At 47.9% G+C, this 118,281-nt stretch overlaps 1 protein-coding gene and 1 long non-coding RNA gene across 3 annotated transcripts; both read left to right on the forward strand.

Moving 5' to 3' along the window:
* The first annotated feature begins 2,819 nt into the window (after positions 1-2,819).
* LOC106731467 (uncharacterized) lies at positions 2,820-61,374 on the forward strand. 2 transcript variants are annotated; one of them, XR_012896205.1, is made up of 10 exons: positions 2,820-3,148; positions 12,059-12,099; positions 12,928-13,138; positions 46,779-46,881; positions 48,539-48,641; positions 49,295-49,402; positions 54,638-54,866; positions 57,748-57,823; positions 58,729-58,867; positions 61,254-61,374. It is a non-coding gene; the product is annotated as an uncharacterized LOC106731467 (long non-coding RNA). The 2 variants fall into 2 exon arrangements; XR_012896206.1 differs by lacking the exon at positions 12,928-13,138.
* A 19,289-nt stretch (positions 61,375-80,663) lies between these two features.
* Positions 80,664-118,004, forward strand: LOC102463364 (uncharacterized). Its single transcript, XM_075899805.1, has 20 exons — positions 80,664-80,789; positions 81,827-81,930; positions 88,289-88,418; positions 89,153-89,246; positions 90,483-90,633; positions 90,736-90,898; positions 91,681-91,806; positions 92,387-92,449; positions 94,110-94,232; positions 96,063-96,218; positions 99,406-99,459; positions 101,705-101,922; positions 103,160-103,236; positions 106,700-106,810; positions 107,880-107,966; positions 111,345-111,452; positions 111,670-111,791; positions 114,059-114,181; positions 116,010-116,049; positions 116,916-118,004. Exons 2-20 carry the CDS (start codon positions 81,837-81,839, stop codon positions 116,991-116,993), a joined length of 2,118 nt encoding a protein of 705 aa, XP_075755920.1. The 5' UTR covers positions 80,664-80,789; positions 81,827-81,836; the 3' UTR covers positions 116,994-118,004.
* The last annotated feature ends 277 nt before the right edge of the window (positions 118,005-118,281 follow it).

Raw genomic sequence — 118,281 nt, forward strand, 5'->3', positions numbered from 1 at the left:
TTTCAGCTTCTCATGCTACTGGACGGGAGCTTCCCTCCCCCCGGGCAAAGTTCACCTGAGTAAACCGCGCCGGTAAACGAGGTTTACCGGAGCAGTCGACAAAGGCATCCTTTGTCGACCGCGCCGCATCTAGACTGCCGCGCTGTGCCGGCTCAGCTGATTGTCGGCACAGCGTGGCGGCCATTTTTATTTTAATGAAGCGGGGATTATTTAAATCCCTGCTTCATTGACTATGTCGAGTCAATTGACTACGTCTACGGAGCCATGTCGTCTAGACACACCCTTGCAGCCTGAGCTCAGGCACTAGCCACCCTAATCCCGGCTAGCAGCCTCCTGGTGCACCCAGGGCCTAGTTTTCCCTTCTCCTCTTCAAAAGCACCCCAAGGGAGTCAGTTGGGAGCACTGCCCTCCCCATCTCCTCACCTAATCATCCCCCCAGTAACCCAAGGGAGAAGTCGAGGGGAGCAGCTGGCAGGCTGCCTCAGTGGCTCTGGAAGAAGAGGGTGCAGCCAGGGACATCCTGATGTGGCATGAGGGAAGGAGATAAGTGTGACGCAGGTTTCTCTCTTTCCTAGAAGTTGGCAGCCACCATGAAGTCAGTTTCCAGGACAACCCCGGCCTTTGGGAGGCTGGCACGCCTACAGGTATTAACCCCTGGATGTCGCCTGTGAATTTTCATTCTCTCATGAGGCCAACGAATTTCTCTACCGGCATAGCCCTGGGGATAAAGCCACTAGAGTTTTCCTTAAATCAGAGCTACTCAACATGCGGCCCATGGCCTGTTAGTGTGCGGCCCGTGGGTGTGGTTTGGGTTTACGTGGCGCTCAACACATGGCCTGCAGGTGGGAGCCAAAACAAAAAAGGAGTCACTATAACGGTCTTCTGTTGATATGTGTTGTAGTAGTCAAATTCCTGGGCTGTCATTGCTCATTCAAAGTGCTGTCATAGGGGTGGAAATCAGGTAAATGTTCAATGTTATTAATATCAGCAGAACTGACTTAAACGGGGCCTGCGTGTTGTGTAGTCCTGCCTTAATCCTTGTATTCATGCCTGTCAGTGAGAAAGAAGCTATTTGCATATATTTGCATAGATATGTGCATGTCTATGCAACCACATTTAAGCGACCCCGATCCTTGGCCTTATCAGCCCTTCTCGGAGAATGCTTAGCAACCAGAGTAGCTTAGTATCTAAATCAAGGGTGGGCAAAAATGCCCACCAAGTGGGTGGATCTAGCCCACGGAGGCCCTGCTGCTCCCCTGCCCCAAGGAAAATTAGGGTCTGGGGGCAGGGGGAGCGCGCGAAGCCTCCTCCCGCCCTGCCAGGAGCACTTGGTGCTTTGAAGCACCGTGCGCTGCTCACAGGGCCGGGGGGGGGGGGAGTGGAGGAGGCTTCCTATGCTCCCCCGCCCCAGGCCCTAACTGGCCTAGGGGCAGGGGAGCGAGGGAAGTCTCCTCCCACACCAGGGGCATGGGCACCTTGGGGGAATGTGGGGTGGGGGCAAAGGCACTCCCTCACCTCCAGACCAATCATTGTCTGAGGGTGGGGAACCTGGAAATATCTTGGCACCACCTCTTCTGCTCGATGCCCCGCCCCTTCCTGTGCAGCCTGGGGCCACTTCAAAAATTTCTGAAGTGGGCCCCAGAAAAAAATGATTGCCCACCCCCATCTAGATGAATGAGGCATGAGAATGCATCGATGCTTAGTAGGAAGCAAGAGGAGGCTTGGGGGTAGCCCTGGGAGCAGTGTTCCCTCTCATTTTTTCCATCCACGTGTGGAATACATTTTCTTATTTGCACCATGGCAAGTGCAGATGGGCACCACCAGCAGAAACACCGGATTTTGGGTGATGTGGGCTCTCAGCTAATCTGCTGGGTGGCATTTGAATCTCTCCTGGGTGGCTGCACAAGCGCCCAGCTTACAGGAGCGCTGGGAGCCCCTGATGCTGTTAGTCACAGTATTGCTGATGTGCTGAGGAACCCGTCTCTGACTAGTGCCCCATTGTGCTAGGGGCTGTACAGACACAGAACAAAGAGACGGTCCCTGCCTCAGAGAGCTTCCAATCTAAGTGTAAAAGCCTCCTCCGTTCTCCCCCTCCCCCTCCCCCACTCCGCTAGCAGATGGGGACAGACACACACAGGGGAGTGTTAGGGAACAATGAGTTCTCAGTGAGCCGCTGGGTGGGCACTGGTTTTCCCACACCTACCACCTAATCAGTTCTGCTCCCAGCTTGCATGCTCTCGAGATCTTGTTTCTGTTGGGTTCTGCCCCGGATGCTATTGTGCACTGGAACCATGGAGGATATCACATCGAGAGATGGGCTTGAACGGTGTTGTCCTCTGTTCGTTGGGATCCAAACGGTTCTGGAGTGTGTGTGTCCTAGACCCTCTACTGCCACGTGCTCCCTTAAAAGAAGTGGACGCGGTCTGTGCTTTCGGAGTGAAATGATCTTAGCTCCACTTCTGCTGTGGATTCTGAGCAGCCGTGGCATGCAGCAATGTAAGGACCTTAAACTCCAGCGGCGACCGATTCCTCCCCACAGATGTCACCCACGAAAGAGCGTGATCCCAAACAGACTGGTTTGGATCCAGCTCAGAAGTCAAGCATGACTGGGCCAGGTATTTTGGGTTTGAGCCCATGCCTGCCCTGGGGCAAAGACTCAGACCTAAAGAGAGACCGAATGTTTTACCAGGGACAGGACACAGGAAGTGGCAAGATTTGCTACAAGTTGCGGTTCTCTCTCCAACGCAGTAACGAATGCAGGGACAGCCCCAGGGGTCAGTGTGTGGGGGGGGGGGCATGAACAGGGACACGTTAGGGGCTTCTGTGTGGGGCAAGTGGAGTGGCTTGACGGCCGATACGTGTGCATTTCTAAGGAGGTCCCAGCTCCTGGATTTATCGCTAGCAGGGAAATGGAGAGCTGCCCCCAGACAGCTGGGGATTAACCGCGGGGATCTGTGACATGAGAAATGGCGTATGGCTTCCTTTGGTCAAGCTCACAGGCACGCATTTGAACGGCGGCCAGTCGAACTCGCAGGCCAATCCTGCGCAGACGGATTCCACCTCGGAAAACAAGCAACGCGCTGAGGGCTTGGCAGGGCCGCTCGGCACTGGCAGCTCCCCTCCCGAGCAGAGTCAACGCTGAGCGAACGTGAGTCGGGAAGAACCTCTAATCCCGAGGGACGGGGGGAAGGAGCAGCCGGGCAGAGCTGATGTCATCGGGGCTGTCTGCTCTGCCTCGGGCCTGCGGGGAGGCGATTCCCGTTTGCCAAGGGCCAGATGGCACCTCAGACCAGATGAGCAAAAAAACGAGGGGGGGCGGGATCAACTCGGGGCTCCAGCCAGCCCTTGGGGGCACCGCGTTCGGGGCCTCTGGCGCCGACGGGCAGTGTCTCCCTTAAGGAGCCTCGATTGTTACAGCAGGGCACCTGTGAGCCCTCCTGCCCCTGACTCCTCTAGCAAATCTACAGGCTGCTCTCCGAGCTGCAGCTCTCACCCGCTGCGATTGGTACTGACGTGACCAGCCTCGTGTTTTCTCTATAGGATCTTTCTCTTCAGGGGCAGAGTTATTATTGAATCACGTCTGTTACAGTAAGGGCAGGGGGTGGGGAATAATTTTGCGGGGGGGGGACTGCTCCATGAATGTTGGTTTGTGGTCACTGGCCGGCCCCACCCTGGGGAGGGGAGGGGCCTCCGGCAGAAGGGGCGGGGCCTCCGGCAGAAAGGGGAAGTTCTCTCTAAGCCCCTTGCAGGGGGGAGGAGACTTGGCGCACTCCCCCAGCCTTCGGCCAATCAGGACCTGGTGGCAGGGGAGTGCTTGAAGTCATTCGCTGTTCAGAACGGCTGATGGCTCCCTCCAGGCACCACCCGCCCCTGGCAGGGGGCGGGAACCACCAGCCGCTTGGAATAGTCGGTGACTTTGCGCACTCCCTTGCCTCAAGTCTCCATTGGCCTTGGGAGGCGGGAGAGTCGCAGGGCAGGGCACAGGCTGGCGCAAATGGCTTGGCGGGCCAGATTTTGCCCATCCCGGTGTAGGGGCCAACCCAGTGGATCCTCACTGTGCTAGGCGCTGTACTAACACAGAGTAGTAGACAGTCCCTGCCCCAAAGAGCTTACAATATAAATAATACAGGGGTCGACTCTCAGCTGCCAAGATTCTCGGCAGTGTGGCAGTAGCCACAAGGGAGTTAGCAGTGGGTCTGTGATTCCTGGCCAATTCGATCCCTGCTTGGATTTGTACTGCAGCTGGCGATAGCCTCCGAGGGGCAGCCAACGTCTGGGGATGGCTGGAGCACAGGGTGCGTGGCATAGAAGTGCACTGTGCTGCTGGGAGTGTTGCCATGGAGACACGGAGTGCACCATGGGACCAAGGAGCCAGATCACCATGGTGCTGTGACCTCGTTTTTTCTGAAAAGCTGACTGGCCTAGGTCAGAGGTGGGCAATAATTTTTGACCGGGGGCCACTTCAGAAATGTTTGAAGCAGCCCCAAGTTACCCTAGAAGAGGCGGGGCCTCAGGCAGAAGGGGCGGAGCCCAGACACTTCCCCGCCCACAAACCCTGATTGGTCTGTAAGTGGGGAAGTCTTTGCCCCGCCCCCGAGAAAACTGCGAGCTGTTCTGAACGGCTGGCAGTTCCCTCTAGGCACCCGCGACCCTGGCGGTGGGAGAAGACTTCAGGCACCTCCCCCTCTACCTCCAGGTGAATCAGAGCCTGGGGGCTGGGGGAGCACGCAAAGCCTGCACTCGGCCTGCAAGGGAGTGCTACATTTAGAGTCACCCACCAGCTGAGCAACAGCTGGCCGTTGACTCTAGGGGTACGTCTCGACTACATGGCTCCGTCGGCGGAGCCATGTGAACCAGTTTTCCCAGCATAGGCAAAGAAGAGGGGATTTAAATAATCCCCGTGTCGTTAAAATTAAAATGGCCACTATGCTGTGCCGACGATCAGCTGATCCGGCACAGCGCGGCAGTCTCGACGCAGATCTGTCGGCTGGGGAAACCTTTGCCAACCGATCCTGTAAATCTCGTGCCCCCCAGTTTGGGAACCTATGAGAGTCAACCAGCAGGGTTGACTCTAAGCACTGTGTGCTCCCCCATCCTTAGGTCCTGGTTGGCCTGGGGGCAGAGTAGTGGCAGGATCTCTGTGGCCTGGATCAACCTGCTTGGAAGACCAAATCCAGCCTACAGAGACTCTTTTGACTAATCTGGCCTAGGTTGTGCTTTAAGTCTCACCTGCCCCAGGTCTGGCCCACTGACCTCCATGATTTCCAATGTCAGGGCATGACAAATCTGGGATTTCTGCACACCCTGCAAAAAAGTTAGCATGTCCGACCTCCAGCCGGGGTGGTGATTAAGAAGAATACTCAGCAAGTTAACGCAGACAATACCCAGCTTTTTATCCACACACATCATGCATTGCAGCAACACCATTTTACAGCTGGGGAAACCGAGGCACAGGGAAGTGACGCGACTTTCCCATGGTCATCCACTCATTCAGGGGCAGAGCTAGGGAGAGAATCTAGATCTCTTGAGTTTCTGGAGGAGGGAGGAACAAATATTTTTTAGGAAGATTTTTCTGGATTTCAAGATTATTCCCATCCTATCCCCTATGTGTTGGGAGATTTTCAAATCCAATATTTGGAGGGGAGAAAAATAAGCGAGAGGTGCAACACATTTTCCCAATGGTTTTCCTATTTTTCGACTGGCTTTCGTTTTCATTCCACCCTCGCTCCAGCAAAGCAGCCTGTGCCGGATTTTGCCTTCGCAAATGTGAGGATTTCATTGTTTCAAAGGAACACTGCCAGGTAGTGAAGGCTGAAAAATTGGCTGTCGTAAAAATGTGAATGGGTTTCTGGTTTGGCTTGATACAGCTGACATCATCCTCACCTGCCATATTTGGCCATTTCCTAGTCTAGACTCAGCTAGAACGCAGAAGTTTAGATGCTGTTGCAGAAATGAAAAAAGTTGGAGGGGAATGTTAACCAAACATTTCAAAGGTCGGTTCTACAGGGTGGACCTCTTCAGTCTGGCACTCTCCGGTCCATAACATCCATGGTCCAGCGTGATTTCGGTTAGCCAGATGTCCACTTATCATGGGTGTGGCCAAGTCTCCTGCAGGCCCATAAAGTTTGTTTACAGCCACTAGTCCTGGCTCTCAGTGTTCTGTGCTGTTCTTTTGCTCTAATTTACCCCTAAATGTTTTCTAACAGCTTCGGGGGTAGCCGAGTTAGCCTGTTACAGAAAAAAACAACAAATGGTCTGGTGGTTGTTTGTTTTCTAACAGCCCAGCAAGCAGTGGAAGTGTTGGTCATGCTGCTAGACGATATTGACCTGCTTTGGTTTGGCAAATTCTCTGTTTCAGCACTGGTAGGGTCTGGAGAATGCCAGACTAGAGAGGTTCAACCTATAAAAACATGCTGTGATTACGGTGAGTTCTTTTAGGGTACGTCTAGACTACAGGCTTCTGTCGACAGAAGTTTTGTCGACAGATACTGTCGACAAAACTTCTGTCGACAAAGAGCGTCTAGACTACATTGAGTTCTGTCGACAAAGCAAGGTGCTTTGTCAACATGGTAGTGTAGACGCAAAGGACAGTTTACATGCAATAACACCTTCTGTCGACAGAAGGCGTTATGCCTCGTAAAATGAGGTTTACCAGCGTCAACAAAACTGCTGAGTTCTGTTGACGTTATGTCGACAGAACTCATTGGTAGTGTGGACGCAGGTATAGTTTTGTCGACAAAAGTCCACTTTTGTCGACAAAACTCTGTAGTCTGGACACACCCTTAGTTTCCAAACATTAAGGGGAAAACTATTCCCTGAATAAAGGATTCAAATATTGTGAATCAATATATTCGCCGAATGAATTTTTGCGTGATTCATGCAACATCCAGCTACCCACGTATGGCAAAAATAAATAAATAAATGAATGTGACTGAACAATTTACCCATCAGATAGTGGCAAAATTCAATGACTCACACGCTCTGTGTTAGCTCAGCTCTGAATATTAATAGTATCTCTGGAGCGAGTTTTGCCTTTTTAGCTTTTTGTTCTTCCGGCACCGTTTTTCTAACTATGAGCCATTCTGGTGCATTGCTGTGAAATCCTCGTAGCACTTTTAAAAATGCCTTTGTTATATGAACAGGAAGCTAGAGTGAGTCAGAGCGAACAATTCTGCCGTTGTGGAATTGATTGGACAAGGAGAGTTATGCGTGAAAATTTTCTGTATTGTCCGTAGCCTCTCTCAGCGCAGCAAGTGCTAGGCCACACGGTGAAGTACCTACTCTGTTTTTTCCCTGAGCTCCATTGATAGCTTCTCACACATGCACATGCATAGCCTTCTGCCTGCATTACACACACTAGTAAGTAGGCTGAATGAAATAAGACACCGTAATGATGGCCACCAAGCTGAGAGGTACTTGATGCAGACCCTGGGCCCACTATGACGCAGCATACCCAGCAGCATGTGTTTCTCCTGGTGGTGCACATCTGAAAAAGACTTGGCGCATGTAGCAAAATTTATTCCACACCTGGATGGAAAAAAAATTAGAGGGAACATTGCCTAGGACCCTGCTTATACTCGTATGCTAAATATCCAAGATAAGCTTCCTGCGAGTGAAATCTGCTAGACTAGGCAGATTGGAGGCATTTAAAAAGAGGACTGGAGCAAAGGATTATACTGGAAAACTCTGGCCTGGTAGAGGGATGGCTTAGATGAGCCTGTGGGGGAGTTTGGTCACAGAAGACCCATTGGGATTTTTCCTGTGTGCTGATGATGTCACTGACACCCGCCTTCTGGCTGTCTGGGGATCCCGACCACCCTGTCCCACTGGGCCAGATTCTCCGGTCTCCCCCAGACAAGGCAAAATGTTGGAGTCACCACCACCCTGAAGAGCAATGCAGACACTGAACCACTTCATCTCTGAGAGGATGCAGCTCTAGAGTAGTTGATTTGGATTTCCATTGATTATTCAATGATTTGATAAGGGCACCTCGCCTTTGAACTGTAGCCAGAGTCATGCCGGTTCCAAAACGGAAGCCCTGCAGGGAGTGCGGGGCCAGCGGGGGACTGATCCCATACTCCCTGTGACGCCTAAGCCTTTGAAATGTACAAGAGCCCCAATGGGAGGGGAGGTAACTAGTCTCATCACTAGTTATGCTTATTGGATAGTCAACTAGTTGCTTACTTCCCTACTCTAGAGCACAGAACCCAGGAAACCAACCCTCAAAAGGGATCAGACCCCCAACTAAATCCATCATCCTCTGTTACACAAAGAAAGCTCATGAGGATGTTTGGCCTCTTTATCACTGAAGGGGAGATATGAACACTGGTTGTTCCCAGGTCACAATTATTTACGGTGGGTCTGATGGTAAATAAAAGTGTTCTTATTAAATACAAACAGTAGGATTGAAGAGGTTGCAAGGGAAAACAAACAGATCAAAGTAAGTTACCAATGTTAAATGAAAATAAAACGCACAATTCACTTGCCCTAGCTGCATGAGAACAGGGGGCTTAGTCTTCGAGAGATGCCCGGGGCTCAATCCAGCCCTCCGAGAAGTAGGTGCGGCCACTGGTTTGAATAGGGTTTGCAGTCATGCTGCCTGGTGGCAAGGTGGTGGGCTGCCAGAGGATGGATTACCTGACCGGGTCACCAGAGCCATGAGGTCAGCACACACACACACTCACTTTTGCTCGTGTGTTCATCCACCTGGCTCTCTTCACCCCTCCCCCCTGAGAATGTGGCACTCTGCGTCTCTTCCTGGTGTGTGCTCAAACATGTGTGCATTCCCACAGGCCAGCCCAGTCCCTCCCCCTCCGGTTGCACAAGCACTCCCGTGTGCACTCACTCCCTCTCCTGTTGCACGTTCCCATGCACGCTCACTCCCTCTCCTGTTGCACATGTGATCCCATGCACGCTTGCTCCCTCTCCTGTTGCACGTTCCCGTACATGCTCACTTCCTCGCCTGTTGCACGTGATGCTGTGTGCTCGCTCCCTCTCCTGTTGCACATGCGTTCCCATGCGTGCTCACTCCCTCTCTTGTTGCACATACATTCCCATGTACGCTCACTTCCTCTCCTGTTGCACATTCCCATGCGCACTCACTCCCTCTCCTGTTGCACATTCCTGTGCATGCTCACTCTCTCTCCTGTTGCTTCCTCTCCCATCGCACGCGCATTCCCATGCATGCTTGCTCCCTTGCTAAAAGCAAGGGTGGTTTGAAAAAAACCCAATCCAACAATCTCCCAGCTCACTTCCCTCCCTCCCCCCGCCAGTGGCCTGCCATAGTTTGATCATTAACAAATGGACTTGGCCCGAGGCCTGAGGGGCCATTTGCATGATAAACCTGTTGCTGGCGCTCTGAGCCAGGTTCCAGGGTAGCAGCGAGCAGAAGCACGCGGGCAGTGCCAGGATCGCTGCTTCTGGCTGGCAACAGGGACGTGCCGAAGCTCTGTGGGCGGGTGCCAGTTCTGCTAGAAAGGGATGCGCAGGCTGCGCACAAAGGGAGGTTTATGAGGCTGAGCGGGCACCTGACGCTGGTGGGGAACGTGTGTAGCCCTGTTAATCTGCAGGAGAAGTTTAATAATTTGGGGGGGGGGAGTAAATAAAAAGGCCAGCAGCAGCTGGGGTGGAGGCTTTCCAGGAGATGAACTCATGGCCAACTGTTCAAAATAACTTTATTCGGTCGGCTATTAGATCAACCCACTGGGGACCAACCAATTATCTTTGATTACTGGAGGCAGATAAGGCCAGGGCTGAGCTGGAAACCAAAGGTCGAAAAGGATAGGGGGAGGGGGGCAGGGGGAAAGGCTGGCTGGGATGGACCGTGCGGTTCGTGTCGGCTGCACTGCTTGCTGAGGTTGGGGGTTGTGGAAACACAGACTCCCAGCAATGGGGACTGGTGCACTGGGTGGATAGTGCCTTGGCTGGGGGCTGACTCCAGCAACGCTCTGAATGGGCCCCCAGGGAGGGCAAATGTCATGGGCCAGCAGCGAGAGAGCTGGGGGGAGGTTGGGGTCAGTGGCTCTGGACCCCCTGGCAGCATGAACTTGTGCGTGCAAAGGGTGGTGTTTTGGTGCGTACGCACCAGTAAGAATGGGTGCACGAGTGTGGGGGGGGCACGAGCGTGTGTGCCCTCACGTTCGTGTCAGTTGGTGCACGGTTTGCGCCCGCACGAGCGGGTACGTTTCTGGGAGGGGCAGGTGGTAACGTGTTTAATCAGGCGTGTGAAAGGGCTGTGCCCACACCAGGCTGGTGCTGCCTTGGCCCTGCCTCACTGACTGGCCCCCTCTCGCTCGGATGCGACGTGCCGGCAGAGCAGCGCCTGGCGCCCTGGATGAACAGGAGCACGTGGGCACCGCCACGCCGGGCAGCCCAACCCCAGCGGGATTATCCAGGCCTAATTCGACTCAGCCGGCTCACGCCTTGGGTTCTCCTCCACACTCGGCTCCTGCTCCAGCAGCTCCTGCTTGAGCCAGGCCAAAGGGACAGGGGCCGGGCAAACGAACAACACGGGACTCTGTGTAACCGCAGACAGAGCTTAACCATGCGGGAGGAGACAGCCTCTTGGGCTCCCTCATGTCTCCCCGGCCAAGTGCCACCTGTCCCTTCCCTCAGAGGCAGAAAATAGCTGATGCGAAGCTCTGTGTTCTGTTGTCCCGTCTGTTCCACCGAGCCAGGGAAGGACGACCACAGAGCTGGGTGAACTAATTGTATTTTTTTTAATCCCAAATCCACGTTGCAACTAGAGACATGTGCAGAGGTGAAAGCCAGAGGTGCCAGCAGGGAGCTATTTAAAGAGCTTGCGGGAACCCGGGTTGCAATAGGACAGTCCTGGAAGAAATGTGAAGTTCCTTTCACTGCTTACGGATGCTGGAGGTGGTGGGGAAGCCCACGGCCAGCACTTAGCTCTCAATGCGGAGCCAAACTTCCCCAAAATGTGCGATTTGGGGAGCGGGTTCCAATTCCGCTGCCCGCAGCCGAGCTGGGATTTTGTGCCGTCTTGTTTCTTTGCTAAGCATTGGACTTTATGTTTCAGTGTGTCTATTTCTCCTCTTTCCCAACATGCTCTGTTCTCTCCCCTTGGATGGTCAGCGCCGAGGGGCAGCACGAACACTCTCGCTAGCTGTCCGTGCCGCTAGCGTGGGCCGAGACAGCTCTGCTTTCCTGTGTGCTGTGAGCAACCTGAGAGTCAGTCCAAACACCAAAAACTAGGCTGCCGGGAGCAGCCCCGTCGTGGCCAGGAGATGGACGGCATGACCAGTCGGTCTTTCCCCTCTCTCACTCCTATGAGTCAGTATTAAAAATAGACTGGCCGAAACGCCAGGCAAGACGGATTAGGGAGCAACCCTGCTTTGGCTGGGAGAGGGGCTGATCTAATGGGACTTTTCCATCTCTCCGTTCCATGCCTAATCATGCGAAAACAATGTACAAAGGAAATGAGCGACTGGTCCAGGGTTTGCCTTAGGCTGTTAGAATGCTAACATCATGTCTTGACCTGAGGAGAGCAAATCGGTCTCCTAAAGAGACTCTCTGGCTACGTCTACACTGGCATGATTTTCCGAAAATGCTTTTAACGGAAAACTTTTCCGTTAAAAGCATTTTCGGAAAAGCACGTCTAGATTGGCAGGATGCTTTTCCGCAAAAGCACTTTTTACGGAAAAGCGTCCATGCCAATCTAGACGCGCTTTTCCGCAAAAAAGCCCCGATCGCCATTTTCGCGATCGGGGTTTTTTTTGCGGAAAACAAATCTCTGCTGTCTACACTGGCCCTTTTGCGCAAAAGTCTTTCGGAAAAAGACTTTTGCCCGAACGGGAGCAGCATAGTATTTCCGGAAAAGCACTTGACGATCTTACATGAGCTCGTCGGGGCTTTTCCGGAAATTCAAGCGGCCAGTGTAGACAGCTGGCAAGTTTTTCCGGAAAAGCGGCTGATTTTCCGGAAAAACTTGCCAGTCTAGACACAGCCTCTCTGTGTTGGAGAAGATAGAGTTGGATGATTCAGCAGGTGGTTCTGGAGAATGAAGAGTTAACCTCAGCTCTGCTTCCTCTTTCTCTTTCAGATGACATCCTGGGGACTTTGTGGCTCAGAGCTGCACATGAGGTGAGAAAATACCTGTGCGGTGACACTTTGCATCTCCCCCCCACCCCTAGAGGGGTAAGGCACTTCCTAAGGCTGTGGTGCTCAACCGGTGGTCCATGGTGACTTTTTCGGTGGTCCACAGGAACATTGTCCAAAGTCACACGGTGTGAGCAGGCGCCGCCGTTAGGCTGTTTTACACCGTGTTCACACGCACGCGGCGCGTCAAACAGTGTCACCTAGGATGCAACCGCATTGTGTTGCCAGTAACTTCTGTCTGAGGCTCTGAGCATCTGTGTAGCTGCCGCTGTCGTGCTGAGCGGCTGCTGTGTCGTTCGTTCTGCGCTGGAGGTGGTCCCCGAAAATTTTTTGATTGGCCTGGTGGTCCGTGGACTGAGACGAGTTGAGAACCACTATCCTAAGGGGAGCTTTCTGGTTCCTTCCCTCCCCTTTCTAGCCTATTATAAACACTGTCTTCTTAGGGAAACGATTGCCAAGGGCATTTGTATTTTTTTTCTGCTCTGACCTGTCATCAGCACAATGAGGCCTTAATTTTGGCTTGTGAGAAAGTTTGTTCTTGGTCTTAGGTCATGAGAGAGAGGCCCCGAGGGTAGCTGGGTTGTAGGGTGCATCCCACCTGGGATGCATTCTGGGGAGAGGGGAAACCCCAAGTCACCACTAGCTGCCCATGCTAATAGAGGCCAGGCCTAATGCATGAGCAAGGGTCCTCAGGAATAAGTTTGAGTATAACGTCTGCCTTTCCTGTGCATGCTGTTGAGCTGAAGACCAGCAACTCCAGCAGGGAAATCCCCATTCCAGGTACGCGAAGGAAACGCTCTCCTTTTCCAAAAGGGCATCCGTTAACGTCGTGCCTCGGTCTGGAATTGATTTGACTCCAGCCCACAGAGCGGTAGCTACTGGGATTTCACAAGCGCCGGAGTCTGAAAGGCCTTTCATCTTTTCCTCGACAAATCAGTCTGATGTAAACCCCAAATCCTGACCACCTCCGTGTTGGCAAGGCCTGCGGTGTGCGCCCGAGGGGCCTGGCCACATTCCAGCACGGGTAGGTACGTTCCTTCGTTGGACGTTCTTCTGCTAGTTCAGACACATCCATCAGCGTTCTTTGCTCCCATGGAATGTTGCTGGGCGCTGTTAAACGGCCGCCGTGCCACGCCCCAGAGGAGGTTGCATTTCAGGGGCCTGGGGAAGGGATTTTTGTGTAATGGGTGGGATTGTTCCCCGGCTTCCGGCAAGCCAGCCTCTCTTTGCCTAAGCAACAGCAATTCTCCCGTTTCTAAAACAGGCTGAACCTTTCTGGTCCAGAACCCTCCGGACCTGACTGGTCCCGAACCAGGGAATTTGCTGGACTGGGGGAGGTCAATGCTAGCCCCTCCGCTCCTGGTTACTGACCCCTCATCTCCCTTCCCCAAGGGTGCTGAGGTTTGCTCCCCAGGGTGCCAGGGCTCTGCTCCCAGAAGCCAGCCCCCCGCTGAGGGCCCTCAGGATGCTGGGACTCCTCCATCAGTCCCAGGGACACCGGGTCTCCTCTCCCCCATCCCTCCGGGCCCTGCTGTTCCCTGGTCCCCAGATGGCCGAGTCTTTCCAGTGAACACCCCAGCCCCAGAGCCACTGGTCACCGAGGAGGCCGGACTAGGGAAGTCCAGATTAGGGAGATCCCACCTGTCCTGTTGCTCCTGTCGTGTTATTTTGGCTCTGGAGGCAAAATGAACACGTAAAGTGTCAACATGAATCCAAACGGCAAGTCGCTGGGATTTGTTCTGCCCTCCTGACAGACTGATTCTCCTGTCCTGGGAACCCTGGGGGCCAGATTCAGATTTCAGTGAGGCTAGTATAAATCTGGAGGAATTCCAGGTTAACACCAGTGTAACTAAAGTCAACATACAGGCTGGTCCCTCTAGCCGTCATTGAGAAACAGAGTGGGGTAAGGGGACCCGGACCCCCGCTACCTGGAGTCAGAACGGTGGAGGCTGCAAAATGCACATATTGTGTTAAGAACCCGCCCCCGCCCCCTCTCTGGGATAAGAACTTAAGAACGGCCAGACTGGGTCAGATCTATGGTCTATCTAGCCCAGTATCCTGTCTGCTGACAGTGGCCAATATCAGATGCCCCAGAGGGTGGGAACACAACAAGTAATCCTCACACGATCCCTCCCCTGTCACCCACCTCCAGACAAACAGGCTAGGGACACCGTTCCTACCCATCCTGGCTAATAGCCATTGATGGACCTAACCTCCATGAATCTATCTAGCTCTTCTTTGAATCCTGTTAAAGTTCTAGCCTTCACCACATCCTCTGGCAAGGAGTTCCACAGGTTGACTGTGTGCTGAGTGAAGAAAAACTGCTTTTTGTTTGTTTTAAACCTGCTGCCTATTCATTGCATTTGGGCTGTGTCTAGACTACAGGGATTTTTTCGAAAAAAGTGGCCTTTTTTAAAAAAAAACTTCCCCTGCATCTAGACTGCTGCTGCGTTCTTTCGAAAGTAAATCAAAAGGATGCGGCGTTTTTTTTTCGACCACGGAACACCTCATTTTACAAGGAAGAATGCCTTTTTTTGCAAGTGCTCTTTCGAAGAAAGGTGCTATGGAATGCAAACTGTGCTTTTTCGAAAGAGAGCCTCCAGACTGCCGGGGTGCTCTCTTTCGAAAAAGTGGCTTGCTTTTTCGAAAGTACTGGTTGTCGGCTAGATGCTTTTTTTCGAAAGTATCTTTCAAAAAAGCCTCTTTCGAAAGAGGCTTGCAGTCTAGACGTAGCCTTGGTGATCCCTAATTCTTATATTGTGGGAATAAATAAATAACTTTTCCTTATTCACTTTTTCCACACCAGTCACGATTTGATACACCTCTGTCATATCCCCCCTTAGCCTCTTCTTTTCTAAGCTGAAAAGTCCCAGTCTTTTTAGAAAAGAGGAGACTAAGGGGGATATGATAGAGGTCTATAAAATCATGACCGGTGTGGAAAAGCTAAAGTGACCATGTAAAAATAGGTCCCTTCTGGTTCTGCATACCAGCTCCTTGCATGTCTCTGAGTTGGATCTTCTGACTTTTTACCGGTGCAAACATTTGCCGGGGCCTGCTAAAACCACAGAGCTAAGGGAGGGTTAGTGGGATTCTGTTTGGCACCGAAAAAGATCCGCAAAGACCAGAGTTGAGGCCTGAAGGAACAATTATGATTCTAGTCCAACGGCCTTTCAGAGCCCCTCCCGTATCGAGCCCATAGCATGTGTGTGTGGGTGTGAGAGAGAGAGAATTTGATGAGCTGGAAACCTTGAGAGTGAAAATGATTGTTTTGATTTGCCAATGGCCATCGCTTTCAAGGAACTGTCGTTCTGATCCCGTTTCACACGCATTCAGAGCATCAGCCCAGGGGAAAGCAGCTGGGAGGACACAACGGCTGGACACACGAGAGCCTTCACAGGGTTACTGATTTTGTGTCCGAGTTGTGTGGGACACCGGGCGTGAAAGTGAAATGAAACCATCAGGATCAAAGTGACCCCCTCGGAGGCGTCCTCACCTTGAGCATTGGGGCTCTTGCCGGTTTCACATCCGCCCCTGAAAAGCAAAGGGAGCAATCACTGAGCCAAAGAGGAGGGGGGGAAAAAAGTCATTTAACACCCCCCCCTCCCGCAAAACGCCTGTGCATGAAACCCTTAACAATCTACAGGCAACAGCGCCCCCTAGTGTCAGCCCTCTGGCTGGGCTTCAGACAGGCCCATGCCAATGGTGGAGCCCAAGCCTGGAATTCCACAGCTTACGCCCATTTCTGTTTTCCAGCACAGCCTCTCTTATCTCCTCCCTGCGCGCATGAAGCCATCCCCTGATTTCCTGCCGGCTGTGTCCGTGTCAGCTCCATTTAGCAGCATGAAATCAGGATTGTAACAGGCAGGGACATGTGCACATCAGAGCCCAGAGCCCAAATGCCGGGTCTGGCAGCCACAGCATCTGCTGTCTGGCATTTTTCCTCTTCTGCTGTCAGAGACGTCAAGTGTCCTCTCCCACTCCCGGCCACAGCACAGGTCAAACGCTGCCAACCCAGACTGTGTTCCTGGCTGCTGGGCCGGAGTGCTAGGCACTGCTAGCCAGGGAGTTTTACTCGCTCGTGTCAGCCGAGAACAGAGTCCAGTGTCTGGTTTTGGAACCTCTCCAGGCAGATTAGCTCTGGTTTGGTAAGGGGGCTTTGCTGGTTCCCCACCCCATCCCAGCCCTCTCACGTCCATGCACGAGCGTGTGTGACCCATCTGTGTGGTAGAAAAATTCTTATTTCTTCTTTTAGGGTAGAAATAGTTTGCGAGGTTTCTTATTATTGTAGAAATGGTTTAGAATGATGTGATTTGGAATTCTTGTAGAAATAGAATCATAGAACACTAGGACTGGAAGGGACCTCAAGAAATCATCAAGTCCAGTCCCCTGCCCTCATGGCAGGACCCAGCACTGTCTAGACCATCCCTGATAGGCATTTATCTAACCTGCTCATAAATATCTCCAGAGATGGGGATTCCACAACCTCCCTGGGCAACTTATTCCAGTGTTTAACCACCCTGACAGGTAGGAACTTTTTCCTAATGTCCAACCTAAACCTCCCTTGCTGAAGTTTAAGCCCCTTGCTTCTTGTCCTATCCTCAGAGGCCAGAAAGAATAATTTTTCTCCCTCCTCCTTGTGACCCCCTTTTAGATACCTGAAAGGTGTCAATGTTTATGGTGATTGTTTTGTTTTGATTTTTAAAGTTGATTTTATATGACAGGGCTACTCAACATGTGGCCCGTTTGTGGCCTGCGGTGCGGTTTGGGTTTACGGGGAGCTCAGCACGTGGCCTGCGGGTAGGATCGCTGGAACATGGCCTCCCCTGGGAACACGCTCCACAACAGCAAAGCGTCTCCCAGGCGGGGTGAGGATGGGAAGCCGCAAGCAGACGGGCTGGCTGGGTCAGACAGGTATAGGGTGTCGGTATTTCTAGCCCCTGGGAAGAGTTGCTGAGAGCACCAGGGCATTGTGGAAAGTGCTGGTTGCTTAGCCTTATGGGCAGTGCCTAAGCGGTGCTGTCTGGTTCACACTGGCCATGTTTGGGTCCGGCTTAATCTTTGTATTCATGCCCGTCCGTGTGAAAGAAGCAATTTGCATATATTTGCATCTATATGTATATACAACCACACTTAAGTTGCAGCTCTCGGCATGTGCTGTGAGTATCATTGTGGCCCCCTTGTTCTTGTTCTGTGGGAGAATAAGGAATGTGTGAGAGATGAGCAAAGGCCACCCCTGAACCAGGGATATTGAACAACCATGGACTCCAAAGCAGAACAGAAGAGGGCAGATTGGTGGCCCAGGACAGAGAGGGGAAAAGCGAGACCTTGGGGCAAGATCTTCCTGCTCGGAACCAGCTTAGCATGGCCAAACAAAGACGATAAGGAGAAAGAACAACCAGCGGGGTTGTTTTCATCTGTCCGAAAATGAAAAACCCGCTGATCGTGAAGGAGAAGCAGCATTATCAAGGAGGACAGCTTTCCCACAAGAGCTGGGTTTGTCCTGCCACTATCAGCCCAGAGACAAAGCGAACCTGGTTCCTCCCTCACACTTAGCCTACTTGGCCAACAGGCTAACGTGTGACAGACTGGTAACAATACCATCAGTGGTAGGAGGGACTGTGGGGTGGGGGGCATGTGTACACTGCAGGGCTTACGTTGAAATAAGCTATGCACACTGAGCTACGTCCATTGCGTAGCTTATTTCAAAATAGGGAGCGTCTATGCGGCACTTATTTCGAAATAGAGCGCTTTTCCTCCGACTTCCCTTACTCCTCGCACAATGAGGGTTAGGGGAGTCGGAGTAAGAAGTCCTCCAGCTTGACAGTATTTTGACACTATTTTGAAAGAAATGCTTGTTGTGTAGACACAGACTAAGTTACTTTGGAATCGCGCTAGTTATTTCAAAACAGTGTTGCAGTGTAGACGTACCCGGAGGGGAGAAGCGCTGTCTGTCTGGGCATGTCTAAACTACATCCCTCTTTCGAAAGAGGGATGCAAATTAGGCAGTTCGAAATCGCAAATGAAGCGGGGATTTAAATATCCCGTGCTTCATTTGCATAATCGCCTCACAGTGTTTTCGAAATAGGGTATTTTGAAAGTGAAACCGTCGTCTAGATGCAGTTCTTTTGGGGAAAAAAAACCCTTTTTCAAAAGATTGTGTACTCCTCAAAAAATGAGGATCTTTTGAAAAACGGTTTTTTTCCCCTGAAAGAATCATGTCTAGACAGTGGTTTCACTTTCAAAATACCCTTTTTCGAAAGAACGGAGTACAGGATCTTTCGAAAAAGGCTTTTTTTTTTCAAAAGAACCGTGTCTAGACAATGGTTTCACATTCGAAATACCCTTTTTCGAAAGAATGCTGTGACATGATTATGCAAATGATGTGCGGGATATTTAAATCCCCACTTCATTTGCAATTTTGATCTGCCTAATTTACAACTCTTTCGAAAGAGGGATGTAGTTTGGACATAGCCTCTGTCTACGTAAGCATGAGCTAACGGCTTTGCTCTTGCATTTTCAATGAATGCGGCGAATTGCCTTTTCCCCCTACAAAGATCCCGTGTGCTTCTTAAACATAACGCCGGAATAATGGCAGGAAATGAGTTTCAGAGTTGGGCAGTGTTGAGTATTTGCACGGCCCAGATTCTGAACTCCACGCCCATAACGAACAGCACTAGAAGGGTGGGTTCATTCACCCGTCGGGAAAAGGGAGTACACAGCGGGGCTTCTCTCATCAGTTGCATGGGGCCACAACACAGAGCACTTTTCGTAGCCAACCCATAGGGTAGACCCCAAAATAAGGTCAGTTGCTTCCAAATGACCAGGCAAAACTGTGACCCGCTCACAAGCAGAAAAAGGCGACTGGGTGATTCCCGATGAAGGCTTCTCTCTGTTCTCCTCTGCTTCATCCCCGAGAGAGAGGAGACCTTGTGCTTCCTCCCCCACCCCAATGTGCATGCAGCAGGCTGGGGAAATGAATGTGACATTTATTTACAAGCTTGAGAACCATGCCAGGAACCTGCGGAGAACACGCTGTCTCTGCTGGAAGATCTGGGTTTTCTCCGCAGTTGAAAGCAGCACGTTCTGTCACCAATGCCCAGAGTACCAATGAATCTGGTAGATGTGTGGCTGGCAGGAAGTTTATACCCCTGCTGCACAGAACTCAGGGAATCTTTCAGCCTCCTGCAAAATTCTCTTTCCTCGCCTTGATGCCTTCCATTCAGCAGAGAGCGATTTAATTAGAGACCTTTCATGTATTCGTTGCGAGAAGTCTTTCTTGTCGATTATTCAGTGGCTGTGTGGCACAGCTTGAGAGCTTACCTGGAAGACAGGAGAGTTTCAGGTTGTATTGCTTAAACTAGTGTTTCTCAACCAGTGGTACGAATACCCTCAGGGGTACTCGAGAGAAGCCTGGGGGGATGTGACGGGGCACCGTTGCCCCGCACTGACAGCTGCGCGGCGACTCTCTGGGGAGCCCGCCGGCCGTCACGCTGGCTCTGCTGCGCATGCTCAGAGGCGGCTAGAGAGAACCTGAGGATAGCTGGGGGGGTGGAGGGGGAGAACCAGGGCCAGAGGGAAAGTATACCCGAGGCCTGGAACAGGGGTCGGCCGAGGAGGGGAAGCCCAGTCCGAGAGGGAGGGTGTGTGACAGGGCGCACGCCCTGCACTGGCCCTTTAAAGGCAAAACCCAGGCTAGGAGCAGGGGCTGAAAGAAAAGACCCAGCTGAAGCCATTAGGTCTAATGAGGGCCCAGCTGGGGGCTATATAAAGAAGGACAGTTCCCTACTGAGGGGAGAGAGCAGTAGGGAGCTGGTACCTGAGGAAACAGGAGGCTCCCGGCGAGAACAGGACTGGGGCAGCAAGTCCCGGGGCTTGGAGGGCAGCAGCAAGGCAGCCCTGGTAAGTGGGGTAGCAAATCTACACCCCATGCCGGTGATGAGCGGCCCGTACAGACTGCAGCTTGCCCGGAGATGGGCTAGCTGAAGACTGGCAGTGGGTCACTGAGGCATGGTGAGGAGTACGCACCCCTACAGGGGGGTACATGAACACAACTGAAATTTGGAGAAAACGGAATTTTTGTTTTAAGTTTTACAGCATTTTATTATTTTTGTACTTTTTACACCCAAAAATGTCACCGCTACAGTTAAGTTGTTTAAACAAATGTGTTGCGAGGGTAGAAGAAAAGTTGTGTCTCTGAAAACTAGGTACTGGGAGTACTTATAATTTTTTTTTTAAAGGGGTACTTTATTAAAAAAAAAAAAAACCTTGAGAAACACTGACAAACTTTCCTGGCGTCACTCTATTGCACCCTCTGCTGGCAGGCAGCCCTTGGCGCAATGCGACAGTTCAGGTTTTCTCTGCCATGTCCGAGGTGGATTTGCTGGCCCTGGGCCTGCTCTGTTGTTTGGCTATTAAGGAAGACTTTATTAAACTCACATTTTCCGCCATCGTGGGTAAATCCCAGGCTGAATTTCTGGTGCGTCTGCCTTCCCCTGCGATGGGGATTTTGCTCTGGCCTGGACTCTGACTAGACCCTGGTGTTAACCTTTGCACTGAACATGTGTGGATTAAAAACCTTGGCTGCGGTAATAAATTACTAGCAGCAGCTCCCTGAGCCTTTGATCCAAAGGAAAAGGCATTCGGGCGAAGCCTCATTATCAGGGAATGAGATGGGGACCGGGGGAGAGGTGGCCTCAGTGTCTCGGGAAGGAGGAGAAACTGCAGGTGGACTAGAGAAGTGAGCGGGTGTGTGCGGTGGGGGACATCAGGGAGGTATACACTTGGGACCCGATATCCCGCCAGACAGCTCATAACAGGGATGGGCCCTACCAGCAGAATGGGAATCAGAATTCAAACGTCCCCCAAGTCTGGGGGCTTTGGTTCAGGCCCCACTTCGGTTGCAAATTGCAGGCCCCACTCGCAGACACGGCTATTTATAGGTGTCTGGCGGGGAATGGGCCGTCTCCAGAGACAGCCGCGGTGAATGGGCTCGTGTGTAACGCAGCCGGGGGGGTGCGCGAAGGTGTGTTTTCCAGACGCAGACAGGAAAGCGTGAGGTGTTTTGTTTTTCCAAAGCCGGTTTTTTTTTAAACTGTCTGTCTTGGGCTGTGTCTGAACTCACCTCATTTCTGTGAGAAGCTTGGGGGTCCCGGGGAGGAAAGCTGGGTCGGGGCGGGGGAAAAGAAGGGGGGGCTAATGGAAACAGCAGCGGATGTTGCTGAGGGCGACTTCTAGGCTTGTTTCTATTCTTGGTCGGCTCCCAGCCTTCCCCCTTGCCTTGCTGTGGCCTGGGATAAACTGGGCACTGAGATGCACTCCTGATCCAGAGTCTCCGTTAGTTTATACTGCGTTTTCTTTTGCAGAAGAGGATATGCAAATAGCTTGCTCATTTGCATATCGTCTTCCAATTCTTTTGGTGGAAGAGGTTTTACCGATAAAAAGCCCCGTGTAGACGGGGCTATTTGTCGGAAAAAACCTCCTTTTTCGCAAGATCCCTTATTCCTCAAAAATCGAGGTTTACAGGATCTTGCGAAAAAGGGGTTTTTGTTTTGCAAATGGGGCTTTTTCTCAGCAAAACCTCTTCCGCCAAAAGAATAGGAAGATATGCAAATGAGCTCTCCATTTGCATATCCTCTTCTGCAAAAAAAAAAAAAAAAACCCGCAGTGTAGACATAGCCTTATAGATAGTGCTGCATATTTTGGCTTCCACTTCCTACTGCCTTTCCTCGAGTGTCCCTGGATAGGTGACTCAGGCTATGTCTGTACTGCACAGTTATTTCAGAATAAGCTATTCCAGAATAGTGATTCCGAAATAGCTTATTTCGAAATCGCACATCTGTACTGCAGGACTCAAAATGAGTCCGAGGCAGGCTCCCCTAATGTAGACGTGCTATCATGATGGAGAGCTCCAGGAGGAATAATATAGAATAGCCCCTCACCGGGGTCAATTTCGAAATAGCAGCAGTGGAGTGTTTACACGCGCCGTATTTTGAAATAGCTATTTCGGAATAGGTGTGATTCCTCGTAGAATGAGGTGTACAGAAGTTGGAATAAGCCGTCCATTATTTTGAAATTATTTCTACATTGCTGCGTACATGCTCGCATAGTTATTTCGGAATAATGGACGTTATTCCGAAATAACTTTGCTGTGTAGACACACCCTCAGAGCGGAGTCTTGGATACCCCTACCATCAAATCAGCCCCTCTCTGTGCCTTGGTTTTCCCATCTGTAGTGATACTGACCCGCCAACTGGATATTGATCCATCTGTCTCCCCACAGGCTTCCAGCATGCTCTGGAAATCTCTAGGGCGTGAGAAATATGCAAATGAGGCTAAGCATGGAATATCGCCACGCCTCATTTGCATACCTAATGAGCCGCCATTTTTGCAGGAGAGTCTCTTGCACCAGAAGGAGCTGTCTACTCTGCCCCTTCTTGCGCAAGAAAACCCCTCTTGCGCAATGCCGTTATTCCTGAAAATAATTGGCATAGCGGCCTTGCGCAAGAGGGGTTTTTCTTGCGCAAGAAGGGGCAGTGTAGACAGCTCCCTCTGGTGCAAAAGCCTCTTCTGAAAATACGACAGCTCATTAGGTATGCAAATGAGGCTCGGCGATATTCCACGCTTAGCCTCATTTACATATTTCTCACGCAAGAAGCCGTGAGTGTAGACATAGCCTTAGAGATTTCCAACTCCAACTCAATCATCCCAGCCAGGGCTTTGTCAAGCCGGGACTTAAAAACCTCTAGGGATGAAGATTCCACCCCCTCCCTAGGGAACCCAGCCCAGCGCTTCCCCACCTGCCTAGGGAAATCATTTTTCCTAATATCCAACCTAGACCTCCCCCACTGCAACTTGAGACCATTGCTCCTCGTTCTGTCACCTGCCACCGCTGAGAACAGCCTCTCTACATCCTGCCATCATTCCCCCTCACTCTTCTCTTCTGCAGACTAAATAAGCCCAAATCCCTCAGCCTTTCCCCATAGGTCAAGTGCTCCAGCCCCTTCATCATTTTGGTCGCCCTCCGCTGGACCCTCTCCAATGCGACCACATCCTTTCTATAGTGGGGGCCCCAGAACGGGATGCAGTACTCCAGATGTGGCCTCCCCAGAGCCAAATAAAGAGGAATAATCACTTCTCTGGATCTGGCCAATGATGAAAAGAGCTCAACAAACGGCAAACTAAAGCCTTAGACTTGGGGTCTAAAACTGGGGGCTTCTGAAGCAAAATGCAGGACAATGTAGCACTTTAAAGACTAAAAAGATGGTTTATTAGATGATGAGCTTTCGTGGGCCAGACCCACTTCCTCAGATCAAATAGTGGAAGAAAGTAGTCACAACTATATATACCAAAGGATACAATTAAAAAAATGAACAAATATGAAAAGGACAAATCACATTGCTTCTGTGAGCCTCTGAGGCAAGCAAAATCTGCCAGGAAGCGCAGGACCCCCCGAGTTTTCATCGGAGCTTTGTCACACTATATATCGTTTGAGCATCTGGGCTTTAGTCCCTCTCTGCCTCGGTTTCTCATCTGTACAATGGGGAGAGGAGCACGTGCATCCCTCACAGGCGAGTTCTGAGGCGTTAATGATCCTGAGCGCTGAGCTACTCACAGGGCCCGGCTAAGTGCCTAAGGCCTATACTTCGCGGTGGGTGGTGAGGCTGAATTCACAAATCGGTGCCGTTCACAGAGGGCCAAGCACAAGTTAAACTCTGTTCTGAGAGCGTCAATGGGTCTTCACTGGTGCATTGGGTTGAGTTTCACCTCAACATACGAAGGTGCCATGCAAACCATGATCGTATTCATCGTTAAAACGACCCCTACCCAGCAAACAATAAAGCATTGCTGGCTCTTGCATAAAAGAAGAATAACGTTGGCTGAAACAAGGAGGAATCCGGTGGCCCTTTAAGGACTAACGAATGTATTCGGGCATAAGCTTTCATCAGATACAACTCACGTCTTCAGATGCGTGAAGAGAAAAGAAAAAAAGGAAGGGATATGCCCTAATAAATGTTAGTCCTTAAAGTGCCACTGGACCCCTTGTTGCTTTTGCGGAAACAGAGTACCACGGCTACCTCTCTGAATATTGGTTGACACGTTCAAGGTATGTCATCTTAGGCCAGGTCTACTGTAGACCTGGCAGCTCGGCTTAAAGTACGCAATTCCACCTACGTAAAATATGTAGCTGGAGTTGGTTTACTGTAAGCCAGGCTTGGTGGCATCCCCACAGTGGGAGATCAACAGGAGCAAACGCTCCCGTTGGCTTCCCTTATCCCTTGCAAAAGGAGGAGTACTAGCCTCAGGCAGGGGCGCTCTCTGAACTTGATTTAGCAAGTCTTAATTAGACTTGCTCAGTCAAACTCCAGAAGATGGATCGTGGATAGTGAAGACAAGCCCTAGGCCCCTCTAAAAGCATTTAGTGAATTAACTCCATCTCTCTGAGTAACACCGAGAGGCTTATCTCCTCTTTACAAGGCTCTGCCCTGCCACTTTACCAGGCTACATGGTGATTCAGTGGCAGAGACATCTGATGTTCTAATGTTCTGCCATGATCCCTCAGCACTTGGGGGCAGGGCCATCTTTTTGTTCTGTACAGCCCCTAGCGCACCAGGGTCCATGTCTATGGTTTCCAGGCACGATGGGAATACAAATAATAGAGAATAGCAATAATGCCATTTTTGGCGGTAAGACTCAGAATGTGGCGCTCTCTCCTAAGATGTCAGAAGATTGGTGATCTGATTTTCTGAGACGCGTAACAACAAAAATAATATTTTGCATAATAATAAACGTGGACTGTGATTGAGCGAAAGTAGCACGGACTGGAAAGCAGTGTCAGTTTTCAGACTCAACTGCTATTAAAACGTTCTGTCAGAGGAGTCGTTAAAACCGTCTCACTGTGGAATCTCGCATGCCCGGCACGGTAATTCTTTGTTCTACTGAGCAAGCCTCTGCTTTCTAACTCCCGTAGACCTAACGGGGAGAAAAGTCTTTAAATGAAAGCTGGACTCAGATGTTTAATAAAAATCTGGTTGTTTTAGGTATAGCAAGCCTTCACGGTGTTGGTCACACGTGTGTGTGTGTGTGTGTGTGTGTGTGTGTGTGTGTGTGTGTGTGTGCGCGCGCGTGCGCGTATGCGGTTCTATTGGAGAAGTGTGCTTTTTGTGGACTTTTGACTAAGCAAGAATTTATGACGGGATCAAAATTATGCTTTGCTGCTTAAGATCTCAATTAGCGGTGTTTCTTCAACCATTTTAGTAACTCTGCTTGGCAGGCACTTAAAAATTTCCCCAGTGAAACAAAAAATGTCTAGGTTTGGATTCTTTTCCATTACCCAGTTGCGTTACTCACTGTGGATCAATGCTTTTATTACTGAATGGCCTTCCCCACCTCTACCCCTTGGGGATTCAAAACAAAGGAAAACTAGCTAACAATTTATGTCCAGTGAAAAATAACATGCACATGATGTAAGGTGTTGCTTGGCTGCTCATTGTACTAGTCACCTTCCCTGGATTTTAGGAAGTCGGGGCTGTCAAAGCCACATTTACCTGATGATGAATGAAGAAACAGAACAGAAAATAAATAAATATCAGCAACACCTATTTTTTTTTTTGTCTGATCACGATCATCCAAGCTCGCGCCGCTACAGGTTGAACCTCTGTAGGGTGGAGGGCTGGATCGAACTATTCTGGTGCCCCAGGCAGACAGTTTAATTGCACCCCAGGGTGGGGGAGGGCGCATGCGCGGCCCCGCCCCCGCCCAGCATGTGGGGAGGGCACGTGGAGCTGGCGGCAGCCCGGCCCAGCCCAGCCTGGCTACCGCTGCTGGCGTGCAGCCTGGGACCACCCAGAGCGGGCAGAACCTGGCTGTGCAGGGCCCTGCGGCCACGGGGGGAAGGGTGCTGCTGGCCGGTGCTAACGCGGCCCGGCGGCTGCTACAGGGTAACTGCTAAGAGCTGCTGCAGCCCGTGAGCCAGGCGCCCCCCATAGTTTGGTGCCCCGGACGGCTGCCTGGCTAGCCCATGGCTTAATCCGGCCCTGGTAGTGGGGCACCCTCAGGACCTGACCAGTGCTGAACCAGAGAATTTGCCAAACCACGGGAGGTGAGTATTGTCTTGCAGCATGACCAACACTTCTACTGCTTTACTGGGCTCTTAGACAACATTTAGGGTAAACTGGAGCTAAATAACACAGAACCCTGAGAGCTAGGTCTGATGGATGTGAACAAACTTTATGGGACCACGGGAAACTTGGTTACGCCCATGATAAGTGGCCATCCGGCGAACTCAAGTCATACCAGACTATGGATGTTGCCGGACCAGAGTGCCAGATGAGAGAGGTTCAACCTGTACCAGAGTTTACATTTTTAAATCATCATAGCAGAAAGAGGAACATCTTTATCAAGAAGAGATTTGAGGTTTATATGGCTAGCGAGAATATCCAGAGTTGTCACCCATTGGGGAAATGTTCAAAAACTCCTGTGGGCTTTCTCCCCATCTGCCTTTCGTGCCTGGAAAGAGCTCCCCATCGTGGCCAGCCTGACCATATAGGTGAACTAGGCAGCCACCTAGGGCTCCGTATTTTAAGGAATGCCAAATTAGATGGATGTGTATTTTTTTCTCGATTTAAAAATATAGTAATATGTTATCTCCTGTAAATGAAAGTATCAAATATTGTACTTCTAAAACAGTGCATCATTGCCATATCGGAAGTGGTTACATTCTTTATTTCACATTGTGGAGCATGTAAATACAGGTTGAACCTCCCAAATCTGGGACTCTGTCGTCCGGCAAGACCACGATGTTGCTTGACCAAAGAGCCCTAGAGGCCGGGAGCCTGAGCCAACTAGGAGTCCCATTTAAATAATCGCGGCTTCATTTAAATTTAAATGGCTGCCCCGCTCTGCCGATCAGCTGTTTGTCGGCAGATTGGGGCAGTCTGGACGCTCCCCTGCCGACATGAAAGCCCTTTATCGACCTCCCTGGTAAACCTCATCCTCCGAGGCATAACGGGGAGGTCGATAAAGGGCTTTCAGGTCGGTGCGGGAGCGTCCAGACTAGCGCGCTGAGCCAACAAACAGCTGATCAGCTGTTTGTCGGCTGAGCGCGACAGCCATTTAAATTTAAATGAAGCTGCGATTATTTGAATTGCGGCTTCATTTCCCTTTACCGATCTGCCTAATCTACATGGCTCCATCGATGGAGCCATGTAGTTTAGACACACCCTCAGAGCCCCGCAACATGTTATGAGCCATGATCCCGAAGATGCTGTGCCCACCAAGAATTTGTGTTGTGTGAGACTTGAAAAATTTGGTAAGAGGTTTTAACGAGATTGTAAAAGGAGAATCACACGTGCGTGTAGTATTAAGATTGTGTGTTTATTGTAGACTAGTACTGTTAAAGTAATAGCAAAGTCCTGATTTTCGGAACGCCTGACTGCTAATGTTACCAAATACCACCTGACACAGACATTCCTTTCCGTTCCAAACGCAATAGTGTTTGATGATAGAAATTCCATCCTTCTGTTTAATTTTTTTAATAGTTTTAAGTGAGCATCGAAATGATAAAATATATTAAAAGACACTAGACTGATGATACTATGATGTCGTCAGATGTGCAATAATTTCTCCTTTTCCCCTCTATTGAATGTGGGTGCTGAAGTCAGAGTTTGCCTAGGGTGCTAAAAAACTTGGGCTGGTCCTGTTCCCCATAAATATGCAAATCCTTCCTTAAAACTCTCATAAGAATGGCCAAAGGTCCATCTAGCCTAGTGGCCAATGCCAGATGCCCCAGCAGGAATGAACAAAACAGGTAATCAGAGAGTGATACCTCTCCTGTCACCCATTTCTAGCCACTGACAAACAGAGGCTGCAGACACCATTCCTACCCACCCTGGCTAATAAGTATCAATGGAGCTAACCTCTTTGAATTTATCTAGTTCTTTTTTGAATGCTGCTGAAGTCCTGTCTTTACAACATCCTCTGGCAAGGAGTTCCACGGGTTAACTGTGCACTGTATGAAGAAAAACTTCCTTTTGTTTGTTTTAAACCTATCTATTAATTTCATTTGGTGACCCCCTAGTTCTTATGTTATGGGATGTGCTGGGATATGTACAAAACACTTGACAACAGTCAGACAGCGAGTGACTAAGGTTGTCATAATGACCAGTGTTGTCTCATTGTTTCCTTGTGCTCTCCCATCTGTCTGTCTGTCTCCATCCTTTATCTCTTGTCTCATACTTTGAATATAAACTCTTTGGTGCATGGACCATATTTTTGTTCTCTGTATAGTGCCTAGTGAAACAGGGTTTTGGTTCTTGACCTAGGAACCCCAATATGAATAATGTAATTATAATTGTTTGTTTTATTTTTAAATCCCATGGATTTTTGGAAGGAATGTCATAAATAGAATTGGTTGCCAAAAAAGATGGAAAGTAGATTTTTAACAAAACTAGCAAAAAAAACCCATTTTCACCCCTTTTTCACATGTTTATTGAAGAACCAAAATGTTTTCAGTTGCTGAAAACTGGGGGGGGGGGGGGATAGTTTTCATGGTTTGGTTTTGTTTTTTAACAAAGCCTGAAAAATTTTAACAAATGTTTTGTTTTCATCCAAATTTCTCCTTGGGGAGGGGATACAATAATAACCCTCATGCTTCAAGTCTCTGAAGCAAACCTCTAACTATGGGGGTCAGGAGGAAACTTTTTCTGGGGCAGATTATCCCTTAACGGCCTAATTGGGGATTTCTGATCTTTCCTCCAGAGCATCAGGTACTGGATAGTGTTGGTGATAAGATACTGACCCACCAGTAAAATAGAACGTGGCAATTTCTATGTTCATACAATTCCTTGTAGCTTCCTATGTCCCGTGGCAAGTCTATAGGTTGTTTTTAAAAAATAATGGGAGTTTTATTGTGGCAACACATTTCTCCCTGGCACACCCTGCCTCCTCCAAATGTCCATTCCCAACGCAGATCAAATCTGCACATTATCTCCGAGCAAATTTTACAATAGACTCCAGAAGTGATCCCTCTTGCCAAGATTCAGAATGCAGCAAGTGTCCCTGACTTAACTTTCAAGCTGTGGCTAATTATTTAAAGCCTTTTAAATGAGGCAGGAAGTTCCCTCTGTTAGAAGCCACAAGCTTTATTTGTACTCCAGGCCAGCCATTCTGCGGTTTTGGGGATGGCCTTATAAAGAATTTTTTTCCCCCCTGAGGAGGATGCAGAAAGGGGTTGTGTAAGGTGACAAAAATAACACCTGCTACGAAGAGCAACAAAAAGGGGGGAATTGTGTTCGATTAAGCAGGTTACTCGGGCTATGTCTACACTGCAGAATTTTTGCGCAAAAACTCGTGGTGTGTCCACACCTCAAGCGCGTTTTTGCGCAAGAAAACTTTCAGTGAATTGAAGGAACAGAGGGGTTTTGGCGGTATAGGTATTCCTCTTTCTATGAGGAATAAGCCTTTTTGTGTAAGCGCTCTTGCACAAAAAAGTGTGCGTGAACAGAAATAGGTTGTTTTTGCGCAAAAAAACCCAACGAAAGAAGCACAGGTGTCCTCGTGGCCATTCTGTGAATGGCAATCAGCGCTTGCTTTCGAGAGAGTGTCCATGCACTGTGGACACACGCTTGCGCACAAGCGCATGGCTTTTCCGATGCGCTTTTGCAGTGTGTGTGCTCTTGCACAAGACGTTTTTGCGGATGATCTCTTCCGCAAAAAGCTTCTCGCGCAAGAAGCCTGCCGTGTAGACATAGCCTTAGTGGAGATGGGACACAACTAACCAGATGGCATCTCTTTCTGAAAAAGCGATAGACAGATGCTGTCATCAGGGCTGTCCCACAACATTTTGGCCCCTGATGCGGGGAGCTCAAATGACGCCCCCAGACCTCCTCGCTTGGGCCAAAACTTTGAAAGGTCTCAATTCTGCCTCCTTCCTGTTCTACTCCTCTCATGGGACTGCTTTGCTCCCTACATATGCACCAGCAGCAGACACAATTTTCTACACTCTGGGTCCCGGTGGGACCCCTCGCTCCCCTCCTCCACCCCCCCACACACACAGTCTGGCACCTGAGGCGGCTGCCTCAATTGGCCTCATGGTAGGGCCAGTCCCGGCTGTCATTTTTATCAGTGGGGGTGAATGAAATACCCCACCCCCGTGAACTGGAAACAGGGCTTGAGGAGTGGGAAGTGTTTGGCTCGTCTAGAATGCCAGTTACCCATAGGCCACTGCAGTGCAGAGAAGTGACCTGCACAAAGATGTCCTATGAAGTCATATTGTGGTGTACTTTCTCCGAAATGGTGCTGTAAGCTGATCCTTCCAGTGACGTTGCTGCCAATCACTATTGAACCACATCCTAAACCAAACCCCCCTTTGATTATAACATGTGCCCGACCATCACATGCCCTCTTTACAAGTGCCCTTAAACTTGTAAAGCCAACAGACCCAGGTCGTCCTGCCCCATGACACCAGTCTACATCCATGCCATACCATTTGTTGGCCCTAGGCAAAGATGATTGTGGTCTCAGCTCTGTCCAGTGGCATAGGGACCAAGGGTCAGAGTAGGCGTGGAAGGAGACCTGGGCTTTGTTCTGGGGTGCTTGCGTGATTCTGGACCATAGAGGTTCTCGCCATTTGAGGGTCTGGAAGGAGCTGTGAGGTCCTCGGATGGACAGCGCGAGACGGGCGCAAAGCCGGCCACGCTCATACCAGCGTGGAGTGGCTGAGGCGTTCTCAGGTGGCTTGTACCACTCATGGCCTGGCACTCAGGGTGTTATGTCAGCTCCAGGTGGTTCGATTTTTCCATTGCAGGATAACCTGGGACCTTCCCCTGGTGCAGCTGCAGCATCCGTGGACTTCCTGTCCCAAAAGCATCTTCTCACGTTGAGCAGCAAAACCAGTTGGGGCCGGAGAGCGGGGGGAGATTATTTGATCAGAGGTGAAGCGCTGCCAGTTTTGTTCTTTAAATCAAAGGGTATGTCTGCTCAGCAGCGTTATTTCGGAATAACATCGTGTGTGTCTACACTACAAGCCTTTATTTTGAAGTAATGTCGAGATGAAGGACTTCTTATGCTGATTCCTGCTAACCCTCATTTCTCGAGAAGTAAGGGAAGTCGACAGAAGAGTGCTCTTCCTTCGACTTCCTGCTGTGTAGACAGCACCAAAAGCCGAATGAAGCTAGCTGAAGTTGTCACTTAATTTGACTTTAGCCCTGCTGTGTAGATGTACCCAAAGAGAGAGAGAGAGGAAGGAAAAGAGACAAAGACAAAAAGCCCTTTCCAACGGCTCTTAGAACCTCCTTTCTAGTGTGCTGTCCTGTTGCTAGGTCTACAAGATTCCAGGGAAGAACGTCCCTTCACACGTTAGAACATAAGAACAGCCATACTGGTCCATCTAGCCAAAGGTCCATCTAGCCTAGTATCCTGTCTTCCAACAGTGGCCAATGCCAGGTGCCCCAGAGGGAGTAAACAGAACAGGGAATCATCAAGCGATCTCTCTCCTGCCATCCATCTCTACCCTCTGACAAACAGAGGCTTGAGACACCATTCCTACACATCCTGGCTAATAGCCATTGATGGGTCTATCCTCCATGAATGTATCTAGTTCTTTTTTTAACCTTATTAAAGTCCTGGTCTTCACAACATCCTCTGGCAAGGAGTTCCACAGGTTGACTGTGTGCAGCACGAAGAAAAACTTCCTTTTGTCTGTTTTAAACCTGCTACCTGTTGATTTCATTTGGTGATCCCTAGTTCTTATGTGATGGGAACAAGTACATAACTTGTCCTTATTTGCTTTCTCCATACCAATCAGGATTTTATAGACCTCGACCATATCCCCCGTCCACTGATGGAGATTAAGTAATAGCTGACGTTGGTAGAACTGGGAATTTTTTTACAGACTTCTGCTCATTAGAATCATAGAATCTTAGGGCTGGAAGAGACCTCAGAAGGTCGTTGAGTCCAGCCCCCTGCCCAAAGCAGGACTGACCCCAACTCAACCATCCCAGCCAGGGCTTTAAGACGAGACTTAAACACCTCTAGGGATGGAGATTCCACCCCTTCCCTAGGGAACCCAGCCCAGCGCTTCCCACCTGCCTAAGGAAATGGATTTTCCTAATTTCCAACCTAGATCTCCCCCCACTGCAACTTGAGCCCATTGCTCCTTGTTCTGCCATCTGCCCCTACGGAGAACAGCCTCTCTCCAGCCTCTTTGGAACCTCCCTTCAGGAAGTTGAAGGCTGCTCTCAAATCCCCCCTCACTCTTCTCTTCTGCAGACTAAAGAAGCCCAAATCCCTCAGCCTCTCCTCGTAGGTCACATGCTCCAGCCCCCGAATCATTTTGGTCGCCCTCCGCTGGACCCTCTCCAATGCATTGACACCCTTCCTATAGTGCGGGAAGTGGGGGCAGAACTGGACACAATACTCCAGCTGTGGCCTCACCAGAGCTGAATAAAGGGGACCGATCACTTCTGTAGATCGGCTGGCAATGCTCCTCCTAATGCCCCCTAATATGCCATTCGCCTTCTTGGCTACAAGGGCCCCTTGCTGACTCCTATCCAGCTTCTCATCCACTGGAACCCCCAGGTCCTTTTCTGCAGAATTACTACTTAGCCATTCAGTCCCCAGCCTGTAACAATGCTTGGGATTCTTCCGTCCCAAGTGCAGGACTCTACACTTGTCCTTGTTGAACCTCATCAGATTTCTTTTGGCCCAATCCTCTAATCTGTCTAGGTCACTCTAGACCCTATCCCTGCCCTCCAGCGTATCTACCTCTCTCCAAAGCTATGGCATTTAAATATGATGAAGCTGTGAAATAGAACACGGGCTCTGCTGTTGGGCCTATGTTAAGCTTTTTGATCTGCTTTTTCTTGAATGTCTAAAGGGATGTGAGTTTAGGGAAGCAGCGAAATCCGGGAAAGCATGAATGTAAAGCACTGGTTCCGATCACTCTCACCAGCGTAAACGAGGAGACAGTCCATGGCGCTACATCGATACGTGAGCCGAATCGGGCCTGTGAACGCCACGTGTTCATTCCTCCACTTGCCAAGGATGGCGGAAGTAACTGACGTCTGAAATGATGAGAGGGAGAAGCAGCCGCTTCTGAAAACTCAGGGCAAACCCTTTCTCCCCTCGTACACGGCCTGGGCAGAAATGAGGGGGATTTTTCCTGGATTAAGAAGGGAGGGAGGCCCGCAAGGTCGGTGTCCCTGCTGATCCTGCCACGCTTTATTTATGAGGTTTTTATTAGGGACTGAATCACAGAACCGAAAGGGCAATTCAGCGGCCAAGGCTTGACTGATGTTAATATCGGGGCTGATTTCAAGGGAGGGTGTCAAAGTACTTTTCGTGGAATGGTCTCAAAGGGGCATAATATAAAGAAACAATGAATTCCCCCCCCCCCCTATAAACGCCATCCCAAGGGAAGATGTAGGAAGCCGGGTCGTGGTATGTTCTACCTCCTGAGGCCCTTTCCCCAGTGATACTGAGATCTGTAGCTCCTGAGGGTTAGGAACCTTACAGACCAGGGGTTTTCAAATGACGGGGCATGACTTAGAGTGGGATGTTGGGTGCTGGGTTTCGGTGCTGTGGGGGGGGGGGTCAGGTGAGCAGTGGGGGGGCTAAGACAGCTCCCTTCTGGGCCCAGCACCACAGACCCCAGAAGTGGCCAGCAACAGCCTGGCTCCTAAGTGTGTGTATGTGGGGGGGGGGAGCACATAGCCCCACCCCGAGCACTAGCTCCACACTCCCATTGGCCGGGAGCCTGCTGCCGGCTGCTTCTGGGTCGCAGCCTGGTCTGCGGGGCCAGGAGAGGCAGGAAGCTGCCTTAGCCCCCTGCTGCACCGCTGATCAGGAGCCATTCGAGATCAGCCCCTCCTGCCCCAGCCTTACCCCCCCCCTCCAAAGCCAGAGCCCCCCCCACACTCCAAACCTCCCATCCTCAGCCCCATCCCAGATCCCACGCTCCAGTCAAATTACGTTGCTGTGACAGTGGGGATTGTGTGCGCTCTGTTTGCTTTGTGATATTGTATGTGATTCCTACTGCCTTGTGCTGTTCCATTGTAACCCCGTGTGTGTGCCTCAGTTTCCCTGTGCACTGCTCTGGTACCCCGCTGGGGATGGGAAGGTTGGGCATGGCTCTCACTGAGCGGGGAGGGGGAGGCTGCCCCAGACTGCCCCATCTTAGCACACAACAGTAGCTCAGACTCTCTTGTAACCTGAGCGTAGGTCCGTGGGCACCAACTAGTCGATGGGGATCTATTGGTAGATTGGGAGGCTCTGACGGGATCCTGACGGGTTTGGCCATGAGGCTGTCAAGTGCGGGCGCTTCAGTTGATGTGCACCTCCTGCTCTTTGCCTTGGAGCTGCCCGTCCCCCCGGGGAACCTCCTGCTTTCTGTGCAGGCAGGAGAGGGGGGCTGATGTCAAGCTGCCCCCTCCCACTCTGTATCCTTTCTCCACAAAGCAGAGAGGGGCCACAACAGGACTTGAGAGGGAGTTTTCTGGCTGCTTTAGGGAGTGCTGCAGGGCCAGGGCAGGGGTGAGCCTGCCTTAGCCCCTCCACCCCCACCCAGGAGCCCCCTGAGGTAAGCAGTGACCAGCTGGAGCTCACATCCTGAAAACCTACCCCAGTCATGGACCCCATCCTGCACCGCAACCCCTGTCCCAGTCCCGAGCCTCCTGCATCCAAATGCTGTCCCAGAACCAGCACCTAGAACTCCCTCCGGTACCCCAACTGCCTGCCCTAAGAGCAGCTCCGAGCCCCCTCACCTTCCAGATCCCTTAATCCATGTCCAGAGCCTGCCCCCAACCCTGGTCCCCAGCCTGAGGAAAGTGGGTGAGGATGGGCAAGAGAAGGAGGATGGAGTTAACCGGGGGTGGAGCCTGAGAGAAGGGGCGGGAAGGAGGCGGAGCCAGGGGATTTATATTTGAGGTAGATCTTGGACCACACTTCAATTCAGACAGTGATCTCGTGCTTCAAACGGTTGGAGACCCCCAGGCCTAGGTGAAAGATTCAAAAGGTGACACCTTTTGAAACTGGACGAAGGAGCAGGCGGGGAATCCTGCAGGTTGGGACCGGTGCCTGAGGGTGAGAGTTAGTCTTGGCTGGCTTCGGACGCAGGGAGGGGGTCCCGGGCGCTGGGCCCGGGTTCTCCTCTCTCCACGTTGGATTGCACTGGCGGCTTCTGGTTCCTCTGTTGCAACAAGTCTGTGCTACGCTGTGTCCCGGTCAACGAGTAAACCTTCTGTTCTACCAGCCGGCTGACAGTCCCATCAGGCCGCGGATGGGGGCGAGGGGCAGGGCCCGGTGACTCCCCACAACTCTGTGATAGCTGTGTCACAGGCCTTGGCAATTTTCTCCAACTGGGTCATGAGAAATGGAGTTTGAAAGCCACTGGACTAGCGTGTCAGTTTTGGCGCGGATGGGATCCGGTCTGTGCCACAGCGGCTGGTTTTGATACATTTGCAGTATCAATACATTTGTAACTATCCAAGATAAAAGATACTCGCAGTCAACAGGGGTAAGATTTGCCGGTCCTCCGCTGGGAACGATTGTATGCTATTTAAAGCACTAATCAGGGAGTTAGAGGAGTTTAGTTTTCCTCTAAAGCAGGGGTCTCCAAACTACGGCCCGTGGGCCGGATGCGGCCCGCGAGGCCCTCTCATCCGGCCCGTGGAGACCTTTTTGTCTACGGAAAAAAAATTACGGAAATTTACGTGTATCCTGCCAAGATCAGCCGCCGCTTACGTGGACGTTATGTTTTTACCGAATTAAAATAGAGGCACGCAGTAGTGCGTTATGTTTTCCAACTGATCATTACATTGCATGTTTTGATTGTTTTTTATTTGGACCTCAAGTGTGTAGTCGGCCCCCGAACTGCTGTTTGATAGTTAATGCGGCCCTCGGGCTGAAAAGTTTGGAGACCCCTGCTCTAAAGCATTAAATATTGGCTGCATAGGGTACGTTTAGACTACATCTGTTTGTTGGAAAAAGCTATTCAAAATGCGCTCTGCATTTTACGTAGCTTTTTCCGATATGTTTGTTGGAAGGGGCTTTTCTGACATTTGATCCATCTAAACTGGGCTAAATGTTAGGAAAAAACCCTCTTTCAAAAGCCCCCTTCTTCCTTGTAGAACGAGGAATACAGGGGCTTCTGAAAGAGTGTTTGCTCTTCTGCCAAAAAAAAAAAAAAAGCGGAAGAGCAAACGCGTTCCTTGAACGCAGCGGAGTTTTTTCAGGATACCTCCAGTATCCCAAAAACACCCTCGCAATCTAGCCGTAGCCTTAGTCTGCTGACTGTTCTGATCCTGTCTGGGAACCATGTCGTCGTCTTTGTAGCTTAGCTCAGACAGCGCCACCTTGGGGAGTATATGCTTTAGATCGGTTCCTACCGTACATAGGTGCCAAGATTAATGCATGTCCAGAGGCTACTTTCAGCTTAGAAAAGAGAAGACTGAGGGTATGTGTACACAGCAGTGTTATTTCGGAATCGCTGACGTGATTCTGAAATAACATAGTCGGCATCTACACTACAAGCAGTTATTTCGACATAATGTCAAAATAACGGCGAGCTGGAGGATGTCTGTCTTCGACTCCCATAACCCTCATTGGACGAGGAGGAAGGGAAATCGGAGGAGGAGGCTCTAACTCAGACTTCCTGCTGTGTATACAGCCCCAAAAACTGAAACCAGGCGTTTCGACTTAAGCTACGCTATTGATGTAGCTGGAATTGAGTAGCTTAATTCTGCTTTAGCCCTGTTGTGTAGATGTACCCTAAGAGGGATATGGTCGAGATCTATAAAATGATGACAGGTATGGAGCAAGTGAATAAGGAAAAGTGATTTACTTGTTTCCTACAACATAAGAACTAGGGGTCAGCGAATTAAATTGAGGCAGCAGGTTTACAACAAAATAAAAGGAAGTTTTTCTTCACTCGGTACAAGTCAACCTGTGGAACTCCTTGCCAGAGGATGTTGTGAAGACCAGGACTTCAATAGGGTTAAAGAAAACTAGATAAATTCATGGAAGTTAGGGCCATCAATGGCTATGAGCCAGGATGGGTAGGAATGGTGTCTCTAGCCTCTGTCAGAGGCTGGAAATGGGTGATGGGAGGGATCACTGGATGAGTCCCTGTTCTGTTTTCTCCCTCTGGGGCACCTGGCATTGGCCGCTGTCAGAAGACAGGATACTGGGCTAGATGGACCTTTGGTCTGGTCCAGTGTGGCTGTTCTGATGTACCTAGGTTAGTACTGTGAATATCACACCTTCCATAGTTGCATCACTTTAAACCAGCAAGTTGTATATGAGCCTATGTGTAATGGCTCATATTCTAAATGCAATAGCTCCATGCTGTTCTTCTCTATCTGCCTTACCTCTCCCCTCCCCTCCGCCACATCCTCCTCCCCAAATAAATATTAGCCAGGGGCACCAAATCCACGTTATAAAATAATGGCTGTTGAAACCCCCTTCCCCCCCGCCCCCCAAAAGATCTGAGACCCTGGAGTGAAAGGGAGTTTGGGCGTCAATTTCAATTACTTTGATGTGTTTATTACATAGATGTGGGACTTGCTGAAATCTTGCCTCACCAAGGTGATGCAGTTATGGTCAGACTGCTAGTTTAGAGCAGTGTTTCTCAACCAGTGGTACGAGTACCTTTAGGGGTACTCGAGAGAAGTCTGGGGGGCATACGTCAACACAACTGAAATTTGGAGAAAACTGAATTTTTGTTTTAAGTTTTACAGCGTTTTATTATTTTTGTCCTTTTTACGCCCAAAAATGTCATCGCCCGCCCCGCTACGATTAAGTTGTTTAAATAAATGTGTTGCAATGGTAGAAAAAAGTGGTGTGTGTCTGAAAACTGTAGGCACTGTGGGTACTTATATATATATTTTAAAGGGGTACTTTATAAAAAGAATTTGCGAAACACTGGTCTAGATGCATGGCGGGATGGTAGGAGGGAGGCCAAGAGTGAAGACCAGCTGGTCAGACACATTTCTGACTGCTCTACGTTGGCGAGGAGAGAGGCTGTTTCCGTTCGCTGGTTAATGCGGAATGTCTGGTGGTGAGTCCCAGTCAAGTTCCTCCGGGATCCTTGTTCGTATCCCAACCACCGATTTCTCGGTTGCTCGGTGGATCGCAGTTGAGTTGCCTTGCAGGAGGTGTGCGCGTGGGAAGCACAGACTGCTGCTGTCCACATCCGACTCCTTCACTCTCTCTGTTCTCCAGCTGGCCGCTGGCCGCCATGCAGTCCAAGTGGCCAACGGATATTATTTTTAAATAACTTTCTTGCCCTTTCACCCTTCCTCTCCCCAGCCACTGACAGCTCATGTGCAAAGAGTCATCCTGGAGTGGAATGTCTCAGCCAAGTCCTAGAGAGTTTGATCCGGACAAGTGCTCTGGGGGGGTGTTCCCAGAGAGCCTTGGCTGTAACCTCCTGGATATAATCTACCTTCCTTCCCTTAAACTCCTTCCCATCTCAAAAGCACTAACATCTGTTCTGTGGGCCTTGGAGAATTCTAATGCATCCATTACAATATAGTGTCTCCCTGGTTTGCGTTAATGTATAAAAAAAGAGGAGGGAGACGCTAAAATCTTTCCACAAATGTGTCTCAAACAGCAATCATGTGCATTGCTACAGACATTCAAAGTCTTCTCTAGATACCATGTTCTCTTCTTAGTCTACGTCTAGACTGCAGCGTTTCTCCGGGATACCGAACGTACTCCGGAAAAGCACTGCCGCATCCAAGGAACATATCCGCTTTTCCGAAAAAGCTTTCGGAAAAGCAGATGCGTTCTTTCGCCATCCCTGTAAACCTCGTTTTGCGAGGAAGGAAGGGATGGCTTGCAAGAGCGGGTTCTTCCGAAATTGCGTGCCGTGTAGATGGGCCAAATTTTGGAAATGCCTCTTCCAACGAAAAAGCGGGAAAAGAGACACAAATTGAAGTTTGCAAATAGTGTATCTCTTACCGACTTTTCTTTGTAGTGTAGACGTAGCCTTAGTCTGTCCCTTACTCTCACTGGCTTCTCCTCTTTTCCCATATCACTGCATCCATTTATCAACTCCCACCCCCTTTTTTTTGGTGCGCCTTCATGCCAAATGTCCCTGGAAAAATCTTCTTTTGGGCTGCTTTGGAACACTCCATAAGCCACTGGCTGGCTGTCTCAGCCGAGTGCCCAAAGCTTAACGGGGCAAAGAATAAAGAGCTGTGAAATGCAGAGATATAACAGATGTTGACGTGTCGTGAACATACGAGACACGGGAGCCTAAAATAATAAATCTGAAAAATTAACACGTAGGAGAACGAAAAAAAGGAGCAATATGCTTTGGTAATCATGCTGAACTGTTGAACCCGCCTGCTCCAGTTCAAAAAATCTCTGGTATTAGGCAGATGTCATTCAACCGATGATTAACACGTTACTGAATTTCTCCAGTTGTTTAATAAAAGTTTTACATAACAGGCAGGTAATTGCTTCCAAATGTGAAGGTAACAATGTGGACTTCTTTGGCTGGCATTACTTCCTAGGATCACCCCTCTTGCTGCCTTTGTCTCAGGCAGAGTCCCACGCTGAAGAGTCCAGCAAACGGTGCTCTCGGCCACTTCTTTTTAAAGAGCAAAGCGAGGGGCTGGGGAAAATAAGGGGTTTCTATTTGGTATGTGGCCTTTTCTTTAAAGCCCTGTGAATCCAGACGGGCCTCTTGTTCCGAATCTGTGGCACAATCATAGACCTAGAGCCAGGGCTGGACTGAGCCATTCCGGTGCTCCGGGAAGACAGTTTAATTGCGCCTCATCCGCCCAGCACATGGGAGAGGGCGTGCAGAGCTGCGGCGGCAGGATGTATGTGCCCAGCCCGACCCAGCCCAGCAACCGCCGCTGGCGCGCAACCCGGGGCCGCTCAGGGCAGGCTGAGCCTGACCATGCAGGGCCCTGCGGCCGCGGGGGGGAGGGTGCTGCTGGCCGGCGCTGCGGGGGTTAACGCGGCCCCCGCCCCGGGTGGTCGCTGCTGGGAGCTGCTGCAACCCACGATCCAGGAGCCGGGCGCATGGCGCCTGATGGCAGCTATAAGGGGCGCACAGCTGCCATCAGGTGCCCCCCATAGATTGGCGCTCGGGGCAGCTGCCCGGCTAGCCCACACCTCAATCCAGCCCTGCCTAGAGCTCTGCTAATCCATGGAGAGCTGCTTTATATCCGCATCCATGGATGTGGCTGCAGATCTCTGCGGATGCAAGTTTTGTACCTGCGCTGGGCTCTGCGTAGACCCGTTAAACGAAAAATGACTCCTGCCAGAAGCAAGTTGAAAGCAAAGGGGGTAAAAGGGAAGACCCCAGCAGATGGGGGGAGGGGCTACAGGTAGAACTGACTTTGCCAGAGGTGGACATGGCTCCAAAAATGCCATACGCTGCCGACTCCCCAGACAGAGGCTACGAGGCTGAATCCCACACGTGGCTGGAATCTTAACACCTTGTCAAGCGTGACAGCAGCCGGAGGGGCGTGTGACGTAGTGGGTCTTGTGTTCACTCTGTGGGCTTGTTACGTTGTATGCGATTCCTGCTGTCTTGGGCTGCTCTGTTGTAACACGACGGTGTGTGCGCGTGCCTCAGTTTCCCTGGGCACTGCGCTGGTGCCCAGCTGAGGATGGGTGTGACTCACACTGCGGGGGAGGCTGCCCCTGGCTGCCATGTACACAATGGCTCAGACTCTCTCGTCACCTGAGCACGGGTGGGAGATGCCATCAGCCCCACCTGCTCCTTCGTCCCTTTTCCCAGGCAAAAGGTGTTCCCTACCTGCAGGGTGGGACCGGTGGCTGAGGGTGTTTGTTAGTCTGGGCTGGCTGAGGATGCAGGGAGGGGGCCCAAGGACCCTTCTGTTCCACTTTCTGGCTGAGAGTCACATCTGCCTGCAGATGAGGGTGCAGGGCTCAGACTCCCCACGCCACCGGGACGACATAATAACCACTTGACAGTGCTACCCCCGCCCCAGCTAGTGCGTCTGGAGAAGCTCCGTCATCTTGAATGTAGCCGTGGTGATTTACACCCGATGAGCATTTGGCTTCTTTGGTAAAAGAATTGGTGCAAGAAATTGCACGGCCGGGCTCACTATGAAACTCTACCGTGATGGGAGCCGTGGCAAGAGAGACCAGAGTCCGACAGGCTGTGAATCGTAGACTATTAGGACTGGAAGGGACCTCGAGAGGTCATCGAGTCCAGCCCCCCGCCCTCACGGCAGGACCAAGCACCGTCTAGATCATCCAGCTACGTCTAGACTGCCATGATTTTCCGCAAATGCTTTTAATGGAAAAGTTTTTCCGTTAAAAGCATTTGCGGAAAAGAGCATCTAGATTGGCACGGACGCTTCTCCGCAAAAGCACTTTTTGCGGAAAAGCGTCCGTGCCAAGCTAGGCGCAGTTTTGCGCAAGAAAGCCCCGATTTCCATTTTCGCGATAGGGGCTTTTTTGCGCAAAACAATACCACGTTGTCTACACTGGCCCTCTTGCGCAAATACTTTTGCGCAAGAGGGCTTTTGCCCGAACGGGAGCAGCATAGCATTTCCGCAAGAACACTGCCAATCTTACATGAGATCGTCAGTGTTCTTGCGTAAATTCAAGCGGCCAGTGTAGACAGCTGGCAAGTTTTTCTGCAAAATCAGCTGCTTTTGTGGAAAAACTTGCCTGTCTAGATGCAGCCTCCCTGATAGACATTTATCCAACTTACTCTTAAATATCTCCAGAGATGGAGATTCCACAAGCTCCCTGGGCAATTCATTCCAGTGTTTGACCACCCTGACAGGTAGGAACTTTTTTTCCTAATGTCCAACCTAATGGTGTCTTCAGATTCCAGGAACTGCTGGCTGCAGGGTTTCAAGTCACCAAGTGAAGTTACAAAATGCTAGCCATGGAGCCAGGACAGCCTTGTGATGGTGCCTCTGTTATGGGACTCGGGGCTGCTGTAAACTGATGCAGCCCCAGTAGGGAGCTGAGGATGTGGCCAAAAGCATCCATAAATGGCAACCAAAATGGCTTTGAGTGGGCTGTCTTGATAGGAGCACGGGGGGCAGTTGCCCCTGGGCACCACACTATGGGGCGCCAGTTTAGACCCCTTCCATGCCCCCTGGCACCCCTCAGCTCGCCTGCTCCTCCTCCGCCCACTGCTGCCAGCTGGAGACTCCTCCCTGCCCCCAGCCCTACCCACCTCCATCTCCACTGGCGGGTTAGTGCATGCAGGGGACTAGCCCCAACTGGAGGGAGCCGGAGAAGATGCAGTACAGGCTTTCCCAGGGTTGTGCACCATGTCTGGGGCCCTGTCATGCTGCGGCAGCGGGGGGGGGGGGGTGTAAATTTTGCCTTTGCCCTCGCACGCGTAAAACCCTTGCTCCTGAGTACGTCAAGACCCCGGGCAGAGTTTCCGTTTAACTCTATTTTTGGAGAGAGAGGCCCAGATTGTGAATTTTTCACTGAGATTTCAAGCCTCTTCACAGGTTGGTTCAGCCTGTTACAGAACCCGGGGCAAGCTGGGAACTGTAGCTTTGGATCACACAGAAATGTAGCCATAACATTTAAATCTGGATCAGGCACCAATTCCAACCCTTTCCTACCTCACAGTTCAGAGAGATTTGGATCCAGGTTTTCATGGAATCCTAGAACACTAGAACTAGAGGGGACCTTGAGAGGTCATTGAGTCCAATCCCCCCACCCTCACGGCAGGACCAAGCATCGACTAGATCATCCCGGATAGATGTCTATCCAACCTGCTCTGAAATATCCTCAGGGTGGTAGATTCCACAACCTCCTAGGCAATTTATCCCAGTGTTTGACTACCCTGACAGTTAGGAACTTTTTCCTAATGTCCAACCTAAACCTCCCTTGCTGCAGTTTAAGCCCATTGCTTCTTGTTCTATCCTCAGAGGCCAAGGAGAACAATTTTTCTCCCTCCTCCTCATGACACCCTTTTAGGAACTTGAAAACTACTATCAAGTCCCCTCTCAGTCTTCTCTTTTGTAAACTAAACCAGCCCAATTCGTTCAGTCTTCCTCACAGCTCATGTTTTCTAGACCCTGAATCATTTTTGTTGCTCTTCTCTGGACCTACTCCAATTTCGCCACATCTTTCTTGAAATGTGGAGTCCGGAACTGGACACAACACTCCAACGGAGGCCTAATCAGTGCAGAGTAGAGCGGAAGGATGACTTCTCGTGTCTTGCTCACCACACTCCTTGCTCATCGTCCCCTCCTTCTATGCCTTTGCTAATGCTTGTTTGGGGCATAACTTTGGTTCAACCTCTCCCGTATTGTAAAGAAAGGAAAAGATACTTGTGAGTTTCCACTCTAGCTTCCACGTTATAAGCCCTTGCCAATGTTCAGCACGTTCAGCTTCTCGGGATGCTGTTCTGGCCTCGCTCTATTTCCAGATGCTCCCACTAATGTAATTCTGGGAGATAATGTGAACTCCGACCCCTGTTTTCTCCATCTCCACATCTTTTTGTGGCACCATTCCATAGCATCAGGTTGAAAGTCATTTAGGCTTGGCTGTGCGTGCACTGAAAACACTAAGGGGACTTCCACTGTATGCCGCCACCCCAGATATCATGTATCTTGCTGTCCGTGGCAGAGCCGTTCACATCTGCGCGTTTCCCTGGTTATTTCATTAGCTTTGCTACAGAGCAGATGAACAAGTGCGACCGGGTCTCAGGACTGCAGGTTGCCAGCTGCTGATAAATCACTTTATGTTGAAGATCAATTGTTTCCTGTTTGGGATGTGAAAGATCTGTGCACGCCTGAGCGGATTGCACTCGTTCAAATGCAAACGGAGAATTCCCAGCTCGGCTTGAATCCTTGGTAATGTTGAAAACAATTAAAAAACAATATCAAAAGAAGCCCGTTTTCCGAACTGAGGTTCCTGAAGGTCAGGACTGTGTGGAATGGGGTGAGTTGTCATTTCATGCTTCTCCTATCCCGCCTTTGCTGTTGGTCCGGAACTGGAGAACTCTGGATCCCAAGTTACTCACCCAAAACTCTTAAATACAGTACAGACCCAATTCTAGGTCTGAATTTTACATGTGGCCCCTGATGGATAGAACCGAAGGTGAAGAGAGTCCAAGTTAAGGTGATCAAAATGGAAATGCAGCTATAACACAAATACACTCAGGGCAGGTCTACGCTACGGGGCAGTATCATCCTAAGGTACACAGCTTCAGCTATGTGAATAGCGTAGCGGGGGCTGACATATCTTAGATCAAGTTGCCATGGGGTGTCAACCGCAGGGGAGCTTACTGGAGAACCTCTCTTGTTGACTTCTGTTACGGTTCTCATTCTGGTGGAGAGAATTGGCCGTTGATTTTGTGGGTCTTTACTAGACCCACTAAATCAATCCCCAGCAGATTGATGGCCACAGTGCTTATCTCCCAGTAAGTGCCCTAAGAAATCTGTTATCTGCAGACAGGCACTCGGATACCACAGAACATCCTGTGAGGAGAAAGTCCAAGGCATAAACCTTAACACACTCAAAACCACCTTCACCAAACAAGGACACTCTACCAGAGAGAAAAATCTCATCGTGGACCAACCTCTTGAAAACCCTGAGAGGACTTGCTTCCATCAGAAATAAAACCCCTTCTGATTGTTCCACCCTACTTGTCACCTATCCGTCACTGAAATCTCTACAGGAGCATCATTAAACAACTACAACCCGTACTCAGCAAGGCCCACTTCCTGAAAGAAATATTTCCTGATCCTCCTCTTCTGGCCTTCCATCAACTCCCAAACTTTGAGCTTATTTAGTCTGCAGAAGAGAAGAGTGAGGGGGAATTTGATTGCAGCCTTCAACTACCTGAAGGGGGGTTCCAAAGAGGATGGCGAGAGGCTGTTCTCAGTGGGGGCAGATGGCAGAACAAGGAGCAATGGTCTCAAGTTACAGTGGGGGAGGTGTAGGTTGGAGATTAGGAAAAACTATTTTAAAAGGAAGATGGGGAAGCACTGGGATGGGTTCCCTAGGGAGGTGGAGGAATTTCCATCCCTAGAGGTTTTTAAGTCCTGGCCTGACAAAGCCCTGGCTGGGATGATTGAGTTGGGATTGGTCCTGCTTTTAGCAGATGGTTGGACCCGGTGACGCCTGAGGTCTCTTCCCACTCAACGGTTTTCCAAGCTTATCATCGGAAGCAAGTTTCCCACAAACTAGGACACATCAAGTTAATGCAGCACCAGACCCTGCTAGAACAACAATGCACACCCTGTAGACTTATCTCTGCTGCCACAATGGTCAACACCCTCCACATCAGACATGTCAAGGTGCAAAGGTTCGATGCATATCTAGATAGAGGGGGTGTGTGGGGATGGATGGATAGATAGATAGATAGATAGATAGATAGAGGGGGTGTGTGGGGATAGATAGATAGATAGATAGATAGATAGATAGATAGATGGGGTATATGGGAAAAGATAGATAGATAGAGGGGGTGTCTGGGGATGGATGGATAGATAGATAGATAGATTAGATAGATGGGGTGTATGGGAATAGATAGATGGGGTGTATGGGGATGGATGGATAGATAGATAGATAGATGGGGTATATGGGAATAGATAGATGGGGTGTATGGGGATGGATGGATGGATAGATAGATGGGGTATATGGGAATAGATAGATAGATGGGGTGTATGGGGATGGATAGATAGATAGATAGATAGATAGCTGTCCATGTATCTATCTATCTGTGTGGAAGAAAATATATAAACATAAGAACGGCCATACTAGGTCAGACCAAAGGTCCATCTAGCCCAGTATCCCGTCTGCCGACAGTGGCCAGTGCCAGGTGCCCCAGAGGGGGTGGACCGAAGACAATGATCAAAACTACTGCCCCTTTAAATTGCCACCGGACCCTTCACAAGCGCTGAAGGGCTGGCGGTAGGGAAGCTAGGCCCAGCTCCACCCCTTCCAGGAGCATCCCTAACCTGGCCCAGGGACTGACAACTCTGTCAGCACCCCCTGCTTATGATAAATAATCTATGCAAACCTTGTATTTCTACTGCAGCCTGGCTTATATTACAGACCTGTCACTCAGGGGTAAAAATGAAACCCCTTGAGCAATGTCGATCTACGTGCCTGACTCCTCCTGGTGTAGACAGTGCTATGGCGGCAGGAGAGCTTCTCCTGCGCCAGTGCAGTGGTGCAGCTGTAGCATGTGCACGAAGACGAGCCCTTTCCGTTCATTTCCCCGGCCTGAAGAGTGCTTTGTGAGCTCGAAACCATCTCTCTCTGGTCAAGAAACCTCGGTCCAACAAAAGAGAACATCTCCCCCAGGGTGTCTCTCCTCCAGAGCTAGAAGCAGAGACAAGTTTGGTCGTACCAGTTCCTTTATGTGTGGAATGGAGACCAGGAAAAAACAAGCCTGGTTTTGGTTTTGCAAAATCTTGGTCAGAATTTTGGTGGCAGGGGCGAATTCCTAACTCTGTCTCAGAACCAAAATTGGCAGTTGGTCCCTGTTTCTACCAGAAGCCCAGGTTTAGGACATTTGGGGGAGTGTCTGAAATATGGCTCGTGTCATGCTCTGTCCCTAGACTAAAGATGTTCAACGGTAGGCTGGACGGAGGTCTAACCAGTATAATTATGGCTCAAACCATCCTCGCCGTTGGCTGAGGAGCATGGGTGGAAACGGTCTACGATACTGTTTCTGTCTCTGACTTCTTCAGGCCAGCTCTTCCACTGGTGTGACTCAGCCGAAGTGTACGCAGCTGTGCCAATTTACACCTACCATCTGAGCCTGTGACATTATGGAATCGGCTTTTTTAAAAGGTAAATCAGTAAGTCAAGGAACGGCAGGCGTTCTTCCTGGGGCATGGGTCTGTCCTGGGAGTGGGGCTCCAGTCACTTGAATTCCTCTTTCCAACTTGAAAGGCATAGGGGAGAGGTCAGGCTGAAACGTGCCCCCCCAGCCAGGCAGCCAAGGGCGGAGGGGGAGGGGGATGAGCAAAGTCTATTTGACCACCTGCCTCTCTTCAGCTGTGTAGACGCCTGAAGACAAATTAGTTGCAGGAAGCATTTCCTGTGCCTACGGGCTGTACTCGGGAGGGAGATGTTCCCAGCGCAGGTCAAGGGTTGAAAAATGAAGACGAAGGGAAAACAGATAGGAGATCCATCTTCCCGTATAATAAAATCCCCAATGCAAGAGGCATGTGGAAGTCATTTTTCATCAGGCTCCGAAGGCTTGCCGCTGGCTCTTTACAAGGTATTTAGTCTGTGACATGGGGCAAGAATCTCAGCCCGCCCGGGTCTTTGCCTCGCTTCCTCTGGGATGACACAGGAGATGCTATTAGAGCGGGATGCCCTGGCAGGTCTCAGTAGCACCGTGACTGGGAAGTGGGCGGGGTGGCATGTTTCCAACGTCGTTTAGTTTACGTTGTTAAAAAAAAAAAAAGAGGAGTGACCTGCTTGCCGGTGGAAAGGATGAGAGAGACCCTGGACCACACTGAAATGGGTTTAGCTAATGATTGGGCCTCCCGTGCGCGCTCAGTGTCTGTCTGGTGGGCAGCTAGGGAAGCATCCGATGTCACGTCCCTCAGAGAACTGTGGTTCTCCCAGTGTGGTCTATGAGTGGTCCGCAGCCATCTTGCAGGTGAGCTGTAAGCTCGGGGCTCGCCCCCCAGGGCTGGCCTTACCACGAGGCAAACTGAGGCGGCCACGTAGATTAGACACATAGGCAAAGGCAAATGAAGCCGCGATTTAAATGATCGCGGCTTCATTTAAATTTACATGGCTGTCGCGCTGAGCCGACAAACAGCTGATCAGCTGTTTGTCCGCTCAGCGCGCTAGTCTGGACGCTCCCCTGCCGACATCAAAGCCCTTTGTCGGCAGCCCCGTTATTCCTCGTGGGATGAGGTTTACCGGGGCTGCCGACAAAGGGCATTGATGTCGGCAGGGGAGCATCCAGACTAGCGCGCTGAGCGGACAAACAGCTGATCAGCTGTTTGTCGGCTCAGCGCGGCAGCCATGTAAATTTAAATGAAGCCGCGATCATTTAAATCATGGCTTCATTTGCCTTTGCCAAAAAACCAAATCTACATGGCTCCGTTGACAGAGCCATGTAGTTTAGACGTACCCTTAGAGATGCAAAGGAAATGAATAGTTGGGATTGAATGCTGTTAATAGCATAAGGCGGAACAAGGAAACGGAGAGTGGAAAAGTCTCTACATCAGGAGGAAGGCGAATCCCCAGGATGGTGAAAGTGAAATTTATCTCTGGAAGGAGCTCAGGAAAATTATGTTCCTTCTGGGTTTCTTGTTGTCTCTTCTTCTGGCTCATAAAACCCCTTGGCTCGAATATTACATCAGCTTTGACTTTTATTAAAACTCCCTGTTCTGACCATGCAGTTTTCATGCTGTTACATAAAACTTTCTGGCAAGAGCTAAAATTAGGAAGGAAACATTTTTTCTTTGTTGTTTTGATTCATAAGACAAATTCGGCCTTCTGTGTATTCTGAACCCGTTGCGAGGTACTCTGTTCACATGGATGTTGCTGACTTCTGAGAGATTGAAAACGGAGATGCTGAAGAAGACGTAAGTGACATTATTTCTTCTGTGCGTGGTGTTTGGCATGTTGTGAAGTGAGCAAAGCCTCCAGGGGCTTAGATTGGCTTTCAGGATAGGACCCAAAGATATGAACAAGAATCAGAGCATTACATTGCAACTAAGGACAGGCTGAGTTTTGGTTTTGCAAAATGGGCTCTCATCCAGTTCTGCTTTTGGAGGAGGAGGTGGGAGAGATTGGATAAGAGTTGGTTTTGCACCTATTTTTAATTTCAATTGCACTCTAGTTAGTAACTTCAGCATACTGAAATGCTATTTGCAAGAAAGACCAAGTGTGCGTGCGTGTGTGTGTGTGTGTGTGTGCGCGTGTGTACAAAATTGTTGGAACAAAGCACTGAGAGCTGGGAAGTGTCGGACTCTAGCTTTTATTCTACCACTGTGTCATTGCGAGACTTTGGGAAAGTTACTCAACCTCATAGACTAAAAGGCCTGGCCTAGACTACATAGGAAGGTCGAAGTAAGATACGCAACTCCAGCTACATAAATTCTGTAGCTGGCATCCATGTATCTTAAATCTCTGGCCACACAGCAGGAGGCTGATGGAAGCAAACGAGGAGTAAGAGTACCAGCACCAACTGTAGCCTTGTCATTTTGTATACCATACTGTTTGTATGCTTCTTCAGGTTCCTGTCTTGATAACACCACGGAGCATCAGTTCAGACTGACAAGCACCTGGCTCCTTCCTTGCACCTGACCTATCTGGCCAAGAGGCTGGGCTGAGCAATAGACTGGTAACTATTCCATCGGGGGGGCGTGCTACTTTGTTATATTATCAATAAATGAGGCATGTTGCCTTATCCTCCTGAAAAAGATCCCATGTGCCTCTTTTAAGCATAACACAACGGGGGTGCCCTCTGAGTTCAATTTAGAGGGTCTTCACTAGACCTGTTAAATCAAACCCCAAAAGATTGATCGCGATAGCGTCAATGTTCTGTGTAGTGTAGATATGCCCACAAACTTTAAGGCTGGAAAGGACCCTGATGATCATCTAGCCTGGCCTCCTGAACATCACAGGCCACAGAATGGCAACCTCTCGCTCCAGCAATAGACCCCAAACCTCTGGATGAGTTCCTGAAATCCTCCCATCGTGATTTAAAGACTTCAAGTTACAGAGGTTCCACCACTGACGTTAGTTTAAACCTGCAAGTGAGCTGCAGAGGAAGGCAAATCCCCGTCCCGTAGGTCCCTACCAATCTGACCCGGGGGAAATTTCTTGCTGATCCAGGTATGGCAGTCAGTGGAACTCGACAATGTTGGCAAGGCCCACCTACCAGACACCAGGAAGAAAATCTCCATAGTAACTCAAAGCCCTCTCATCTAGCGTCCCATCACCGGTGGCTGGTGATGTTTGCTGCTAGTTGTTGTAGATTAGGTCGTTGCCATTGTAAGTAGTCTCATCATCTGCAAACATACCAAGTTCTTTGAGATTGTGAGTCCACCTCTCAGTAAAAGAGGTGTCAATAATAATAGCTCACTCCACAATGGTGTTGAAAGTAAAGCGGTGTCACCATTGAGTGTTTTGTTCACTGGAAATTCTGAAACCCAGAGTTTTATTTTGGGTCAAACTGACCATGAAATTGACAAGTCAAAAAGGTCAAAATTTGCTTCCTGTCAACGTTGGGCATTTTGATGAAAGCAAAGGATGACTAGATTCACAAAATGGGGGAGGAGAACGAGAATGAGCCACCAAAAACGTTTTGCCCAGCTCTTACTATGACCCTTAATTAACGTCTATAGAGATCTGAGAACCTGTTTTGAAAGGTCTTATGGAAGAGCAGAGACAGGAGGCGGGCTCTTGGAAGACAGTGTTGCAATGGCCACTGATCAATAAAGTAATAAGGTTCAAACTCACCCTACGTCACACAAGCCACAAGTAATTACGTTTTGTGTGAGGAACTAAGTGGGGGGATTCAGGGTGGTGCAATTCAGCTCCCAACCTGCAGGCGGACCATAGCGTTCTTCACAGCGCCTGTTCCAGCAACTTCTGCCATTCCACACCTCCACCGTGGACTGCCATGCAGCACAGGGTAGGAGCTATTCACCTGAAGTGTTTCCATTGGCACATGCTGATCCATCGAAACAGAAACATTTTGGTGGGAACGTGTCCATTTCGACACAGGTCTCTTTTCAAAAAGTTGCCGGAGACGACAAGGTTTTAGCAACTGATAAAAGTTCCCATTTCAACTTTTTTCACAACAAAACGGGTTTGGTTTTAAAACGACCTTTCGTTTAGGATTTTAAACAGGTGGAACCTCCCAACTTGGGGACGCTGCTCCAACAATATCGGTGGTCCGGTAGGGCCGTGGACGATGCTGGACCAGAGCGCCCTGGAGGCCGGAGTGGGAGCCAACTGGAGAAGGCAGGGCTGGGGAGTTCTGGCTGGGCCCACAGTAGCTAGTGCGAGGTGGTGTCTGGGGAGCCCCGGACCAGCTGAGGAAGCCCCAACATCAGTGGGATCAGGCAACAAATGAGAAACCCTGGCCCAGCTGTGGAACTCCCAGCAACAACGAGGCAAGGCAGCGGCCAGGTGGCTCCAGGCCAGGGAACACTCAGGAACTCCCTGGTGCTGTCTGGGCCAGGCAACTCCCAGCATCAATGGGATCAGGTGATCGGGGGGGCCTAGTCGGAGAACCCGGGGAATCCCCGGTAGCGTCAGGGCAGGCGTGTCTAGGCATCCCTGGCCAGAGAACCCCCAGCAGCAGCAGGGTCGGGCAGCCGGGGGGATCCCTGGGAATCTCCAGTGGGGTGGGGGCTATCTTCTTCTGAGCAGGGCTGATGGTGGCTGGGTGGTCCCAGAAACCTGGGGAACCCCAGCGGCAGCAGGGCCAGCAGCCGCCAGGAGGTCCTGTCTAGAACCTGGGGACCTCTGGCACCCACGAGCTGCAGCAGGGTGGGAGCTCCAGCCATGGGAGCCCAGGAGGGGGGCAGCCAACAGGAAAGCATAGACCTCCCCTGTTCCAGCAAACTCCCTGGTTCCGGACTGCTCAGTTCCTGAGGATGCCGACCAGGGAGGGCCAACCTGTGCAGGTTTTAAAAAGTCAACATGGAAACAATCGATTTCAGATAAAAAGGGAAATAAGAACAACTTAGGAAACTACAGACCAGTCAGTTTAACTTCTGTGCCAGGAAAGATAATGGAGCAAGGAATTAAGGAATTCATCTGCAAACAGCGGGAAGATAATGAGGTGATAGGTAATGGCATGGATTTGTAAAGATCAAATCACGTCAAACCAATCTGATAGCTTTCTTCGATAGGAGAGCGAGTCTTGTGGATAAGGGAGAAGCAGTGGATGTGGTATACCTAGACTTTGGTAAAGCCTTTGTTACGGTCTCACATGATGTTCTTATCAAACTAGACAAATACAACTTAGATGGGGCTACTATAAGGTGGGTGCATAACTGGCTGGATAACTGTACTCAGAGAGTAGTTATTAATGGTTCACAATCCTGCTGGAAAGGGTATAACTAGTGGGGTTTAGCAGGGGGTCTGTTTTGGGACCGGTTCTGTTCAATATCTTCATCAATGATTCAGATATTGGCATAGAGAATGTGTTTACAGGCAGTCCCCAGGTTACGTACAAGATAGGGACTTTAGGTTTGTTCTTAAGTTGAATTTGTATGTAAGTCGGAACTGGCGTCCAGATTCAGCTGCTGCTGAAACTGACCAGCGGCTGACTACAGGAAGCCCGAGGCAGAGATGCTCTGCCCTGGGTTTCCTGGAATCAGCCGCTGATCAGTTTCAACAGTGGCTGAATTTGGACGCCTGGGACAGAGCAGCTGGGGCGCTGCCGGGTAGGTCCCCGCAGCGCAGCACCGCACCTCAGCGCTGCGGGGACTAACCTGGCAGCACCCCAGCTGCTCTACCCCAGGTGTCCCCAAGTCAGCCGCTGCTGAAACTGATCAGCGGCTGATTCTAGGAAGCCTGGGGCAGAGCAAATCTGCCTCGGGCTTCCTGTAGTCAGCCGCTGGTTAGTTTCAGCAGCAGCTGACTTGGGGACGCCTGGGGCAGAGCAGCTGGGGTGCTGCCGGGTTGGTCCAGTAGCGCCGAGGAGCGGCGTTGCGGGACCAACCCGGCAGCGCCCCAGCTGCTCTACCCCAGGCGTTGTCGGCGAGAAAAGCCTGGTCTGCTGGGGGTGGGCGTACTAGCTGCACCCCCCAGCAGACCAGGGAGACGTGGGTGGTGGGACCGCTGAGACGTGCCCGCATCCTCCGCGGCTTTGCTCCACGTCTCCCTGGTCTGCTGGGGGGGGGGCTCCCCCCAGCAGACCAGGGAGATGGGGAGCAAAGCTTCGGAGGACGCTGGCAGCGGGACAGCCGCGGCGCGTCTGGGCTGTCCTGCTGCCCGCATGCTCCGCGGCTTTGCTCCGCGTCTTCCTGGTCTGCTGGAGGGGGCTCCCCCCCCAGCAGACTAGGGAGACGCGGAGCAGCTTTTCTCGCCCCAGAGGACGCGGGAGGCAGGACCGCGGCGCATCTGGGCGTCCCGCCGCTCGTGTCCTCGGGGGCGAGAAAAGCCCTGTTCGTAACTGCGGATCTGACATAAGTCGGATCCACGTAACTCGGGGACTGCCTGTATTAAGTTTGGAGATGATACCAAGCTGGGAGGGGTTGCAAGGGCTTTGGAGGATAGGTCATGATTCAAAATGATCTGGACAAACTGGAGAAATGGGTTGAGGTAAATAGGATGAAGTTGAATAAGGACAAATGCAAAGTGCTCCATTTAGGAAGGAACAATCCATTTCACACACAGAAATGGGAAGCGATTGTCTAGGAAGGAGTACTGGAATCTAGGGGTCACAGTGGACCACAAGCTAAATATGAGTCAACAGTGTGATATTGTTGCAAAACAAGCAAACATGAATCTGGGCTATATTAACAGGAGCGTTGTGAGCAAGACAGGAGAAGTCATTCTTCCACTCTACTCTGCGCTGGTTAGGCCTCCATTAGAGTACAGCCAGTCCCTGAGTTACGAGCGCATTGACTTATGACCGTTCGTATTTATGACCAGCTTCCTATACAGCCGAAACCTGAGTTACAAACAAAATCTGCACTTACGAACAGCACGGCCGTACATAAGTGAATGGAATCCGATTTACGAACAGATCGAGTTACGACCTACTGTTTGGTACGTAACTCATTTATAAGTTGGGGACCAGCAGTATTGTGTCCAGTTCTGGGCACCACATTTCAAGAAAGATGTGGAGAAATTGGAGAAGGTCCAGAGAAGAGCAACAAGAATGATTAAAGGTCTAGAGAACGTGAGTTATGAGGGAAGACTGAAAGAACTGGGTTTGTTTAGTTTGGAAAGGAGAAGACTGAGAGGGGACAGGAGAGCAGTTTTCAGGTATCTAAAAGGGTGTCACAAGGAGGAGGGGAAAAAATTGTTCTCCTTGGCCTCTGATGCTAGGACAAGAAACAATGGGCTTAAACTGAAGCAAGGTTGGACATTAGGGAAAACTTCCTAACTTTCAGGGGAGTTAAACACTGGAATAAATTGCCTAGGGAGGTTGTGGAAGGTCCATCTCTGAAGATATGACCTCTCAAGGTCTCTTCCAGTTCTAGTGTTCTATGATACTATGATTATTGAACCCCAATGTTTTGATTGGCTGAACCTGATTTTTTTTTTAATTTCATTTCTGGGCAATTTTTGAAACGTTAACGTCACATCCCAATTTGGACTGGGAAAATTCTTTGAAAGCTAGAAAAATTTTGCAGAATGGGGAAATGATTCTCACGCCCCCACCGCACCAGATTTAGTTTCAGGCCAGGTGATTGGCATAAAGGAAGCTTTCAAGATCTCAAACATAGCCCCATGGGCACTCTGGAAACCTTCTGCACAAGAGACCTTCTCTAGAAGATATCTTCTCTTTGTTGATTGTGGCGGCAGGGGATTAATTGGTAGGGGGATTCTTTAAAGAGATTTTCAACACTTGTGGAAGATCACTTCCTATGCCTATGTGTCTTTGTAGATGACCCTACGATCACAGCTCGTCTCTTCCAAGAACCACGCCTATTACATGCCGAAGCTCTGATGAGCCGAAGCTGGGATCCTAGCATGTCAGTGCTTTAGAGAAGTTGCTCCATGACTGGGAAAGGAGAATATGGGGATGAGAGTCAAACTTCATGGCCCCTAAGTTTCCTTCCAGCCCCAATGTCTGCGCAACTGACTCTTGTGTTTGGAAGATTTACAGAGCGACAGTAAGTGTTTTACCAGCTTTGTATTAATAGTGCAGCAATAAAAAGGTGCAGCCTTTCTCTCCAAGGACTCACAGAGCTTTAAATAATCCAAGGGGGATTTAGCTCTTCCCAATAGGTGGAATTTACTAGTGGGCATGTTTTATTGCTGGTTTGTGACACTGAGTCTGTTCCCCTAGTCTCTAAGTGTGAACTGAGGCGCTGTGATAGGCTAGGCCATGAATCTCTGGTCTCGAAGCCTTTTCTTTCTAATATTTGCAGAAAGGGGACGAGGCAGGGAGTCCAGAAGTAGACAGATCAGAGGTGGGGGGTTTGGGGAAGTACTTTAGCCCTTTGAATTGCTAGAGGCTCTTTCTTCCCGGACAGTAAAACATGGGTTCAGTGAAACGAAGGCTATTTCATAGTGGCTTTTTTAGAGCAGACCGTTTCTATAAAGCACTTAAACTCTAATGACAGCTTAAAGAGTTCCTTTGAAAGTGTAATAAGTACGGCGCTGTGTGTAAGAAGTAAATCTGGCTGCATTGCTGATCCCACCCCTCTGGGCCCCACCAGCCACCCTTGGCCACCCGATCCCAATCCCATTCCCTATGCGCCGCTGGTCACCCTCGGATGCCCAAGCCTGAACCCTGGACCCAAGGGGGCAGACTCCGGTGATGGAGAGTGGCCATGGGGGCCTGGGAAAGCGGGTTTGGTGTCAGATGGAGGGGGGCAGGATCAGGTGGCCAAGGGCAGCTGTGTGGAGCCGGGGGGGGGGGGGGGGGTTGGGCTCAGGTGGCCGGCAGGGTGTGGGGGGCTGGGATTGGGCTCTGGTGGCCGGTGGGGCAGCTGGCAGAACCTGGGGGGGCAGGAGAGAGATTGGGTGGCCACTAGAACCCAGGGGGTGGTTTTTGGCTTGGGAGGCTGGCGGGGCCCGGGACAGGCAGGATTGGGCTCAGGCGGCCAGCGGGGTCTCCGGGGAAGCGGGGGGAACCAGGCTTGTATGGCTGAGAGTGGCCGCAGAAGCCCGGGAGGGCGGGTTCTGGGTCGGGCAGCCAAGGAGACCAGGAGGGGGGGATTGGGTTTGGGGGGGCCAAGGTTGGTCGATGGGACTTGGGGGGGACAGGCGTCATCTCGAGCAAGTGAGGGTGACCACGTGGGCCTGGGGGGGGACACATCAGGATCAGGTGGGCCCGGGGGGGGGGACACATCAGGATCAGGTGACTGAGGGAGACCTCCGGCGCCCAGGGGTACAGGATCAGGCTCGTCTGGCCGAGGGTGACTGCTTGGGCCCAAAGGGATGAGATTGGGCTCAGTCAGCCACAGGCCCGGTTGGCCGAGGGCAGCCACAGAGCCCCAAGTCACCAGGATCGGATCGGGAGTGGTCAGCGGGGCCTCGTCAGCCGGGAAAGTGAGTGGGTGGCCGCCGGAGCCCAAGAGGCCGACATCAGCATGCTGGGCATGATTGGGCTCTGAAGGCCACTAGGCCATCAAAGCCCGAGCGGCATGATCCACATCTGCTGGCTGAGGTTGGCCTCTGGAGCCCAGGGGTTCTGATCAGGGTGGGTCGGGGAGGTCAGCCGCCTGAGCCCAGGGCCTGGCACAATCAGGCTTGGGCATTCAAGCTCTGCCGCTAGAGCCTGGTGGGCTTGCAATCGGGATCGGCCAGCCAAGGTCGGCCTCCAGAGCCTACGGGGGCTTGATAGGCATCTGCTGGTCAAGCGCGGCCGCCAGAACCTGAGTGGGAACAATCAGGATCAGCTGTCCAAGTTGCGCCGCCAGAGCCCGGGAGGTCGGCTTGGATGGTCGACGTCGGCTGCCAGAGCCCAGAGGGCGGGATTGGGGTCAGGCATCCAAACTCAGCTGCCAAAGCCGAGGCGGGTGTGATCTGCATGGTTGGCCGCTGGAGCCCGGGGGAACGCGATTGGGGTCGAGGGGTCTTTGGCATCCGCTATTGCCCAGGGGGCATGATTGGGGTTGGGTAGCCAAGGATGGGAGTGGGGTTCGAGGTCTGGCGGTCGTTGATCGCTACCAGAACCCTGGGGTATGATTGGGATCAGGGAGTCAAGGACATTAGCATTACTCGTTTATGGTGATACTTATCAGTTAAATGGTTAAACCTTCACTTCCCTAGTTCGGGGTCATTTCTTCGCATTTGGTCCAGGTTGGTAGCAGCCAAACCGTGTTAGCATATGTGGAAAAAGTTGTTGGGTGTCCTTCCAGTTCCTAGTGGGGAGGTGTCGACATCATAAAATCCACCTTTTGCGTCTGGAGCCCTCCTTGAGAGCCCCAGCAAAGAACTCTGAAGTCCTTCCTACCTTCTGAACTCATCCTCTCAGAGTTATGAAAGAATTGGTCTGTCCCATTTGGGCTTGAGACCTGTTGACAGGGCAGTGAGAAGAAATGTGTGCTGCTACTTCCCATACTTGATGTACAATGTAAATACAATGTGGCTGTGTCTACATTGGCATCCCTTTCCGGAAAAGGGATGCTAATGAGACACTTCGGAATTGCAAATTCCATGGGGATTTAAATTTTCCCCGTGGCATTTGCATGAACATGGCTGCCGCTTTTTTCTGGCTCGGGGCTTTGCCGGAGAAAAGCGCCAGTCTAGACGGGATCTTTCAGAAAATAAACCCTTTTCCGGAAGATCCCTTATTCCTGATTTCAAGTAGGAATAAGGGATCTTCTGGAAAAGGGTTTATTTTCCGCAAGATACCTGTCTAGACTGGCGCTTTTCTCCGGCAAAGCCCCGAGCCGGAAAAAAGCGGCAGCCATGTTCATGCAAATGCCGTGGGGAAAATTTAAATCCCCGGGGCATTTGCAATTCCGAAGTGTCTCATTAGCATCCCTTTTCCGGAAAAGGGTGCCAATGTAGACACAGCCTGTCTGTTTTGTGGTTATCTAGAGAAAGAAACCATCTGGCATGAAGAACTTCAGCAAATGTCCATCGAAGGATGACACTGCATCTTGCGTGTGCTCTGGTAAGAACGTAGAAAAAAAGATATTTTCTATACAGGTTGAACCTTTCTAATCCGGCATCCTCCGGACCTGCCTGGTGCCAAACCAGAGAATTTGCCAAATTCAATATTGACTGGTAGCATCACCATCCCTTCCCCTGCTTGCTGGGCTCTTAGAAGACATTTAGGGATAAATTAGAGCTAAAGAACAGCCCAGAACACGGAGCTCCACGGAGCTCCAGGAGCACGGGTGGCTAGAAACAAACTTTATGGGACTGCGGGAAACTTGGCCACATCCATGATAAGTGGCCATCCGGCTCACTAAAATCATGCCGGACCATGAATGTTGCCAGCCTAGAGAGGTTCAACCTATATCTGCATAAGGACTTGGACAGACCTCAGTGAAGACATTGCCAAAGCAGTTTGAAGAAACAGGGTGTTTCCTTTTGTTCTGAATGGTGCGAACCAGTAGTAATTCCAGGGAAGTCATTAAAATTACACCAGCGATTATTGCTGCATTCTTGGTATGGTACCAGCTACATGCCTTAACAGCAATGGGGAAGAAACAGCCCCTCCGCCAAAGAGCTTATGAGCTAAATAATTTTCCCACTGTGGCAGATAAGAGGAGAGATTCTGCGGAAACAGATCTATAGAGGATGCTAACGCGTATCCCCCACCGATTCTCCTTTACTTTCGGATGCCTACATTCCTGTCTCTCCTGCACCGCCTGGTTTGAAAAATGAACGTTTGTATCCATTTTATCATTAAGGATCTTGGGCTTGTTAAGCCCAGCTTTATCCACAGTGGGGAAAGTGCCCGGGAGGGTCAAGAGGTCTGCTTTTGAAATTGAACAAATTGTCGTTTTATGGTTCCCGCGTGGGGCGGCGGTTGTAAATCTCCTTGCCTTTAATGCATCTGTTCTTTCCCAGCCGCGCTACCAACTTCTTGAGGAGGAGAAACGGCTGACATTTCCTGACATCGGCTATGATCAGGGCCTTCCGGGAGCGTCTCCAAAACCGTTTTAAAGGAATATTTATGGATGTTCACTGGGAAAGAGGGCCCTGCGAGGTACAGAGAGGAGGCTGTTCTTCATTAACGTTTGAAAGCAGTACCCTGCAGATTTCCCTGCTTAGGGGAGGGACAAAAGAAATGGCGTGAAAGTGAAATCGCTTTGGAGTTCATTCCGATCTCGGGGGGGGGGGGCTTTTTTCTAAACATGGTTATTGTTGGTAAAAGCTAGAACCTGGGTTTGAAAAGCAAAGAAATGAAATAAGGGGCTGTGTATGGGGACCACGATGTGGGCCTGTGGGGATTGTGTTCCCTCGGTTTGCTTTAAGTTGTATGTGATTTCTCACCTCCTGTGCGGCTCTGTGTGTGTGCCTCAGTTTCCCTGGGCACTGCACCGGTGCCTTGCTGGGGACTGGAGTTTTGGGTGTGACTCTCACTGAGGGGGAGACTGCCTCATCTTAGCACCAACACAATAATAGCTCTGGCTCTCTTGTAACCTGAGCCTGAGTAGGAGGAGCAACCAGGTGACATCATGTGACACCTTTTTGCCTGGGAAGCTGGACAAAGGAGCAGGCGGGGCTACCTGCAGGCTGGGACCGGTGGCTGAGGGTGTGAGTTAGTCTTGGCTGGCTTAGGATGCAGGGAGGTAAAGGCCCATAAATCAGCCTGCACTTCCACCCCGTCTCTCCACCAGGTCATGTGGAATCGGTCTCTGGAATATTCTAAACCAAGGATGGGGAACTTAAGCCCCAAGGGCCGGATGTGGCTCCTGGCTTGCTTGGATCTGGTCCCCCAAAGTGGTTCAGAGCTTCCCCCCACCCCCGGCACTGGGGACCCATGCTGGTACACCAGCCCCCCACCCCCCACCCCACTGTGAGGCAGGAGCACAGTGTGTGAGAAGAAGGTGGGGAGTGTGTCTCCTTAGTTGGGGGCCACTTCAGGAAGGGCTTGTTTTCGGTTTGTTTTTTTGCTTCTCACTTGTGTGCGGCCCCCGACTGATTTTTCTGTGGGTCAGTGGCCCCCAATCCAAAAACAGTTCCCCTGTTCTAAACATATCCCACTTGCTTTGCCTATCCACGACAGTATGGTTTTAAAAGGATGTGGCCTTGTACGCTTCGCACATTCAAAATCAGTAATGGCCAACCTAGGCTATTGACTAGACCTGAGGAGTAGCCCTCCTTCATCTCAGGCTGTGTCTACACCACACGATTATTTCGGAATAAGCTATTCTGGAATAGTTATTCCGAAATAGCTTATTTCTAAATAGCACATCTACACTGCAGGGAAGCCTCAAAATGAGTCCGAGGCAGGCTCCCCTAACGTAGACGTGCTATCTCGATTTGGAGCCCCAGGAGCAATAACACCGAACAGGCCTGGGGAGGGGCTATTTCGAAATAGCAGCAGTGGAGCGTCTCCACACACCTGATTTCAAAATAGCTATTTCGGAATAGGCGTGATTCTTTGCAGAATGAGGTGTACAGAAGTTGAATAAGCCGTCCATTATTTCGAAATTATTTTGAAATAATGGAATTGCCGTGTAGACGCTCATATAGTTATTTCAGAATAACGGCCGTTATTCCGAAATAACTTTGCTGTGTCGACACAGCCTCAGTGAACTGCAAGATGGTTGTAACCAAGATGGTCTCCCGGGATGGGGCAATGTTGCTCACTGTGCTTGTGTACCTAGAATTAGCGGAGGGCGGGGCAACTGAACCGTAGCAGCGTGTTGATTGGATGCAGCGTGAGCGCATGGCGCTCACCATCAATGTTATGTGCAGGCACCTCACATCATGTGCTCTTGATGTAAGTCCCATGTCATTTTAGTCATACTGGTAGGAAAAAAATTACATGGACAGAAACCTACAGTAACCTGGCAATCCTGCATTTGGGCAACAGTAACAAATGTCTCGCAGGCCACACATAGAACCCCGATAGGCCACGTGCAGCTCCCTCCCCCCCATGTATGGACCCCCAGTATGCACTTCTCACTGAAGTCAGTGGCGCTTTTGTACAAGGAATTGAAAACCCAACCTCAAACATTGCCGTGTGGGATACAAGCTTTCAGATATCTCAGAGACCTTTCATAGCATCTTAGACATTAGAGCCCCACTAGGTCATGTCTGTGGTGGTCTGCTCCCTACTGTAGGCTTGTCAACACCGTACCCATCATTTTAAATGTCGTTCCAACATCTCTAGTTAAAACAAAACCTCCGTTTCGCTCCCCCGCTCTTTCTCCTGACTGAAACTTTGCTTGGAACTGACAGAAACCTTGCCCAAAAATAACTCTGGACTCTCTCCCAGCTGTGGGCGTTGTGACTTCTGTGCAGGGAAGTCTGCAATGTGATTTGTTTCATGGCAGATTTCTGTCAGCTTTGGCAGCTCTCATTCCTCGCTGGTACCAAGTTTACAAGGTTTCTCATTCCCATTTTTTTTTTTTCTCTTCCAGACTTGTTTGTGACTCTCCAAGGCCTCTTCTCCACAGAGCCGTGGTGTTTTCTTGGCACTGCCACCTTTGGAATATGGGGCAGAGAAACCCATAAAAGTAGCCGGAAAGCACTGTGATTTTTTTTCCTTTACTCGGAGCTGCCAAGACAGTGTCGCTTCCTTCGGGATGACGTTAAAACATGGCAATGAGGGAAGGAGACTATTTTTGTTTTGTTTCCCATTTCAACGGTAATGTTTCTATGGGTGCAAAAAAAGTTCTGAGGAATTTTTGTAGGAGGAAAACAGGTTCAAAGATGATGTGGCGGGGGGAGGGGAGGACATCAGGATGGGCCCTGGCTTCTGTGAGCTGAATGGTGGGATTGTTACTCCAGCAAACTCCCTTTTGAAATAGATGGGAATTTTGCCTGAGTGAGGACAGAGTAAAAACTGAGAGCACAATTCTTAGTGGGGTGTAAATTCACAAAAATCTATTGTCTTTAATGCAGCTACTCTAGTATACACCAGCTAAAGACCCAGCCCTGAGAGTCTATTTGTATCCTGGCTTGTGAGGTCTACAAAGACGCTCCATGTTGTTCCTCTCTCACAGAATGCCCTCCAAAATCTTCCCCTGAGAGAGAAGAGAAGACAGCTGGGATGAAAGCCAGCAGATCTGCGGGTGGCATCGTGCTATCAAAATAAAGGCTTGGTACTGCTACATGGGCTCTTGAATCCCAGCAGCGCTAACTCACTCCGTCTGAGTGTGCACCGGATTTTTCTCTTAGGCCACGTCTTCACTTGCCGCCAGCGCTCCTGTCAGCTTCCCTTACTCCTCATGATTCTCAGGAGTTCTAGTGCTGACCAGAGCTGCCCTCAGCATTCCATTTAGCCGGTCTTAACTAGACCCTCTAAATCGAACACCAGAAGAGCAATCTCTGCTGCAGCAAGTGGAGACTTGGGATGTTAAATATCGGTTAATTGAATAGTCGATTGACCTCATGAATTCTTACTGGTTACTCGACTATTCTATAGTCTCCAGGGCAGGGCTGGCCCAAGACATTTTGGTGAGGGGCAGAAGGCTAATCCCAGCGGTGCCGTCCTGGTTTGCTGAGGTACCAGTATGACCCCACCCCTCTGGCATGATCCTGTACGTGTGAGGCCATGCTGGATGGAGGCCACCATTTTGCTCTGCAGAGCAGTGACCTCCATGCGGCCACACGGAGGGCCTAGTATTGTTTCTGTGCAAGTGCTGGAACGATGTTCTAGCCCTGCTAGACCACTGGCTAATCCGCTCCCTGATTTGCTTCCTTGAGCATTTGCTACGCCAGTGTCTCTTAAACTTTTTAAGACCGAGGAACACCAAACAATACTTTTTTTTTTAATGGGGAACATCAAGGATTTTTTGTTGAGGGTCGGGGGGAAAAGGGCCAGGGGAAAGTTATTGAGAACAAAAAAAAGTTGCCTGCCCCTTTAAGGGTGGCCATTTTGAATTCTGTTCGTCACGGCACACCTTTGACTGTCTCGTGGGACACCGGTGGGCCGTGGAACACGGTTTAAGAAACAATGTGGTAGTTGAGCGGACACAGTAAATCCTGCCCATGTAGCCCTCTTGAACTTCCCAAGGCATAAGCCCTGAAGTCTGCTTTGCCTGGAGTAGTGACTTGACCCCTCCACAAAGGGGCTGTAAGATTCGAGCGTGGTTTTAAAAGACATTTCCCCTTCTGATCCAAGCTCCCAGATTTCACCATACTCATTTAGATTGTAATGTCTTTGAGGCGAGGGAGGGGGAGTATCTTCCTATGTAACTATACAACTTGATTGGGAGCCCTACTGTGATGTGAAATAACAATAATGAGATTGGCTAATGCCACAGACGTCTCTTTTCCTATCTCTTCCGCGGTGGGAAATTCCCTGGTGGACACTTGTTTGGTGCACAGAACCAGTGTTAACTTTCAGCCACAACGCAGCCAGGCAAACAGAAGCAAAGATCTTTCCTTTCAGCCGTGGTAGAGGGAGCTGAGAAAATTCCAGTTTCTGCCGAGGAACCTTTGTCTTGATGCAATCCCACTCATGCCACACCACATCTATTTAAGATGCTATAAATGGGGGGGGTGCTGAAATTTCTTTGGAGTCTTTGCAGGATAAATCCCCGTGGAATTTAATTTAAACAAGCTGACACCAATATGAATCATGTCATCATTACCGGCTTTTGAATGCTTCCTACCAAACACTTGCATCTTTCTTTGTTTCTGCATTCAAAATGACAGGCTAAAAGCATCTCAAACTGTATTTGAGACTTTCCCTCACCCCAACCAGGGTGTAATCTTTTTTTTTTCTTTCTTCCTTCGATGTAATACGAAATAACATCTGTTATAAAAATCTACTGGCCGGGGCAGCAACAGCGGATAACAACTTATCAAAATTTGGCAATTTGAAACAGTGGCTGGTTTTAAACAGAAACTGTCTCATTGCTGGTCATGTGATTGTGGGCGCTACGAGAATGTGGTCTCATCTGTCTACAATCCGAACAGATTAAATGTATTTAGGGAAAAAGAAAGGAGAGTGCAAGGCATGGGTAAAAGAGAGAAAGGGGGAAACAAAAGGAGGGAAGAAATAAAAGAAAGCCTTCTGGTAAAGTGATAAACAATTTAATTCTCATGGTGAAGACAACACTATATTAAAAGATTTACCTGCGTTTATGTAAAATCTCCTAAATTGTACAGAAATAAAACAACCAGATTTTATAATATCTCCAACTCTAAGCATATTACCCAGGGTATGTCTAGACTGCAGAGATTTTCTGGGATACCGGCAGTACCCCGGAAAAGCTCTGTCGTGTCCAAGGAAAGCGTCTGCTTTTCCGAAAAAAAATTAGGAAAAGCAGACGCACTTTTTCGGCATCCCTGTAAACCTTGTTCTACGAGGAAGAAGGGATGTTGGGAAGGAAATTGACCAAGTGGAAGAAAAGCAGAAAAAAGACGCAAACTGTAAACCGCGATTTGCGTCTCATTGTCCGATAGAACTTTGTAGTCTAGACACCGCCCCAGAGTGGCTGTGTCTAGACTGGTCATTGGCTTTAATAGAAGAATCTTTGAAGAGGCAGAAAAGTGGTCAGAAGGAAGCATGGAACACGGAAGATTGTAGAATTCAAAAGGATAAACATTATTTGATACCTTATTTATAGAGCACCACGGGGGAAAGGTAAAAGTTTTAAAAAAGAAAGAAGCACTTTAATTTTATCTGGAGATTTTCCAACAATAAAATCTAATCCATCATTCTCTCTGGGTGACTGCTCTTAATGAAAATTTAGAGGCTGTGACTGAAATTTAGAATTCACAGGGGATACTATTAGGAAGATGTCTAGCAGCTACACAAAACCTGTTATGTCATGGCCCCGCCGAGGAGGGAAAAAAGGTTGAGTGTGAAACGGACAGATTTTAATTTCGCACCCGGACTCCCTGAATCACAGAGGGACCCAGTGCTCTAATGGACTTCACTGCTCCGAGTCAAACCCATCCAATGGAGTTCCACCAGCCACGATTTTTCTCATTGGGTGAAATTCTGGCTCCATTAACGTCAATGAGAGTGTTGTGGTTGACTTCACAGCTGTCAGGATTTCTCCCACCATGTTTACACTTCCTCTGAACCACGTTGGCCGGTTGGTCATTCCTAGGGCTGTCAAGCAATTAAAAAATTAATCGCGATTAATCGCATGCGCTGCCCTTTTGAAATGCTGCGGCAGCATTTCCAAGGCAGCACTGCGGGAGCCCAGGGTCAGCTGGAGTCCCCAGCTGACCCTGGCTCTGTGCAGTGCTGCCCCTTAGAAACACCGTGGTGGCACTTCAAAGGGGCAGTGCAAGGTGGAGCTCGGGATCAGCTGGAGTCCCCAGCTGACCCTGGCTCTGTGCAGTGCTGCCCCTTAGAAACACCGTGGTGGCACTTCAAAGGGGCAGTGCAAGGCGGAACCCAGGATCAGCTGGGCACTCCACCTTATTCCTGGCTCCTAATGCGCTGCCCCTTTGAGATGCTGGAACAGCATTTCAAAGGGGTGGGGCAGCAGTAACACCTGCGATTAATGCATTAATCCTGCCCTGTATTAATCGCAGGCGTTAACACACATCAATTGACAGCCCCAGTCATTTCCTTTCACTTATACTGGTCAAGTAACCTGGACTAAACCAATGGCTGGGAATAGGTGCAAAGATTTGCAAGGTTCAGTTAAGTTCAGATACATGCTCCCCAATTGGGTTAATCCACCAGTGCTGACTTGCTGTGTTTGAACCTCCCAGGGGACTCCAGCCTGGAGCTGAAATGTGTCAGAAATGAGAGACTGACAGCCTCTCACGACTAACCCCTTGAGCAGTGTTTCTTAACCTGTGTTCTGTGGCACACCAGTGTGCCACGAGCAGGGGCGGCCTGTGAGGCGAGGCAAATTAGGCAGTTTAGGGCGCCGCCGGCCCAGGCGCCCGATGATGATGTCACGGGGAGCCGGGGCACCCTGTGATTATGTCACAGCCATAGACGGCCATGCAGGTGGGGGCGCCAATCGTGCCTTCTGCCTGGGGAGCCAGCTGCTGCAGGCTATTGGAGGTGTGTCACAGAGAACAACAGAGTTCAAAATGGCCACTTTTAAAGGGGCAGGTGACTTTTTTTGTGTGTGTTCAATAGCTTCCCCCGCCCCCCAACCTCAACAAAAAAGATCCTTGGTGTTTCTCATAAAAAAAAAAAGTATTGCTTGGTGTTCCTCGGTCTTAAAAAGTTTAAGAAACACTACCCTAGAGCCATCCATCCCCAACAATGTATTCCTTAACCAAAGACAGGGCTGCTGACTGCTATTCAGAGGAGACCGGGGCCTCCAGCCACTGCTACTGTTTCTGCTACCCCCAGACCCTTTAAATTACCACCAGGGTATCACACCTTCACTCCGGGAAGCTCTAAGGGCTGGAGAAGGCTGGGGGAGGTGCGCTCTGGGTGGCACAGAATGCTGGCTGCCCCCAGCTCTGCCCCTTCCGCTCAAGGTCCCGCCTCTTTTGGGAACATGGAGACAGGCCCTCCCCACCCTGTCTATGGGCTCGTGGAGGCTGTCGGCACCCGGACCAAAGCAGATCACTAGTCTGTTTACAATATTTTCTAATGGGACAAAATAAGCCATAATTATTCAATACAATGATGTTAAATTATGTAAGGGCCTGGCTCAACATCATGAATCAATTTAATACTAAAATCACTGCCAGTTATTCAACTGAATCGAAATGCAACCCCATCACAAATGTCAAAGCACCAACTAAATCTGTCCTAGGAAGGGCTTTGGTAATCAAAGTTCTCCCAGCACAAAAGAGGAGAAAAAGTGATTGCTTAAACCAGGCAATATGTAGTAATGCCAGATGTAAAATATTCGGCTCATAGTATTGGCAGCTATCAAATGCAAAATGCTAATACTGCTGGATTCAAAGTCATGCCACCAAGTCTGTCATCCAGGGAATGGGCTTAAGGATTCCTTTAAGTTTCTGCCTATGGATCATAGGCAATTTGGATTAGCGGCCGCAAGAATGATAACCTCAGAATTCGCGACAGATGAGCGTAAGCATTCTGCACCGTCAAAAAATAAGGCTGCTGGCAATAGGTCACATTTTAATGACTTGTGTTTTCAAAATTAGATAACTTCACAGAACCCAGATAATGAAGCATGAGAAGTATTGAAAAGGCTTCAGTCTTCACAGATTTGCACTAGCCAGAAGATAGAACCTACTGCCTCAGCCCCTCTGCTTTTTATTTTCAAAATATCTGACATTCCTTTGCCAAAGGTCTACTTCGGGGGTGGGGAGCCTTTTTGGGTCGGGGGCCACAGACCCACAGAACAATCTGCTGAGGGGGGGGGGCGCATACAGGTGAGAAGCAAAAAAAAACCCCCGAACTCTCACTGACGTGGCTCCAACTAAGAAGGCGAAAGCCACCGACACGAGCCAGAGGCGCTGAACTCCACGTTTTGTGGTTCCTGGTCTGGAAAGAAAACAAAGTGGGGAATGCTGGAGAGTAAGGCTGGTTTTGTTCTTGCTTTTGCGGGGGAGGAATTACCAGTGATCGAGGGCTAGGGCGGGGAGATGTTGGCGAGGAGCGTGGTCAAAACACATCGGCGTGGCGGAAGGCAACAGGAAGTGTTGGCAGAGAGAACTGTGCTGCAGGGAAAACAAAGGTTGTCCTGACCATTCATATTACTCCACGTGGGGTCAATAAAATTGTCGGGAAGCCTGAAGCGTCTGATACACAGAACTCCTTATAAGTCTACAAGAAAACCTATGGAAATACCAAACGTAAAATATAGAAGCCTCGACGGGTATAAAAGCGTCAGGGCTTGAATGAACCAAATGCTTCTGGCTCTGGAAAGCGGAGGGAATGAGTTGTGTGGAGAACCAGGAGCTACACGGGGCAGAGAGCAGTAAAGAGCAGGGGCGATAGTGCAGGGGCTTGAGAGCAACGTGACACGTCCAGCGGCGTTGTCCCTGTTTTGGTGGAAAGGAGCATGCGGGCAGGCCTTCAACGCACTCGCCACAGCTCGGAGTCACCTGGTCCTTGAATCAAGAGCTCTGGGCTGCCTCGTGGCTGAGCTGGGGAGCATCTTCCGCCTCCTCCAGCGCCTGGACTGGATACCAGCTGGCTTACAGCCAAACTGGGGAGGGAGGGAATTAGTTCAAAGGGCTCCCCTGCAATCCCCGCCCCCCTCTGTCCCCTGAAAAGCCCCACGTTGAACGGAATCATTCGCATGGGGCCTGAAATACCCTGGCAAGCGTCTTCCTCCTGGTGTCTCATTTCTGGTTTATTGGATCGGAGAGGAAGGAGAGAACTTGCCCATATACCCTGGCCCACCCAGGGACGCCAATCTGGAGTATTGCGCCCAATTCTGTGCCCCCCACGACAGAAAGGATGTGGATACATTGGAGAGAGTCAAGAGAGGGCGATCAAAATGATTAGGGTCCTGGAGGACATGACCTACGAGGAGCGGCTGAGGGATTTGGACTTATTTAGTCTGCAGCAGAGAAGAGTGAGGGGGGATTTGAGAGCAACCTACAACTTCCTGAAGGGGGGTTCCAAAGAGGATGTAGAGAGGCTGTTCTCAGTGATGGCAGAAGGCAGAACAAGGAGCAATGGTCTCAAGTTGCAGTGGGGGGAGGTCTAGGTTGGATAGTAGGAAAAACTCTTCCCCTGGGCGGGTGGGGAAGCGCTGGGATGGGTTCCCTAGGGAGGTGGTGGAACCTCCATCCCTAGAGGTTTTTAAGTCCTGGCTTGACAAAGCCCTGGCTGGGTTGATTGAGTTGGGATTGGCCCTGCTTTGGGCAGGGGGCTGGACTCGATGACTCCTGAGGTCCCTTCCTGCCCTAGGAGTCTATGATATTCTTTCAAGCATAAAAACAAAGGTTTGTTTGGGTTCCAGATGAAGTGGGAAGCCACCAGCTAGTACACGGAGCTACTCATGCACTCTTAGTGCACTGTCACTATGGTGTCCCTCAAAACCCCATCTCCTGTGTTCTACACTCTTCCCTCATGCCTGGCCCCTATTGAATCATAAGCTCTGTGGGACAGGAATTGTCTTGTAGCTGTATAACTCCCAGCACAGTAAGGCCTAGATGCCCTGCATAGTACAGTAATATAAATTCCAAACAATAATAAATACGAACAAGAGGCTAAGTCAGTTCTTTTATCTACCATCTCTAGAACAGGCTACTTCTCTAGAGCCCAAGCTGTAAACTCTTAGGCCTGGTCTTAGGGAAGGTCGACTTAAGATACACAACTCCAGCTACGTTAATTACGTACCCAGAGTAGACGTATCTTAATCACTGGCCATACAGCGGGAGTTCAATGGGAGTAAACACTCCCGTCAGCTTCCCTTACTCCTCGTGAGAAGCAGAAGAACCAGCGCTGATGGGGGCAGCCTCTGAGTTTGATTTAGTGGGTCTGCACTAGACCCACTAAATCAAACCCCGGAAGATCGTCCGCGGCAGCCTCCATCTTCCAGCATCGTGTAGACGTGGCCTTACTTGACCAATACAATCACGTTGTAACAAATATGTGGCCACTTAGGGCCTTCGTGGCTACTTTTCACCATGTGGCCACAGAGGCTCCTGCTCCAGGGGCATGACCTCTTGTCACTTCTGCATTACCGGTCAGCACTATGGGTGCGATGACACACAAATGCGCAATTCTGATTCTATTCACTAGATTCTGATTCCATCCACATGGTCAGGGCATTATAATACATGCAAAGGGACTTTAAAGGGTTAAAAAGAGGGAAAATCTCAGCTGCATTACCGGGGAAAGTTCGCCTTTGACAGATGCAATCAACTGTACAGAGACGCTGGAGATGGATGCAAAACAGGGCTACCCTTTATTCCCCGAGCTCCATCAGGAGAAACTCTCTGCAAACTGAAAGGCAATAAAACCTAGTCAGCGGCCCTGAATGTCCGAGGCTGGGCCAAACAAGCAGTCGAGTTCTGCGTCAGCGAGTCTGTGTTCCAGGAAAGATCTACAGCTCCTTGTCTGGGTTCGGTGGACTGTTGGATTAACACTTGCCCAACGGAATTGTCGGTTTCAGTCCTCAGAGCCCTTTGCAGTCTATTGATCTACAGTGAGCTTTTCATCAGGTACAAATGGGCCTTCGACTTTTCAACAGGAGGGCGCCGCAGTAAATATAAATGGGACATGAGCATTTTTGCGACTGGACGTGTTTAATGGTCTGTTTGCTGCTGTTGCGGTTGGAGACGCATTCCATTTTTGCTTCATAAGTCGGCGGCTGGAAACCTACTCCTCTGACGCCAGTATACTGGATCTAATCATTTGGGTTGCCCTCCGCTGGACCCTCTCCAATGCGTCCACATTGTTTCTGTAATGGGGGGCCCAGAACTAGACGCAGTCCTCCAGATGGGACCTCTCCAGTGCCGAATAAAGGGGAGTAATCTCTTCTCTAGGTCTGCTAGAAGTGTTCCTCCTAATGCACCCTAATATGCCATTACCCTTCTTGATTACAAGGCACACTGTTGACTCATATCCACCTTCTCATCCACTGTAACCCCCAGGTCCTTTTCTGCAGAACTGCTACTTAGCCAGTCGGTCCCCAGCCTGTAACAATGTTTGGGATTCTTCCGTCCCAAGTGCAGGACTCTGAACTTGTCTTTCTTGAACCTCATCAGAGTTCTTGTGGCCCAATCCTCCAATTTGTCTAGGTCACTCTGGACCCTCTCCCTGACCTCCAACATATCTACCTATCCCCCTAGTTTAGTGTCATCCGCAAACTTGCTGAGGGTGCAATCCATCCCCTCATCCAGGTCATTAATAAAGACGTTGAACAAAACCGGCCCTCGAATTGATCCTTGGGGACACTCCGCTTGAAACTAACTGCTAACCAGACATCAAGCCATTGATCACTAATTGCTGGGCCCAACAATCTAGCCAGCTTTCTATCCATCTTACAGTCCATTTATCTGACCCATACTTCAAGGATATTATGGGAGACCCTAAAAGCTTTGCCAAAGTCAAGGTATATCACATCCACCGACTTCCCCAGGTCCACAGAGCCAGTTACCTATTCATAGAAGCTAATCAGATTGGTCATGCCTCCTCTTGGGGGAGGTCTAGGTTGGATATTAGGGGAAACTATTTTGCTAGGAGGGTGGGGAAGCCCTGGGATGGGTTCCCTAGGGAGGTGGTGAAATCTCCATCCCTAGGGCTGTGTCTAGACTGCAAGCCTCTTTCGAAAGAGAGCGTCTAGACTGCACGTTGAACTTTCGAAAAAGCGGCTTGCTTTTTCAAAAGAAAGCATCCAGTGAGTCTGGATGCTCTCTTTCGAAGAAGCCCTATTTACATTGAAGAACGCCTTCTTTCGAAAGAGGAACTTTCGAAAGAAGGCGTTCTTCCTCGTGAAATGAGGTTTACCGCCATCGAAAGAAAAGCCACGTTCTTTCGATTTAATTTCGAAAGAACGCGGCTCGAGTCTGGACGCAGGTGAGGTTTTTTCGAAAAAAGGCTACTTTTTTCGAAAAAAACCCTGAGTCTGGACACAGCCTAGAAGTCTTTAAGTCCTGGCTTGACAAAGCCCTGGCTGGGATGATTGCGTTGGGATTGGTCCTGCTTTGGGCAGGGGGCTGGACTTGATGCCTCCTGAGGTGTCTGCCAGCCCTGGGATTCTATGATCTAAGGCTCCAGCATCTCCAGCCCATGCCGTGCCAGGTACCACACGATGGTCTATTGCAGACACATTGGCTGCGTTTAGACTGGCAAGCTTTTCTGCAAAAGCAGCTGCTTTTGCGGAAAAACTTGCCAGCTGTCTACACTGGCTGCTTGAATTTCCGGAAGAACACTGACTTCCTACTGTCTGAAATCAGTGCTGCTTGCGGAAATGCTATGCTGCTCCTGTTCAGGAAAAAGTCCTTTTGGGCAAAGCTTTTGTGCAAAAGGGCCAGTGTAGACAGCTCAGATTTGTTTTATGCAAAAAAGCCCCGATCGTGAAAATGACAATTGGGGCATTTTTGCACAAAAGCGCGTCTAGATTGGCACGGACGCTTTTCCGCAAAAAGTGCTTTTGCGGAAAAGTGTCCATGGCCAATCTAGACGCTCTTTTCCGCAAATACTTTTAACAGAAAACTTTTCCGTTAAAAGCATTTGTGGAAAATCATGCCAGTCTAGACGCAGCCTTTGTGTCTCTCTAGATGGGGTTGCTTAACTGATCCGGCTTGAGACACTTGTTGTGTGGTTTGATTTATTTTAGATCCAAGGGAAACCAGGACACTCCAGAGAGACTTAACCACTTTCTTATTTATTACAAGCTTTAAGCAGTTAACATAGTTGTTTAAGTTTTACAAGCCTTAAAAACCATTATTCTACCATTTAAACCTTAAATGCTATACAGTCTAAAGCAATTAATACAGCACAAAGCAATTAATAGAAGATCTACTATAAGACGGTAATAAGTCTAGTTCACTTATACTTCACGACTGTGTCTACACTGGGCCACTTATGCCGGAAAAGCAGCCGCTTTTCCGGAATAAGCTGCGAGCTGTCTACACTGGCCCCTTGAATTTCCGGAAAAGCAATGACGATCTACTGTAAAATTGTCAGTGTTTTTCCAGAAAAACTATGCTGCTCCCGTTCGGGCAAAAGTCCTTTTTCCGGAAAACTGTTCTGGAAAAGGGCCAGTGTAGACAGCCCAGTAGTCTTTTCCGGAAAAAAGCCCCGATCGCAAAAATGACAATGGGGGCTTTTTTCCGGAAAAGCGCGTCTACACTGGCCACGGACGCTTTTCCGGAAAAAGGGCTTTTCCGGAAAAGCATCCTGCCAATGTAGATGCTTTTTTTCCGGAAATACTTATAACGGAAAACTGTTCTGTTTTATGCCACCTTCAGTACCAGGCAGGAGGTCATGGACACGGTTCCTTTGATTTGCACTCGGAATGCCATACACTGCTGTAGCTGGTGTGAAGGGTTTATTTCTTCAAATTACAAGGAGCAGGACCTGTGGAGCAGGGCTGCTCACTTTCGCCCATCGATTCTTCTTACTAAACCCATTTTATAGCAACGCGAGACTTGGTCATTCTAATAATATTTAGCAATTGATTATGTATTGTGTTAGATACCTATAATGCTCAATACCCTAGCTGGGGTTCAGCCTGCTCCTCAGGATGGTGCAAGAACTGTGAGCGTAGCTCACAGTTTTATGGCTGCATCTGTGATATTTGCTTAGCAGAAACAGAAGACCCAGTGCAAGGTTGCTTGTCGTGTGTTTTTGACGTGGTCTCGCTGTACCATGCTGAATCAGCATGGTTATGCAAAACATTCCTGCCTCCCGAGCCTTGCCTGTGTGCGTATATGCCCCAGACTTGAGACAGGCCTGGGTTTTGCTTTTTAGCGGTTTGCGCTGTGATCAAGGCAGATATCACATTTTATAGTCAAGACAGGGCCATCCAAGCTCCCCTAACAACGCTACTGCTCTGCTATGTGGCATAAGCCCCACAGGTATACAATAAACAAGGAGCACATCAGACTCTCTTCAGGAATTGACTCATGCCCGCGTATGCTGAACCTGTCCATTATGCTCGTATATCTTGCACTGATGTACGTTTTTCTTTAGCTATCCCACCTTCCCCCCAAGCAGCTCAACCTTGGCTATTTCCCACTTCTTTATTGTGGGGATGCCCTCTTCTTCATTCCCATGATTTTACAATGGGAAGCAATGAGGCACAGAGCATCAGGAATCTCAACAGAGAGACGCATAGAATCCTAGGGCTGGACGAGACCCCTGCTCTAGTGCTGTTCTGTCCCACTGCAAATACATGCATGGGGCTTCTTTCCTGCTCCACTCTAGCTTAGCTACCCTGTTGCCACAAAAGCTAGAGAAAAATGTAAATTGCTTGTTTGGATCCCTAGTAGGGTTGCCAGATGATTTCAGGAAAAAATACCAAACAACAATAACAAATAAACCATGCCAGGAGAAAGGACTCCGAGAGTTGTTAAGCAAAGACCAAAAAAAAAAAACCACCGTGGCCCCTTTAAAAACCGCATGGTGAGGCTTTTTGGCCCTAACAGGCTGCCAGCAGCTGCCCACCACCTCCCTGCGCCGGGCCAGACTGCTCCCCTGCAGAACCCAGTAAGCACTAAGATTGCCAGGCTGCCTCCATATTGAGTTGGACAGTCCGGGATTTTTGCCCAGGAAAAAATCAGAAAGTACCAGGCATTTTAGGTGTCTGGTATTTTCTGAATTTTTTTTGCAGGACAGGAGGTGAAAATACCGGACTCTCCGGTTCAATACCGGACACCTGGCGACCCTACTCCCTAGCTTTGCAGGTTGAAACCTTCACCACAACCCTCAGGCACCAAAAGCTTGGGGGTGGGGGTGGGGAGTAGAAAAAGAAGGAAAAGAAAACTCCCGAAACTTCCAACAGCCAACAAAGGAAAAAAAATGTGTCCTTTTAAAATCCTGAGGTTTGTGCTCCTAGTTCAAAAATCCAACTGCTTGTGTCATCATGGCAAGGCTGTTCCCCACTCTGTCCCTACAAGTGCAGAAGGTGGGGGCCTGCAAAGGACTTGGAAATACCTTCCCACTAAAGGCTTGCATTAAAACTCCCCGAGGTCACGGATTTCCCGGCCTTGGCTGGGTAGCGCCACCGCCACTCAAATGCAAAGCCTCTTTTAAGAAGCCAGGAAGGTGTAGTTGGGGATTCCTTCCTGCAAGGAACCCTCTGACTGGTTTAACCCTCTTTCTGGAGAGAGATTGAAACCCAGCCGGAAATGGAACGTCAGTTTCTCTTAGGAGGTAGGCTGTGCGGAACCTCCGTTCTCCCCCGCCCCGGCCTTGACACACCCACAAAACTACACGTTGAAACAGAACATCAGCTCTCCATTTCATGGGTGACAAAATGCCAATGTAGCTGTGTGTGTCAGGACTTCGTTTCTTGCCCACAAGTTCTGTGCAAGGTTACTGTATGCTGTTCAAGTGCTGCCGCGTTGCAGGGGTAGCAGCATTTCACCAAAATGAAATATACATACAAACAGGGCTCCCAATCAGGATACATATTTAGGTGTCAGAATAGACATTTAGATGCATCCAAGACTGAAAGAGTGTACTAAAGATATAAAGACATTAAATGTATCCAGTCCTATTATTAATAGAATAGTGATTATTCTCATGAACACTTTTTTCTAATGCATAGTACTAACCTTTAGACAGCACACTACACTACATGTGGAATCATTTGAACAAAGTACCAATTCTATTATTATTTGTTTTTTCCTCAAATCTTCTAACAACAATTCCAGAGGCAAAACTTAAAAAACAACAAATAGTCTGGTAGCACTTTAAAGACTAACAAAACATGTTATGTTGTTTCTGGTCAAATCAAAACAGTCCCTAGATTTTCCTTGAGTTATTAACTAATTGCTGGTAATCAGTAATTTCTCAGGAATTAGTTCTTAAATCCTTCCCAAGCAGATGGCATACGTTCACACATCCTGCTTATTTTTAAACCCAAATAATACATTACATTCCTAATCCTGAAAATCAGAATATTGATTATTAAGAATAACCCATTTGATACATAATCCCTCTATATTTATATCCCCCTAGAAGGAACTGAGAATATGAGGCAGTTGAGTTTCAATAGCTTCAAAGGTGCCAGGTTAATAATCAGAAGTTGTAGCATTCTCTGTATGGCTTTTTCATGCTTTGAAAACTGCTTCACTGCACAACTTTGCCAAGCTCCTAGAAAAGAAACTGTCAGTTTCAAAGCTCAGCAAAGAGCTATAGTACCATCTAGTGTTAGAAAGCTGGTTTTGAAGTGTGATAGATACTATTTTGTTTACTCTAGTTTGCTTAAAAGTCTCTGAGGGGTACCCATGTTAGTCTGTAACTGAACAGGGGTTGCTCCATTCATCTGAAGAAGTGGGTTGTGCCCACAAATATTCATGATACCATCTACATTTTTTGTTGGTCTCTAAGGTGTTTTGGGACCATTTGTTCTTTTTTAATTTTTTTCTAGTTTGTTTTTCTCCCATTGCCGGACAGATTTCTAATGGAAAAAAGTTTGCTGTGGTTAGTTAATTTATTAAACATAATGAAATATTGTTGCCACATTGTAATTTAGGATTGGTATAAGAATGTAAGTATGATGCATAATGAGTTGATGTATAATGACTTGCTTATAAGTTCTGTATGCTTCTATTTCACCTGGTTTCTCTTAATTAGAAAAACTAAAAAAAACAACAGATAGTCCTGTAGCACCTTGAAGACTAACAAAATATGTAGACGGTGTCATGAGCCTTTGTGGGCACAACCCACTTCTTCAGATGAATGGAGCAACCCCTTATAAACTAACAGGGCTTCCCCTCAGAGACTTTTAAGCAAAACAGAGTAAACAAAACAATATCTATCACACTTCAAAACACTTCTTTCATCTGAAGAAGTGGGTTATGCCCAGAAAAGCTCATGATACCATCTACATGTTTTGTTAGTCTTTCAGGTGCTGCTAGACTATTTGTTGTTTTTTAAGTTTTTTCAGTTATAGGCTAACTGGGCTACCCCTCTGAATTTCTTAATTAGAACAATTTCCTGTAAGGTCTTGCTTCCTGTTAGCATTACAAATTAAGCTGTATCTCATATCTGCATTGTAAACTAGTTGGCTGCGTCTAGACTGGCAAGAATTTTGCACAAAAGCAGCTGCTTTTGCGCAAAAACTTGCCAGCTGTCTACACTGGCCGCTTGAATTTGCGCAAGAACACTGACAATCTAAGGTAAGATTGTCAGTGTTCTTGCGCAAATACTATGATGCTCCCACTCAGGGATAAGCCCTCTTGCGCAAGAATACTTGCGCAAGAGGGCCAGTGTAGACAGGACAGGATTTTTTTGCGTAAGAAAGCCCTGATGGCCAAAATGGCGATCGGGGTTTTCTTGCGCAAAATCACGTCTAGACTGGCCACGGATGCTTTTGCGCAAAAGCGTCCGTGCCAATCTAGACGCTCTTTTGTGCAAATGCTTTTAACGGGAAAACGTTTCCGTTAAAAGCATTTGCGCAAAATCATGCCAGTCTAGACGTAGCCGTTGTGTTTTCTAGTCACTATTAATCTTGTCTGACACTCTGTAAAACTGTTGGGTGAAAGCCCTCACAAATGCCCAGGTGGTTAAGAAGCAGTGGGAATCTTGAAGATGTCCAGGCAACAGCCATTGTGTCTGAGGCTGAATTGAATTAGCAGCATTGACAGAACCCTGGAGACAGGCAGAGACCCCCAAGAGTGAGAAACAATGCTAGGAAGCCTGACAATCGCTATCAGAGGGTAACTCTGGAAAACACAGATTAACACCTCCTAAGGATGACGCTGCAAAACCCACAGACCCCAATGGGAAATGACATGTATAAAGTGGGAACTTCTTGCCATTAGGACTTTGGCTTCACTCCTGCAAGCTCAGAGGAGCCTTAAATCACAATCAACAAGAACCTGACTCCTCCCTCAGTCCATCTTGCCTGGCCAGTAAGACAGACTTGAGCCAGGATGGACTGGTAACTATGCAACATCTGCAGGGTGTGTGTGTGTGTGTGTGTGTGTGTGTGTGTGTGTGTGTGTGTGTGTGTGTGTGTGTGAATGCATATGCTCTTTTCATTTTGTATTTTCAATAAACGCCGCGTATTGCCTTTTCCCCTAGAAAAGAGCCCATGTGCTTTCTGTTAGCATAACAATAGTCTGTAACAACATTTGTTTCTGTGACACTTTTAAAAGCAAAGAATGTGGCAAAATGAAAAATATTCCACTCACGGGCTAAATCCTCCTACTTTACACACACAAAATTATAATAGGGAAGAACAATTCCCTGGACTGTAGGAATCACTGGGTGAAATGTGATAGGCCCCATTATGGAGGAAGTCATAGCAGATTAGTGTTTCTCAGCAGCTACTTCGCAATTCCCGGTGGAAGGCAAGCATGAGGGTGGTGATACTGGAAAGTATTCATTTCTTTCATTACAGTCTAAAGCGAAGAAAATCTTTACATCCTAGGGGTGCGCCCTGTAAGCCCCATATCCATCATTTGTACATAATTGTGATATTTCTTATAAAGCATGCCCGGTGAGGTATCGTGAGAAAGGTTATGATCTGCTGAAATCCACTGTTCCATCTAAATCTGTATAGCATTAATGCATAGGAAGTTATGAAAACTGTTGTATGATTGTCACTAAAATATACTGTGAGTTTGGGAAGCACCCGGATACTAGGTCCCCTAGATAGTAACTAGGGTGATAACCAGGCCCAGGCGGGTGTCGAACAACCATCAGCAGAGGCATTGTCCAGCAGGGCAGCTCTAATTTAATAATGCAATGATGCGCCCACACAAGGCTACCCCCAGGGAATTGTTGAACCTTGCTTGGTGACTCAGCAATGCCCACTAGACACACTTGGATTTATGGTCTCCAAGCACACGGACTAAGGGTATAAAACAAAACACATGGCCATATGCTTGGCCTTTTCTGCTCCTCTCCACCCAGGCTACAAGCAATAAGAATAATCAGAAGATTGAAGCCTTCAACAGAGGAGACTGGCCTTCGTTTCAAGGGTAGGGTTGCCAGGTGTCCAGTTTTGAACAGGACAGTCCAGTATTTGAGCTTTCTGTTCAGGAAACAAATTGAGAAAATAGAAATGTCCGGTATTTTCTAAATAAGATGGAATGTAGATTGTGATGTAATGTCAAGTGTGTCCGGTATTTTTGTTGGAACCATCTGGCAACCCTATTCAAGGGTGAAACCTGTCCACGATGAGCTGCAATATCTAGTGGAGTGAGAAAAACTGCTTAATCGTGATGTTTCCCAGACTAATGTAATTGAAAATTTAGATTGTGTGCTTTTCTTTTCTTTTCTTTTCTTTTCTTTTCTTTTCTTTTCTTTTCTTTTCTTTTCTTTTCTTTTCTTTTCTTTTCTTTTCTTATGGTAACCACTCTCACGTTTTGTCTATTGCTTATAATCACTTTAAATCTATCTTTTGTAAGCAGTAAACTTGTTTTGACTGTTGATCTTTATCAGTGAGTTTGCCCGAACTCTGCTGAGATTTACAAAAGGCCAGTGTATATTAGGGATGTTTAAATGTGTTCAATTAAGTAACTATGTAATCACTGAACATTTCTGTGGTTACAGATGTAAACAGGGTCTGAATCAATGCTTCCATTGCAGCCAGCTGGAATGGGAAAGAAATCTTGAGTGCGTTTATGCAAAAACAGTTTGCCCCTGCTTTGCTTAGGTGTGTTAGATTTTCAGCTGTGACATGAGAAGGAGACATTTACATTGCTGGACTTAAGAACCTAAGAGGAAAAGGACACTGCCCAACCTGCTTGAGCTGCGACGTTTACTCATGGTTTTGGTTATGAACTCTGTTTGTGGTGTTTTCCCAAATGAATGCCATGTTACATCCCTCTCCTTTTATTAAAGATTTCTTTTCTACACTCAGACACTGTGTCGGCGAGTAGGGAAGCATTGCCTTTCAGAGGCGCCCAAGGGTGTTGTGTGAATTTCCCAGGTTACTAGGTGGGGGCTCAAGCCAGTTCAATGATTTATTGGATGGAGAGGAACCCCAGAGATATTGAACCAGGCCCTGGCTGCTGCTGGTGCTACCTGGCAGAAGGGTTACACACAGTTATATGTGGGGGAGGGTGAAGGGCAAGTGGCTCCCTGAGAGCTGGTGTGTGCAGGGAGCCAGTATTTAAGCCAACTCCCTGCACATACCAGGAACCTGCGTATAACTGAATGTTAATCGATGAGCCCAAGCTAATTGGTTAACCGTGTACACAGTTACACTTTCGCATCCCTAATTTAGTGTAAGTTTATCTACCAGGGCTGGGGGCAGGGAGGTTAAAAATTGTTTAATAAGGTAACCAGGTAATTGCTAAAAAATGTAGTGGTTACACCCGCGTTTCTCAAACTGTGGGTCCCGACCCCCCGGGGGGTCGCAAGCAACTTAGAGGGGGGTTGCGGGATCACAGTTTGAGAACCCCTGGGTTACACTATTAGCTTCATACTGCAGAGCCCACAGCAAACCGTCGCAGGGAGCCTGGCCCACCCTAGCAGGATAGTTCAGAACTTTGAAGAAGCTGTAGCCCCCAGCCCTAGCACTTCCATCTTTGCCTGTGTGTATGTCTCGGCCAAAATGAAACCTCCATTTCACGCACCTCTCTGCCGCAGAGGGCTCTAGGCCAGGAATGCTTACTCAGGGGTGGGAAACCTACGGCCCGGGAGCCGGAGCCGGCTCCCGACTTGCCCGGATCCACCCTCTTGAGGCTCCCTCCCCACAGCACCGGGCGCTCCAGCCCTGTGGCCTCCCTCGGACCCAGCCCCTACCCCTCCACTCCTGCACCTTACCTCCCGCCCAGTCTTCCCAACCCCAGCCCACTCCTGCGCCCTGCCAGCCTTCCAGACCTCCCTGCCCCCTGCCCCCTGCCCACGCCCACGTCCTGCCAGTCCCCTCCCAGACGCTGCACTCATGTGCGGCCCCACTCCAGAGTGTCAGTGGGGGGGGGGGCACAATCTACTAGCCTGCCCCCTCCCTTGCCGCCCGGCTCTGGGGGGAGGGGAATGCGGGAGGGTTTATTTGGGGGGGGATTTGGGGGTTGCATTTTTGTGTGCCCCCCCCTCCTGGCTTTGAGGTGGCACAGTGCCCCCCCCCCTCCTGGCTTTGAGGTGGCACAGTGCCCCCCCATGCAAAAAAGGGCTTAGGCCCAACTCCACGTGTCCGGTGCCCAGGGCGGGGGCAGGTCCTGGGGCTGGGAGGGAGGGGCAGGAGCCCCACTGGGCAGGGCAGGTGGCGCGGGGGGGCCCCCTGGGGGCGTCAGGCGGGACTGCAGCCTGCACCAGCCCCGCCCCGCCCCCCCCGCCAGGAGCCAAGATGGCCGCCGCGGCCTCGCCGCCCGCCCCCGCCGCACGCCGCGGCTCCAGCAAGTCCGGGCGGAAGCGCCGGCGCCTGCTCACGTCGCGGGCCGCGGCCCCGGAAGCGCTGCCGGGCGCCTGAGCCGCGGGAATTCAAAGCGGCCGCCGCGGCGGGCGGCGCCAGCGGGTGAGGGGGGGAGGATGTGTGGGGGGGGGGCAGGTAGGGAGAGTTGGGGGGCAGACCGGCGGGGGAGGAGGTGTGTGGGGCGGGGCAGCGGGGCGGGGCGGGTACGCGGGGCGGTGGGGGGCAGGCGGGGAGGCGTGTGGGGGCAGGTTTGGGGGGCAGGGAGGGAGGGTGGGGGTGTGGGGAAGTTGGGGGGCAGACATAGAGGGGGTGAGGGGGTGGGAAAGTTGGGGGGCAGACATAGAGGGGGTGAGGGGGTGGGAAAGTTGGGGGGCAGACATAGAGGGGGTGAGGGGGTGGGAAAGTTGGGGGGCAGACATAGAGGGGGTGAGGGGGATGTGTGTGGGGAAGTTGGGGGGCAGATACGGAGGGTGGGGGTGTGGGTGGGTAGGTAGGGAGGTTTGGGGGGCAGACAGGTGGGGGAGGAGGTGTGTGGGGTGGGGAGGCAGGCCGGGAGGGCTGAGAGATGGGGAGACAGGGAGGTGGGTGGGAAGGTGTGAGGCAGGGAGGTGGAGAGCTGAGATGGGGGGAGGGGGAAGGGTAGGAAATTGTCTCTTCAGCTCATTTCTGGCTTTCCCGGGATAGTTCTGCTGGGAGAGTTTCAATAACTAGTCAGAAATCCACACATAGATATATTTAAACTTACTTTCTAGTGACCCTCGGGTCTTTCACTGCTATGGGTGAAGTTTGTATAATGCAGTGGTTCCCAAGCTTTTCGGCATCAGGTCCCCGCCCCCAGCAGCAAAACTTGTTGAGCAAAAAAAAAGCAACAAAACTTAGGGTGAGAGAAGTTGACTGGGAGGTTGGGTCTCCTCACACCCCCTACCCCCCTGGAATTTTTTCACGCCCCCTCCCGTTTGGGAACCCATGGTGTAACGTGATGTGAGCTGCCAGCCAAAACATCTTTGAGATTTCAAGTTTCTTAATGGAATGGAGTGCTAGAGCGCTGCACAAAGACTCAGGAAACCTGAGATTTATTCTCATCTGTGCTATTTACCTGCTGGACAGCTTCCTAGTGTCAAATTGTTTTTCTTTTTGAGATTAAGCATCATGGGAAATAACGAGGAGGAAAGTGTGATCGTGATAAGCGATGATGAAGCTGAGAGTCCCCTGGGGAATTCAGTCCTGTTGGTTGAACCGTTGCGTAAGTGCTGTGTCTTTACCTTATGTATGTCTCTGCCAAGAGACTGTTTTTAGTTCAGATTTGTTTCAGGTATTGATCCTGAGTGTCCCTGCCAGCGTTGGCTCCAGGCTGGAGCAGAGTTTTGGGATGTTAGAAGGGGTGCAGCCAGAAGGCACTTACCACAGACAGCTCCCAGCTGACATTGCAGCAGAACTCAGACTGGCTGCTACATGTTGGGGCCTCAAGCTGCTCCCGAAAGCAGCCAGCTGTGTGCATGTCTCTATGGCCCCTAGCTGTTGAAGGGGGAGTGGCTCCTTGCACTGCCGTCATACTCAGTACAGTCCCATTGGCTGGAAACTGGCACTTGTGGGTGTAGGCAGTTTGTGGAGACACGTTGTTCCCCTCCCCACAAGAGGTGCACAGAGATGTGCCAGTAACCAGCTGCTCCTGGGGGTCATGGCATGCAAGCAACCTGTCTGAGTTCTTCTGTGCCACTTGATTTTAGAGGCCTGGAGAGTGTGATCAACTGGCTGAGGCTCAAGGATAGATGAGTTAATTGCGATTGATGGGGGGGTGGCTACTGTTCTAAAACAATTGGAGAGTGAGGGTATTTCAGCTGTCCTGTTTTCATGTGTAAACACCACAAAAGCAAAAAGGAAAGTTGATTAACTGGGGCAATAATAAAACAGGCTAGAAACAAGATATTTACAAAGTTAATTTACAAACTAGAAAAATAATTTTCTTTCATCTGTTATGGCAATGTTGGCTCTGACAAGTTCCAAAAGCAGGTAAAAAGTTAATCTCTCTAAAGTGGGCCTTGTCCCTCTTAAATTGGTGTCTGTTATGCTTAACAGGGCAAAGTATGCTCAAGAAATGATGTTTAAGTGGTTTTGTTAACTATTTCCCCAGAAGCTAAACTTTGATAAGAAAAGTGGAGCCTTTTCCCCTGGAGTAGGGAGAAGGAGTAATTCTTGGTTTAGTTTGGTTTTTTGGTGTGTCAAAGGGACATTTTTGTTTGTTTTTGGGGGAGGACGAGTCTTCTATTGAATAGTGACAACTTAGAAATGGAAATGGCATGTTGCGTTATCTGGTCTATCTGCCTGCGGAAAGTGAGTGAAGTCAGACACTTTCCGCAGCATTACCTGTGCTGCGGTGGCAGGGAGAGAGGAGCAGAGCCCTCCTCTCTGGTTTTCCCAGCTACAACGCAGCTGTGGGGGCTGGGAGCCCCTGTCACTCCTGCTAGTACTGTTGCCTGACCTGTTAACTGAGCTGCAGTGACAGCCACTGTCTTCTAGGTCGCTCGGGTGCACTTTGTTGGCCTGAGTAGAGCTGCCAACCATTCAGGCTCCAGGTGCTGCAGCTGGGAGGAGGCTGGAAAAGCAAATCCATTTCCTGCAGTGCAGAATGTCACTATGCGAGGGTGGCTGGGCTCCCTGAGACTTCTTTCTTTTAGCTAGCTATGGATCTAACCCCGCCCATTGAGTATCATTGCCACAAATGTTTGCCAAGGCATGAGCTGACTTTGGAACACCTGGGAGCAGGAACCCAGTCATAAGGATTGACAGTTACAGGTTGATTGCAACCTCTTCCCTGTGCCTGGAGTGTGGGGCTTACTTCGGGTCTGTGTGTTTGCACATCTATTTATATTTTGGGATGCTGGGCTGGAGGGAAAAATTAAATGCTCCGGTGCCTACAGCCCAGGGGGAGACAATGAGGCAGTGATACTGACAGACCAGAGGGCGCTTATAGAAGAGTGACAGAAATGATGCAGAGGCTGTGTTACTTGCACCACATTGGTGACATCTACACTATCTGGACCCATGGAAGGAGGCCCTTGGAGAATTTCACGGGGATTTCAACAATTTCCACCCCATCATCAATCTTAGCCTGGACCAGTCCACAGAAAAGATCCACTTCCTGGAGATTACAGTGCAAATAAATACCACTCTATACTGGAAACATACTGACCGTTTTATTTATGTACATACCTTCAGCTTTTTATCCAGACCACCTTACGTGATCCATTGTCTACAGCCAAGCCCTGAGATTCAACTACGTTTGTGCTAGTCTCTCAGACAAACACCTACAGGATCTCTGTCAAATAGTCTTAAACCCTACAATACCCACCTGGAGAGCTGAAGAAACAGATTGAGAAAGCCAGGCAGATACGCAGAAGTCACCTACTACAGGACAGACACAACAAAACAACAGAATGCCGCTAGCCATTACCTACAGCCCCCAGCTAAAACCTCTCTCATGCATTGTCAGGGATCTACAACCTGTCCTTGATAATGATCCCTCGCTGTCACAGCCCTTGGGAGGCAGGCCCATCCTCACAGCCCCCCAACCTGAGACAAATGCCATCAACTTAACACACCACCACAGAAAGAAAAACCCAGCCTGTTGCCTACTTTGTCCACACATTTACCCTACTGACACCACCACAGGACCTAACCACATCAGCTTTACCATCAAAGGCCTGTTCATGTGCACATCTGCTAATGTGATATACGCCATCATGTGCCACTAAAGCCCCTCCGCCTCTCCCTCAGCACAAATGAATAAATGGACACAAATCTGACATCAAGAATGGTAACATACAAAAAACAGTGGGGGAGCACTTTAACCTCCCTGGACACATGGTTACTGACTTGCAAGTTGCCATTCTCAGACAAAAATACCTCAAAAACAGACTGCAATGAGGAAAGGCTGAGCTGGAATTCATATGCAAATTTGACCCCGTCAAAAGAAGTTTTAAATAGAGACATGGAATGGCTCTCATTACAATAGGGATGTTAAGCATGTAGTCCAACTCAACCAGTGGCACAGGTACCCTTAGGAGTACTCGAGATAAGTCTGGGGCGGGGGTACGTCAACACACCGGAAATTTGGAGAAAACTGAATTTTTGTTTTATGTTTTACAGCATTTTATTATTTTTATCCTTTTTACACCCAAATATTTCATCACCCGCCTGGCTACAATTAAGTTGTTTAAACAAATGTGTTGAAAACTGTAGATGCTGGGGGTACTTATAATTTTTTTTAAAAGGGGTACTTTATATTAAAAAAAAAAAAGTTGAGAGAAACTGATCTAGTCAAGTAATCAACAACCTGATAAACACAGGCTTATGGGGTAGTTGAATGTCTAGACTTCTCCCCCTCCCCCAGCTGTATCAGAGGCAAGCAGAGGGTGGGGAGCAGGAGCCAGTGTTGGAGAGAGATGGCTTAAAAGCCAGTTCTCCCCAGCACCATCTCGGGGGAGGCAGAGCTGCAGTGGTCCCAGAACCGGCACGAGCCAGGAGTGTTTAGTCCTGGCTTACACCACCCCCGTTAGCTAACCTCGCTGCAGCTCTGCACTTTGAGGCTACGTCTACACTGCAGGCTTCTTGTGCAAGAACTGTTTTGCGCAAGAGTTCTTGTGCAAAAAGTCTTCCACAAGAGCGTGTCCACACTGCCATGAGCTTTTGCGCAAGAGTGTCCATGGCAGTGTGGAGACTCTCTTGCGCAAGAAAGCTCTGATGGTCATTTTAGCCATAGGGCTTTCTTGCACAGGAAAATCATGTTGCCTGTCTACACTGCCTTCTTATGGAAGAACTCTTGCGCAAGAGGGCTTATTCCTCATGGGGAGAGGAATAGCTCTTCCAGAAGAAGCCCTGTTTTCTGACGCTGTACTGTAAATTTACTTGCGCAAGAACGTGCATGCAGTGTAGACACCCGGCACGTTTTTGTGCAGGAACAGCTGTTCTTGCGCAAAAAGCCTGCAGTGTAGACGTAGCCTGAATGTAGTAAAAACCCAGGGGGTTCTTACCACAATTAAAATGCAGAGCTGCAGTGGTGGTAGCGAGCACCCTCTTTCCCCCCTCAACTAATCAAATAGCTAATTAACCATTACTTAACATCCCTCCATTACAATAAGCAATTTCCCCTTCAGGTACTCTCACTTTCTCATCACTGTTGGAAGCGAGCCACATTCACTCTGATTTAATTAGCACTGATGTTACACTCCCATCTCTGTATCCCTTCCTTTTTTCTTTTTCTATTGCATATGAAGAAGTGAGTTTTATCTCACGAAAGCTTATGACCTAATAAATGTGTTAGTCTTTAAAGTGCCACCTCTCTTACTGGATATCACTGGGATTCCAAAGGAGTGATTTCCATTAAGTTTTACATGTTGTTTGGGGAGAGGTATTGGAAACAATTCAGGCTAGATCTTTTGCTGTCTAGTGTAATTCTGGCTCCTCAGCGTATTCCTATGCAGCAAGGTCTCTCACAGGGGTTGGCAACATATGGCACACGTGCCATAAGTGGCATGTGAGCTGATTTTGAGTGGCACATGCAGTCCATGGCTCGAGTTCAGCCTTCCTCTCTCCCCGCCTTTTACCCCCCCACACACTTCTCCCATGCAGCGGAGAACTCGGCCGCGCTGCTGTTCCAGCCTAGGGGTCACTGCGCAACCACGAGGCACAAAAACAAGCTCCGGCTCTTGCACACCGGGCCCTTTCAAACACCCCGGGCAGCTGCACTTAGTTGAGGCATAGTGTCTGGCCCATCCCAGGACCTAGAGCTATGGATGCAGAGAAGGCTCAAGCCATGCTCCTCACCCCTCCCCCCCCCCGCCTCCTCTTCCCCTGTGAGAGCCAGTCACCAGCGCAGGCTGCTCCTGATGCCCCTTCCCCTCACTCCAGGTTTCACTGCACACGTGAGGGGAGGGAAGAGGTGCAGAGCATCCTGGTCAGAATTTCAATGCGTGCGGTGGGGAGACACTGACTCACCTGGGGCTGCCCGGGTGGTGGGGCCGGGGGCTGCGCTCATCTCTGGGTGCAGGGAGCGCCCCCCATGCAGTCACTGGTTCGACCCCTCCTGTCCGCACTCAGCCCCGCAGCGCAGGGGTGGGATGGGGTGAATGACATCATGTCCGTGTATGGGACTGCCTGTCTCTGGCTGGTCCCTGTTACGTGTGAGGCGTCTGCACCCGGCTTGCAGAGAGAGGCAGAGGAAATGGCTTTGTGCTCTGCTCCCCCAGCACAGAGCCACTTGCTCTGCCTCTCTCCTCGAGCCAGTCTGGCGAGGGAGGTCACCCCCACTCCACTAGGAGAACAGCAGCGCAGTGACACACTGGTAAGCCTCCGCCTCGTGCCAAAGCACTGCACCCCAATCTCCCACACTACTTTCCTATGCCAAGATCTCACACCCCTAGCTTGCTCCTGCACTCTTTCTCCTGGCCAGACTCCCTACCCCATGCCCCCTTTTAATATACGTTACAGCTAGGTTTTTTAGTTTGTACTGGTGGTGTATCCGCACATTAGCTCGATATTGGCACTGCATACAACAAAATTCAATCCACACAAGGATGGACAAAAATAGAGGGACCATTGGTCTATGCTCAAGTTATGCCATTTAATGATCCTTCCTTTTGTTCAGTTTAAAATGTGTGGAGGTGGTGGAAATGCAGGTAATGCTGATCAGGCTTTAGCAGCAGAAGCTGTTACACTTGAACCTCTTTTAATCCGGTACCCTTGGGAAATAGGCTAGGCCGGATTGTGGAATTTTCCAGCCCATGGTGTTTGGCATAATGAAGGGTGCTGGGAGTGGAGGTGCGGGGTCTGGCAGGGCCTCCAGATCAGTGCTTCTCTGTCATTCACCCTCCCCCATCCTGCTGTGGGTCAGGGGAAGCAGCAGCACACAGAGCAGCTTCCTTCTCCCCTCCCAGGGTCCGAACTACGGGTGTTCCCAGATCGCGGAAACCTGGATTACTGAGATTCAGGTGTATCGTAGGTGAACAAATTGGGGAGGAGAATCAGGGTGGTCGGTAAGGGCTTGTCATCACTACACGGTGAATGGACACTGTAGTGATCCACCCACCAGGGGTCGATTTATCGTGTCTGCTTATCTTAGATCGGGGGAGAGGGAGGAGAATAGCATAGTGTAGACGAGCCTAATACAAGGACGAGCTGTATGATATTAATGCTTATGCTACTAGAAAATGAGAACTTTTTAAAAAACAGAATGCATGAGGTTCTTCTAGTAATTAATATTTAAAAAGAAATTCAGCATAAGAGCTCCGGAAATGTTGACGTTTTTTAAAGCACTTAGCAGCTTTCAGTTGTTAACAGATTTCTTTAAATATGGCTGGTGTGGTATCAAAGAAGTGGTGGGATTTCCAATGCCTGTCAGGTATCAGTGTTAATACTGTTTTAAATTTCTGTTGTGCTAGTGTCTTGGAGCCTGTTACAAACCAGGGTTTGCCAAGTGCTGTTTCAAACATCAAACGTGCCCCAAAATGCTCATGAATAAAAGCCAATAGCCAGTTTTGCTTTTTAACTAAATATGAAATTCTGTTTTCCCTGAAACCAACCACAGTGTATTTCCCTTTTTGTAGAAAATTCCATTCTGGAAGACAAGAAAACTGAAGAGGTGGTGGATGAGGAATGTGAACTGGTGGTGACGTTCTGTAAACAAGGGAAAGTGATGCCTCATGCAAGATATGACTGTATGACACACCCGTTTGAGTATGTTCATTAGTATAATGGGTAACATGGGGTTTCTCTCTTTTAGGGAGTGTTACTAGATCGATTGTTGATGTTTTGTGTGCATTTAATTTGTTCTAAACTTCAGTAGAGAAGTCTGAAAAAGTCCAGTATCAATGATATCTTTTTTTATGGTTAGAACATGTAAATAATATGATTGTAATCAGGGCACAAAACAAGGCCTCAACTTTCCCGCGGGGCCTCACGCTGTTCTAAACTACCATTCTTTGAATACTTTTGGAGATTCTTGGTTCTCATCTTCAAACTGGCACATTTTAGGGCTATTTAAACTTGCTGATTTTTTTCAGTTTTGAAACTGACAAGATTAAGTTTTATTGGTGTAAGTTTAATACAGGCCTTCCTCTCTCTAAGTCTAAGATACATTCCAAAAACCTTGGGCTTACAGCAAAACAACTTAAAGTGGGGATTTTTTTCCTGCAGCTGACTTCCATTTGTGCAAATTGGGGAAGGAGGGGGTTTGCGCGACTTAAGAGCGGGTAATGGGAGGACTTGTAACGCATCAGTTCCTGCAAGCATCAATGACTATAGTATGGAACGGATGTATACCAGGGTGACTTATAGCTACAGGATATCTCCACTTATTGTGTTAAATAACAGGGTTTTAATATTCAAAACTATTGTCACAAAGTAGAAGAGGAACAGAACATTTATTTAGCATATACCATAATTAATGTTCTGCTTTATTTAACATACAGGCGAGCAGAATGTGAAACGTGTTCACCCCTTGCGAACAATGCCAATATCTGTGATCAGTGTTACTGCTACATTTGTGATAAGCTGGCGTCTGAGGTAAGGAAGAACTTGAGGTATAGTTAGGAAACACAGCCTTTTGAGTTGTCCACAGTGAGCTGTGTAGTTGGAACCACTTATACAGGGTATGCTTAAAACAATAAATATCATAACCTTCACTACTTTAACATAATACCCTAAACATTAGTAATTGTCTGTTTCTTAATACCACTAAAACAACTTACTAGAAGCAGGTTTTGCCAACTTGTGGTGTAGCTCTTGTTTGCTTTGCATTATGGTTTCTGTCACGTCTGATTCCTTCTTTTTACTAATTAGCTCAACATTCAGTTTTGAACATGGAGCCAAGAAAATGGTTCATGAGCGCAAAAGTGGCTTAAAATAGTTTAAAACCTGCAAAGGTTAGTGGGGCCCCTCTAACCTTTGCAGGTTTTAAACTATTTGCCTGTCATCCAAGGATGACTGTACTTTACAGATACACTTGAACCTCTTTAACCTGGCAACCCTCGAAAACTAGGTTTGCTGGATTAAAGATTTTGTTGAGCCAGTTAAGGTGGTTGGGGTAGGGCACTTCTCTGGTGCTCTGTATCTCCTGCTGCTCCCAGGTACCATCCAACAGAGCGCTGTTCGCTTCACTGCGCTGCTGTTCTCCTCCCTGCAGGGGAGAGGAAGCAGCAGTGCCCAGAGCCACTTGCAGGGCCCATTGCACAAGTGTTCCTGCATTAGGGGCACCCAAAGTGTAGCGGTGATAGTGTACCAAAAGCCTCACAACAGTATAAAGGCTTCAGGTTTCTAAGATTCAGTTCTCACTCTTTCTAGATTAATCTGCTTTTCGTGTTCCTCTCATGTAATAGTATTTCCAATTGTTGATTGGTATGTATGCACCATTGTCTTCCGTTTGGATTTGGAGTATCTTGGGAACAATAGACTGAAAGAAACATACTGAAGAGTAAATGAAACTCAAGTCTCCTTACTCACAGCCAGTCAGACCATGGCTGTTTTTGTATTTTACTCTAGGTCTGGCGATGTGTGACAAGCACTACTTTATAATTTTGACATAGATTAATCAAGGAGGCGTTTAGTATAGATTAGGTCATCATGGGCACAGGTGTGGTACTCTACAATTTGCACATGGATATGCAATAGCTCAGTATAGAAACACAGCAATATGGATACAATACTGATCTCGCTAAGCAAGCGATCATAACTAACACAGAAGTTAGTTAACTTGAATGCAGCTTTTCCTCTTCCTTATTTTCCCCCACACTTATAAAACAGTGCCAGGACTGGACAGCCCCTTCTCATTGTCACTGCAATGCACATAACAAAAGCACATTCTGGAAAGATCAACGTGGTCTGGCCTTAGCTGGTGTTCTTGTGATGTTCAACTTGGAGCTCACGGATATAGATGCAGACCTTCGCCATGGTGGTAAGCATTATGCTCTTGTGCTGTCCCAGAATCAGCAAAATCTATTATGAGATATTTATGAAAAAAAGCATTTTTCAACACTTTTCCTCCTCCAACCCTCAGGAAGTCTTCTGATAAAATTTGTCCATGAACTTTCAGTGGAATATAACAAATACCTGGCTGGCGAAAGAGTGCCTCCCAATTCATCTGACTGTTTCTGTCATCCAAAACGGGGATCCGGGCAATGTAATACCTGCAGACAGCACCATATGGAGGTTATATACAGGTAACACTGATGAGAGTTCAGTGGATTTGCTAGGAATGTCTTTTGATTCACAGGAATTTACTTTCTGGTGGTTAGGGTTGAGTTAGACTCATGACAACCTAAGGTTAATAACTAGAACCATGCAGTGGAAAACTCACTTCTTTCCTCCTTACTGTATGTTCCACTGGCTAATTGGACCAGACCAAGATTGAATTCAAACAAACCCCTAAACTTCAGTGTCTGTCCTTGTGTGGTTAGAGGAGGAGACGAGTTAGTCTGTAATAGAAAAAATTTAAACAACAAATAGTCTAATAGCACTTTAAAGACTAACAAAACACATCAATGATATCATGAGCTTTCATGGGTGCAACCCACTTCTTCAGATGACTAGAGTGAACTTCTAATACTCCATTCACCTGAAGAAGTGGGTTGTGTCCACGAAAGCTCATGACACCATCTACATGTTTTGTCTTTAAGGTGCTTCTAGTCTATTGGTTGTTTTTTAAGTTTTTCCAGATATTTAACAGTTTTTCCTCCTTTCTTATAATTTGTGGAAACTTACAACTAAATTATTTTTTCTGACTAGATTCTTTTTTTCTTGGCATTTGGACCCAATTTCAGTCCCAATATGTTCCTTTAAAATATTCCTGTTCATTTGGTGACTTATGTCTTTCCCTTGAAAATCTGAAGTTAGGTGACAAGTCTGTTTAATTGCTATCTATAGCCTTTTGTGTTAATGCTTTTCATGCTGACAAACCAGTCCAGCAGAAATAATTCACCATTCACTCCTTTCATTCTCCTAGGTATTCTGGCATTTTTGAACTTGTAACAACATTTATAAATCAGGCAGAAAAAGAGAATCCTAAAGCTGCTGCTATCATGCTCCTGGGAGCAGCCAAAGAAATAACACTTCATAAGGACCCTGTTCAGTAAGTATCCCAACTCACCATCCAATCCCGAACCTCCTTGGCTACAGAAGGCTGTTGTCGCCAGATGATTTAGAACTGAATAGTGGCAGATCTTAAAATAAATTTTTAAAACAAAAGGGGAGAGATGTTGGAAATCCCCCAAACAAAAATTGCAGCTTCTACTATCTGGGCTCAGTTTGTGGCCTGCTGCAAACTACTTTTATGAGCTTGGACAAGTCACTCCACTTTTCTGCCTCAGGGTTTGTCTACACTGCCAAATTCAGGACAAATCTTTTGTCATTCACAGGTGCTTAAAAAAGCCCCCCATAAAGATAAAAGCCTTGCAAGCAGCAGTGTAAATGGCTTGTCAAGAGCAGCATTCTCCAGTAGACAACTCCAACCCTGCTCATAGGGACTGGAAATATTGGCAAAGGTGCCAATAAATAGTGTTTACACTGCCCAGTGTTTAGCAACACGGCTGTATCGACATAGCCATGTCGCTAAAAACTGCGCAGTGTATACAAGGCCTCGGTTCCCATCTTTAAAATGGGTATTTTTCCATCTCTGTCTTATAAGCGCTAAACTAATACCTTTGTCTTAGGAACGTGCAGAATCTTGGTCATGCTGCATCTTTGAGGGTGGCTGTACCTCGCCTTATGGAAAGGTAAGACCTCAGTTAAAGTCAGTGGAATGCTGTTGGCTGCAAATTTTCTCCTGTTGTTACAAAGTATGTTAACATGTCCAATCCACAAAGGCCACCTTCAGCTACTAAAGGATTTACAATAGCTTTGGTGCTTGAAATCTAAAATATTTTGGTGTAGATTCTTTAACTATATAGCTCTCACACTAAGAATTTTATATTATGTAAACCAAGATAATCCGTATTTACTTCTCTGCTAAATTTCTTCTAAAGCCTAAGGAATGGGGACATGTAACATACATTTCTCTGCTTAATTCAGTGCTTGCTTGAGCTTTTTAGTTGACTTTTAACAGCATGTCCACAAGCCACAAAGATAAGAACTGATTTTCAGGATGACTTAAATCCTATCTCTCCCACTAATTCTCTAGTTTAAACCAATGGCCAGGTGCAGCCTACGTCTGTCCTCGTTTTAAATTATTGCTTTTTTACATAAAGGAAATAATTCTTTACATTATCACTTAAATTGTATACTGTATGTGACTGGGCAGTATCTTGTTCTGTGTCTGCATAGCACCTAACATAATAGGGTCCTAGTTGTGTCTTCAAGAGCATACCAGTGTGATTTTGAAAGAACATGAAATAGGGTTTTTCTGTTTAGCGGCTTCCACTTGAGACAGAATTTTTGGATACACTTGATTTCACTGTTTCAGTGTTGTTTGCACTACCACTCTTGGGGTATGTCCAGACTGCATCTCTCTAATCTGCATCCCTCTGCCGACAGGGAAGTCGACATTGCAGATGAAGCGGGGATTTTAATATCCCGTGCCTAATTTGCATTAAAATGGCCGTCGCGTTTTGCCGACTCAGCACGTTGTCGGCAAAAAGTGGCAGTCTAGAGGGGGATCTGTCGAGAAAGAACGCCTTTTTCGACAGATCCGTTATGCCTCCGGAGGCTTTCTTTCTCGACAAATCCCCTTCTAGATTGCCACTTTTTGCCGACAGAGTGCTGAGTTGGCAAAACGTGGCGGCCATTTTAATGCAAATTAGGCACAGGATATTTAAATCCCTGCCTCATTTGCAATGTCAACCTGCCTAATCTGCGTCCTCTGCCGACAGAGGGATGCAGTCTAGACATACCCATGCAGTATTAATGGGTCATGTTGGAATAGGCTTCCTGCTCACTGCTATGCACCGATTAAAAACAAAGCATATGGCAGTGGCTCTCTAGAAGTTATTTACTTATTTAAGGTCAGTTTATAATAGTTTTTTAAAAATAATTGGACTTTATTTTAACGTGTATATAAAGTCCAAATATATATACTAAACTACTGTTCTAAATTGGTGGGGGGTTTTAATTTTGAGTACAAATGATCAATCTAGTATGGTACACACTCACATGATGTTTAGTATTATGTTTCAAACACTGCAAGGATCTTTTGTTTAAGAAAAACAAATAAATACTTTTCCTGGAATTTTAAAAACATAACTTACACTGGTAGGTTTGTAAAATTTGTTTTTTACAAACTTAAATTTTAATCCAAAATGTCCAATTGATGGTTTTCTGAAACACTAAAGACTTGTTCACTAGGTCAGCATGCTATTCTGTCCAGAAACAACTGAACTGGTTTTAAAGCTTTTACTTGCTGCTTTCACTTTTAAAAATAGTTTATTTTTATGAATGCAGGATTACAACACAACTCCAGAGGATGCTCGTGCTGTGTGACTTTCCAAAAGTTCTGTATGAAAAGTTCATTAGTTTTTTCCAGGCTATTACGCTTCCTTGTCACTGCTATGCCTTCTCAAATAGGTATGTTCTTGCTTTTATAGATGATATATTGTTACTCAACGGACTTTCATACATTTAAGTGTGAAAGGGAATATTTGTACATTATTTCTAGTCTATTGTTTTACATTCTAGTCTACAATCTAGTCTATTTTAGTATAAACTTAAAAAACAACAAATGGTCTAACACTTTATAGACTAACAAAACATATAGATAGTATTATGAGTTTTCGTGGGCAAAGCCCACTTCTTCAGATGACCTGAGTTTTGAGTTTAGGATGTGCAGATCCAAAATAAATAGGGGAGAAGGCGGGGGGGGGGGAGGGGAACAAGGAGCAGAAGGTACGAAAATATCAAAGGGAAGAACAAGTAGGCATATAACTGTTAACCTGTAAGCACCTTAAGATTGGATAGTTAAAAGAAGCAGATAAGGATCATAGGATAGCAGTTAGATAGGAAGGGTACTAAGGCAAGAATCTACGCAGACAAAGAGCTGTTGACACCTTCATTTGAATGTTAGGTTGATAATGTCCCAGCCATCTGTTATCTGTATAGACTGTGACCTGTGACCAACAACTTGAACTCTTGAAATTTGTCCAGAGACTAAACCTGGCATGTGGCTTAATAGAAACTAGTTATAGTTAACCTCCTAAGTATTCTTTTAATGGCAGCCTGGGAAATTAGAAGCTTAAAACAGCAGGGCTACATCAGGCTTTCTTTTATTTGCCTTTAGAAATCACTGCAAGAAATAGTCAGAAATTGTTTGTAATGAAGACTGCAATCATTCACTATATCTCATATGTCATAAGACACATTGTCTCAAAACACTGACTGGCAAGTACTCTGCTATTTCCAAACAAAATTGCTGACATTTTGTGGTAAAATCTACATGGGGTCATGTGTGTGTGGTTTCTGGACATTCTAAATTGGAACTGTCAGCACTCGGGTGGCAAACAGTCATTTTTAGACATAACGGTTGTATAGTCTAGTTTCTAAGATATTTATTTTAATGAACTCAAGATTTAGTGAGTCAAATAGACTGTGAAACTTGGCAAGAGGAATTAGTCTGGCACGATCGATACAGACTCTATAGCAACCCAATCATTGTACGCAAATATACATTCCGACACAATTTTCTTTGACATAATTTTCTTCTAAAAACTAATTGTCCTAAATACCAGGAAAGTATTGCACTGAAGTCTGCCATTAACAGATTTACTGCCAGTAGATCACTACTTGATGCTGATGCTTGTACAGCAGTGGGCAACCTAGGCTAGCAAGTGTGCTGAATGAATGGCCTCCTTCATATCCGAAGGCTGCAAGATTGTTGTAACCAAAGACAGTTTCCCAGGCTAGGGAAGTTTTCCTAACTCTGCTTGCGGACCTAGAATTTGCAGGTTGTGCCGATGGAACCGTAGCAGCGCATTGATTGGATGTAGAGGGAGCACACGGCTCTCGAAGTCTATGTTGTGTGCAATCAGCACGCACCTCACTTCATGGGCCCTTGCTTTAAATACATGTCAGTAGGGTAAAAACGACATAGATGGAAACCAGCGGAATCTGGCAACCTGGCCCATGGCAACAGCAAACAAAATGTCTCGTGAGCCACACACACAATTCCAGTTGCCTACCACTGTGCTAATAGCTTCATTCTGCAGCCATGACTAACATATGATCCACGGAGTTCACTTTCTGAAGTGAGTGAGAATCTTTGGAAATGTTACAGCAGTCTGTGTTGCACCAAGCCTTGTTGTTGTATTTGCACTGATATGGGTGTCTGCCCTGCAATGTGAATTGTTATAGAACTTTGCAATAGTTTTTAGAAAAAATATCATTTTCACTTTTAATTTTCAGCCTAAATGTAGTGCCATGGGATCATGGATTACTAACAACTGTCTTAAAAGGCCAGAACATCACTGGTCAAAGAACACAGAAAGGGAAGAAAGTGTTTCTGTGGGAAGTACTTCCTGTCATACAGGCTCGAGTAGAAAAAATGGAAAACCAGCAACAGTAAGTTCTTATCTATCATTTCAGGACTTCCATGCTGCATCATATCAGCTTTGTGTAGTCTTTCAAAGCTTGAAAATTGCTGCTGCTCTATTTAAAAAAAAAAGGTAAAGATTGATGACTGGCATAGCTTGTAGTGAGTTTCAGCCTCCTGTGGCAACTTACAAATGTATTAGTGCATAAGCTTTCCTGGGTCATATGGGTAAAGTGGAAACTTCTGTTTGGCAGGGATATATGATGGTTCGATGTCTGGTTAGTGGTTGGTGTCAAGCGGAGTGTGCCAGGGGTCTGTTCTGAGGCCGGTTTTGTTCCTCATCTTGGATGAGGGGATAGATTGCACCCTCATCAAGTTCACAGATGACACTAAGCTCGGGGAAGAGGTAGATACGATAGAGGGTAGGAACAGGGACCAGAGTGACTTAGACAAATTGAAGGATTGGGCCCAAAGAAATCTGATGAGGTTCAACAAGGACAAGTGCAAAGTCCTGCACTTGGGGTGGAAGAATCCCAAGCATTGTTACAGGCTGGGGACCGACTGGCTAGGTAGCAGTTTGTCAGAAAAAGACCTGGGGATTCCAGTGGATGAGAAGCTGGATATGAGTTAACGGTGTGCTCTTGTAGCCAAGAAGGCTAACGGCATTTTAGGGTGCTTTAGGAGTAGTATTGGCAGCAGATCTAGATGTGATAATTCCCCTTTATTCAGCACTGGTGAGACCACACCTGGACTATTCTGTGTAATTCTGGGCCTCCCATTACAGAAAGGATGTGGATGCACTGGCAAAAGTCCAGTGGAGGGCAATGAAAATTTTGAGGGGGCTGAAGCACATGGCTTTTGAGGAGAGGCTGAGGGATTTGGGCTTGTTCAATCTGCAGAAGAGAAGAGTGAATGGGGGAGGGGGATTTGATAGCAGCCTTCAACTACCTGAAGGGGGGTTTGAAAGACGATGGAGAGAAGCTGTTCGGTGGGGACAGATGGCAGAGCAAGGAGCAATGGTCTCAAGTTGCAGTGGGGGAGGTCTAGGTTGGATATTAGGAAAAACTATTTCCCTAGGAGGGTGGTGAAGCGCTGGGATGGGTTCCCTAGGGAGGTGATGGAGTCTCCATCTCTAGAGGTTTTTAAGTCTCAGCTTGACAAAGCCCTGGCTGGGGTGATTGAGTTGGGATTGATCCTGCTTTGGGCAGGGGGTTGGACCCAGTGACTCCCGAGGTCTCTTCCAACCCTAAGATTGTATGATAAACATGCAAAGATAAGACTGTTACATTACTACGGGGAGGACACTGCTAAATGGGTAATTCAATCAGGATTAGTGTGGACCACTCCAAACAGTTGATGAGAATACCAGAAGGGGAGAATTACTTTTTGTACTGAGCCAGCCACTCCCACTGATTGTGACCTCTGCCTCTACTCACCTGTAAAATGGGGATAATACCAATCTCCCAAGGGAGTAGAGAGATTCTTGAGCTGATTCCTTTTAAACCCATAAGTAGTGATGTTAACTACCTTTTTGGTTTTGTCTCTGAAAGTTCTTACAATATTGATAACCTTAATAGGTCTGTGAACATAGAGTTAATAGGTTTGGAACCCGTGCAAAATAACTCTGTCAAACTGTGTTGAAGGAGAAATTGTCTTGCTGGGTAAATTGCTATATGTACTGACGATACCTTTTGTAAAGGTTAGATCCTTTAATAGCAGCTGCCGTCGGGGATAGAATGGAAGCATTTTCCAATTAAATGTTAATTGGGTTCATTCAAAACTTTGTATCCATTTTTGTAGGAGAATTCTGTTCCTCTTTTTTATTTCTATCCACTTTGAATGTTAAGGGCAGTTCAAGGTATTTGATATTTATGGATCTTATGAACAAATCTTCCTGATTAAAGCAGGGATGGGCAGTAGTTTTTGCCCGGGAGCCACTTCAAAAAATTTTGAAGTAGTCCTGGGCCACCCCAGAAGGGGCAGAGCCTGAACAGGAAGGGGTGGGTCCTGAACAGGAAGGGGCGGGGCTGACCCACCCCCCGATCATGGTTGGTCTGAGGGTGTGGGAGCCCCTTTTTCCCCCTCTTCCCACTAGGCACCCATGCCCTGGAAGAGGCTTGGCACGCTCCCCCACCCCCAGGCCAATCAGGGTCTGGGGGTGGGGGAGTGCGGGAAGCCTCCTGCCCTGCAAAGAGCACTTGGAAGTGCCGTGAGCTCCTCGCAGGGCTGGGGCAGGGTGAAGGAAGCTCACACAGATCCTGATTGGCCTGGGGGCGGTGGAGCATGCGGTGCTTCAAAGCACCACGTGCTGCTGGCAGGGCAGGAAGAGGCTTCCCTCCCCCAGGCCAATGAAAGCCTGGGGGCAGGGGAGCGCGGGAAGCCTTCTCTGCTCTGCCCCCACCGTGTGCTGCTCTCAGGGCGGGGGCAGAGCGGAGAAAGCTTCGGGTGCAGCAGGGCCTCTGTGGGCTGGATCCACCCGCTCGGCAGGCCGGATTCAGCCCACGGAGGCCCTTTTGCCCACCCCAGCATTAAAGGAAGACCCGAGTGGTTTGGAGCCATGAGTCAGGCCTCTCATCTGATATCCCACCATAGCATTTCCTACCAGACCCCACATTGCAACCCTCATTGTCTGGGATCTCTGCTCATGATTTCTTCCTTCTGGAATTTGTTCCACTGGGAAGCCCATGGGGGGAGCATAACGTAGGTGCTGTTGAAACTACAACAGACACACACAATGTGCATTCCCATGTTTCAGCTTTCTTTATGGTTTTCAGTGGTTGCTGCATGGGGAATAGCCTTAGCACTAATCAAATCATGTTAGCCCCATGTAGTTTGTATACCATGGCAACCATGAAAGATCAAATAGAAGACCAGGACTGAAGGTTCATGTAGGGGACATGTATAATTTCTGTTGCTTTCATTTTATTCAACACTTCATGGTAGAGGGAGAGAGAAGGCAAATTCCTATTGATTACACAGTGACATATTTCTAGATTTAAACATCGAATATCTCTGTAATGGTGGGGAAAGGGGTTTGTTTTTGTTTTTTAAAGCCCAGGGAGTTCTGTTGTTTTGGGGGTTTGTTTGTTTTTTCTGTAGGTAAATGTCTTCTACATGGGAGTACTTGCTTTGTCTCACTAATTCTCATTGGTATTCTTGATGAATCTGTTCCCCATTTAATGCCTACTTTTTTTTCTCTTTTCCTCACTTCCTTAGCTATAAGGAAATAGTTCGCTACTTGAAAGCTGTGAAATGCAATGACAGTCAAGGGTAAGTGGATTTTTTTTTTAGTTTTTAATCTTTGCTTTAAGATTTCCCTATGTTTGTCTAATCTTCAGTAAAATCACACCTTGAAAAGGAATGATTCTGGTTGACAACCTTTTGTAGTTGAAGAGCACAATGTTGCATCTCTAGCAAATATTAGCTGGTAAACGTAGTTGGATCCAGTTTTGATTTTTTTTTAATAACACTTGTGGGCCTGGCTTGACTTGCATATTTAAGCATATGAGGAGGTATGTTTCTTGCAAGACCAAGTTAGGAAGGTTAATAGACCAACATTCTGAAAAATGATTCCGTGAACGCTCCTAGCAATACACACTGTTGTAGGTAAAAAAAAACAAACAAAAAAAACAAATTTATTAACTACAGAAAGATGGTGATAAATAGCGAGCAATGAGCAATACAAATCAAAGCAGATACTGTGCTTAAGAAATAAAGCACAGTCTAAGATCTATAAACTAGGCACGATATGAATCAAGAAGTGTCTCACCCTGTGTGATAATATAGTCCATCAAGCTTCTCTATGCAGGCAGGCTTTCTTCTTTCCTACCTGGGACCTTCCTTCAGAAATCGGAGCAGGTCCAGAGAAGAGCAACAAAAATGATGAAAGGTCTAGAAAACATGAGCTATGAGGCAAGGCTGAAGGAATTGGGCTTGTTTAGTTTGGAAAGGAGAAGACCAAGAGGGGACATGATACCAGTTTTCAGGTATCTACAAGGGTGTCACAAGGAGAAGGAAAAATTGTTCTCCTTGGCCTCTGAGGACAGGATAAGTAGCAAGGGGCTTAAACTACAGCAAGGGAGATTTAGGTTGGACATTAGGAAATACTTCCTGCCTGTCAGGGTGTTTAAATTGCCCAGGGAGGTTGTGGAATCTCCATCACTGGAGATTAAGAGCAGGTTAGACAGACATCTATCAGGGATGATCTAGATGGTACTGGGTCCTGCCATGAGGGCAGGGGACTGGACTCGATGACCTGTCGAGGTCCCTTCCAGTTCTAGCATTCTGTGATTGTTACCCAGTTCAGTCTTTGTCCTTCACCTGTGGTGGTGTGCTGTAGGAGGAGTGAGGCCAAGTGATGTCACTTTCCCCTTTATAGCTTTTTATGTGAGGGGAACTTTGTCATCCCAAGCAAAGCCCCCAGTACAGTTTGTGGAAAAGTATAGGTGCCAAAATGGAGTCCAGTATCCCCTGATTTAGTTACATGCCCTTGCATTGCTTTGAGTGACGGCAGCCATTACCTACATTTTTGCTACACGGGAAAGCTTATTAGCGAGGCTAACCTTTTCCTGTGGCCCATTGTTTTCATTGATGGGCCATTCTCTTAAATACTTCATTCACAATATATTGGTTATACTGGATGAAAACTACTTTATGGGAGTTACCTAGGAGCAAACACATTTGAAATGCAGATGTAGTCTATATTTGGAATGCCAGACACAAAAATGATACACACCTACAAATAGGATAATCATATTCAGCAAACCATAACTTATCTATTGATACCTCACATGACCTGTTTTTGTACAAGTTGCATCACAACTATGTTATAGTAAAAATCATTATCGCTGTGGTAAATATGGGGGGCAGTGTGGCACAGGAGCAGCCAGGGAACTATTTAGAAAGAGCAAAATAACAATGAACAAGATAAGTCAGGACTGGAAAGAGAAAGTTGAACATGAACCGTGCCTGGGCAAACTATGCTGTACAGAGATTGATTCCTACAAAGTAACCAAGCCAATCCTAAAATATGTAATGCAATTTATAGTAAACGTAACAAAATCTGTAAATGTACATAAAGGAAGAGGGTATCTCAGTAATCTTAGACCATCTCTCCACTTGCAGGAGGATCGGTGCTGTGGTGGTCAAACTTCTGGCATTTGGTTTTAGCAGGTCTAGTAAAGACTCTCTAATTAAATGCTGAAGGCACCCCCGTCGGTGCTAGTACTCCTCCTCCTCACAAGGAGCATGGGAAGTCGATGGGAGCGTTTCTCCCGTCGTCCTCCTAAAGCTTGACTTAAGGTACATTGACTCTAGCTACATTTTTTACGTAGCTGGAATTGAGTCAACTCAATGTAGCATTGCTGTATGATAAAGTTACCAGAGTGACAAAATCTGTAGTTAAACTGAGTTCTTGGGAAGTCAAGTGGAAAGAGGTCTCAAAGGAAATTCCAATAATGCATCCATGTTAACGGAATCCACAAAAATCAAATCTGCAATCCTTTCTTGTATCCAGGTTAAGAAAGCTTAGAGATAAAATCCCATTCTACTTGTGCAAAAGTGGAGACTTCGTTAGTGCTGTACATTCATTGTTGCTTCCCTTCAATAACCTTGCATGCTGTACTGCCTGCCGGATAACCCCTTTCCAGTTTGAGAGCTACCTAAAGATGTTCAGAACTGGCAGTGTTCCCTCGGGAAATAATTTTCATGATGCTGGAGAATGGACTTCAGTTGGCAAGTATTATTCATTGAAGTGCTTCTTGCTTCTATCCACTTGGTAGCCCGCTTAACTATGTACCACCCTAGGCATCAATTTGGATTAAATCTAATAACAGAAGATTTATGGGACTTTAAACTCAGCCATAAATTATCTGGGTTAAAGCACAGTACATAAGTGAGAGTCGGGAACAGCCGTTTTAAGTTTTAGTCTCAAGCGGAAACAACTTTGTTGGTTTATCATACTCTGACTTGCACAAATGCAAACCCTTGTGATTCGGCTCCTTTCTTTGTTTTTTTCCCTAGAGGACTGCTTTGTTACAAAGTGCTGAGTATCAAACCTTTTTGTAAACCTCATTGTAAACGCAACAGCACGCGTATGTGCCCCACACTGTCACAATGTGTCAACTGTGACCTCGAGCAAACTATTGACTGGATCATGCAGATGCTGAGGTCATTTCACCAAAGGCATTTGCTCAAGGTCATGGCTGAAACATCCGGCATCATTAGAGGTTTTCTGCTGAGACGAGTCTGGTATCCGGACTTGCCCCACAGGAACTAGTCTGATACCATAATCTTATTTCACACACCCCTACTCAATAGCTATTAGTTGGTGATATTTGTAGGCGCATGGGCTATTTAACACAATAGTCATGTATTATAAACATTCAGTACCTGATGAGAGGATTATTCCATGTGATGTGTTTTAGTACCTTACACTAATTCTATTTTTATTGCTTGAACATATTCCCAAGGACTTTGGGGGAGCATATTATAAACTGATGATTGGGACCTAGAATTGTGACGTGAAATACTATTAAGCAATATGGACAGTTCTCATTTTCATCCCCTCTTTGTTTTACTGGTGTTTAACTATGTGTTGGGAGGTGATTTAGTGACGAAGGTCATGACAGTCACAGATTCCATGACTTTACCAGACCTCCTTGACTTCTTTGCTTCGGGCTGTCAGGTTCCTTGTCTCCCCGCCCTAAAACATCCTCCCCTTCCCCCTCCCCCCCCCATCCCACCCCCAGTTATTTTTAGTAAAGTCACAGATGAGTGACGGGCTCCTCTGTGAAGTTTTGTATATTGCCTGTGACCAGTCCATAACTAAATAACCATGACAAAATCTTAACCTTAAATATGTATTAGATTTAAACACAGTAACATTTTATCTCCTGTTTTTTTAAAATTTGCACTTAGAATGAACACAACTATCAGGTTTAAGGAGTTGTCTTCTTTTTGCCTCCTCTAGGTACTCCTTTGAAGATCTCCGTTCTAATTAAGCATGCGTTCAAACTCCTTTACTGCAATCTGTCATTATACAGGAATGTGAGTGTGTTGTATTAATCTTATGCTTCTGTTGGAGTTTCTATACACTTCTATTCCATACAGCCACTGTTTGTCTAATACAGGACTATAGTGTGGAACAGCGTCTTTTTTTTTCTGACGTGATGCTAGATTTTCCCCCAAATTTTAATACTATACTTATGTTTTTCGAAACATTTGCAAAAACATCATCCTTTCAATACTTTGGCAGACATTAGCTCCTTTCCACAACTGGGGAAACTGAGGCAAAGGAGGAGAGCTGTCATTTATCCAAGACCTTATATTAATCAATGTCAGACATGAGGGTAACTGGCCGTAATCCTGAGATCAGTCTGTCAGAGGTACAAAAGGCTTCATTGACAAAGTGGAGAGCAGAGTGAAGCTGTAAAAGCAAGTTGGTACAAAGGGTTGGTTGATTAAACTAGACCCTTGTTAGATCAGTTTTGTCAGATGTCCTGTTAAACTGGTAGTCCAGTTGTCAGTGAGTTGACATGAAAGAAGACGAAATTCTGTTGGTGGCTATGTAAGGGAGGAGGCAGGGTAGTAAGGAAAAATTCTGCCAGAAAGTAAGGAAGGTTTGCTTTCATCCTTTGCCATAGACAATGAAGTCAGTGAAGGAAGAACAGAGGTTTAGTTTAAAGAATGTGTCATTACGGCAGTGGAGGTACTGTGGGGAGAGGGAGGTGCTTTCAGAGAAAGGACGGTGGTGGAAGTCTGGCATACAAAACAAACTTAAAGAAGAGTTTGAGGAAATGCGATAGGGAGAGCATTTAAAAATGCATACCCATAGGCTAAAGAAGGCAGTTGCTGAGGTAAGAATGGAGGCTGAAAAGGAATTGCACAGAAAGATGTTAGCAGGAAATTGGATTTTGGGCTGATGAAAGAGAAACAGTGAAACAAAAGATGAAGAACTCTTTTGTGTGAAGGATGGGAGCGATGTGGCAACTAATGGCAGACGTGGAAAAAATACTTCTGAAGGCCATTAAATGAGAAGTGAGTTGTGAATGCAAGACTGCTGACAACTATGGGAAAGTGTCGACAGGTACGGCTCTCTATAGAGGAGGCAGAAGAAACACTGAATAACATGAAGGATGGTATAGTAGCTGGTGAAGATGAGAACTGCTATGATCTATTCTAGGCAATTGGAAGTACTGGAGCTAAGTGGCTTCACTGTGTGTTCGCTGGGCTTGTGCAAAGAGACCAAATGACTGGAGAACAGTCTTGGTTGTGCCTCAACGGGAGGGTCAGAGTAAAGTCAATGATTCAAACTAGGGCATCACCAACTAGGGCATCACCATGTTGAGTCAGCCATTTAAAGGGTTTCAGTGGCAAGGTGAGGGAAAATATAGAAGACCACCAACATGGCTTTAGGAAGGGTAGGAGTAGTATAAATGCAGTATTTGCAGTGACATAGTCACTTGAAAGAATGATAAATGGAGGGCATTACTGCTGTGTAGCCATCATTAATCTTGAGACAGCTATGACTTGGTACAGTGCGAGCTGGTGTTTGGCGTATGGAGATGAATGGTAAGGGGTCTGGAGATGATAGAGCAGCTGTATTTAGGGTCAGGCGCTTAGCTGATGACACTGAAATTTGGGAGAGTTTTGAAGTGACAGTGGGCTTGAGGGAAAGCGGTGTGCTGAATCCACTTCTCTTCATCCTGTGGGCCCCTATTTGAAGATCATGGTTTGAGGGTAAAAACAAAGACAACTGTGGAAGGAAGATGAAAGAAGAGCTTTTGGCTGACATTTCAGGAGAGAAGCCAAATCAAAAAAGGGTGTGTGCCTGTGAAGTATGCTTAATGACATCAAGAACGATCACAAACTGAAAAGAAGAACCCAGTGTATGTGGACAGCATGAGGACTGGGGGGACAGGCAATCAGGTACCAAATTTGAAAGGAGGAGTCTGTGCTGGGGGTTGGGCCAGGACTCCCCCTGTATGTATGGTTTGGAAAGAGAGGATCTTATGGGGATAGAAGAAAACATGATGCAGGTGGTAGAAAATAGTATATTGAGAAGATTGGCCAGCAAGTGGAGGGTAGACAGTGTGCTGGAAGAAATTAGGGGAAAATGATTTTGGGACTCTGAGGGTGTGTCTAGACTACATGCCTCCGTCGACGGAGGCATGTAGATTAGACAGATCGGCAGAGGGAAATGAAGCCGAGATTTAAATAATCATGGCTTCATTTAAATTTAAATGGCTGCCCTGATCTACCGATCAGCTGTTTGTCGGCAGAGCGGGTCAGTCTAGACGTTCCCCTGTCGACAGAAAACCTTTTTGTCAACCGCCCTGTTATGCCTCGTGGGATGAGGTTTACCGGGGCGGTCGACAAAAGGGTTTTCTGTCAACAGGGGAGCGTCTAGACTGACCCACTCTACCGACAAACAGCTGATCGGCAGAGCGGGGCAGCCATTTAAATTTAAACGAAGCCGCAATTATTTAAATCGCGGCTTCATTTCCCTCTGCCGATCTGTCTAATCTACATGCCTCCGTCGACGGAGGCATGTAGTCTGGACACACCCTGATAGACTGGAAAGTGCACATTGAGGTGGGCTGGACATGTGATGAGAATGACCACCAGGTAATACACGGGTGAAAGAGGACAGCAAAAACGAACATGGAAGACTGAGGATGCGCTGGAAAGACTGTTAAAAGAAGTTGGAAGAGGAAAAAGACTGGAACTCCAGGACTTATGAACCTGAGCCATGGGCTGGAATGAGTAGCGAAGAGTTGCAAGCACTCTGACCCTGTGTAAAAGGGAAAAGCAATCCAAGCAAAGTGACTTTTAAATAATTTGGCCACTTTTACCGTAGTGTCCTGACCGAGAGCAAAGCAAATAAAACTTATGTTTGAATACTCAGTGTATTAAAGAATATAATCACTGATGGGCAGATCTTCAGCTGGTATAAGTTGTCACTGGTCCATGGCATTGACTTTAGTGGAGCTGTAACGGTTGCACTAGCTGAAGATCTGCCCCAACTCCTTTTGTTTTAGTTTTACATGTAAACAGAAGTGATAGTTGTGAGGGAGCAGCCTTTGTTTCAGGGGATTGTGTGTCTATTACCTGAGAGGGGAAAAGACATGCCCTGTACACTCCAAGGTATAACTCTGGGCCGGGGCCAGCACAGTGAGTGACAGTGGTATGTCTTGGGCACACTGACGCTTCTTGCTGATAGGCCAGATGTTACCATTTTCCTGTCAGTTCTACAGACACATGCAGGAAGAAACCCCTCCGTTCTGTCTCATTCGCTCTGGTTTTCTGATAAGTAAAGTGTTTGCACAGATTCTGAAATGTGTACCTTGCCAGAGACCCTTTTTTGTCCCAAATATTATGTACTTTTATATTGACTTGAAAACCTCATCATGTTCGCCTTGTTCCAACTTTCTTTAGATTTAAAGACTAATTCAGCAAACTTCACAAAAGTCAGTGGTTTTGTTAATTGAAGGTCTTTGCTGTGTTTTAGGCCAAATGTTGGAGCACCCTAATCTTGATTTTGGGGAGTAGCACCACTCTCGAGAAAACTGGGCATCTTTTTGCTGTCTCATTGAAAGAGCCACCGCCTGACTTCCAAGAGGTAACTGACACCTTTTGCATTGTTGTAATTTCTTCTGTTTGGGGATGAACTCATTTTGGAGTCTTGGGAGTGGATGCCCATTATTTTACACCATCAATTTAATTTGGCACATGCCAAAAGAACATTTTGCTTGCCAAGTCTTAACTTTTTCATATGGAAATGTCGACCTATGTTGGCCTTCCTCCAGTAAGCTATTTGTGTCCTATCTGGTAAATGCATAGGCGTTAGTTAATTCACCATTAGAGAGACAAGGTGGGGAAGGTAATATCTGTTGTTGTACTGGCTTATGTTGGCAGGAAACACGTGCTTTTGAGCTTACACAGGTCTGAAGAAGAGCTCAAAAGCTTCTCACCAATAGAATTAATCCAATAAAAGATATTACCTTATCCACCTTGTCTGTCTAATATCCAGGGACCAATATGGCTGGGGGGAGGGATAGCTCAGTGGTTTGAGCATTGGCTTGCTAAACCCAGGGTTGTGAGTTCAATCCTTGAAGAGGCCATTTGGGGCAAAAATCCATCAGGGACAGTACTTGGTCCTGCTTGAGGGCAGGGGACTGGACTCAATGACCTTTCAGGGTCCCTTCCAGCTCTAGGAGATAGGCAATCTCTATTCATTATTATTATGGCTATGTCATTTAATTCACTATGGCAGTGAACTATTCTTGCTATTGAACATTTGGTGCTGATTCCAGATCTTTTTAACTTTGAAGCACACTGGATAATAATAAAACCAATAGGGAAGGAGGGAGGGATTTAGTCTTCTCTGTTAAAGAAGATGCTTTAGGGATAACACACGGTCAACATTTATGTAACAGAATATTTTCTAAACACAGTGACCCTAAAGCAGGTCTAGTAATACAAGCACATTCTGGGGGGACTGCTGAGGATGGACCATACAACTGCCCATTCCTGATATAATTACACAAGTTACCTCATAGTGATCAGAACTGGGACTGAAAACATGAAAGAACCGTATGCCAGATCATTAAGTTTTGGACACGGTTTGACATTTGTTGAGTACTTGAGCACGTGGCTCTGCTTGTGACTGTCGTAACTTCCTGTTGCAGATGGTGGTATCCTTATCGTCCGTTCTTTTAAATGAACTGAAGACAAAAGTCAACGTTTCTCTGCCACCAAAGGTGTTTGCTGCGCCTGTAAGTATGTAATGATTAATGGGGGAGGTGGCTGTTTTGAATAGTGGACTTTGGAGAGAGAATAAAAAATCTTTTGGAAGTAGCACATGAATTCCTTTATTCCTAAGTCTGCCCACTTTGTGACCTTGGATAACTATCTCCTCTCTCTTCTAGGGATGTAAGTGGCTAGTTGACTACCCGATACGCATATACATCTCAGGTAGTCAAGTAGTGACTTGACTAGTTACTTCCCCCCCCCCACTTGCCGCCTCTATCAGAGAGTGGCAGCAAAGGGGGAACAGGAGCCGGTGGCGGCGGAAGCCAACTTAAAAGCTGGTTCCCCCCTCAGCACCGTCTCCACAGGGGACAGGGGAGGCAGCGGTGTAGTGGGGGGATCGGGTGCGAGCCAGGAATCAGCTCGTGCCTGGTTGCCCCGCTACACCTCTGCCTTTTAAATGTATTTAAGAGGCAGAGCTTCAGTGGGGTTAGCTCCTGGGGCCAAGAATTAACCCTTCTGTGGCTCTGCAGTTTCCCCCCTTATCGACTAATCGAGTAGTCCATGGAACTTCCATCAGCTACTCGATTAGCTGATTAAATGTAACTTAACATCCCTACTGTCCCCAATTTTACCCATATATAAAAGGGGGTAAATCGATTTCAGTTTCTGTATTCGGCTTTCTTGGCCGCAAAGGTTAGAGTGGCTTGAATCCAAGTGGAGATTGAGAAATGGTTGCCTCAGCAGAAGGCAACTTCTGCTATTTCCTATCTTTAGGAATAGTTTTGGCAGAAAAATGTGGGAATCTCTGTTTTGACCATGAATTTAAGCATAGTGGGCTGTCTTCAAACTAGCTGATCCAAAGTTAAAGGCAGTGGCTGCAGCTTACGTTAACGTCAACGTTTGGCTGGGAACCAATCCCATCCTGTTGCCTTTAATGTTAATGGGATTTAGTCGTTAGCAACAGGCAGGTCACTTACTGAGCCCGAGCACTCTCCTTTGGAAGAAAGGCCCCCACTGCAGGCGCTCTTGCAGGGCTGCAGCCAGGGAAGGTACGTCCTAGTGCTTGCTTCTCTGGCTATTGCCCCATAAACCTTCCTTCCGCTCTACTGGCTGCTGCTGGAGAAGGCAACTCTTTGATGGCAACTGATGGGTTGGTAATAAGCAAAATCTACTCTAGGTGGAAAGCCTGGCTGTCTGTACTTTAGTAATCGAAACCAGGGAGCCGTGTATGGCACCGTGTCTCCTCACGTAGTGTTGTCCTGGTTTCATTCTTATATTGCTCCCTTATGTCGCTTGGCTGCCTGCTTTGTCCACTAGGGGCAGGACTTTCTGGAATAGCATCCCGTCCTTGTCAGGGTTTGGAACCAGAGTGGGCTGGCAACCTCCCATCAGCTCCCTTAAGTTTCCTGTAAGACAGGGGTGGGCGAAAGGGCCTTCGCGGGCTGGAGTTGATGTGGCTTGCGGATGCCCTGCCACCCCTAGGCCAATGAGGTCTGTGGGTGGAGAAGCACAGCAGTGTCCTGGCCCTGCCCTTCCGCCTCAGGCCCGGCCAGTTGTGGGGCGGCCTAGGACCACTTCAAAAATTTCCCCTGCTGTAAGAGATGGGGCTAGGCAGCTCCACCCTCATTCCCCCACCGTGCTGCTCCTGCTGTCTGCCTTGGAGCAGCTCCATGGAGCCCCCTGCTTGCTGCACAGAGGAGGGGGGTGCTGATGTCAGGATGTTCTCCCTTCTCCCCTGTCAAGCCCCCCACTTTCTACCTCATCTCCACAAAGCAGGATGTCAGAACTCCAGAGTTCTGTTGTCCTGACTTTCTAGTTTACTTAAAAGGGCAGGGTACTTGAATTGGGGGGGGGGGGGTCAATATATTTAAAGGGGCAATGCACACCTGCCTGCCTGTGTCTCATGCATGCACATGCACACCCCTTAGCACTCTGCAGCTGTGCGCATTGTCCGGAGAAGTGTGTGGTGCACACTAGAGGGTAGTGTGAGTTCATCATCATGTTCAGTTTCTGCAAGAACGTGTTTGCAGCGTGTCTGTTTTTTTCCTCCCTGCCTCAGTCCATGCTGCTTCTAGATTGTGAGGCTACATTAACAACATATTAACCCTTGAGGGCTCAGCTCTCAGTGGGGAATATTCCATCCTCTGACCCTACTATCTTAACCAAGCTTCACAATCATCGTTGCTATGTACAGTATTAAGTGGTTTAAAACTTACAGTGTGTGTGTGCGCGCTGCCTTTTGTCTGCTGAAAAAAAAAAAAGTTCCCTAGAACTTAACCTTCTCCCTCCCTCCTCCATTTATATGAATTCTTATGGGGAAATTGGATTCGCTTAACATCCTCTTGCTTAAAGTAGCATTTTTCACAAACACATGAGGGCTATGTCTACACTGGCACCCTTTTCCGGAAATGCTTAAAACGGAACAGTTTTCCATTATAAGTATTTCCGGAAAAAGCGCGTCTACATTGGCAGGATGCTTTTCCGGAAAAGCACTTTTTCCGGAAAAGCGTCCCTGGCCAATGTAGACACGCTTTTCCGGAAAAAAGTCCCAATCGTCATTTTCGCGATCGGGGCTTTTTTGCGGAAAAGACTACCGTGCTGTCTACACTGGCCCTTTTCCGGAACCGTTTTTCCAGAAAAGAACTTTTGCCCAAACGGGAGCAGCATAGTTTTTCCGGAAAAACACTGACAATTTTACAGTAGATTGTCAGTGCTTTTCCAGAAAAGCAAGCGGCTAGTGTAGACAGCTGGCAAGTTATTCCGGAAAAGCGGCTGCTTTTCCGGAATAAGTGGCCCAGTGTAGACACAGCCGAGGTGTTCCCGTGCCTGATTTGTTGAAAGGGAGCATGATGAAAGTTATCTGTAATTAGCATTTGTTCATTTGCCTAGGCCAATTGATTAACACTGCTCCTTTTCTATGAGGAAATCATGTTGAGCTTCTTTCCTAATTGCATAACTCTAATGTCAAGATTTCCATGTAACAACATTGGTCCAACTTAACAGTGGTGTTATGAGCCTTCATGATGAAGGCACTCACAGGATCTTTTGGTAAAAGGTACCACAAAAGTGCAAAGCATTCTGTTCTCCCTTCCCATGTACAAGTCTTTCTCCCAATCCCTAGTTCTTTTCTGTCATGACTTTGGTAACCATCTACTCTCCTGTCAGTCTGTCCAGAAAGTTCTTGGCAGACTCAGTTAGTACTGATTTTGCTCAGCGTGAACCGGCAGGAGAGCCCGCCCCTCGGTTCAATGACCCCTGTGCAAAGACAACATGAGACACCACGAGATCAGAATGACAGGGATTTATACCTGACGTGAGCAGCTGTAAACGACAACACCCAGCACAAAACCGTGGAGAATCTGGCCTTAAATATTTATTAACCTCTTTTTTGATTCCTTCAGTTACAGCTTGAGGCAAGTCTTATTCTCACAGTGCAAGCAGTGCAGCAGATGCTCCAGAACGACCTCTCGTACTTGAGTTCCTTTCTAGAAATAACACTAGCTTTCGGGGTAAGTCCTAGGAATCTTGAACTCTAGTAAACTGAAACCAGTGATTCTTAAAATGCAATTAACAGCCTATTGAATTCTAGGCACGTTTTATCACAGTTTATATTTTATTTTCTTTATATTTAAACTTTACCGGTTTATTTTTTTCAGGGATTTCTAATGAAATGAGGTACTGTAGCATAGAATTCCTTCACTAATGTATTCCTCCTTTACCTACTAGAATAACTTCTGGGCTCTGAGGCTATTATTAAATGGCCTTTGCTATGAAGAACACATTCTCCATGGCACTGTTAGCTTGCTTCTGAGGGATCTGAATTTTCAGAAGATGACTTTGTTGAACCTGTGAGTAAACATTTTGTTTGAGGTCTGATTGTTTTGTCTGTGTGGAAAAACAAAATGCCAAGGTTATGGGGTTCCCTTCCTCTCTCCTGCCTCCCAAGATGCAACTGCTGGTTGAACCTCTCTAATCTGGCACCCTCAGGACTGAGCCAGAGAATTTGCCAAACCGTGGGCGATCAATATTGTCCAGCAGCATCACCAACACTTCCACTGCTTACTGAGCTCTTAGAAGACATTTAGAGGTAAATTAGACCTAAGGAACAGCTCTGAGAGCCAGAACTGTGGGAAACTTTATGGGACTGTGGGAAATTTGGCCATACCCATGGTAAGTGGACATCTGGCTAACCAAAATCATGCTGTACTACGGATGCTACCGGACTAGAGAGGTTCAGCCTGTAGTCTGTGTTTGGGGTAGTGGGTGTGTCTTGTTTTTTTATCGACAACCAGCTAAGACATGGCCAAACTTGTTTTTCAAAAGCTACTCTAAAGACTAGAACCTGCGCAGATTTAAAAAACTATACATCTGTGGAGTTGCAGGGCTCTAGCAACAAGATCAGAACTTGAAGGGGTTAAAAAAAGAACTAGATCAATTCTTGGAGGTTAGATCCATCAATACTTATTAGCCAGGCTGGGTAGGAATGGTGTCCCTAGCCTCTATTTTTCAGAGGCTGGAAATGGGTGACAGGAGAGGGATCGCTCGCTGATTACTTGTTCTTTTCACTCCCTCTGGGACACCGGGCATTGGTCACTGTCAGAAGACAGGATACTGGACTAGCTGGATCTTTGGTCTGACCCAGTCTGGTCATTCTTATGTAACAATGAGACCAGGTATATCAGCCAGTAAGCCTGGCGCCCAGCTGAATCGGCAGCTATACATTTTGTATTTCATAGAATCATAGAATACTAGAACTGGAAGGGACCTCGAGAGGTCATCGAGTCCAGCCCCCCGCCCTCAAGGCAGGACCAAATACTCTCTAGACCATCCCTGATAGACATTTATCTAACCTACTCTTAAATATCTCCAGAGATGAGGATTCCACAACCATGGTGGGCAATTTATTCCAGTGTTTGACCACCCTGACAGGAACTTTTTCCTAATGTCCAACCTAAACCTCCCTTGCTGCAGTTTAAGCCCGTTGCTTCTCGGTCTATCCTCAGAGGCCAAGATGAACCAGTTTCCTCCCTCCTCCTTAGGACACCCTTTTAGATACCTGAAAACTGCTATCATATCCCCCCTCAATCTTCTCTTTTCTAAACTAAACAAGCCCAGTTCTTTCAGCCTCCCTTCATAGGTCATGTTCTCTAGACCTTTAATCATTCTTTTTGCTCTACTAAAGCATTGCCAAGTGACTTATCATCCAGGATGTGTGTTCTTCCATTAGATATGGGGGGTTGCGGGTTTCGCTAAGTGGTTTTCAAGTATGAGGAAGTATTATAAGACTGGGGAAAAAATGTATTCCAGACAGTGGCAATTAGGGATGTGATCGTGTAGTCAATTAACCAATAAGCAAAAGCTTATAGCTTAATGCTATAGACTACATGCTCCCCCCAGCCCTCCGCCACCAGTAAATTTTTTGGCAGGCTGGCCAGCAGCCTGGCTCAGTCCTGGCTTGTAATTGGTCCAGGACCTACCCCCGCTATAGCTTCGCGTTTAAAGTGCATTAGGCGGCAGACAGCCCAGCTCAGTTCTGGCTCGTGCTGGATCCTGAAGCTTAGACACTCCTCCCTCTCCCCCGCCTGGACAGGGGTTGCTGCCTTCCTGCTCTGCTTCCTCTGTATCAGAGGCAGCAGCGCAGGGCGACAGGCAGCTGGTCCTCAAGGGGAGCTGGTTTTTAAACTGGTTCCCCTTGCAGACCAGCTCCTGCCTGGCGTCCTGCGCTGCTGCCCCTGATAGAAAAGCAGCAGTGCAGAGTGGCAGGAGGCAAGATGGGCATGGGGCTGGAGCACACTGACTGCTGGTCCTGCCCCTGGGGACTATAGATTGGTCGAGTAACCAATAAGAATTGATGAAGTTACTTGACTATTCAGTTAACTGATATTTAACATCCCTAATGGCAGTATGAGATTCCGGCAAGGACTCTACATTCTACTGGCTCTGCAGTTGAGCCACATTACACAATAGACTCCCCTTTCCATGGTGAGCTGACTTTGATCGAAGACAGGAAATAGTCTACAAAACAAGCTGGCCACATTAGAGATGCTGCCACCTCAGTTTTTAGATTTTAGTATCAGTGTCATCACCTGCTGCTCTCATTTTCTTTCCTGATCAGGTGGAAAAAACTTGGTCCTCAGTATGTGGGTGAAATGCTCTGCCTTTACCTGACTTGCAGACATAAAAAGATACAGTCCGTTGGCCTCCTCATCATCCGTATCATTAGCGAGAACCTATATATGTAAGTATGAACATTGAGTGAAACCTCAGACTCACTGTAGCAAGGCAAATCACACTGAGTTGCTTGTAAGTCCATTAACATTCACACAGACTTGTTAGGGATTTTTTTTTCAAGTTTTTATCCTTGCTTTTACAGCCAGTAATGAGATTCAGTATTTGGTGGGTTTAAAACTGTCAATGTTTTAGTGACAAACCCTGTTACCTGATTAAAAACCCCTCTAGCTTTCTTGCATTCCCACAGGCATCTGTCATCAAAGAAGTCTGTAGCCTGTTTTTGGGAGCATGGACAATGGCTAAAATAATATTCGCTAGTTTTCTATTTGTCTTGGGGAAACAGCTGGGTGTTTCTTCCACTAGTTGGCATCTCACTCATGCTGTGTAGAAGCCATTTTTGATGAGCTACATAAACCCAAGAAGAGTTTATTAATCACATTATTTGGTTCCTAAGAAGACTTAATGCTGCACAAAGGTGTGGTTAACATAATACACAGTCTTCCTTAAAACATAGCTGGAAACCTGTTCCTCACATCGCATAGCTGTCTCTCTTGTACCACACCTGAAAAAAGTCTTCAGTGCAGTGGTAATGTCTTTGGTCTCAATTTTAAGGTACTTTCCAACTTGCGGCGGAGTAGATGGAAACATTTTAAAAATGGCCCAAACTTGGAAATTCTGAGTTTTTTGTTTGAGAAACACAAATATGGTGTTTCCGAATCAGAACATGCACTGCTGCTATTCAGCAGTGAAACTGACAAGCACCATGTCAGTTTCAGTTAGCAGCTTCCAAGGTCTGTGGCCAGGGACCCAGGACTGCCATGTTCCTAAGCCAGCTGACTCCTTGCACTGCTTGACACTATCAGAGAAGCTAGTTTCCCAGGCTATGGGACAGAGTCATGCAAACTGTGAAGCTAACTGGTCCTGTGCAGAAGACATGGAATCCCTGCCCAGGGGCAATGTCTATGGAGCTATGGACCCTGGAAGGCCATCTAGCCTTTAATGAACAGTGATGGTCACGAATAGCAACAGGAAAGGGTTTCTAAAATAGTCATCCTTTTAGAATACCATTATTGCTATGAATGCTTCAGATGTGTTACAGAAAGGAAGTGGTTTCGCAGGTAAGAGTAAGCCTTGTTTGGTATGTTTGCAGTATTTTATTTCTAGGTTCTGTAGTAAAATATTCAGGGTTTTAGATTGTGGACTTTTTTTGGCCTTTTCATACCAGACAGTAAGAACTAAATAATCCTAACACAATGTAGCCAAATGTTTGTGATTTAGGAGATTCAGGCAATTGTCTGCTCCAGATTTTTTTTATTCTTAATTCACGTGCAAAACATATAGCAGATGGCTGCAGTGTAATGTTCTGATTGCACTTCCCATAATCTTGTTCTGAGATGAAAATCAGGGGCACTTCGGTTACTGGCTTCTTAGAGAGGTTCTCATTTGCTTTGTTTCCACTTGACATTGCACAAGGGTTTGGGTGACTGATCACTACCTGACAGCCTGATGATGTTTGTCTGGATACATCCTTTTTTGCCGAGCTTCCTATATTTATGTATTCGATGTTGTCAGCTGGCAGAGGAGTTTATGTAGCAATTTTTTAATGTGCCTCATCATGTGCTCAAGTTCAAAGTTCTCCTCAGATGTCAAGATGACCAGTGGTGACCTCTCCCACATTTGGGAATTGAAACTTGAGCATTTGACTAGCAAGTGTAACAAAGTATTGGGAATGTCTCATTCAGAGGGTAACTTTCCACTAATTATAAAGTAGCTAACATAAGGACAACATCTCTACCTATCTGGAAAGTGGATTAAGACTCTAAATCTGTTTTCAGGTGTCCATGGGCAAAGCATCTTTGGAGCTTTCTGAATACAGTAAGTGTCTGCCTCAGGTTGCTGGCCCTCACAGTGGCTCTCAAATATCAACTTTGTTGTGTCACATTACATTCTCTGTAAGCAAATTGAAGAAAACATACTTGATATAGTATACTTAGATTGAAACTAGCACCAATACTAAGGAATTTGTGGGTCTCAATAAATCTTGGAAACCTTAGAAGGTTTCCTGTCCATCTTTCTTTCCATGGATTGGATTTACGGCTGTTGGTTCTAATGCTGGAAGAATTTCCTTGGGCTACAGGGTGTCAGTGAATCGCATTTCCTAGTGCTTGATCAGAACAGCGTTACAAACCAGGATAGATGGACTGTTTTCTTCTTTGCTGAACGAATACAGCATTGTTAATTTACATAGTGCCATCTGTCTACAGCATGAAGCACACTGAACCTTTTTCTGAGAGCACTAGGAGACGGAACAGTCTCCCAAAGCAGACTGGAAAGGAACAGAAAGCATACTGAATGATAAAGCTTACTACCTTTCTTGTTAGTGATGGACTTTTTTTGTTGGGATTTCTAAAAAGCTTGTAGAGAAAGATAGTCCTGGTCTCCTCTAGCTGAACACATCTCTCAAGGGAGTCCCAACATTGTAGGTCTTTCTGAAGAAGTAATCGCGAGGGAAGAGAGCAACATGGACTGTGAGGGGAGAGGGCGGGATAGGCAGCCACAGAGGTGTGAGAGAGAGAATAGCACAAAGAGAATAGTTAATCCAGCAGATAGTCAGGGATCCTGGGAGGGAGATACTTTGGGAGATGTAAGGCTGGCTATCTACCCGCATGGCTTTTTATAGAATTAAAAAAGAAAACACTGGTCTTTAATAAAAACTACTAATCAACCTCTTCTCTGTGCAGGAATTAAGGAGGCTGCCTCTTGGCACCACAACTGATCACGAAGTTGCCAAGTTCATAGATGTTTTGGAAAAAATGTAGCTCTTCGAGGTTCTCAAGACCTCGCTGACAGGCCACGAGCCACCTCCCACTCACCAGCCTTTTGTTATTCTCCCTGCCAAAGAACTGATTTTGCAAACAAATTTGTAAAAACCCCATGCAAGCCTAAACTTAGGTGTTGAATGGAGGAGATGCTTGAGCCAAAAGATGCTAAACACTTGCTTGATGGCGCGTGCTCTAGCAGTTCTTTGCAATCTGGCTTTTCTAGAATATAAATGAACATGCTTACTGGGCTGCTTATGGAAGTGCGGGGAAAGCAACAGATATAGTCTGTGCCATGAAACATGCACGCTGATCTGTGAAATCAGCAGCAGAGGACTTGCTGAGGGAGCAGACAGCTCCTGGAGAACAGAAACTTTTATTCATGGTCCTGCAAAAGTTTGATAATAGTGTGTCCCCTCTGGAATCCCTCTTGTATGTAGCATCAAATTATGTATATGAACCACTTGTTTTAGATTTTCTCCATTTTCCTGGATTTCTCCAATCCCAAGTGCTCATACAGAAACTTGAAATGGTTCTAATGCTGTAAATTAATAGTTTGTAAAGAGAAATTTTAACTTTCAGGTTTGTCAGTATGAGTTCCATTTTTTTTGATGTTGCAGTTCATGGCTACTTGACTGGTGCTAACACCTCAGGGTTACTTGAATTGCTGTCATAATTGTAGTTTAAACAGTTGACTTTAAAACTGGGATGTAGAACTAGAGAAATGTAATCAGGGACAGCCAAGCATGTGAGTGAAGAGGAAGAAATTTTGGCATGTCCATGTATTTTATTTTGCACATTTAAGACTTCCTATGGCTTTTCCTGCCTATTCGTGTCAAGTTTGGCTACAGTATTTTCTTTACAAAAACATTTTTATACAAGATTTGTCACTTCTTTAAAAGTGAATGTATCTAAACCCTTTTATAAAATGTTTAAAAAATCATAAGTATTGTCGTGCTCTCTTCTGGTGTGCATTTGCTTACTTCAAATAAAATTTACAGTAGGTATTAGGCTGGGCAGAATTTTATTTTTTATTCTTTCACTAAGTATCATTTTTTAAAAACATTTGTATTTGAATTTTAACTGTTGCAGGAAATTATGGGGCATGGCTCACACAAGAGCAGATATTGACATTCAAAAAGCTAACTTTATGAATAGTTAAAACACGCACAGTCAGCAGAACATGTCAAAATATACAAAGTATCCTTGATTCAAACCCTTGAGCTCTCAAGAAGCATTTCTTACTTTGGCTGCCAGTTTCAGTTGTGGATGGAAGTATTTTTTCATC

This window comes from Pelodiscus sinensis, chromosome 16, assembly GCF_049634645.1.
Source record: "Pelodiscus sinensis isolate JC-2024 chromosome 16, ASM4963464v1, whole genome shotgun sequence".
Lineage (NCBI taxonomy): Eukaryota > Metazoa > Chordata > Testudines > Trionychidae > Pelodiscus > Pelodiscus sinensis.

Bases quoted from the DNA above. Each gene is read 5' to 3' on its own strand.
- LOC102463364 (XM_075899805.1), top strand. From the start codon at position 81,837: ATGGGAAATAACGAGGAGGAAAGTGTGATCGTGATAAGCGATGATGAA. The intron at 90,634-90,735 runs GTAAGCATTATG...TCCAACCCTCAG, and splicing joins TGCAGACCTTCGCCATGGTG to GAAGTCTTCTGATAAAATTT. The intron at 99,460-101,704 runs GTAAGTGGATTT...TCTTGTATCCAG, and splicing joins AAATGCAATGACAGTCAAGG to GTTAAGAAAGCTTAGAGATA.